This window comes from Mytilus californianus, unplaced genomic scaffold (genome assembly GCF_021869535.1).
Source record: "Mytilus californianus isolate M0D057914Y unplaced genomic scaffold, xbMytCali1.0.p SCAF_12, whole genome shotgun sequence".
Classification (NCBI taxonomy): domain Eukaryota; kingdom Metazoa; phylum Mollusca; class Bivalvia; order Mytilida; family Mytilidae; genus Mytilus; species Mytilus californianus.
In genome coordinates this window covers 55,643,812-55,787,990 of record NW_026262604.1, presented here as the reverse complement: position 1 = coordinate 55,787,990, position 144,179 = coordinate 55,643,812, and the positions used below count along the sequence as shown (strand labels likewise).

Here is a 144,179-nt window from a genome sequence, read left to right as displayed (position 1 = left end):
TAAAGTTAAGTCAAGATCATACAACTATATGATCTTTGACATTATAATCAATTCAATTAATTCAATAATTTCCATATTTTTAGGGAACAGTTCCCAAAGAGGCATAAAAAGAATATTCCAATAACTCGTTTCAAATCATAAATTTACGCTTGTGTCCCATAGCATTTCCGTCAGCTTTTGATTATATACTAACAGTATGTGTTTTTTCTCTGCTCTGCTACACAGCTCAGAAATATGGCAAACTTGTCACAGAGGAAAAGACGGTCAACATGTCATTGAAATGAATAAAATCTGTTATTTTTTGTGATTTAATTTCCCTTTTCATGCCTCAATGATGTCTTTCAGTACACACAATTACAAAATATGAACAAAATTTGTCTACTTTCTTAAAAATCACACACAGATATTCGATAAAACGATTTACAAAAGTGTATATATTGTCGGAAAATATAAAATGTATCTGTACGAGCTTTAGAAACAGGACGAAAGGCGAGGTTTCGTAATGAGTATAAATCAATTTGATAATTTCCGACAATATACATTTCATATATTGTATTACCCTGCAATTGATTTCTGGCACTTTAACGAGTTATCTTTTAACGAATCCTAAACCGTTCTCTTTGATTATATTGGAAATAGACATGTCTTAAGGTCAAGTTACGGTAAATGGCATATGTCAAAGATTTTGTTAAAGTCATATGATACTTCAAATTTAACAAAAAAAAATTTGAATATGTTTTATACATAATAAAGAAACGTGTACATATACTTTCATTTATAAGAGAATTTCTTATTTCATTCAAATCTTCAAAAAAATGTACTGCTATTGAATGTTTTTTTTTCTCGTTCGCCTTATTCTCCGAAATTTTCTAGTATGCAGTGACCCTAACAATGAAACCTTTCGTTATACATTTGGCAACCCCACAACTTAAATGCGTGGCGAAAAACTGTGATGACAAAATTATAAACAAACCTGTATAAAAGACAGTTTAAGTATGAATCGATTCTGAAATTTAAACAATCCATACTTTTGTCATTGGGTTCCATTAATATATCCCTCAGAACAATAAATTAGAGAAACAACAGACACGGCTTCCTCATTTTTAAACCTATACCTCGCATTTCACATAAGCGGACATCTCCGTAACATAATCTATAACAAACGAGACGATTTTGATTTTGGAATTATAAATTTCCCCCACCTTAGCAAAAAATATACCAACTTCACCTGCATATGGGATATGCATTTCCTAACTCATTCGGTATTCAGGGATTTGCAGCTGCTACTCAGACTTTACAAAACGTCACCAGTCTCTGAGCAGAAAGGTGATGAGCCAAGGTTATGTCAACGAACGTCTCGTCCTTTTTCTAAAAAAGTTCATCGAAAGGTACCAAGACCTTGTTGATAGATATTCCGTATCAACTTTACAAACTATTCATGATTGTCTCGAAGTATATATTCTAAGTACTGACGTTTGTTATCATCTTAATCACCTGTGAAAGTGTTCTTTTCATTTGTCTTTGAATATTTGTAACCTTTACTGTTTAGTCTATTTTTGTTTATATCCTCTTGGCGTGGATCAGTATTTATAACTCCCGCCATTGTGTTATCGTGCTATGGTAATTTTTTGTATTTTTGTTTTTTTTTTATTTTGCTTATGTGCTTTGTCTACAGAGTGTATACATGCCATTTTGTTTTTCTTTGTTGACATAGTTGTTTGTTTCTATAGTGATTAAGATGATAACACACTGTTGACTGATGTACCCAAATTTTGACCTGTTTACCTATCATGTCTGTTTCTTTTGCTTACACATCATTGTCAATATAATGGAATTGTATGCGACTGTCATACATGTCGGCGGTTTAAATAGCTAAAAACCAGGCTAATCCACCATTTTCTACATAAGGAAATGCTTGTACCAATTCAGGAATATAACAGTTGTTTTCCCTTCGTTTGATGTGTTTGAGCTTTTGATTTTTCCATTTTTTAAGGGACTTTCCGTTTTAAATTTTCCTTTGAATAACTGAAAATCGAAAACAATGCATTATATGTTTTATTTTTCTTGAATTGTAGTGAATTAATGTTTTGAAAATAGATGTATATTTTGTAAAGAAAGCACATACAATCGACGAATACTGTTCTTTAATTTGTCTAAAAAAATCTTATCTCAAATAACCAATTCATAGATTTTTTCTTCAAAATTGGTATTCATGTATTTTTGATACATATATTTTCATTTTAATGAACAAATATAAAAAAAATTGAAAACGCCGACGTCGTTTTTTTTTTAATGTTTTTTTTGGTATGTTTTTTCAACTTATTTAATAAAATACTATTTCTGGTGCGAGGAAAAAAGTTGTCTTGTTTCACTTCTTTTTAAAACGATTCATATTATTCTATTGCTGACTATCAATGTCTGGAATGTTTGGCAGTTAAAATTTGAAAGTAGAATTGGCAAGCGCATTTATTCTGAAAAGTATTTATCTATGCCAATGGTGTAATGACCAAAATGCATTGGCAATATTGTGTCGATTATAACCGGACGTTCAGAGAATGTGTGAGAGAACCAACACACTTTGGCAGAGAATCAGGCAATCCTACATTATTCTAGTAAATTGAGATTAGAGTAGAACGCACCTTGCTGAAGGCGACGAAACAGTTTGCATGCTGACTTATTTTCTAAAGGCAAAAGTTCAGTGCGGGATTCATTTACTGGTATCCTTCATATTCATCCGTTGCTGGGAAGCATGTGCCTGCAGGGAATACGTTTGTGTGATAAAATGTCTCGTGCCACGGGGGTTCTAACTCAAAACAACAGTGTTGACAAGCTAGTAATTACTGTAGTTAACATACTTAAACCACTTTTAAAAAAAATAACAACAATTAAAAACCTATGGTTCTTTAAATATTTTGATGAAATTAGGGAGATGTGGTATGGTTACCAAAGAGAAAAATATCTACCATAGACCAAACGACGAGAATGTCAATAACTATTGGCCAGCGTCCGTCTTTTAGGAATTAACAAAATCCATTGCATATAGTATTATATTAAAGGCAATCGATTGATTTAAAAGAGGAAACCATCGGCCTGCCTCAACTTTCAGTCTATTTTGGGTTTGATCGTCTCTTAAAAATTTGTTTTCGGTTTTGAAATTGAAAAACTTCTGGTTTACAACATCACTGAAAAGACCATAATGCGCATCTGCTGCAGTAAAATGGTAAATATGCCGTCTATTTTATTAATATTCTGTATGAGAAATACGTTATATGAGAAATACGTTATATGAGAAATACGTTATATGAGAAATACGTTATACGTACATTTTGCAGCACAAATTACAACTAGGTTGAAATGTAATGTATTTAACATGTTTATTGTTAAAAACAAATTGAGAATATATATATAGGGCTCAGTTTGCAAACCTCAGATGAATCCTCTACTTTCGTTAGATGGAGAAACGAAATCGGCAAAGTTTAGACGAGTAATATCGGGTAAACTAGACTAATAGGTTATTGCATAGCAACATAAACAGTGAGAAGGGTTATAAAATATCAACGAAAACCAACTCAATCACTGTACTTCAATCTACTTTTCATATCATATTGTACTTTTCACTAGGTTTGTACTAACATGAGCAACACGACGACTGCCATATTTGGAGCAGAATCTGCGTACCCTTCCGGGGAAAACTGAGTTCAACACCAGGTTTTTTTTAAGGAGGTTGGTGTTGCTCAGTCTTTAGTTTTCTATGTTGTGTTTTGTATATTGTTGTTTGTATTTTTATCGTTTTTCGTTTTTTTGCCATGACATTGTCAGTTTGTTTTCGACTTAGGAGTTTGAATATGACTGGTATCTTTCTCCTTTTTTTCCCCTATATTTTGTTTTGTAGAACAAACATATTGGAATATGACATCTCTAATGTTGTTTTAATTACTTATGTCCGGTCCCTTTTGCTTTTTTTTTTTTTGCTTTAAAATATTGCTTAGTCAAATCGAGTTGACGGTATATACATTTGAAATATACACTCACTGAACGTGTATCGCCTTGTTTATTACCTCCACAATGCCATATTTATAACGTCAATAAAGAATACAGGTTCACGGAATGTTTCCACCTTCCTCTTCAAATTTTGCATTTATAGTTTTTACTCAAAATATTTCATTTGAAATAGTTGAAAGAGAGGGGAAAAAGAAAGACGAAGGATACCAAAGGGACATTCAAACTCAAAAGATTTATAATGTACAGAGAACAACCATGCAATGTCTCGAAATATAGATTTGATTTGTAGTCAGCTAGAAACATTATAAAAATGCTCGGCAATACCTTGGATTCAACCTTGTTCTAAGGTTTCTAGAAATTAAAGTTCGAGCCTAGGTATGTTTATTCCATATAGCTAAACGTCCGAATGTACCTACTATATGTAATTTTATCCCCAGCTTAGTATATTTCTCGGATGTTGATTGCCTATTGAATGTCGTTAAAAAACTCGTAGCTCCGGGTGTTTGCAACCCATATACCCGGACGTTGCTACCCATTACCCTTGGGAATTTCAATCATACTTGTTTAGATTTTGAAAAAAAACGTTGCTTTCACACTTCACTTTGTGCCCGAATTTCCATGAAAATTACCCGATTCGGACTGTAGATAAATTTGTTATCTCTGTTCATATCAGTAGATATAAGTATTTTAACACCGTTCAGTATCTTGTATATGCTTCGACGTCGCCCCAGGATGTTTTAAATACCAATATTTACGGATATGAAAGTAATATGTTAAAGTAAAAAGCGATTGTAACGTTTTGAAGTTAGGATAAGATCATACAACTATATGACCTTTGACATTGTAATAATTTCAATTAATTCAATAATTTCAATTTTTTCAGGGGACAGTTCTCAAAGAGTCATGAAGGGAATATTTCAATCACTCGTGTCAAATCTTAAATTCATGCATGTGTCCCATATCATTTTTCGTCTGCCTTTGGTTTTATACTAACAATTTCTGTTTTGGATGATTGAGACGAACAAATACAGTAAAATTTTATGTAGTGATTCAATTATGTATGAGAAAATGCTTTGTCTTCTGAATTGTACCGAGTTTCTAAAATGCATCGAAGCTAAATACAAACATAAAACAACGAATTACATATATATGTACGATACACATTTGAATCAACATTGGGAGTAGAAATCATAAAATGAATCGTCTGTTGCTTCAGATGGTCGAGCTTGTAACAATTCGCACATCTTGCTGGACTCTTTAAAGTTGAAATTGATGCATGCAGGTTCAAGGCGGCATCTAACAGCGCATTCAACAACATGGTGTCCGACAAAATGACTTAGCAGGACAGGTGCACCTCGTTTTCCGGAGGCTTTTGTGTATTTCACGGTTTTTCCTGAAAACAAGGTAAAGTTGTGTCGATAAAAAAACTCGATTAAATTCACAGCAGTTCATATAATCACTAACACCATATTATGAGCTAGTGCTAAGTACACATCGAACAGCTACTAGAATATTGTATCGTAGCACATTGTTTGCAAACACATCAAAACATCCGGTATTTTACTGGTCAACTGTACAGTATAGACCTCAAAAGTATAATTTATATTAAATATACCTTAAATAAAAAATTGATATTACCAGTTGGGAAGTTCTGCTTGTAGACCGTTTGTTCCCGTTGGTATCACAGCCTCAGTAACTTAGTAATTCGGTATAAGCATGAACATATGCAAATAGTTTGATCGAAATGTGCTGTTATAACATTTTTGAAAATCATTTTAAATCAGACATATAGCCCACCACCTATGCATGATACATTGTAGCTCTATTGCTTTAAAGAATAAATCTAAACGTTTAGTTCATTTGGGTTTTGAATGAATCCGCTACTCGCGTTAGATGAAAACGGAATTGGTCGAGTTTACACGAGTGATAAAGAGCTAGCTAGACAATACGTGTTATTTCATAGCAACATAAACAGTCAGATGGGTTACAAAGTGTTAAGAATAACACATTCATTCACTCCACTCAAGTCTACCATTTCAGATCATATTGTATTTTTCACCAGGTTTGTACTTCCATGAGCAACATGACGGGTGCCACATGTGGAGCTGAATATCCTTTTGAAATCTTTCGCTTGATTTCTTTATATTTTGGTTTGTATAACAAACATGATGTTTTTATCATTCCTAAATGTTGTTGTGTTTATATTTGTATTTGGAGAGGACGTTGTTGTTACTTGTGTCTAATCTTTTTTTGTTTGTTATCCTTGCCAATTATATATGTTTAAAATAAATAAAGAAAGGGTAGAAAACTTCAGAACCGAACAACACCTGTTATGTGTACCTGTAGGATAATGGACAACGAAACTGCCTTCTTGTTCACTACTCAAAAGAAATCCAGTAATATGCAACGGCTCTGGATCAGGCCAGACCATAAATCAGCTTGAAGTATTACGAACGCTTAGTCCGCGACCGAACTCAATAATGCCGTCTTTCCAACTTATCCAGAATTGCCGATATTCAAAACTTTTCAACAGGTTATCTAAATATGAAAAAAAGTTTCATACATTCCTAGATCACATTTAATTACTAGTATATAATATGACTATTGGTCAAGTCGTCGACCATTAAAACAATTACTATGCGGTAATGTACGGCTGTTGTTGTCTTTCATATCGAATGGGGTTATTTATGGAGTCAAAGAGTATTTGAGCTTGGCACCGATCATTGATTTGTTATTGTTATCGACATAAACTGGTAAAATATATATTTGTTTATGTAAAATGTTTTGAAGAATTCGTTTGTTCCAAGAAAAATGTCATGCCAAATCTTTTCTCCGAACCTTAGCCCGTAACCGATAACTCTAACCACTAACTAATAACATTAACAGGTTAGGCGAATAGAATATGAGGTATCAAAAATATCGTATTTAAATTTTTGTAACACAATAGTCTTTTACGTTGAATTGAATTCTTTTAAAATTTATTTAATATATATAACATCCACTTAAATCGTATATACACCAATTAGTAATGTATTGTAAACCGATTAAAGATTTGTTGTCTATTAGATCTGTCGTTCTGTATACTGGTATTTATTATTAAGTCAGCATTTACAATTGTTCACTCTAATCAAAAGAACGTAATAAGTCACCTGATTTTGTTTCATTAACAGTAAAAATTTATTGACTATGATTTACCGGTTATCTGCCAAATTTGAATGGTTTTCACGTGGTTCTCCGGCTTCCTCAACCAATATAAACTGACCACGACGATATAGCTAAAAGTGCTGAAAGTTGCATATTACACCAACAATCAATTAATCATCGATGAAAATAACATCAGCGACTGTGAGTCTTCAATCTTTTGTGCTGAGAGAGTTTATGATAAATCACCGGTCAAAGTATCGTTTATGATTGTGAGTCTTCCATTTTTTGTGTTGAGAGAGCTTGTGATAAATCGTCGATCAAAGTAACTTGAAGGACTGTGAGTCTTCAATCTTTTGTGTTGACTGAGCATGTGATAAATCGTCGATAAAACGACTTACAAAAATGTACACATTGTCGGAAAATATAGAATGTATCTGTACGAACTTTAGAAACAGAACGAAAGGCGAGGTTTCGTAATGAGTACAAATCAATTTGATCATTTCCGACAATGTACATTCCATATCTTGTTTTACCCAGCAATTTAATTCTGGTAATTTAACGAGTTTTTTTTTTCAAATCCTTAATCTTTCTCTTTGATTATATTGGAAATCGACATGTCTTAAGGTCAAGTTACGGTAAGTGGCATATGTCACATATTCTAGTTTAAACAATATTTTATTTTTTTCAAAAGTGCACATAATACAATTATACAATATAAATTCTGGGATTCGGAAACAAGAATAACTTATATAAATCCGTCTCCCACAGATTTTGTTAGAGTCATATGATACTTCAAATTTAACAATAAAATATGAATATGTTTTATACATAATAAAGAAACGTGTACATATACTTTCATTTATAGGTGATTTTTAACTTCATTCAAATCTTCAAAAATGTACTGCTATTGAATATTCGGCTTCTCGCTCTCCGACAGTTATTAGTATGCAGTGACCTTAACAATGATATCTTTTGTTACACATTTGTCAATCCCACAGCGCAAATGCGTCGCAAAAAATTGTGATGACAAAAATTACAAACAAACCTGTATAAAAGACAGTTTAAGTATGAATCGATTATGCAATTTAAACAATCCAAATTTTGTCATTGGGTTCAATTAATACACTCTCCAGACTAAGAAATTAGAGAAACTAAAGGTACGGCATCCTTCGCCTCATTTTAAAAATTATACCTCCAGTTCGACATAAGCAGTCATCTCAGTACCAGAATCTATGACAAACGAGACGATTCGAATTTTGAAATTATAAATTTCCCCCACCTTCTCACTTCACCTGCATATGGGATATACATTTCCTAACTCGTTCGATATTCAGGGAGCTTGCAGCTGCTACTCAGACTTTATAAAACGTCGCCAGTGACTGAGCAGAAAGCTGATGAGCCAGGGTTATGTCAACGAACGTCTCGTCCTTTTTCTAAAAAAGTACATCGAAAGATACCAAGACCTTGTTGATAAATATTCCGTATCAACTTAATAAATTATTCATGATGGTCTCGAAGTATAGATTTTAGGTACGGACGTTTGTTATCCTCTAAACTGAGTGTAAAAGTGCTCTATTATTTGTCTTTGTATATTTTTAACCTTTACTATTTAGTCCATTTTTGGTTATATCCTTTTGGCGTTGATCAGTATTTATACATTCCGGCATGGTGTTATTGTGCTATAGTCTTTTTTGTATTCTTGTCTTTCATTTTTACTTATGTGCTTCGTCTATAGAGTGTCTACATGCCATTTTGTTTTTCTTTGTTGACATAGTTGCTTGTTTTTATAGTGATTGAGATTATTACATACTGTTGACTGATGTACCCCAATTTTGACATTTTTACCTATCATGTCTGTTTGTTTTGCCTACGCATCATTGTCAATATAATGGAATTGTATGCGACTGTTATATATGTCAGTTGTTTAGATAGCTAAAAAAACAGGTTAATCCACCATTTTCTACATAGGGAAATGTCTATATCAATTCAGGATTATGACAGTTGTTTCCATTTGTTCCATTTTGAATTTTCCTTGGAGCTCGGTATTTTTGTTATTTTACTTTAAATTATAACTAAAAATCGAAAACAGTGCATTATATCTTTTATTTTCTTGAATTTTCGTGAATTAATGCTTTTAAAATAGATGTATATTTTGTATACAAAGCACATACAATCGAGGAAAATCGTTCTTAAATTTGTCTCAAAATCATCTCATCTCCAATTACGAATTCATAGATTTTTCTTCAAAATTGGTATGCATGTATTGTTGATACATATATTTTCATTTCAATGAACAAATAAAAAAAAAAAAAAAAAAAAAAAAAAAAACTCCGACGTCGTTTTTTGATATGTTTTCTAACTTATTTATTATTAGGGATTTCATTTTTTTTTTAATAAGGATTTCAATTTCAGACTTTTAAATTTTGTTTGTGTAACCCTGTCCAAGTCTCTAGTTCCTATCAAAAAGGATATGTCATGCTCATATGTGACTTCTATTTTACTACCCCTGCTGCGAGGGTACATTTCTTTTTAAAACGATTCATATTATTCTATTGCTGACTATCAATGTCTGGAATATTTGGCTGTTGAAAATTGAAAGTAGAAATGGCAAGCGCATTTAGTCTGAAAAACATTTATCGATGACATCGCTGTAATGACCAAAATGCACTGGCAACATTGTGTCGATTCTTACAGGACGTCCAGAGAAGGTGTGAGAGAACCACCGAACATTGACAAGAAATCTGCTGTTGAAAATTGAAAGTAGAAATGGCAAGCGCATTTAGTCTGAAAAACATTTATCGATGACATCGCTGTAATGACCAAAATGCACTGGCAACATTGTGTCGATTCTTACAGGACGTCCAGAGAAGGTGTGAGAGAACCACCGAACATTGACAAGAAATCAGGCAATCGTACATTGTTCTGGTAAATTGAGATGCTTACAGTCGAACGCACATTGCCGAGAGCGACGACTTATTTACTAAAGGCACACATTCATTGCGGTGTACATTTTTACTGATGTCTCGTGCTACCGGGGTTCTAACTCAAAACACCAGTGTTGACAAGCTAGTAATTACTGTAGTTGGCATACTTAAACCACTTGACCACTTACAAGAAAAATAACAACAATTAAACACCTATGGTTCTTTAAATATAAAGATGTGGTATGGTTACCAAAGAGAAAACTATACACCATTGACCAAAGAACGAGAATGCCAGTAAATATTGGTCAGCGTACGTCCTTTAGCAATTAACAAAATACATTGCATATAGTAAGATATTAAAGGCAACGAATTTATTTAAAAGAGAAAACCAACGACCGGATTCAACAAATGAAAAACAAATAAGCCAGACATAAACCAATGACGACCACAGGAGTACAGGCTGCTAATTTAGGACAATGGCGGTTTATTGTTTATTTTGAATTATCCTATGGATTTCGGTATCCTGTACATTTACCTAGTTATATTACATGACATAAACAATATGTGTATCTTGTACTGATTTTTCCGAACATTATCTAAGGATTTAATACATCACCGGATCCTATGTAAATAAGATATACATGCCTATAACGTCCGATTCCACTAAATTGCCTTTACTTCTTTCTATCCCACGTCGAATCCTACAACGTTGATGAGCTCTAGCCCTATGACTATCAGGTATACCGGTCCGGTGATTCCAACATCCGTAATCATGCCTACCGATATATAGTCGGAAGCCATAGCCTCAAACTTGAAGGAGTAATCGTTTGACGGCGTAATACAATAATCTGATAATTCAACAGTTGCATCTCCTTCTGGAGTAGTTACGTTTATATGTTTGACTATCGTTGATGCTGTAAAGGAATGAATGATATTTAATACAAATTAAAAAAAAAGCATATATGAAAGAATACCATTAGTTAAAAAAATATGTTATTACTCTACTAATAATGGTATTTAAGATTAAGTTGGTTAATGCAATTTCAAATACGATACTAGGAGAAAGCTTTATGATGAAATTGTTTTATTAGAAGTATAAAGCTTTATATTATAAGGGAACAACAGAACAGACAAGCACTAGGAACACTTATCTTCGATTAAATCTTTAAAATAACCGTATTTGTCTTATTAGAATCGAAATAATAATGCACGCCATGCATAGATCTGTTATCATTTTTACATGGCCTGGGTCGTTATAATCGTAAATAAAATCCCTCGGTTACGCTCGGGATCAAATTTGAATATAAAGCCCCAGGTCATGTGAAAGTTTCCAACAAATCTATGGCTTTCATGAATTTCTTAATCAATTTTATAATATAGTGCCTCATGACTTTTTTTGTATTATACAAAATGGTTATACTTTTGTATTAGCTCTATGTGGTATTTTCCAACTATTCACCATAGTCCAAATGAAATGAATGTTAACGACTTCATATTCAGGGATCACCGTACGCGTACTTTGTTCGTTTTTTTTCTTGGGGGCGTGGATCTTGTTATACATTTTTTTTGTTTTTTTTTTTTGGGGGGGGGGGGGGGAGGGGGTTAAATTATTCTTTTTACTTTTGTTTTTCGTTTGTTTATTTTTTTTTTTTTTTGTATGTTTGTTGTTGTTTATTTTTGGTACATTTTGTTTCTCTTTTTATAACTATTACCATTATTTTAAATCGCAATCAGCTTGCAGTTGGACGTAAATATCGGCTGCAAATAAACAAATGATCATTTATGGATGACTAAGTACAACATTGATCCAATCTGTGGACTAAAACATGTTATTGAATATTTCAATATAAATATATTTACCATTTGAGCATGACGTATAGGAATCCAGAAAACATATGACACAGGATATTCATATAAATATATTTACCATTTAGAACATGAAGTGTTGGAATCCAGAATATATGACACAGGATATTCATATAAATATATTTTATTTGGAACATGAAGTGTTGGAATCCAGAATATATGACACGGGATATTCATATAAATATATTTACCGTTTAGAACATGAAGTGTTGGAATCCAGAATATATGACACAGGATATTCATATAAATATATTTTATTTGGAACATGAAGTGTTGGAATCCAGAATATATGACACGGGATATTCATATAAATATATTTACCGTTTAGAACATGAAGTGTTGGAATCCAGAATATATGACACAAGATATTCATACAAATATATTTACCGTTTAGAACATGAAGTGTTGGAATCCAGAATATATGACACAGGATATTCATATAAATATATTTACCGTTTAGAACATGAAGTGTTGGAATCCAGAATATATGACACAGGATATTCATATAAATATATTTACCGTTTAGAACATGAAGTGTTGGAATCCAGAATATATGACACGGGATATTCATATAAATATATTTACCGTTTAGAACATGAAGTGTTGGAATCCAGAATATATGACACGGGATATTCATATAAATATATTTACCGTTTAGAACATGAAGTGTTGGAATCCAGAATATATGACACAAGATATTCATATAAATATATTTACCGTTTAGAACATGAAGTGTTGGAATCCAGAATATATGACACAAGATATTCATATAAATATATTTACCGTTTAGAACATCAAGTGTTGGAATCCAGAATATATGACACAGGATATTCATATAAATATATTTACCGTTTAGAACATGAAGTGTTGGAATCCAGAATATATGACACAGGGTATTCATATAAATATATTTACCATTTGAGCATGAAGTATAGGAATCCAGAATATATGATACAGGATATTCATATAAATATATTTACCATTTAGAACATGAAGTATAGGAATCCAGAATATACGACACAGGATATTCATATAAATATATTAACCATTTAGAACATGAAGCATAGGAATCCAGAATATATGACACAGGATATCCATATAAATATATTTACCGTTTATGACATGAAGTGTTGGAATCCAGAATATATGACACAAGATATTCATATAAATATATTTACCGTTTAGAACATGAAGTGTTGGAATCCAGAATATATGACACAGGATATTCATATAAATATATTTACCGTTTAGAACATGAAGTGTTGGAATCCAGAATATATGACACAGGGTATTCATATAAATATATTTACCATTTGAGCATGAAGTATAGGAATCCAGAATATATGATACAGGATATCCATATAAATATATTTACCATTTAGAACATGAAGTATAAGAATCCAGAATATATGACACAGGATATTCATATAAATATATCAACCATTTAGAACATGAAGTATAGGAATCCAGAATATATGACACAGGATATTCATATAAATATATTTACCGTTTAGAACATGAAGTATTGGAATCCAGAATATATGACACAGGATATTCATATTGTTGCTCTTGATTTTCAGTCTATGGCTGACCTAGTAAAAACGAAGCATTCTTAAGTAGCTATATTTAATTCAATATGGAATCTAATGGTACCTGACATTTTATCACAATAATATTTTCATTGAACATGTTGAAATATATACAAACCAATTTATTTCAAAATGTATAGTACATCATGAAACAAAACCATTAATGTTTCAGTTGGAATAAATAATGATTGTTTGTTTATCACAATTAATGTAGCATTTATATTCTTGACGTGACCTCGTTGACCGAGTGGACTAAGTTGTTACATTACTGTACCACTAGCCTGTCAACACTGATGTTGGAAGTTCGAACCACCAACAATTATGCATTTGTGTATTTTTTCTGGTACGATGTGTATGTACAGTAAGCGTCAAATTACGGTTGATTTTACCTAACTCAGTTTATTTAGTATTTGAGTATGTTACAGTAAATCTCTCCATTCTTTATCTAGATACTCATAATAACAAGAAATAAACTAAGACTCATAAAATTGGAAATTATGTTAATTTCAAACGCAGTAAAAATGCATTAAGTAAAAACTAGATGTTATATTTGTACAGAAAGTATATACATGTATACTACTACGTTATACTTTATAGAAATAAATGAATTATAGTTAATTCGTACCTTAACCATTTGCATACCATTACAAAAACCATTTCGTACCACATGGGATATTTATATGTATGCCATTTCGTACCTCATGCAGTATTTATATGTATATAAAAATAAGGAAATGTGGTATGATTGCCAATGAGACAGCTATCAACCAAAGTTCAAATGAAGTGGATGTAAGCAAATTATAGGTAACCGTACGGCCTGCAAAAATGATAAAAACCCATTCTGTATGGTCGGCTATAAAAGGCCCCGACATGAAAAATATGAAACAATTCAATTGAGAAAACTAACGGCCTAATTTATAACAAAACAGTTTACGAAAAGCAAATATGACAGACTTGAATCAACGACAACCACTAAACTACAGGCTCCTATCTTGGGACAGACATATACAGAATGTGGATGCCATTTCTTCTTTAATGTCCCATTTCACTGCATTTCACGACAAAACAACTGTTAATAACCATAAAAACAGTTGCAGATAATTATTCCTTTGTTGTTTAATTAACCTCTTATTTTTAGTTGAAAAAATTAGTTAAGGATAAACCCTTCGTAGAAAAAAATGTTAATATATTGCTTGATTTAACCAATCATAGGTCTTTAGAATTTTTTTACTGCTGGAAGCATTGTATTTATGATTTATTTTTGATTAAACTTATCTCAGCAGATAATAAACCTATTTAAATTATAAATAATAACATTTTTTGTATAATTTTGTGAAAGGAACAGAACGCATTAACTATAAAACAGTATATAAACTTAAAATGGGGCAGTATGAAGGATCTTTCTTTTTTTGAATTATACATTTTTGTTTTACAAAATCTCCAAAACCGATGTTGGGACAAAGTTTCAATGATTTACACATATACATGATACGAAATAGTAAATATGTATTCAGTTTATGAGGTACGAAATGGTTAATTCATTTGGCCGATATGGTACGAAATGGTTTTGATTATTGGTACGAAATGGTAAATGTTTGGTAAGAAACTGTAATTTTGGGTACGAAATGGCAGAGATACGAAATGGTCAAGGTACGAAATGACTTAAATTGCTGCCAAAATAAATTATACAACAAATGTATAAATTTCACGTTATCAAAGTTTAACTTTTAACTAACCAATTAAGATTCGTCAATTGAATCACTTAATACCGTCTGAATTGAACTTTATACAGTTAAATAAAACTGTATAATTGTATAGATAATACATGCATAATTATTAAAAATATTCCCTTACAATGTTTTTTAATTAGAAAACTTTTTAAAATTAATAAGAATTACCTTGTAAATACATATTATACCTCAATAACTACTAGTTTATATTGTTCACCTGGACTCTCATGAGAACAACTGACCAATAGTCTAAAACACTAGCTTGAAAAAGGTCGTTTTTAAAGATCCCGTGTTTTCTTCGTTTAACCAATGAAATGTCGTGTTAGATTTTTGAAATATCCAAAAGCAAAATAGATTATTAAATATTTTATTTTTTTAAAAAGAGTATGCTATTCATTTGATACCAAATTCCTTACCAGATCTTTCCGTTTGACATTAATTTTTCCATGTAAAGTAATGGCATTATGGGGCCAGGTGTGATGATACATCCGTAAGAGAATATGTATGTTTTAATCACTGTAATTTTATTTGTTTTTCGTATTTCAGTAAATGGATAAGGATTATAAACTGCACATTGCTAGTAAAGTTACAAATCATGCTGCCAACGTTAGTAATGTAATACAAATAGACATCGGAATATGAACAGCAAATGAACTTACAATGATTGAAAAATAAAAACATCCGCTAATCAAGTCCCTGTACGATGATAAAACAATTTGCCAAAATTAATTAACACATCCTACTTGTATAGATCAAATCGACATCTGATTTTTAGTTACAAACAGTTTGACAATCGTCCTAATAGAGATTTACAATAAGTGTATGACTCCGACTCGAGTCCGAATACGAGTCAGAGTAAGACTGGTTAAATAACAGGGATGATCTCAAAATAATTAGAATATTGTAAACATTGTACTTTAATCTTTATAGTATTAATTGAAAACTTGTTTTCGGCAATTGACAAAACTACTATAACTTCAAATATGACTATTTAGTTTGTAACGAGGATGCCTCTCAAGAGTTCCCATGACTTTAGGAAAGGATGATGGGCCCGACAATGTAGATTTCAATGCAGACGATGCTACAGCGAAAGTGGAAAAAATTTCCACTGATAATGCTACAAACAGAGTTATTTTTATTACAAAACAGGTTCCCAAATTGTTTAAAAGCCTCGGCGTTGATTTATATTCATTTGAAAGTACTGTTTTTGGTTCAATGTTGTCGTTTTGCATATATTAAGTAAACCAAAATTATAAAAACAACACGTCTTATTTATTTATTATATTTATCAAAAAGGAAAAACAAAGCAATTTCTTAACATATACATTATATGCATTTAACCTAATCCTGATGCTCCTTTAAAACATGAGTTTTTTTTTTGTACATTGTGTATTGTGTTAAGTGGTTCTTGTTTTCTGGAAAACCGAATTGCAAAAAGTCAAACAATCATACAGAAAGCTTAATGACAGTTCCAAAAATAAAATAACATTTTCTTTGGCTGTATATTATCAAATAAGTATGTTTTCCTATAAGCACATCCACTACATGTACTTTCCATGTTCCTCCCAATCGCTACTCACTCCCTTCGTTTTAATTCTTTCTGTCCTTTCTATTTTATTTAGATATATTGTATGTTTGCTGGTCAATTTTATTTTTTTCCTTTTGAAAGTGTTTGAAGAAATGCACATAGAACACTCTTTCAATTGATTTGTCAATAAACAATTCAAAAAGGCTACTGCGAACTGAATATCTAAAATGTTAATGATTTTGTGGAATTGTCTATATATCGTATGGTTCTCTGTAAGACTTATTTTTGTTCACTTCTAAAACCAGACAAACAGTTGCAAGCTTACTTGATAGGGATGATGATTGGAATGGTTTAGAAGGTTAATCAATTAAATGCATGCTGATTGGATATTCAAAATGATTCACATAGCTTATGAAATCTGTTTTCCTCATTAAAATCGATGCGAACACGAGTATGCATCAAACAAATATTTCTAACCCTAACCCAAAAAGGTTTGATACAATTAGCAATCTTTCAATTGAAAATGTTTATCCTATCCTCCAAGACTATACACAGTGGAAACAAATAGCGCTTATCCCCAATAAAAAACTAACCAATTAAAAAAAGAAAATGAACAGTCGTATAACATGTATTATTCAATTCCCTTTAAATAATTCGTCAGTTTTGATGAACCATTTAACTTGAAAAGGAATGTTTTTTTATGTAAACAATAAAAATTATCAGATAACAGGAGCAAAAATGGTTGTTGTGAAAGTGTAAAATTCTAAACATATCTATTAGCAAGCGTAAGCGAAAAAGCGCTTGTTCTGCCCTTCGTAAAAAGAAAACAAAACGTAAATTAGTTTTATAAATGGTTTTGTCCGATCACCACGCAAAAATGGAGCACGGTAAAATAAATTAGCGTTCAAATTATTTTGAGATCATCCCTATAGCTTACCTGTATGGTTTGCAGTCTTACTCGTACTCGGACTCCGAGTCCGACAGTTAATGTAAATCTCTAGTAGCCAGACATATATGTACCGATTATCAGGTTGTCTGAATATTGATATTGTAAAATATCAGCTGCGAGTCACAATAAGAAGTTTTTTGTTTAGTGAGGCTTCATATTGTGTCGAGCAGCTGATATTTTCAATATAAATATGCAGACAACCTGATCATCGAATTATCGGATTGTATTTGTGTATTTGCATGATAGAAGCAAGTATTTTTCTTTGTTTCAAGAGCAAACCAGCAGATGACGTGATAAGTTCGGGTCAAACTTATCAACGTCTGTTCATTCATTTTGACGTCGATGATATGTTCTGATCAAAGTTATTTAATAGGCCAGGTCAACGTAATTGACGTCACAAGGCCGTGCTATGCAATTACATGAAGAACTGAACAGAATGATACAGACAGTGAGAATACCGATAAGGAAGAACATCTACTTCAAACAAAAAAATGCCAACTATTTCTATGCAGAGGCCTATAGTTCAGTGGTTGTGGTTGGTCGCTGCATTCATATTTGTTTTTCGTTTCCGTTTATTGTTTTGAACATCAATCAGATCGTTGTTTTTTTTTTTAATTTAAATTGTTTTACTTGTGGTCTTTTGATAGCTGACTATATACGGTACGTATGGTTTTGTACATTGTTTAAGGCGGTATGGTGACCTATAGCTGCTTACTTCTTAGTCTTTTGACTGGGCCTCGATTGCCGAGTGGTCAAAGTAGTCGGACTGCTGGAATACTAGCCAGTCAACACTGAGGTTGTGAGTTCGAATCTCCAATCTTAATTGACTAGGATTGCGAGTTTTCCTACCAAAGGTCGGTTGTTCTCTCCGGGCACTCCGGCTTCCTCCAATAATACAAACTTACCGAAATAATAATAGTTCTGAAAGTGATGTCAAACACCAAGCATTCAATCAATCTACGTTATTTGGTCTCTGTTGAATAATTGTCTCATTAGAATTCATACCACATCTTGTTATGTTTTTATTGTGTATATGATATAACTACAACAGTTCCCTAGTTGAGTGACTACACAAGGGTGATGAATTCTTCAACATTTTGAGAATCAGCAAACACAAAGCTGATTTCCCATCTAAAATTGCCACTAACACCACGTTACAACAAAATTTGACATGTATCAATAGAACGAAGTAATAAAAGAAGTAGAGTACCACTTGAATCATCGGAAATAAATAAACAAAGCAAGCTGTCCTACAAAATGCCACGCTAATCACATCACAGTCGCACGCTGAGAGAAGTAAGTCACACCATAAATGCATTATGAGAGAAGTAATGCCACGTCAAAAGAGCGATTTCAGCGAAGTAATGTCACATCCCAAGAGTAAGATAAAAGGAGTAATGTCACTTCACAAGAGTAAATTACATGATATTTTCAAGGCGCGTGTCACAATCTCGTTCTTCAGCCCACTCTATGAATATTACCGTATAACTACAGCTTTTTGCCACCATAGGCTGTTCCCGCGTATCGATAAAACTGAAGATCATAAACGGCATTTTCTGAAAATTAGATATATTAACAGAGGTATTGATTTGATCAACGTATCGAGTATATTTAATGACTCTTCCATTCAAACTTTATACCTCCCTATTTTGATAACACAGAACCACCTATTATTTCGTATACATACAAAAAAAAAGCCAGCAGAAGTTTAATGTTTAGTTATACATCAGTAACATCAGACGTCAATGTAGAAAATAATACTCCTCTAACTTGAGACTGTGAATCGTCGAATTTTCGATATGATCCCTATGACCATGTTATTACGGGGGACCTCAATATCGTTAAAGGTTAAAAACTTTTTGAGAAAAAGACCAAAATATCGGCCTCCTTCTAAAATAGATTGGAAACAGTGTCGTCAGGTCACAAAAGACGCTCTTTCATCGTATTGTAAAAATTGGTGTAAACGGGAAAAATCTGATAAAAATCCTCTTGATTCTTATCTAAATAAATGTATGAATGTTGTAGACATTCGTATATCACATTTGAAAATAATTCAGATATAAATAAAAGAGTACATAATACGCCTATTTGTAGAATAAGAAACAAACGTTAAGTACTTTCAAAGCGGTTTGTGTTTGTACCAGCCGACAAAGAAGCCAACAATGTGGTGGTCGTAAATACTACACGGACGTTCTTAAGAAAGAAATTTTAAATTCTTCTACATTCAAGTCTGTGCCCTTCACAGAGAGTCATATAGTAAACAATCATATCATAACCACATCACAGCTTAAGGCCTCTTATGAACATTTGAAGGTCCCAACTATGTATTGGTTACCTAAACTACACAAAAAACCAGTAAAAAGTAAAAGAACAAAAATACAGAATTTCAAGGGAAATTCAAAACGGAAAGTCCTTTATAAAATGGCAAAATCAAAAGCTCAAACACATCTTACGAATGGAAAACAACTGTCATATTCCTGACTTGGTACAGGCATTTCCTTATGTAGAAAATGGTGGATTAAACCTGGTTTTATAGCTAGCTAAGCCTCTCACTTGTTTGACAGTCGCGTTGAATTCCATTATATTTAATAACTGTCCTTTCCTAGATTTAGATATTTCAGTTTTACACGGAAAACTCTACACTAAAATTTACATACTAGGGACGATTTTTCATTCCCTATTGTTAATTTTCCTTTTTTGGACGGTGATGTTCCTTTGGCAACATCTTACGGTGTTTTTATATCACAACTCGTTCTCAATGCCCATGTCTGTTGTAACGTTTTGGATTTCAATGAACTTAATCTATGTATTGCTATGTATTACTGGTAAATTATTAAGTCAGGGATTAAGTTACCACAAATTACTTAAAACGTTTACTGAATTCTTCCATAGATATAAAGATTTGGTTTTGATGTTTGATTGTACCTGTAGAAAACTTATTTCAAGCGGGAAAGCACATCCTTATTTTTACGGAGATGTTGTTTACCGAGCCCGGAAATTTAGAAACGATCAGGGTAAACTTATAGATCCTTTAAATAAACTTATTCTAAAAGGTTACCAATTCAACACTGTAATTAGATCTTTGAATATAAATTAAAATCACACTTAATATTATTTTTATGTACATATGCACATTCATGGCTCTACAATCTTTCAATACCTGTATCTTGGCATTGCACAAGGTCGTGTTTTTCTCTGAATGTTAATGACGTCTCTACACTAAATCCATTGGATGTTGGATGTGTACTGATTGATATTTTACTCTTAGATGCATGATTTTTTTATTAGTTGTTATTGGCTTTGAACTAGCCGTCAGTAACTAGAGTACTCTCAGATCTGTACTTAGTGTCTTTTTGTTGTGGAGATGTATAAGTACTCTGCCACTTCCACTGTGGTTTTGTCAGATGTATTTATATTTGTATCCAACTGATGAGTTAAGTCTTTTTCAACGGATTTTTATAGTTTGTTCTTATGTTGTACTGTTACACCATTTTCCCAGGTAAGGGGGAGGGTTAGTGCCTTCAAACTTGTTTAACCCCGCCACACTATATATGTGCCTGGCCAAATTCAGGAGCCTGTTATTCAGTGGTTGTCGTTTGTTGCTGTGTAACATATTTGTTTTTCGTTCATTATTTTGTACATTAATTATGCCGTTAGTTTTCTCGTTTGAATTGTTTTACATTTGTCATTTCGGGGTCTTTTATATCTGACTATGCGGTATGGGCTTGCTCATTGTTAAAGGCCGTACGGTGACCTATAGTTGTTTATTTCTGTGTCATTTGGTCTCTTGTGGAGAGTAGTCTCATTGGCAATCATACCACATCTTCTTTTTTTTATATAACATAAGAGAAGTAATGTCATATCATAAGAGCAATATGAAAGAGTTGTGTCATGTCAAAGTGACACCACCAATACAACCACCACAACTACAACTACAACCCTCATGAGTACCACCATCACCACTACAGAAACTTTCACCACTACTTCAACTACCACCACTTCTGCCACTAGCGCCACTACATCCAACACCACCCCTACTACTACCATCACCATAACAACCACCCCCACTACTACTACCATCACCATAACAACCACCCCCACTACTACTACCATCACCATAACAACCACCCCTACTACTACCATCACCATAACAACCACCCCCACTACTACTACCATCACTACCACTTCTTCAACTACCACCCCACTACTGTTATTGCTACAACCAACACCTCAACTGATATCACCACAATTGATACAACTACCACGACCGCTAAGACCAACACCTCTACTACAACCACTACCGCGACCACTAAAACTACCAACACCTCTGCTACAACCACTACCGCGACCACTAAAACTACCAACACCTCTACTACAACCACTACCGCGACCACTAAAACTACCAACACCACTGCTACAACCACTACTGCGACCACTAAAACTACCAACACCACTGCAACAACCACTACAGCGACCACTAAAACTACCAATACCACTGCTTCAACCACTACTGCGACCACTAAAACAACCAATACCACTGCTACAACCATTACTGCGACCACTAAAACAACCAATACCACTGCTACAACCAATACCGCGACCACTAAAACTACCAATACCACTGCTACAACCATTACCGCGACCACTAAAACTACCAATACCACTGCTACATCCATTATCGCGAACACAAAAAACTACCAATACCATTGCTACAACCACTACCACGACCACTAAAACTACCAACACCTCTACTACAACCACTACCGCAACCACTAAAACTACCAATACCACTGCTACAAACACTACCGCGACCACTAAAACTACCAATACCACTGCTACAACCACTATTAAGACTACTAAAACCACCAATACTACTGCTACAACCACTACCGCGACCACTACTACTACCAACACCTCTACAACAACCACTACCGCAACCACTAAAACTACCAATACCACTGCTACAACCACTACCGCGACCACTAAAACTACCAATACCACTGCTACAACCACTATTAAGACTACTAAAACCATCAATACTACTGCTACAACCACTACCGCGACCACTACTACTACCAACACCTCTACTACAACCACTACCGCGATCACTAAAACTACCAACACCACTGCTACAACCACTACAGCGACCACTAAAACTACCAATAACACTACCGCGACCACTAAAACTACCAATACAACTACCGCGACCACCACCGCGATTACTACTGCGACCACCAATTTATCAATACCACTTCTACAACCACTATTGCGACCACTAAAACTATCAATACCACTACCGCGACCACTAAAACTACCAATACCAATGCTACAACCACCACCACTAATAACAGTGACGTTAGTAGACCCATTAGGATACATATCACTTAAGCAGTTTCTTTATATCCAACAAAAACATCAAAGAAACCTATTCAAACATTGATGATTTTAATCATTTCTTTAGATGTCTAGATTAATTCATTTTTGTGGTTTTGTGACCAGAAGTGTAATTTGTTTGTACACCAGTAGCGGTTGTCGTAGACTATTGTCATGTAGTGTCATATTATCTAGCCTGGTACCAGACAACTAGAACACAATACTTGAAAGAAATGCGCGTCTTATGTTGCAATTCTTTTAATTCTACAGCGGTGAAAAATTGTTCCTTTGCTTTGGCATGTACGTATATATTTTGAGTGTATATGGATTTAATATGAATGATCATGAAAAAAGTTTATACTACAACTGTGTTATTTGCGCAGTCAATTTGAGTTGGCGGTATATTCATTTGAGATATAGCCTTTTTTATTACCTTCATAATTCCTTATTTATGACGTCAATAAAAAATACGGGTTCGCGGAATGTTTACAACATCTTGTTAAAATTATAAATGCTCGGCAAAACCTACGATTCTAACTGTTTCTAATTTTGTATAAATAACATTTATATTTCGAGCCTTGGCATGGTTATTCCATATTTATGTTAAACGGCTTAATGTACCAACCATATGTATTTGTATGTATCAACATGTTTAAGTAAAAAGCGATATTAACGTTTTAGATTTAGGTCCTGGATCATACAATTATATGACCTTTGACATTATAACAATTAGAATTAATTCAATAACTTCAAAATGTTCAAGGGACAGTTCTCAAAGAAGCATATACGGAATATTCGTATAACTCGTGTCAAATCATAAATTCATGCATGTGTCCCATAGCATTTTCCGTCAGCCTGTGCTTACGTTTATTAACAGTTTCAGTTTTGGATAATTGGGACGAAAAAAATACAATAAATCTTTAATATAGTGACAGAATTATGTATAAGAAAATGTTTTGTCTTCCGAATGGTACCGAGTTTCTGAGTTGAATCGAAGCAAAATACATACATAAAACAAAGAATTACATATATATGTACGGTACACATTTAAACTAACATTGGGAGTAGAAATCATAAACTGAATCGTCTGTTGCTTCAGATACACGAGCTTGTAACAATTCGCACATCTTGCTGGGCTCTTTAAAGTTGAAATTGATACATTCAGGTTCAAGGTGGCATCTTAAAGCGCATTCAACAACATAGTGCCCGACAATATTACTTAGCAGGACAGGTGCACCTCGTTTTCCGAAGGCTTTTGTGTATTTCACGGTGTTTCCTGAAAAAAATGTAAAGTTGTGTCAATACAAAAACAACTCGATTAAATTCCCAACAGTTCATACAATCACTAACAGCATATTATGAGTTAGTTCTTAGTGCACATCAATGTACAACTACTAGAAACGATATTTCGCCGGTCGCATGCACAGTATAGACTTCAAAAGTATTATCATTATCTAAATCTAAAATACCTTAAATAATAAATTAACATTACCGGTAGGGAAACTCTGCTTGTGGACTGTTTGTCCCCGGTGGTATCACAACCTAAGTAGCTCGGTACTTCGGTATCAGCATGACATTTGCTATTATAACAAATTTGAAAATCATTTTAAATCAGAAATGTATCTCCCCCATGCATGATAGTCCATTCCTTTAATGCATTAATCTATTCGTTTAGATCATTTGGGGTTTTATCAGCTACTTAACATTTGTATTAGGTTTCTGAACTTGAATAACTGTTTGCGTCCATCATCACTCACAAGACCTTTAACGAAAACGGAGTCGGCCGAGTTTACACGAGTGATATAGAGCTAGCTTGATAATACGTGTTATTACATAGCAACATAAACAGCCAGATGTGTGACAAATTGTTAAGAAAAAACCACCCATTCATTGCACTCAAGTCTACTCTTTTATTAAAATTATGATCATATTGTACTTCTCACAGGGGTATGTACTTCAATGAGAAACATGACGGGTGCCACACGTGGAGCAGAACCTGCTTACCTTTTCGGAGTACCGTTGTGTTGTGTTTTGTATACTGTTGTTTGTCTTTGTATCGTTATTCTTTATTGTCAGTTCATTTTCGACTTATGAGTTTGAATATCCCTTTGGAATCTTTCACCTGATTTTCTTATATTTTGATTTGTAAAACAAACACTCGTATGATGTTTTCGACATTCCTAAATATTTTTGTGTTGATATTTGTAGGACGCCTCTAATGTTGTTTGAACTTGTGTCTCATCCGTTTTGTTATCCTTGCAAATTATATTTGTTTAAACTAAACTAAGAAATAGTTGAAAACTTCAGAACCGAACAACACCTTTTATATGTACCTGTAGGATAATGAATAATACAACTGCCTTCTTTGTTACTATTTAGGATAAGTCCAGTAATATGTAATGGCTCTGGATCAGGCCAGACTATAAATCTACTAATAGTGTTATGAACGTTCAATCCACGACCGACCTCAATAATGCCGTCTCTCCAACTTATCCAGAATGGCCGATATTCAGAACTTTCCAACAGGTTATCTAAATATCAACATATTTTCTTACATTCCAAGATCACATTTAAGTATATAATATGACTATTTGTCGCGAAAAACGTCGACCATTTAAAAAATTAATATGCGGTAATTTACGAGTGTTGTTGTCTTCAAATCGAATATGACTATTTATTGAGTCAAAGGAGTACTTGCGCTTGGCAACGAACATTGATTATTTGTTTTGCTATTGACATTAAATGTTTATTTTTTATATAAAAAGTTTTAAAAAAATTCATTTGTTCCAAGAAACATGTCATGTCTAATCTCTTCCCCTAACCCTAGCCCTTTACCCTTAATCGTTATCCCTAACCCTTTTCCTAACCATAACACTAACGCTAGGATTGGCGAATAGACGATCAGGTATCAAAAATATCATATTTTGTTGGTGTATTTTTTTTTTTAACAAAATGTTCTTTAACGTAGGAATTAAATTCTTTTAAACTGTATTATATATATATATATATTATCCCGGCGAGGGAAGAACAAAAAATTAGCGAAAGCAAATTTACAGATCTAACATTGTTGGGCTGATGTTTAGACGAGTTGTATATACAGAATGTACACAGCCATGTATCACCATCACTGCTGGTGATCCGATGGATTAATCTGTTGTAGAGTTGTCACTGGTTCAGACGTACTTATATATATTATATATATATATATATATATATATATATATAACGTCCACTTAAATCGTGTATACACCAATTAATAATGTATGGTAAACCGATTAAAGATATGTTGTCTATTTAACCGTAATTCTGTATACTGGTATTTGTTAATTGGTCAGCATTTACAATCGTTCACTCTAATCAAAAGAACGTAATAAATCACCTAAAATGTTTCATTAACAGTTAAAACACATTAATTGACTATTATTGACTGTTTATCTGTCGAATTTCAATGGTTTTCGTAGGGTTCTCCAGATTCCTCAACCAATATAAACTGACCGCCACGATATAGGCAAGAGTGCTGAAAATGCATCTCAGACCAACAATCAAATAATCATCGATCTTTTGTGTTTAGTTTTCTGTGTTGAGTAAGCTTGTTATAAATCGTCGATTAAACGATATAAACAATGTGTGTACATTGTGGGAAAATATAAAATATATCTGTACGAGCTTTAGAAACAGAACAAAAGGCGAGGTTTCGTAATGAGTACAATTCAATTTGGTAATTTCCGACAATGTTCATTCCATACATTGTTTTTACCCTGCAATTGAATTCTGGTACGTGTTATGTTTTCAAATCCTAAATCGTTCTCTTTGATTATATTAGAAATCGGTATGTCTTAAGGTCACGTTACGGTAAATGGCATGTGTCACAGATTTTGTTAAAGTCATATGATACTTCAAATTTAACCCCAAAAAATATGAATATGTTGTATACACAATTAAAAACGTGTACAGATACTTTCGTTTATAAAAGAAATTCTTTTCTTTTATTCAAATCTCCAAAACTGTACTGCTATTAAATTTTTGTCTTCTCGCACTCCTAATTTTCCGACATTCTTTAGTATGCAGTGACCTTGACAATGACACCTTTCGTTAGACATTCGGCAACCCCACAGTGCCAATTTGTGTGACTGTCGAAAAACTGTGATAAACAAAAATTGTAAACAAACGTGTGTAAAAGACAGTCTAAGTATGAATCGATTCTGAAATTATCAAAAGATAACGATTGGTAAACCTCGACACCGAACAACCAAAAGTTAGTTAGCAACCAAGTTTTCCATCAACAGTCACAGCATGAAATATTTTGATTTATCGATTATACATCATGAAATCCGTAATACATGTAAAAGACGTGCACATAGGACTTAGTAATGTATTTTATTGGTTAAATCATTTCCTTAACATAGTAATTACTAGAAACTCGTTTCATATGACTTTGAAATTTTGAATACAACTTTGGCACGTTGAACTATAACCGATAATTAAAAACAATGCATTATATCTTTTATTTTCGTGCATTTAATTGAATTATTTCTTTTCAAAACAGATATACATTTTGTATAGAAAGCAAATACAATCGACGAAAAGCGTTCTTGAATTTGTCTCAAAAAACCAACTACCAATTCACAGATTTTTCTTTAAAAGAGGTATACATGACTTGATATATAGATTCACCCACTGCAACAAGTGTGTTACGATATTTCTCCACTTTAGACATTTAAATTTTAATATTTAAAGCGCGAGGCTTGCCGAGCTTTTTAAATAATTAAAATTTAACTGTTGAGAGTGGAGAAATATCGTAATACACGAGTTATAGTGGTGGAATCTGTTTCTCTAATGATTTTTATCCTTCCTTTTAAAAAAATTGCAGAAAGTTGTGTTCTTTATATGTGATGTCATCAAGCATGGTCGCCTTTTTTCAGGACGACACAATAGGAAATTCAGAAAAAAGAAAAATAGTTGACGTCATAATTAAATTTCGAACAATCTTTTACCGGGAACAGTTGTGTCACTAGTGAGGAGAACAATTGTTTCACAATCGGTCGGGAAATGTGAAAATAGTGAAAAAAATAGAAAACATACATTTCCATTTGAATGAACAGATGTAAGATAATAATGGGAACGCCGACTTCGTTTTTTTCGGTATGCTTCTTTACCTATTTCATATTGGGAATTCCATCTTTTTAATCTGGGGATTTCAATTTCTTTTACCAATTTCAGACTTTTAAAAATTTGTGTATAAGCCTGTCCTAATCTATAACTCCTATAAAAAAGGATATGTCATGTTATACTCATTTGTGACTCCTGTTTTACTATTTCTGGTGCGAGGGTAGCAGTTATCTTATTACATTTGTTTTTAAAACAATTCAAATCATTCTATTGCTGACTATCGATTTCCGGAATATTTGGCAGTTAAAAATCAAAAGTAGTATTGGCATGCGGATTTAGTCTAAAGAACATATCTCTCTCTCTACGACATCGCTGTAATGACCTAATTGCATTGGCAACATTAGGTCAATACGTACCGGACGTTCAGAGAATATGAGACAGAACCACCGAAATACGGCAGGTGCACGCTGACTTATTCTCCGAAGGCACAATTTAAGTATGGTGTACATTTACTGATACCCCTTATATTCATCCGCTGTTGGAGAACATGTGCCTTTAGGGAATAAGTCAGCGAAACGAACCTTCTCGTGCGACTGGGATTCCAACACACAACACCAGTGGTGACAAACTAGTGATCACTGTAGATGACATACCCGGACCACTTACAAGATGAATAACAAAAATTAAACACATATGGTTCTTTAAGTATATTTATGAAAATAGGGAGATGTGGTATGGTTACCAAAGGGAAAACTATCCACCATAGACCAAAGGACGAGGATATCAATAACTATGGGTCAGCGTCCGTCCTTTAGCAATTAACAAAACCCATTGCATATAGTAAGATATTAAAGGCAATGAATTGATTTAAAAGAGAAAACCAACGGCCTGATTCAACAAATGAAAAACAAATAAGCTAGACACTGAGCAATGACAACCATCAAATGTCTTGGGACAGTGGCGGTTTATTGTTTATTTTGAATTATCTTATGAATTTTGTCTCTTATACATTCACCTAGTTATATTTCATAACATAAACAATATGCGTATCTTGTACTGTTATTTCTGAATATAAGTATTTTAGGATTAAATATAACACCTGATCCTATGAAAATAAAATATACATGCCTATATACTCCCATTCCACATAATTGTCATCACTTACTATCCCTCGTCGGATATCACAACGTGTATTAGCGTTAGCCCCTATACCTATCTGGTATCCAGGTCCGGTGATTCCAATATCCGTAATCAAGCTTATCCATACATTGTCGGAGGCCATAGCCTGGAACTGGAATGACTCGTCCGTAGGCTTAATACAATAATCTGATAAATCAATTCTTTCATATCCTTCTGGAGTTGTTATGTTAATATGTTTTACTATTGTCGATGCTGTAAAGTAATCAATGTTAGTTGATACAAACTGAAAATTAAATAGAGGCATATGTAATACATCATTCTTTCACACAGATAATATGTTAGAACTGTGCTGACGACGACGATTTAAGCAACTATATAGGTCACCGTTCTTTGTTTGTTTTTTGTTTTGTTTTATTTTGTTGTATTTTTGTTGTTCTACATGATTTTGATTTTGCCATTTGATAAGGGACTTTCTTTCCTTGGAGTCGGTATTTTGTTATTTTACCTTTTACATAAATATCGAAATATAAATATATTTACCATGTTTACCATTCAGAACATGAAGTATAGGAATCCAGAACGTATGACACAGGATATTCATATTGTCCTTCATAATTTTCAGTCTATGGCTGGCCTTGCAAATTAAAGTGAAAACGAAGAATTCCTAAATAACTACATATTAATCAATCTGGAATCTTATTAAAATTTGCATTCAATCACATTCACATTTACATTTAGAAAAATCCAAAACAAGATATTTCACAATATATAGTAAATCATGGGAAAAAACATTAACGTTTCAGTTGGAATATATCATGATTGTTTGTTTATTACAATAACACAACATATATAATCTTGACGTTGCCTCGTTGGCCTAATGGTCTAATTCGTTCAATTACTGTACCACTAGCCTGTCAACACTGAGGTTGTGAATTCTAACCACCAACAATTTGATTTTGTTCTGATTATTATTCTTATTCTGTTTTTCTTTCGAGGTGTTTTTGTTTTTCAATATGTCGCTTAAATGTTTAGTTTATGATATCAAACAGTTTATACGCTTTTGAAACTGACACTGTTTAACACTTTCAGAGTTATCTCCCGAATACTGTTTTACTTATTATCTCTACTTCTTTGCAGCCGTAAAAAGAAATCGAAAAATTCTATATTTTTATAATCCTATATAATTATATATTCAGGATTTTTTTTTAAATATTGACCGAGGCGATACAGATAACCCATATAAGAGTTATTCTCCCTTTTGTATTTGATATAAGTGAAATGTATTTGTAACTGGCAAACCATAAGTGATAAAGACTTTAGATCTTTTGAATTGAGATCCTTGATCCACAAAAAGAAAATGATATCATGGTCAATGATCAAGGTCATGTCCTAGATTTTGATTTTGGATTATCGCTTCTCCTCAGAAACCGTATAGGAAATTGACAAAATGTTTTTACTAAACCGTTAGTTGCGACAATTCGAAACATATATATTTTTGTTAAAAGTGTGCGTTGACATTTAATGGGAATTTTCTCCGCTCTAATGTATAAAACTAGCTGTTTTGTGATATAACTCAATAACCATCTATAGTAGTGACTAAGGGCCTTTTGATTTAATGTCCCTGCTTGGTGACCTTTAGATTTAGGTCAAGATCAAAGATAAATTTGGCGTTCTAGATTTTGACCTTGCTATAAATTTATATTGATACATTATAAAGCCACGGGGTCTTTTTCATTAGATTTGTAGACATATGACCTTGAAAAGGTCAGCCGGAGGTGACATTATGGAAAACGGAAGAAACCATTTGCTGTACTGGTTTCAATTAAAAGTACATAGAACCATATATTTTTGGAAAATAACCTACAAGATGATACCGGAAGGGAAATTTTGTAAACCGGACGTAGAAACTAATATCCCTTATTTCAAGTAAAAGTGTATACATGTATATATATATATACTTTTTCACTTTTTTGGTCTTTTGGAAAATGTTGTTTGTGCTGTATTTAGACCCCTCTAACAAGAAATTTGTTTTACATGCACACGTATAAAAATTGCGGTTTTTATCCAACGCAATCATAGGTTTGAACGTTGTTTTCAATTAAGACCTGTTTATATTTTTTCGTTTGGGCTTGTATTATATTTGCCTTCGGGTTTATATGATCCGTTCATCCTATTTTGAGTCCTCAAAATTCAAGAGTCTATCCTAAATTGAGGTAAATTGTATGGCTTTCCAAATACCGTTTCGATTCCTAACATCACTGAAGAGACATTAATTGTCGAAATCCGGATATGGTGTACAAAAACTTTTGCACCTTTTTTTTTGCGGTATATCATCTTTTCCGCAAGTTTATTGTTTTCTGGTTAGTATTAAATTTATAATTAAGATCCATTTATTACATCGGTAATCCGTTTATTTGGCAATCGCCAATGGCAGTCAGCAGGGTTTAAGAACATTTGTTGTTCGACCTGTTAGTCAAATGCGTTTTGTTAGAATATACTTTTTCACTTTTTTGGACTTTTGGAAAATGTTGTGTGCTGTATTTAGACCCCTCTAACAAGAAATTTGTTTTGCATGCACACGTATAAAAATTGCGGTATTTATCCAACGCAATCATAGGTTTGAACGTTGTTTTCAATTTAGACTTGTTTATATTTTTTCGTTTGGGCTTGTATTATATTTGCCTTCGGGTTTATATGATCCGTTCATCCTATTTTGACTCCTCAAAATTCAAGAGTCTATCCTAAATTGAGGTAAATTGTATGGCTTTCCAAATACCGTTTCGATTCCTAACATCACTTAAGAGACATTAATTGTCGAAATCCGGATATGGTGTACAAAAACCTTTGCACCTTTTGTTTGCGGTATATCATCTTTTCCGCAAGTTTATTGTTTTCTGTTTAGTATTAAATTTATAATTACGATCCATTTATTACATCGGTGATCCGTTTATTTGGCAATCGCCAATGGCAGTCAGCAGGGTTTAAGAACATTTGTTGTTCGACCTGTTAGTCAAATGCGTTTTGCTAGAATATACTTTTTCACTTTTTTGGTCTTTTGGAAAATGTTGTTTGTGCTGTATTTAGACCCCTCTAACAACAAATTTGTTTTGCATGCACACGTATAAAAATTGCGGTTTTTATCCAACGCAATCATAGGTTTGAACGTTATTTCAATTTAGACTTGTTTATATTTTTTCGTTTGGGCTTGTATTATATTTGCCTTCGGGTTTATATGATCCGTTCATCCTATTTTGACTCCTCAAAATTCAAGAGTCTATCCTAAATTGAGGTAAATTGTATGGCTTTCCAAATACCGTTTCGATTCCTAACATCACTTAAGAGACATTAATTGTCGAAATCCGGAAATGGTGTACAAAAACTTTTGCACCTTTTTTTTTGCGGTATATCATCTTTTCCGCAAGTTTATTGTTTTCTGGTTAGTATTAAATTTATAATTAAGATCCATTTATTACATCGGTGATCCGTTTATTTGGCAATCGCCAATGGCAGTCAGCAGGGTTTAAGAACATTTGTTGTTCGACCTGTTAGTCAAATGCGTTTTGTTAGAATATACTTTTTCACTTTTTTGGACTTTTGGAAAATGTTGTGTGCTGTATTTAGACCCCTCTAACAAGAAATTTGTTTTGCATGCACACGTATAAAAATTGCGGATTTTATCCAACGCAATCATAGGTTTGAACGTTGTTTTCAATTTAGACTTGTTTATATTTTTTCGTTTGGGCTTGTATTATATTTGCCTTCGGGTTTATATGATCCGTTCATCCTATTTTGACTCCTCAAAATTCAAGAGTCTATCCTAAATTGAGGTAAATTGTATGGCTTTCCAAATACCGTTTCGATTCCTAACATCACTGAAGAGACATTAATTGTCGAAATCCGGATATGGTGTACAAAAACTTTTGCACCTTTTTTTTTGCGGTATATCATCTTTTCCGCAAGTTTATTGTTTTCTGTTTAGTATTAAATTTATAATTAAGATCCATTTATTACATCGGTGTTCCGTTTATTTGTCAATCGCCAATGGCAGTCAGCAGGGTTTAAGAACATTTGTTGTTCGACCTGTTAGTCAAATGCGTTTTGTTAGAATATACTTTTTCACTTTTTTGGACTTTTGGAAAATGTTGTTTGTGCTGTATTTAGACCCCTCTAACAAGAAATTTGTTTTGCATGCACACGTATAAATATTGCGGTTTTTATCCAACGCAATCATAGGTTTGAACGTTGTTTTCAATTTAGAATTGTTTATATTTTTTCGTTTGGGCTTGTATTATATTTGCCTTCGGGTTTATATGATCCGTTCATCCTATTTTGACTCCTCAAAATGCAAGAGTCTATCCTAAATTGAGGTAAATTGTATGACTTTCCAAATACCGTTTCGATTCCTAACATCACTTAAGAGACATTAATTGTCGAAATCCGGATATGGTGTACAAAAACCTTTGCACCTTTTGTTTGCGGTATATCATCTTTTCCGCAAGTTTATTGTTTTCTGTTTAGTATTAAATTTATAATTACGATCCATTTATTACATCGGTGTTCCGTTTATTTGTCAATCGCCAATGGCAGTCAGCAGGGTTTAAGAACATTTGTTGTTCGACCTGTTAGTCAAATGCGTTTTGTTAGAATACACTTTTTCACTTTTTTGGTCTTCTGGAAAATGTTGTTTCTGCTGTATTTAGACCCCTCTAACAAGAAATTTGTTATGCATGCACACGTATAAAAATTGCGGTTTTTATCCAACGCAATCATAGGTTTGAACGTTGTTTTCAATTTAGACTTGTTTATATATATATATATTTTTGGAATAAGCGTAAAGTTGGCTATTAGTTGATACCGGAAGTGACTTTAATTTGACTGAAATTTGTTTATTGTCTTGCTTAATTAAAAAAAAAACACAAATTAAAAAAAAAAGATTTCTTATCTTAAGTGAATTTGGATGGAAAGACCTCCCATTGTTCTCGGAACAATTGGTTTTTAATTAATATTTGAGTATGTTACAGCAAATCTCTTCACTCTGTATCTAGATACTCATAATATTAAGAAATGAACTAAAACTCGTAAGATAGAAACATAGATTAATTTCAAATGCAATAAAAATGCATTAAGTAAAATCGAAATTTTATATATGTTTCAGAAAGTATATACATGTATATTTCTACTTAATACTTTATTGAAAATATCTGATTTGACAAATATTTAGATCTCCCGTAAACAAAATTCAACTTTTTTTTAACCAATTAAACTTTATCGAATCAATAACTCAACAACAGCTGAATTCAATGTTATGCAATTAAATAAAACTGTATAATTTCAATAGATTATACATACATAGTAATTTAAAAATGTTACCTAATAATGTTTTTTTCTATTAAAAGAACCTTCTAAAATTAATAAGAATTACCTGGTCAATACGAAAAATCCCTCAACAACTACTAGTTTATATTGTTCCCCTGGAATCGCATGATGACAACTGACGAATACTTTAAAATGGACGTGTTTGTTGATCACTTGTTTTGCTTCGTTTTACCAATGAAATGTCGTGTTTGGTACATTTCGAAATATTCAATTTACAAACCAGGATATTAATTTTTTTTTTCTTGAAAAAAGATTATGATGTTCATTTGATATCAACTCCCAGACCAGTTGTTTCCATTTGACTAGTAATTATTCCTTTGAAAGTGATGGCATTTATTATTTATAATAATTTACCATAGAGGATAAATCCAATTCGTAAATTATGGGGCTAGGTTCGATAATTATTAATCAATACATCCTACTTCTATTTTTAAATAGAAGAAATCGACATCTTATTTTCAATAACAAACAATTTAACACATTTCATAAAAACAAGACAGATATCATATACCTGGGAACATCAGTTTCGTTGGTCGCTGTATTCATGTTTGTTTTTCGTTTTCGTTTACTGATTTGTAAATTTATCAGATCGTTGCTTATTTCTTTTAACCTGATTTTACATTTCGTCCTTTTATAGCTAACTATACGTTAAGGTTTTGCACATAGTTAAAGTCCGTTCAGTGACCTATATATAGTTACTTACTTATATAGCATTTGATCTCCGGTTGATAGTTGTTTCTCTGTCGAAATCATACCACATCTTTTTATTTCTCTATAGTGTAGTAAATATAGCTACAGCAGTTGATAAGGTGAGTGACTACACCAGGAAGATGCATTCTTCAACTTCTCAATAACAAGATGAAAGAAGTAATGCCACGTCACGAGAACGAGATAGATAAGTAATGCCACATAACAAGAGCAATAGAAGTTATGTCAGGCCACAAGAATATGGTGTGAGAAGTTATGTCACATCATAAAAGCAAGATGAGAGAAGTAATGTTACGTCACAAGAGCAAGAGCAAGATAAGAGAAGTAATGTCACATAACAAGAGAAAGAGAAGTAATGTCACGCCACAAGAGCATGTTGAGAGAAGTATTGTCATATCACAAGAGCATGATGAGAGAATTAATTTTACACAAGAGCAAGATAAGGGAAATAATGTCACTTCACAAGAATGAATTAAGAGAAGTAATGTCACATCACAACGGCAAGATAAGAACAATAATGTCACATCACAGAAGCAAGATGAGAGAAGCAATGTCACGTCACAAGAGCAAAATCAGAGACGTAATGTCACATATTAAAAGCAAGATAAGAGAAGTAATGTCGCATCATAAGAGTAAGATGAGAGTATTTATGTCACACCATACAAGCAAGATCAGAGAAGTAATGTCACATCATAAGAGTAAGATGAGAGTAGTGATGTCACACCATACGAGCACGATAAGAGAAGTAATGTCACATCATAAGAGTAAGATAAGAGAAGTAATGTCACACCATACGAGCAAGATCAGAGAAGTAATGTCTCATCCTAGGAGTAAGATGAGAGTAGTTATGTCACATCATACGAGCAAGATAAGAGAAGTAATGTCACATCATAAGAGGAAAATGCGAGACATCGTCAGAGTAAGATGGGAGAAGTAATGTCACAACATAAGAACAAGATGAGATAAGTAATCATGGTAATGTCACATCATAAGATAAAAAATAAGAGAAGTAATGCCACATCACAAAAGCAAGTTCAGAGAAGTAATGTCACTTCACAAGATCAGGATGAAAGACGTAATGCCAGATCAAAAAAGCTAGATGAACAAAGTAATGTCACATCATAAGAGGAAGATGAGAGACATCGTAAGAGTAAGATGAGAGAAGTAATGTCAAATCATAAGAACAAGATGAGAGAAGTAATGTTACATCACAAGATAAAAAAAAGAGAAGTAATGTCACATCACAAAAGCAAGACCAGAGAAGTAATATCACTTCAAAAGATCAGGATGAAAGAGTAATGCCAGATCACAAAAACTAGATGAAAAAAGTAATGTCACATCACTAGATCAAGGTCAGAGAAGTAATGTCACATCATAAGAGTAAGATGAGAGTAGTTATGTCACACCATACCCATACGAGCAAGATAAGAGAAGTAATTTCACCTCATAAGAGTAAGATGAGAGAAGTAATGTCACACCATAAAAGCAATTTCAGAGAAGTAATGTCTCATCATAAGAGTAAGATGAAAGACATCATAAGAGTAAGATGAAAGTAGTAATGTCACATCACTAGATAAAAATACGAGCAGTAATATCACATCACAAAAGCATGATGACAGAAGCAATGTCACGTCACAAGAGCAAAATCAGAGACGTAATGTCTCATCATAAAAGCAAGATAAGAGAAGTAATATCGCATCATAAGAGTAAGATGAGAGTAGTTATGTCACACCATAAGAGCTAGATCAGAGAAGTAATGTCTCATCATAGGAGTAAGATTAGAGTAGTTATGTCACACCAAACGAGCAAGATAAAAGAAGTAATGTCACAACATAAGAGTAAGATGAGAGTAGTTATGTCACACCATACGAGCACAAGTCACATCATACGAGCAAGATAAGAGAAGCAATGTCACATCATAAGAGTAAGATAAGATAAGTAATGTCACAACATACGAGCAAGATCAGAGGAGTAATGTCTCATCATAAGAGTAAGATGGGAGAAATAATGTAACACCATAAGAGCAAGTTCAGAGAAGTAATGTTTCATCATAAGAGTAAGATCAAAGAAGTAATGTCACATCATAAGAGTAAGATGAGAGTAGTAATTTCACGTCACAAGATAGAAATAAGAGCAGTAATGTCACATCACAATAGCTGGATCAGAGAAGTTATGGCACTTCACAAGATCAGGAAGAAAGAAGTTATGTCGCATTAATAAGATGATAGTAGTAATGTCACACCACAAGATAAAAATAAGAGCAATAATATCACATCACAAAAGCATGATGAGAGAAGCAATGTCACGTCACAAGAGCAAAATCAGAGACGCAATGTCTCATTATAAAAGCAAGATAAGAGAAGTAATATCGCATCATAAGAGTAAGATGAGAGTAGTTATGTCACACCATACGAGCAAGATAAGAGAAGTAATGTCACATCATAAGAGTAAAATGAGAGAAGTAATGTGACTTCACAAGATCAGGAAGAAAGAAGTAATGTCACATCACAAGTGCAAGATCAGAGAAGTAATGTCACATAATAAGAGTAAGATGAGAGTAGTGATGTCACACCGTATGAGCAAAATAAGAGAGTAATGTCACATCATAAGGGTAAGATGGGAGAAGAAATGTAACACCGTAAGAGCAAGTTCAGAGAAGTAATGTTATATCATAATAGTAAGATCAAAGAAGTTATGTCACATCATAAGAGTAAGATGAGAGTAGTAATGTCACGTCACAAGATAGAAATAAGAGCAGTAATGTCACATCACAAAAGCTTGATCAGAGAAGTAATGGCACTTCACAAGATCAGGAAGAAAGAAGTAATGTCGCATCATAAGAGTAATATGATAGTAGTAATGTCACACCACAAGATAAAAATAAGAGCAGTAATATCACATCACAAAAGCATGATGAGAGAAGCAATGTCACGTCACGAGAGCAAAATCAGAGACGTAATGTCTCATCATAAAAGGAAGATAAGAGAAGTAATGTCGCATCATAAGAGTAAGATGAGAGTAGTTATGTCACACCATAAGAGCAAGATCAGAGAAGTAATGTCTCATCATAGGAGTAAGATTAGAGTAGTTATGTCACACCAAACGAGCAAGATAAAAGAAGTAATGTCACATCATAAGAGTAAGATGAGAGTAGTTATGTCACACCATACGAGCACATGTCACATCATACGAGCAAGATAAGAGAAGTAATGTCACATCATAAGAGTAAGATAAGAGAAGTAATGTCACACCATACGAGCAAGATCAGAGAAGTAATGTCTTATCATAGGAGTAAGATGAGATCAGTTGTGTAACACCATACAAGCAAGATAAGAAAAGTAATGTCACATCATAAGAGGAAGATGAGACAAGTAATGTTGCGTCATCAGAACAAGATGAGAGAAGTAATGTTACATCACAAGATAAAAATAAGAGAAGTAATGTCACATCACAAAAGCAAGATCAGAGAAGTAATGTCACTTCAAAAGATCAGGATGAAAGAAGTAATGCCAGATCACAAAAGCTAGATAAAAGGAGGAATGTCACATCACAAGAGCAAGATCAGAGAAGTAATGTCACATCATAAGAGTAAGATGAGAGTAGTTATGTCACACCATACGAGCAAGATAAGAGAAGTAATGTCACATCATAAGAGTAAAATGAGAGAAGTAATGTGACTTCACAAGATCAGGAAGAAAGAAGTAATGTCACATCACAAGTGCAAGATCAGAGAAGTAATGTCACATAATAAGAGTAAGATGAGAGTAGTGATGTCACACCATATGAGCAAAATAAGAGAGCAATGTCACATCATAAGGGTAAGATGGGAGAAGTAATGTAACACCATAAGAGCAAGTTCAGAGAAGTAATGTTTCATCATAAGAGTAAGATCAAAGAAGTAATGTCACATCGTAAGAGTAAGATGAGAGTAATAATGTCACTTTTATTTGTTTATTTGGCAATCGCCAATGGCAGTCAGCAGGGTTTAAGAACATTTGTTGTTCGACCTGTTGGTCAAATGCGTTTTGTTAGAATATACTTTTTCACTTTTTTGGTCTTTTGGAAAATGTTGTTTGTGCTGTATTTAGACCCCTCTAACAAGAAATTTGTTTTGAATGCACATGTATAAAAATTGCGGTTTTTATCCAACGCAATCATAGGTTTGAACGTTGTTTTCAATTATGACTTGTTTATATTTTTTCGTTTGGGCTTGTATTATATTTGCCTTCGGGTTTATATGATCCGTTCATCCTATTTTGACTCCTCAAAATTCAAGAGTCTATCCTAAATTGAGGTAAATTGTATGGCTTTCCAAATACCGTTTCGATTCCTAACATCACTGAAGAGACATTAATTGTCGAAATCCGGATGTACAAAAACCTTTGCACCTTTTGTTTGCGGTATATCATCTTTTCCGCAAGTTTATTGTTTTCTGTTTAGTATTAAATTTATAATTAAGATCCATTTATTACATCGGTGATCCGTTTATTTGGTAATCGCCAATGGCAGTCAGCAGGGTTTAAGAACATTTGTTGTTCGACCTGTTAGTCAAATGCGTTTTGTTAGAATATACTTTTTCACTTTTTTGGTCTTTTGGAAAATGTTGTTTGTGCTGTATTAAGACCCCTCTAACAAGAAATTTGTTTTGCATGCACACGTATAAAAATTGCGGTTTTTATCCAACGCAATCATAGGTTTGAACGTTGTTTTCAATTTAGACTTGTTTATATTTTTTCGTTTGGGCTTGTATTATATTTGCCTTCGGGTTTATATGATCCGTTCATCCTATTTTGACTCCTCAAAATTCAAGAGTATATCCTAAATTGAGGTAAATTGTATGGCTTTCCAAATACCGTTTCGATTCCTAACATCACTGAAGAGACATTAATTTTCGAAATCCGGATATGGTGTACAAAAACCTTTGCACCTTTTGTTTGCGGTATATCATCTTTTCCGCATGTTTATTGTTTTCTGTTTAGTATTAAATTTATAATTAAGATCCATTTATTACATCGGTGATCCGTTTATTTGGCAATCGCCAATGGCAGTCAGCAGGGTTTAAGAACATTTGTTGTTCGACCTGTTAGTCAAATGCGTTTTGTTAGAATATACTTTTTCACTTTTTTGGTCTTTTGGAAAATGTTGTTTGTGCTGTATTTAGACCCCTTTGACAAGACATTTGTTTTGAATGCACACGTATAAAAATTGCGGTTTTTATCCAACGCAATCATAGGTTTGAACGTTGTTTTCAATTTAGACTTGTTTATATTTTTTCGTTTGGGCTTGTATTATATTTGCCTTCGGGTTTATATGATCCGTTCATCCTATTTTGACTCCTCAAAATTCAAGAGTCTATCCTAAATTGAGGTAAATTGTATGGCTTTCCAAATACCGTTTCGATTCCTAACATCACTGAAGAGACATTAATTTCGAAATCCGGATATGGTGTACAAAAACCTTTGCACCTTTTGTTTGCGGTATATCATCTTTTCCGCAAGTTTATTGTTTTCTGTTTAGTATTAAATTTATAATTAAGATCCATTTATTACATCGGTGATCCGTTTATTTGGCAATCGCCAATGGCAGTCAGCAGGGTTTAAGAACATTTGTTGTTCGACCTGTTAGTCAAATGCGTTTTGTTAGAATATACTTTTTCACTTTTTTGGTCTTTTGGTAAATGTTGTTTGTGCTGTATTTAGACCCCTCTAACAAGAAATTTGTTTTGCATGTACACGTATAAAAATTGCGGTTTTTATCCAACGCAATCATAGGTTTGAACGTTGTTTTCAATTTAGACTTGTAGATATATATATATATATATATATATAAACCATATATTTTTGGAATAAGCGTAAAGTTGGCTATTAGTTGACACCGGAAGTGACTTTTTGACTGTTTGACTGGAATTTGTTTATTGTCTTGCTTAATTAAAAAAAAAACACAAATTAAAAAAAAGAATTTCTTATCTTAAGTGAATTTGGATGGAAAGACCTCCCATTGTTCTAGGAACAATTGGTTTTTAATTAATATTTGAGTATGTTACAGCAAATCTCTTCACTCTGTATCTAGATACTCATAATATTAAGAAATGAACTAAAACTCGTAAGATAGAAACATAGATTAATTTCAAATGCAATAAAAATGCATTAAGTAAAATCGAAACTTTATATATGTTTCAGAAAGTATATACATGTATATTATTACTTAATACTTTATTGAAAATAACTGATTTGACAAATATTTAGATCTCCCGTAAACAAAATTCAACTTTTTTTTAACCAATTAAACTTTATCGAATCAATAACTTAACAACAGCTGAATTCAATGTTATGCAATTAAATAAAACTGTATAATTTCAATAGATTATACATACATAGTAATTTAAAAATGTTACCTAATAATGTTATATTAAAAGAACCTTCTAAAATTAATAAGAATTACCTGGTCAATACGAAAAATCCCTCAACAACTACTAGTTTATATTGTTCCCCTGGAATCGCATGATGACAACTGACGAATACTTTAGAATGGACGTGTTTGTTGATCACTTGTTTTGCTTCGTTTTACCAATGAAATGTCGTGTTTTGTACATTTCGAAATATTCAATTTACAAAACAGGATATTTATTATTTTTTCATGAAAAAAGATTATGATGTTCATTTGATATCAACTCCCAGACCAGTTGTTTCCATTTGACTAGTAATTTCCTTTGAAAGTGATGGCATTTATTATTTATAATAATCTACCATAGAGGATAAATCCAATTCGTAAATTATGGGGCTAGGTTCGATGATTATTAATCAATACATCCTACTGCTATTTTTAAATAGAAGAAATCGACATCTTATTTTCAATAACAAACAATTTAACACATTTCATAAAAACAAGACAGATAACATATACCTGGGAACATCAGTTTCGTTGGTCGCTGTATTCATGTTTGTTTTTCGTTTTCGTTTACTGATTTGTAAATTTATCAGATCGTTGCTTTTTTCTTTTAACCTGATTTTACATTTCGTCCTTTTATAGCTAACTATACGTTAAGGTTTTGCACATAGTTAAAGTCCGTTCAGTGACCTATATATAGTTACTTACTTGTATAGCATTTGATCTACGGTTGATAGTTGTTTCTCTGTCGAAATCATACCACATCTTTTTATTTCTCTATAGTGTAGTAAATATAGCTACAGCAGTTGATAAGGTGAGTGACTACACCAGGAAGATGCATTCTTCAACTTCTCAATAACAAGATGAAAGAAGTAATGCCACGTCACGAGAACGAGATAGATAAGTAATGCCACATAACAAGAGCAATAGAAGTAATGTCAGGCCACAAGAATATGGTGTGAGAAGTAATGTCACATCATAAAAGCAAGATGAGAGAAGTAACGTAATGTCACGTCACAAGAGCAAGAGCAAGATAAGAGAAGTAATGTCACGCCACAAGAGCATGTTGAGAGAAGTATTGTCATATCACAAGAGCATGATGAGAGAATTAATTTTACGCAAGAGCAAGATAAGGGAAATAATGTCACTTCACAAGAATGAATTAAGAGAAGTAATGTCACATCACAACGGCAAGATAAGAACAATAATGTAACATCACAGAAGCAAGATGAGAGAAGCAATGTCACGTCACAAGAGCAAAATCAGAGACGTAATGTCACATATAAAAAGCAAGATAAGAGAAGTAATGTCGCATCATAAGAGTAAGATGAGAGTATTTATGTCACACCATACAAGCAAGATCAGAGAAGTAATGTCTCATCATATGAGTAAGATAACAGTAGTTATGTCACACCATACGAGCAAGATAAGAGAAGTAATGTCACATCATAAGAGTAAGATGAGAGTAATTATGTCACACCATACGAGCAAGATAAGAGAAGTAATGTCACATCATAAGAGTAAGATAAAAGAAGTAATGTCACACCATACGAGCAAGATCAGAGAAGTAATGTCTCATCCTAGGAGTAAGATGAGAGTAGTTATGTCAAACCATACGAGCAAGATAAGAGAAGTAATGTCACATCATAAGAGGAAAATGCGAGACATCGTCAGAGTAAGATGGGAGAAGTAATGTCACAACATAAGAACAAGATGAGAGAAGTAATCATGGTAATGTCACATCATAAGATAAAAATAAAAGAAGTAATGTCACATCACAAAAGCAAGACCAGAGAAGTAATGTCACTTCACAAGATCAGGATTAAAGAAGTAATGCCAGATCAAAAAGGCTAGATGAAAAAAGTAATGTCACATCATAAGAGGAAGATGAGAGACATCGTAAGAGTAAGATGAGAGAAGTAATGTCAAATTATAAGAACAAGATGAGAGAAGTAATGTTACATCACAAGATAAAAAAAAGAGAAGTAATGTCACATCACAAAAGCAAGACCAGAGAAGTAATATCACTTCAAAAGATCAGGATGAAAGAGTAATGCCAGATCACAAAAGCTAGATGAAAGAAGTAATGTCACATCACTAGATCAAGATCAGAGAAGTAATGTCACATCATAAGAGTAAGATAAGAGTAGTTATGTCACACCATACGAGCAAGATAAGAGAAGTAATGTCACATCATAAGAGTAAGATAAGAGAAGTAATGTCACACCATACGAGCAAGATCAGAGAAGTTATGTCTCATCCTAGGAGTAAGATGAGAGTAGTTATGTCAAACCATACGAGCAAGATAAGAAAAGTAATTTCTCATCATAAGAGTAAGATGAGAGACATCATAAGAGTAAGATGAAAGTAGTAATGTCACATAACAAGATAAAAATAAGAGCAGTAATATCACATCACAAAAGCATGATGAGAGAAGCAATGTCACGTCACAAGAGCAAAATCAGAGACGTAATGTCTCATCATAAAAGCAAGATAAGAGAAGTAATGTCGCATCATAAGAGTAAGATGAGAGTAGTTATGTCACACCATAAGAGCAAGATCAGAGAAGTAATGTCTCATCATAGGAGTAAGATTAGAGTAGTTATGTCACACCAAACGAGCAAGATAAAAGAAGTTATGTCACGTCATAAGAGTAAGACGAGAGTAGTTATGTCACACCATACGAGCACATGTCACATCATACGAGCAAGATAAGAGAAGTAATGTCACATCATAAGAGTAAGATAAGAGAAGTAATGTCACACCATACGAGCAAGATCAGAAAAGTAATGTCTCATCATAGGAGTAAGATGAGATTAGTTGTGTCCCACCATACAAGCAAGATAAGAGAAGTAATGTCACATCATAAGAGGAAGATGAGACAAGTAATGTCGCATCATAAGAACAAGATGAGAGAAGTAATGTCACATCACAAAAGCAAGATCAGAGAAGTAATGTCACTTCAAAAGATCAGGATGAAAGAAGTAATGCCAGATCACAAAAGCTAGATAAAAGAAGTAATGTCACATCACAAGAGCAAGATCAGAGAAGTAATGTCACATCATAAGAGTAAGATGAGAGTAGTTATGTCACACTATACGAGCAAGATAAGAGAAGTAATGTCACATCATAAGAGTAAAATGAGAGAAGTAATGTGACTTCACAAGATCAGGAAGAAAGAAGTAATGTCACATCACAAGAGCAAGATCAGAGAAGTAATGTCGCATAATAAGAGTAAGATGAGAGTAGTGATGTCACACCATATGAGCAAAATAAGAGAGTAATGTCACATCATAAGTGTAGGATGGGAGAAGTAATGTAACACCATAAGAGCAACTCAGAGAAGTAATGTTTCATCATAAGAGTAAGATCAAAGAAGTAATGTCACATCATAAGAGTAAGATGAGAGTAATAATGTCAAGTCACAAGATAGAAAAAAGAGCAGTAATGTCACATCACAAAAGCTGGATCAGAGAAGTAATGGCACATCACAAGATCAGGAAAAAAGAAGTAATGTCGCATCATAAGAGTAAGATGATAGTAGTACTGTCACACCACGAGAGCAAGATTAGAGAAATAAATTAAAATCATAATAGTAAGACGAGATGAGTTATGTCACATCTTAAAACCAAGATAAGAGAAATAATATCACATTGCAAGATAAAGATAAGAAAAGTAATGTCACATCACAAAAGTAAGTTAAGATAAGTAATGTCACATCATAAGAGTAAGATGAGGAAGTCATGTTACATCACAAGGACAAGATCAGCGAAGTAATGTCACATCACAAGAGCATGGTGAATGAAGTAATGTGACATCACAAGAGGAAGATGAGAAAAGTAATGTCACATCATAAAAGGAAGATGAGAGAAGTAATGTCACATCATAAAAAGAAGATGAGAGAAGTAATGTCACATCATAAAAGGAAGATGAGAGAAGTAATGTCTAATCATAAAAGCAAGATGAGAGAAGTAATGCCACATCATAAAAGCAAGATGAGAGAAGTAATGTCACATCACAAGAGCATGGTGAATGAAGTAATGTGACATCACAAGAGGAAGATGAGAAAAGTAATGTCACATCATAAAAGGAAGATGAGAGAAGTAATGTCACATCATAAAAGGAAGATGAGAGAAGTAATGTCACATCATAAAAGGAAGATGAGTGAAGTAATGTCACATCATAAAAGGAAGATGAGAGAAGTAATGTCACATCATAAAAGCAAGATGAGAGAAGTAATGCCACATCATAAAAGCAAGATGAGAGAAGTAATGTCACATCACAAGAGCAAGATGAGAGAAGTAATGTCAAATCACAAAAGCAATATTAGAGAAGATATTCCACATCTCAAAAGCAAGATGAGAAAAGTAACGCCACGTCATAAGAGGAAGATAAGTACAACAGCATTTAATATCAGAACAACACCATATAAAAACCGTACAACATCATACAAAACCGTAACACAACATATAATAGCAGAATCACAACACAAAATAACATAATCACAGCATAATGTGTTATATTATAACCGTACTGCAACATCAAATAACAGCACCACAACATATAATAACAGAACCACAGCATTTTTATTAACAGAACCACAGCATATTATAACAGAATCACGGCATTTTCATTAAAAGAACCACACCATATTATAACAGAATCACGGCATTTTCATTAACAGAACCACAGCACATTATAACAGAACCACGGCATTTTTATTAACAGAACCACAGCATATCATAACAGAACCACAGCATTTTCATTAAAAGAACCACAGCATATTATAACAGAATCACCACATATAATAACAGAACCACAGCATATTATAAAAAAACCACATCATATTATAACAAAACCACAGCATATAATAACAGCACCACAGCATTTTATAACAGAACCACAGCATATTATAACAGAACCACAGAATTTTTATTAACAGAACCACAGCATATTATAACAGAACCACAGCATTTTTATTAACATAACTACAGCATATTATAACAAAACCACAGTATACTATAACAGAACCACAGCATATTATAACAGAATCATCACATATGATAACAGAACCACATCATATTATTACAGAACCACAACAATTTTATTAACAGAATCACAGCATATTATAACAGAACAACAGCATACTATAACAGAACCACAGCATATTATAACAGAGCAACAGCATATTATAACAGAACCACGGCATATTATAACAGAACCACGGCATTTTATTAACAGAACCACAGCATATTATAACAGAACCACGGCATTTTTATTAACAGAACCACAGCATATTATAACAGAACCACAGCATTTTTATTAACAGAACCACAGCATATTATAACAGAACCATAGCATTTTCATTAAAAGAACCACAGCATATTATAACAGAATCACCACATATAATAACAGAACCACAGCATATTATAAAAAAAACCATATTATATTATAACAAAACCACAGCATATAATAACAGCACCACAGCATTTTATAACAAAACCACATGTACAGCATATTATAACAGAACCACAGCATATTATAACAGAACCACAGAATTGTTATTAACAGAACCACAGCATATTATAACAAAACCACAGCATTTTTATTAACATAACTACAGCATATTATAACAAAACCACAGCATATTATAACAAAACCACAGCATATTATAACAGAACCACAGCATATAATAACAGAACCACAGCATATTATAACAGAACCACAGCATATAATAACAGAGCAACAGCATAATTTAACAGAACCACAGCATATTATAACAGAATCATCACATATTATTACAGAACCACAACATTTTTATTAACAGAATCACAGCATATTATAACAGAACAACAGCATACTATAACAGAACCACAGCATATTATAACAGAGCAACAGCATAATTTAACAGAACAACAGCATATTATAACAGAGCAACAGCATATAATAACAGAACCACAGCATATTATAACAGAGCAACAGCATAATTTAACAGAACAACAGCATATTATAACAGAACCACAGAATTGTTATTAACAGAACCACAGCATATTATAACAGAACCACAACATTTTCATTAACAGAACCACAGCATATTATAACAGAACCACAGCATATTATAACAGAACCACACTATATTATAACAAAACCACAGCATTTTTATTAACAGAATCACAGCAAATTATAACAGCACCACAGCATATTATAACAGAACCACAGCATTTTTATTAACAGAACCACATCATATAATAATAGAACAATAGAATATTATAACTGAACCACAGCATACTATAACAGAACCATAGCATTTTTATTAACAGAACCACAGCATATTATTACAGAACCACAGCATTTTTATTAACAGAACCATATCATATAATAATAGAACAACAGAATATTATAACTGAACCACAGCATACTATAACAGAACCACAACATATTAAAACAGAACCACAGCATTTATATTAACAGAACCACAGCATATTATTACAGAACCACAGCATTTTTATTAACAGAACCACAGCATATTATAACAGAATCAGCACATATAATAACAGAACCACAGCATATTATAACAGAACCACATGAAATAATTACAGAACCAAAGCTTAAAATAACAGATCTACAACATATTATAACAGTACCACATCATATAATAACAGTTCACAGCATATAACAAAACCACATCATATAATAACAATACCATAGCATATAATAACAGTACCGTAGACTATTATTACAGATCCACAGCATATAATTATGAATAAATGTCAGCATATAATTACAGTTTTCCACATAAGACAGCTTTGGCTTTCCATATACTTTGCTTTAATTATATGTTTGGTAGATCTCAACTTAGATGCGTATGAATCCTAAAAGGTTACTCTAACGCGAGATTGACATACTTGTAGTTTAATTAATTAACATGTAAGTAAAGGTAAAATGCTAATTAATCAGTCATCTTGTTCTATTGGTTTTATTGAAATTCCCAGATATGAAATGTGTATTTGTTTAAAGGACCAATTGTTCAGGTTTGGAACTGTGTAATTTTATCAAAAAATAAAATGTGTAGGAACTCATTTAATTCAGACTTGAGAAGAAAATTTAAAACATGATTTGATACAAAGTTAAATTAAAAAGAGTATTAGCCTATATAGGTGTTAAAATTTGTTATTGCAGTCATAAGGTATAGAACCACTAATTCAGGCCCGGTCGGAAAGAACATACAAGAAAGTAGTACATATTTTAAACAAAATAGTTCCTACGCATAGCTGTATCTTTGTCAATAGTGGGAATATTTTTGTTGTTTTAGTATCAAATGAAAGCTTGGGGACTTGGGATCACTGTAGAACCCTTGTTTAAAGTTTTATTTGAATAATAAAGAAGTATATGAAATTTTAATAGGAGGGCTCATTTGGCCTGTTGTTCAGATCAGAAGTTCCTGTTTTTGTACTATCAAACTTCCGGGAACCAGTACGCTCTAATATGCAATTAAAGGTATGTTGATTTTTTCAGCACAAGTCAGGATAAGGTACAGTTTTGACATGAAATAACTGCCACTTTATTTGAACCTAAGATAAAGTAGCCATTAATGCTTGAAATTGCAGAATTGAACATAGAAAGCAATGGGGCTATGAATTAGGTGTTTTATACCATAAGGGTGATTCGAAAAAAATTAATTTGCAAAATGTATGCTAGTTTCAAAAACATATGGTCGATTTGACATATAAAACATGTGTAAATATGTTTTTGGAATCGTTTATCTCAGTGGAATTAAACATTTTGCCCGCTAACCCCTGCTTTTATTTTCATAATTGTATTGCATACTTTTTAAAAAGACATTTTTCAAAATCTTAAAAACTCTTCGTTATTATTTTAAAGGTTTTGAAAGAAATTAGTTACCAATGTTAAATGTATGAACAATCTGAGAGTACTCGCAGTTATTGAAAGCTACTTAAAGCCAATAACAACTAATACAAAAATCATGTATCTAAGACAAAGCCTGGTTTATAGAAAAATATAGCGATATCAAGAGAATACCGACTTCATAGATAATATCAAGGGGATCTGTAGATGACCTGTTGCAGGTCAAATTTAGTCCCCATATCAAACATTTCCACCTTTTCGTGGCAAGCAAAATGTTCGCCCTTCATCCTGTGGACACATCTTGCAGAATCTAATCATTGTATTTTTCTTGTCTAGAATATGTATAAAATATGTAAAGAATATGTATAAAATATGTAAAGAATATGTATAGAAAATGTATAGAAAACGTAAAGGATATGTAAAGAATATGCATAGGATATGTAAAGAATATGTGAAGAATATGTATATATGTGCATGTATAGAATAGTATAACATATGTATAGAATATGTATAACGTATGTATAGAATATGTATATCATATATATTGAATATGTACAGAATATGTATAGAATATGTGCCACTGGACATTAAACAAGCAACAACAAATTACACTGAATATAAGGTTTCGGAGACTAGACATATATTCCGTACAATAGAAAAGGCCCAATTAACATTAAAACATATAAACTATCACTGAAGACTGAATATTTGAAAACAAGGATTTTTTAATATGTAGAAAGCCTGGCACTGTTTCGAAACATGACATTAGATTGAACGTTCCCCTTCTGACTGGACGTGGCTGCGAATGTTTACTTCCCACACAGCCAAACGTATGCCTACATAGGGTTTAACTAATGGTCGAAAGAAGACCAAGGTGGCCATATTTCTATTCCCCAGTCAATCTTGGGGTCTAAGAATTAGGATATCAGTACTACATGTACTTAAAGTGTTTTTTTTTTTTTATATATTAGCTAAAAATTTAATTATTTTGTATTTTATATCTAATATAAGACATCCAAATGTTTACTAAAAGAAAATACAATATGAACGAACGGATGAATGAATACTTTATTTTCATAAACAAAATGTAACAGATAACATAGACTGTTAAGGTGAAAAATATAAGAATATTAGATGTGTATAATTTAATACGTCTCACTTTTTTCATTAACAGACTGATTCATATCTATTGGGATTTTTAAAATAACGTGGTGAATAAAAAGGACTTCAAATAACCTGTTCTGGTCATTGGTTTGTCCTTGTCTCGTTCTACTATAAGTTCTCTATTAGATATTTTGACATTTTGATGTGGCTTTCCGATTTGATTGCTCTTATTGTGTTTGTGGCCATCTGACATTGATGAGTAGTTTCTGTTCCATTGAATATCGTGTAGTGAGCTCTGGGTGTCGTTTTGTGTATTTCATCATCGGTTGATTTGGAGATTCCTTCGTGTCATAGCTCCAAATCAGTTCTTTTTACATATTTTCAAAATTATTTGTTTCTATAAAGTGCAAAAAAATAGATATATCGATTAGGTGTTTCAATTTTTTGTACTTAAGCCAAAAGTGACGTGTGAATGTTTTCCTTTGTCTATCTGTTTTAATTTTATACTATAATTGGTTGATTTTTTGCTTTGAACATTTTCGCCTCAAGAGTAGCAGATCAATTTTCATTAAGAATAAAATTGAGAATGGAAATGGAGAATGTGTCAAAGAGACAACAACCCGACCATAGAACAGACAACAGCAGAAGGTCACTAACAGGTCTTCAATGCAGCGAGAAATTCCCGCACCCGGAGGCGTCCTTCAGCTGGCCCCTAAACAAATATATATACTAGTTCAGTGATAATGAACGCCATACTAAACTCCAAATTGTACACAAGAAACTAAAATTAAAAATAATACAAGACTAACAAAGGCTAGAAGCTCCTGACTTGGGACAGGCGCAAAAATGCGGCGGGGTTAAACATGTTTATGAGATCTCAACCCTCCCCCTATACCTCTAGCCAATGTAGAAAAGTAAACGCATATCAATACGCACATTAAAATTCAGTTCAAGAGAAGTCCGAGTCTGATGTCAGAAGATGTAACCAAAGAAAATAAACAAAATGACAATAATACATAAATAACAACAGACTACTAGCAGTTAACTGACATGCCAGCTCCAGACTTCAATTAAACTGATTGAAAGATTATGTCTTCATCATATGAATATCAGGCACAATATGTTGCTTTTTTTAAGTTCATGTGAATAAGGATCTTTGATACAGTCACCCGAAATAACCATGCACTTTCGAATCACCAATTATTCATTGATTATGTTTCTTTTAATTTTTAGTAACATTGGACTTATTATCTTATGTATATTGGTGTCTACTCTGTTAGTTTATTCATGCACAAAAATTCTGTAGACATATTTTTGTTTTCTGCTCAGATACATAGTATGACTTATATAGAGAAAAACTAACTTAAAGTATTGTAATTAAAAAATTATTGAGTAATACTTTTTGTCTGTGATTTTGTACCCAAATATTAGGTGTTGTAGTTTTATCACAAAATCTATATTACTTCTTTTTAAAAGATCATATATTTGTTGCCAAAATCTTGTCAAATAAGAACAATTAAAAACAATAGTGATCATAGTCATCTTCTAGGTTACAAAATTTACACATATTATTGTTAGTTATTTTCCATTGTGATAAAAGCTTTTTTGTTGGTACGATGAACTGTAGCAATTTCCATCTGAACATTTTTAATTTATTTTCAGTTAAATGTTTTAAAATAAAGTTATACAATGAACTCATATTTGGAGCTTCTTGCATTGGTAGAACTTTAATTCACTTGTTGATCCCTATTGACGATTCTTTTTTATTTCTCACTAGTGAATCATATAACATTTTATTTGAAAAACATGCAGTCTCAAAATAACGATCTTTCTATGTGATCTTATTTCTCTGGACATTTACTATACTTTTAACAGACTCTTCTTTTTTTTAACAATGTGAATCCAATTTTGTGGAATATATTGTTTCAATTTATGAAATTCAGCAATCCAGTTTACCTTACACTTCAATTTTTTTTTAAATATTGTTTTCTGATAATGACATAGTTTCATCCAGAAAGTCATTTAAGTATATTATACCACTCTTAATCCAGTTTTCAAAGATAATTGGTTTATTATGAAATGTAATAAATTTATTCCCCCATATTGTTTGCTTTCTTATATCAAAATATGTAACTGGTTGTTTTGTTTGCCCACCCCCAGTCAAAATCCAAGACTTTATTACTTCTCTATAAAATTCTGGAACACATTTGAAATATTCTAAATGTTTTATATCATTTAAATTCATGTTGAATATAAACAAAGTGTTATTAGACACTTTCAGATATTTAAAAGGTATAAGCTTCAAGTTGGCAAATTTACCATTAACAAGTTTGTATACCCATGATGCCTTTAGCGACATAAAATAACTTTTAAAATCAACCATTTGTAAACCCCCTTTTTCATATGGACGTATTATCAGGTTTCTTTTTACTTTGTCAGGCTTCCCATCCCAAATATATTTAAAGCTTCGTGTTTCTAGTTCTTTAAGATAACATTCGGGAATTAAACAAACGCTTCCAAAGAATGTAAATAAAGGCAAGATTAGTGCTTTTCTAAAAAGTATCTTCCCTAAAATTGAAAGATTTCATTTTTCCCACGTCTTGAACATTTTTATCATTTTTTTCTATTTTACTATCCCAATTGAATTTTTTTGCATTCCTCTTTATCATGCCCGATCTGTTCGTTCGATCAATTTAACTTAAAATTCATATAGGTTTCAACATTTTCCATATATCAGATCTGAGCGTGTCTGGTTAAATATAATCCAGGAAAGGACGGAACATATTTTTATTCAGTCAGATTAGAAATTACTTGACTTTCATTTCAAAAGCCCCACTCCAAAAAAAACTATAACTTATAAGATCATAATATGTCAATACTGAGTTATGTATGTGTCAAAAGTACTTTCTGAACGTGTTTATACATGTTTCGATTTGTGAAAGTCATCTTCTCAAAAACACCATTGTTTTATTCCAAACGTTTTCATCAAGCTAAGCTGGTCACATCAGAGTTCCCTTTAAGGCATTTACATCGAAGTAGGTCACGGTACTTCTTGATTCTCAAGACATAAATGACTGGATCTAGTAGGGGATTAAGCAAAAGAAACACATTGTTGAAAATCTTGAATACGGTATCATTTATATCAGATCCATTGCTTTTGTTCAAATATAACAATGTGACAACAAAACATCGCATTAGAACTACCATTAAAGCAAGTGCCATTATAAAACCAAGAGTTACTACGTTTTTACGCATTCGTATTGAATCGGTTTTTTTCTTTGCAGACAGGGTGGCCGTCAGTGGAACAATTTTATTTGAATTGATAATCCGGTATACCGTTACCCCGTAACATGTGATTATCAAAACGACAATAACGAGACCAGGAATGTCATGTGACAACAGAATTCCTGGACTAGCAGTGTTTTTAGGGCTGCACGGTTCTGGTCCATCAATTGTTTGTATACCAAATCTCAACAAAGCAAACAAGTGACTAAGTATAAAACACAGTATAACAGATTTGTAACTGGTCAAATGTGTCAATAGTCCTTTCTTTATTACAAATGTAGCATTCAGTCGCTCGAGACTTATTAATAGAACATGAATAAAGGAAGACATTATTGTTCCTCCAACAAGGTGAGTGATCATCATACACTGGTACTGGATTGCCACGCTATGTGAATTCATAAAACGTAGAATATTATGATAACAAAATTCCAGTCCCAATGCGATATCGCTGAGACTAAGCCACATTGCTAATACCAAGAAATTATTCTTCTTTAATTCCTTTGAAATGATTGACACATGTATGGAACAACTATGAAATAACAACATCACAGTAACAATTCCAAAATTCAAAATCTTTATAGCTGCCAACATGGTTAGTGCATACAATGGCGTTATATTCTGAAAACAAGAACATGATCATGTATTATTAATTAACTACTATGTTATTGGACAAAAAATGGCAACTCACCTCCTTATTTAAATATCATGAACAAAAGACAGCAATTAGTTCCTACCGCAGAGAAGGTAATGGAACAACTGTCTTATTTTCTATATCATGGATATATGCTTTCATATTTTTATTTGAAGTCTGGCGTATTGGACATGAAGATTCACATAACAAAGAACAAAAGCATTATCCTCTTAATGAGCTCCAGTAAAGTAGTTAAGTAAGAACATCTGTCCAATAGTCCTTAATTGATCCTGTAATTAGAGATCCGTTTTTGAGTTCCTTCTCTTGGACGGATATGACTTGTCATTGACTGCTAGTGGAATTACCAACTTCATCTGTGCGAAATGTGTAAAATCTTTAATTTTTCAAATATTTTCATTATATTTAATCTCCTGTTAAATTAAAAAATGTTAAATCAATAGTTATTTTTGTAATTTAAATTGGTTTAACTCTTAACTATATCACTTTCAACTTATCATGCGTTGCATCATCTTCACAAGAACAAGGGTTACGATCCAGTCCCCTCCTCTTCATCCTTGGCATATTAAGCCAACATTTGTGATTACAATGCTGTGCCATCTACCGGAAAATAAAAGTCGCGGCCATTCCTACTACATCATTGTTGACCAATAATGGCTGCACTTAAACTCTCTTAAGTGTTGAAGTTTAAAAATGGAATGTAGGACAGAAAGTCACAGGACAAAAAGTCACAATTCAGTTTTGAAATTATTTTTCTTTGAAAAAGAAAACACTTATTTAAAAAAAATATTTTGGTATTTTTCTTGGATTATTATATCTAAAGCAACTTAAATTTGTAATTAAAATGTATTTAATAAATCTTAAAAATGATTAAATAATTGTTAAGAAAACAAAATGTCAAAATGGCTTGGTACTTAAATGGCTTCATCGTGCCAAGAAATATATTCTTTGCATGGTTAAAGATCATTAAAATTTAATAATTTTTAATTTATCAAAGCTAATGAACAATTTCCTAAACTGTAAAATGAATATATGAAGTAAAAATAATATGTTTCAAGATCTTTCTCTAATATATTCAAACTATTGTCAACAAATTATTTGTGACTTTTTGTCCTGCGACTTTTTGTCCTATCAAATTTGTGACTTTATGTCCTGTGACTTTTTGTCCTGTGACTTTCTGTCCGTTTACCTGAAAATGGTTGTCTGGTGTTTACAAATTTTGTGAAGCAGGAACCGAAATTATACGTCGACATTTCAACATTTGCGCGAGAAACTTACCCAGGAACTTCAATTAGTTGATTAGGAACTTTTAAAAATTGTCACCAATATTTACATTTAATACATTCACACGTGATCATCTTAAAGGCGCTTTTTGATTGGAAACAGCCAGTTGCAACTGCGACCAATGGAAATCATAACCTCGTGGATCCGAAAAAGCTATCCTGTATCGGCAAGGGTTTAGAGGATGGAACTGGATCGTAATCCTTGGCTAGCAAAGATGGCTTTGCATGGGCAACAGCCCATTTTGTCCGGTATATAACACAATCTGCAATTGACAAAGGGGGACAATCTGTGTTTAAAGTGTGTAATCAAATCTGTAATTGTCAACAGTATCATTTATTAACGAATTATTCACATGTCAATAGCGGTATTAATGGCAACATGATGGTCCACCTGTCAACAGTGAAAATGAGTTCAAGATGGTTCACCTGTCAACTGTGGCAGTGAGTTTATTAGAAGTGCGTAAAACATTGTACACCTGGCAACAGTATCAGTGAGTACAGAATGGTTCCCCTATCAACAGAAGCAATGAGTACAGGATGGTCCACCTGTCAACTATGGCAGTGAGTACATGATGATTCACCTGTCAACTGCTGCAGTGAGTACATGATTGTTCACCTGTCAACAAAATTAGTGAGTACAGGATGGTCCACGTATCAACAGAATCAGTGATTACATGATTGTACAATTGTCAACAGTTGCAGTGAATATAAGATGGTATACCTGTCAACAGTGGCAGTGATTACAGGATTGTCCACTTGTTAACAGTGGCAGTGATTACAGGATGGTCCACCTGTCAACTGCGGCACTGAGTACATGATGGTTCATCTGTCAACAGCGGCAGTGAGTACATAATCGTCAACCTGTCAACTGCGACAGTGAGTAGATAATGGTTCACCTGTCAACAGAAACAGTGAGTACATGATTGTTCACCACTCAAAAGTGGCAGTGACTACAGTATTGTCCAAAATCAGAGATGAAATTTGAGTAGGCAAGTAATGGGCTGTCCTTTATGGGCAAGCAGAAATAAAAAAAAAAACCTTTAAATTAGTTATTAATCAATATTCATATGGATATTTCAATTATATAAGACATCGTTGTGGTAAGTATAACAAATATACAGGTTAATAATTGTAAACTGCTAGACTAGTGATTTTCGTTTCCGTTTACATTTTAATGTTGTAAATTGTTCTTTCTTATATCGTGTAGCGGACTATCAAAAGTTATACATAAAGAATTTATATAGATATAAGTACAGATAAAACAATTGCCTAAAATAAACATGATAAAGGTGTAAAAGAAAACAAAAACAAATCAAATAGTACGTGCTTTTAATGTGTACCTTTTTTAGCATTGACAAATATTTTTACAATCAATAGACATAAAAAAAGACAAAAGGCGTTCCTCAATCACTTTACCGAATGAGGCAATGTCTTAGAAATAAAAATTGTATTCCGGATCTTTCATTATCGCATTTATCTTTGAGGCTTGCATCAATTCACACAATCGAGTGGACCTTTTGTAATTAAAATTTATACAGCTCAATTCTTTATGACAGGTAATGCTGCATTCTAACCTTGATCGGGTAACGACTGTAAGTGTCAATGAAGTAATGGCTCTGTTATTTACATTGGCAGAGTATTTTCTTGGGTTTTCTGAAAAAAATATGAATTAAGATATTAATATTGTTAAAATGTTCAAGCATTTTTAGGATCGTCGTCCAGAAGGGTAGTATAGAAATAATTTATGTTCTGTAAGTACGTAATCGCAATTCCCGTACGACTGAAGGAAGGTGACCAACTAATTAGATTTTAATTTCCCGAATATTTTGAGCAGTATAACATCAAACTTTTTCACCCATTCGCTCAACATGTGTTGGAAGTGACCATGCCTACATTTTGGTCACGTGGTGATGGAAGCCACGTGACAGATTCAGATTCAGCTTACTACCGTATCTTGGACCTGGCGTTACACTTTTCTCAGGGTGCTTAATTTTTACCCTTTGATGATTAGTTTTACATATATAAAAAATCCTGTATTTGGAAAACTCAACATTAATTTATATTTTTACTAAGATGACAGTAACAAGTAAGTATACGTAAAACGTTTGTATGTCCCACTACGATACTAAACACCATCGGCGTTTAAATTAGGATTCGATATCCCGTAGTAAGTTGTCTAAATGGAATTAGTCCATGTGCTTGTCAACATATATATTCTATTGTAATTTCAGAAACAGTATGATATAAGATACCAGAAATAAATGAAATAATTTGTGTTGCAATTATACCTGTCATGATTTTAAAGGATAACATGAATCATTAATGATGCTGGCCAGTACAGCAGACCACATCAACAACCAGCATGCAACTTATCCGAACCAAAAACAGAAGTACACTCTACAAACAAACAACAGCGAGCTTTATAAATGATATCGTGGTACAGGCACAAACTATGGTGAACTATACCAGTTGTACGTGCTCATAATCACTCTCTTTGCCTATTATACCTTGACCATGTCATAATACTAAAACACACACTAAAAACACCTGCTTGATGAAGCGACCAACAGAATGACCACAAACTTGAACAAGGAAAAAAGAAACGGAACATAATTTGGAAAACAGGGTAAAAGTGTGCTTGTTTACTACGGGAATCTTGTTGAGGTAGCCACAGTTGTAGGCTGGATACTGCCGCTAAAAGTAAAATCTGAAACATCACTCCTACCAAGTTTCATGAAGTCTCATCATTAAATTTAAATGAATTTGGAGGTCTATTGGTATTTAAGATCGTCAGACCATCGGAAGAAAGAACCATCGTAACTGAATTAGTTATCATATCACACATGTAGTCCTTGCTGTTGAATTTACCGAGTTTGAATTTATGTGTATATCACACATGTAGTCCTTGCTGTTGAATTTACCGAGTTTGAATTTATGTGTATATCACACATGTAGTCCTTGCTGTTGAATTTACCGAGTTTGAATTTATGTGTATATCATTCTCAGTGTTTTTTTAAAAGATCTTTTAACATCATAACAATAAGATAAGGTAGGTATTTTGTATCCGTTGTCACAATTTAAAAAAAGTCTACTCTATCTATTACCATGATTACCTTGTAAAAGCTACATCCGGGTCAATGCCAGGTTACGATCATTAAGAGCACAGTCATTATAGCAAACGGTACAAGTTGTGAAATGTTATTTGTAATGGCAAAGTTGAAATCCTTTCTTCTAATTAATTATAACAAAACGTTATAAATTTCATGCCTCGGAAGCGCTTTTCTTGATTACCTTCATCAGGAACGCTCAAAGCCGAATATTTGAAAGCCAAGGATGTATAAGAACCGAAACAGTTGAAGAGATATTAAACCAAGCTTTGAACCATTCTATCAAAGGTAATACAGCAATTATTAGAAAAATAAAAAACTGTAAACATGTAGTGTTTTAAAAGGGTCTGGATTAGGGGGTCCTCATTTCTGTATTCTTTAATTTTTTCTTGAAGAATTCTGCTAATTATTCTCTATTGTTTATATGTTGGCATCCATTAATCTCTGTTCTTTATATTGTTGGCCCATTTTCTCTTCTCTTTATTCTTTATTCTGTAAACCTAATCCAGACCCTTTTTTTTTACGTAACAGAATTTTCTTATGATTGATCTGATTGACATGAAAAGTAACAACAGAAATGTTTTCTAATGAAATAAATTACTTATAAAGATATGTGACTTTTCAAGTACCTGTCTTTCGATAAATCGTAAATTCGGCAACATCGATACTCTTTACATACACAGCAGTGATGTCTAGAGGGTTAGAGTCAACCCATTCCATGTATTGTGTAGACAGACTACGGACAGAAAGTCCACGTCCAACCTCAATATGACCACCTTTCCAGCTCACCCAGAACGACCTGTACTCATCAGCATTAAGCTGATTATCTAAAACCAATGCATTTTTAAATTAGTATTATTTTAATTTTTATATTAAATGGATAACAACATTTTTATGGAACCAATTAAAGAAATTCAAAGTTGGGTCTCTTTTCAGTGCTTGTTTAGGGAACGTTTGTCAGCATCCAGGCTGTTTGCTCTGGTACGTCCTGACTTTGCATGCAATATACGTCCCTTGACGTTGGGCAATCAACAATATTATTAATACTGGCAAACATTTGGCGTTGAAATGGACGAAGACTTCCGTTATGATCTGAATGAGGTTAGCTCCATCTTGGTTTTTTATTTCATTTGTCTGTGTATATCATGGATTTTTGTGTTTTATAAATATAATTATAGTAGTGAAGGAGTCCTTTGAAAAGTGGGATCAAATTTCTGAAATTGAGAAGCAAATAAAAAACCCAACAAACAAAGCTTTGGCTAAATTCTGGCTCGTGTAATTCAGATTGTACAAAGGGACATTCAATGTAGAGCAATCATATTCAATTAAAATATATATCCCGGATGAGTTTGAAGGCTTAATATCAAACATAATAGCATCGTTTGATTTGTAAACTTAAACAAAATGTATTGTACACTTAAGTTTAGAAAACGAAGGCTGTTTACTCTCTGTACATATTTGTAGTAACATGTATGTAACAAAAAGATTCGTCAACGTATATATTTTACGGAGACGTCTTCGGTCGCAAGATCATATCTCCGTTTATCATCCTGTTCTGCTTAACATCAAGAAAAAGAAACATCGGCGTAAGATATTGATTGTTTGATGAATTTTAGTATTTAACGCCACTTTCGGCACTTTTGGCTGTATCATGGAGGATATATTTTATTGGTGCAGAAAACCGTAGTGCCCGGAGAGTACAACCAACCTTTGACAGAAAACCTGGTAATTCTTATCAATCAAGATTGGAAACGCACCTTTAAATACATAAATAAATGGAATGTTGTTCGCTTCTGTTATATCAAAATTTTGTCTTTGGCAATTTCTTGTTTTACTAAATGTTGAAACTGTGGATTCGTGTATTTTCGTGAATACAAATTTTCGTGAGTTGAAGGAGAAAGTTATTTTCGGGGATATCTAATTGTGGGGTTTGGCCATAATCTGCATACAACTCTATAGAAATTTTGTATTTCTTTTAACATTTGTATTCGTGGTTTACCTATACCCACGAAATCCACAAAAAATGAGTACCCTACGAATAATATGAATCCACCGTTGAACACATTTATAATTGTGTTTGATTCATTCAGTGTTATTGACTAGTTTAGATAGTTGTCTATTATGCAATCTTATCCCGTCTCCTGATTAAATTATTTTTTGGGGGGAAAGATTGGAAAAGGGGGGGGTTCTCGATGCCAAGTGGTCAAAGTAGTTCGTTCAACTACTGTATCACTAGATATAGCCTTCAAGACTGAGGTTGTGAGTTCGAACCCCGTACGTGGCAGGTGTGTTAGACTTCAATCTTATTTGACTAGGTTTGTCAGTATTCCTACCGAAATTCACTGGTGTTTTACGGGCACTCCGGTTACCTCCACCAATACAAACTGACCGCCACGAAATAGCCAATAGTGTTATAAGTGGCGATAATATAAACACCAATCAATCAATTTACTTGTTTTATATTGCACATACCTTCAAGTACATTAACTTTCGTATTTAAATTAGATAACGTCCTTTTACGTATGAAACCTCTAGAGTTGCCACCTCCACCGATAACAACTTCATAGAACAGGGAAGAAAATCCTTCATCTGGAACAAGCACAACAATCGCATCTGCCCATACTTTGACCTTGAATGTCAGCGTCTCGTCATCCGGGTAATCAATGTAGTAGTCTGATAATGCGATAGGCTGGTACATTCGTGGGGTTGTAACATTCACATGCTTTATTAGGCTAGGTAACTCTGTTATAGAGAAAAACACCCCGGCGACATTAATAATATACATTATACGTAAGAAGTGAAGATGTAACATATACATGTACTTATGGAAATGAAATTGTCTATTTTTATATAGAAATTGGATAATATTACCATCGCGATATTACACATTTAAGGTAGACGTATTATTAACTTACTAGATATATATATCGATGGTTAATTGTTGGTTACTTACCTTCCAGTGGCAAATATTTCATTCATGTTCTAGACAAATAGATGTATGTGGACGTTTTTAAAAAAAAATGTCCATTTTTGATTACTGGAAAATGAAACAAAAATGTTGAAAAAAAATTTAATTGTACATGTCAATACTCTAATATCAGTATAAACTAAAAACAAAATATGCAACCTTAAACTGAACGGTAAGTTTGACAACAGCTATGTAAAAGGGAACATGGTGTACAAAGATGTCCCCTTAGCACTTTTAGTCTCTACCATGCTAAAAAATTAGAAGTTTTTAGAACAATGTTAAGGTATTGTTTCTTCAAGAATCTGACATAATAAATGATTCTAAATGGTTTAATTGTTTGATTTGCAATTTGCTACTAGAAAATATTACAAGCCGTTTTTAAAAAAATTCACAAATGTCCACTGCATAACCAAATATGTCCCCTATGAAAGAGTCATTACCACAAAGCAGACACAAATGTTGCCGCTGTCTTTGATAAGTACAATAATAAGACTGAGATAAAAAAAAAAAAGTATCTATGATTTTATTAAAATTTAAGCCCTGGACGGAGAAAGCGGACATTTTTTTTAAAAACGCCCATATATGCTACATTACAGCTGAATGTATAGATATGAATAATTTCAATGTTAATGAGATGAATGATGTTTTAATTAAGAGATTTATGCAATGAATTTCAAATCTAATCTTTTACAGAATGCTACAGTGAAAAAAGGTAAATTACGAACTTATTTCAAATTTTAGAACATTTTTCAAAAGACAGACTTAATAATATCTAAATGTTGTAAAGAATTTTTAACTAGAAAACAGCTCTCACAAATGAGAATAAGTGCTCATAAATTATCTTTTAAGCAGGGTCGCTATAGAAAGATTGACAAAGATAAAAGAATTTGCGAATTTTGTTCCTTAAATTTAATTGAAAATGAAATCCATCATCTGATGGAATGTCCAGCATTCGAACATCAACGACAGGTAATGTTAAAGTCTGCTTTTAACAATATGTAATAATTTCAAAAATCAGATTTATTTGGCTTCTTTCCTGTAAACATGAAGAAATATGCAACACTGTGGCTTTATATTAAATAGAAGATGTGGTATGATTGCCAATAAGACATATCTCCACAATAGACCAAATGACACAGAAATTAACAACTATAGGTCACCGTACGGCCTTCAACAATAAGTAAAACCCATATCACATAGTCAGCAATAAAAGTCCCGGAATGACAACGGTAAAAGTATTGAAACGATAAAACTAATGGCCTAATTTATGTACAAAGTAATGAACGAAAAACAAATATGTAACACAGCAACAAACGACAATCAGTGAGTTACAGGCTCCTGACTTGGGATAGGCACATACAAAATGTGGCGGAGATTAAAATTGTTAGCGGGCGCACAACCTTCCCCTTAACCTGGGACAGTGGTGTAACAGTACAACATACGAACAAACTATAAAAATCAGTTGAAAAGGGCTTAACTCATACAAAGGACAAAAACAAGTAAACATACACAGAGTGGACGTGGCCGGGTACTTATACATCCCTACATATAAAAGACACTAAGTACAGATCAGAGTTTTTGTTAAATTTTGTATGGAAAGAAATCATTTACACGAAAAAATAATTTTATCTGAAAGACAATATATGTATAAAACACTTCCAATAAAATCGATAGTAAAGATTGAAGGACTTTCAGAAAACACTTCCAATAAAATCGATAGTAAAGATTGAAGGACTTTCAGAAAACACTTCCAATAAAATCGATAAAATTGACCCAACCTCATTTCCTTTTGATTCTGACAAGTTTGATTATATCAGATTATTTCATTGCTTTCTATCATGTTAAATTCACCAATTTCAAGCATGCCTGGCTTCGTTGTATTATGTTTGAATAAGTGATAGCCATTTCATGTCAAAATTAAATACCTTACCCTGGCTTATGCTGACTTTTAAAACAAATTAACCATGTTCTATTCTGAAAACCCCATTCAGACCCTCATATACGAATTCTGTTGCCGGTCATTTCTTATTCAAGAAAAATACTTTTTCTCATCTACATCAATTACAAAGGATAAAACAAGCGCATCACTACCAACAAACAAATGATTTGAATTAAATGCTATTTAAGATTTCCATCATACAAGGTTAATCCCGAGTCACGAAAAAAATATAAATAATTTATCAGAGACCACCAAAGAGCTGACATTAACATAAAATTCCGTAAATTACAATAACAAACTAAGAAAAAAAAAGAACTGATTAGTGACAAGCGATGACCTTCATGTTTTTGAATTACACTAAAATATACTTTGTTTTTTAGTTTGTCCTCTAAATCGGGACTTCGTATTTCTGATTGTCCTATGCATGTGGTGTTTTACAAAGGGAAAAAGAGAAGCGATAGATACCCAAGGGATTCAAACTCACAAGTAAATGTGCAAGGGTCTTGCAAATTGCTTTAGGGATTTCTAAAAATTTGTTGTATACTCATTTTAATCTTGAAACGGTGAGAAAAATAATCAAACATCGGTAAGAATGCAAGACTGGGAAATGTCAGACTCTCGTTGGTAAAAAAATACTATCATATCCATGAACAAGCATTGGGAGATATTTATCAACTGCAACTGAGATTAGCCCCGGTGTTTGATGGGGTTCGCGTTGCTCAGTATAGTTTGTATGCAGTGTTTTGTAGACTTTTGTTTGTCTTTTCTTCGTTTTTTACCATGATTTTGTTAGTCCCTCTTTCACTTTGGTGTTTTAATTTCCACTTTGGTATCATCCGCCTCTTTTTGTAGATTCAAAATGTGCTTTACGTGTTGGGTAAGAACACGGGGGTCTCAACATTGGATTTTGGGTACAGTTGTGCAGCTGGGATTTAAAAAAACACCCCCCTTTCATATATTGAATAATTGTGAAATCCCTACCTATACATGTATCTATATAAAGAGTTTGGGAAATTCAGTGAAGATCGTTGCACAAAAAACTGAAAAATTATGACCCATTGATATATCACAATTGGTCAATTACTACTTATTGATATATTTCCTCGGTAAAATTGTACTCTATTGATATATTTGACGTATCAAAAAAGGGACCCATTCCAGCGGCACATATGTATATACCTTCATATAAGAAGAGACCCACACCCCCCGTGGGTAAGAATGCAAAGGGGAAGGGTCAAATGATTGTTATCCATCAAATACATGAAGTGAGCATATGCATGCATTCAAAAAGGAGATTAATCAAAACAATGTCTGAAAAAATTAGAGACTTATTAAGGCCAACTAAAATTAATTAGTAGATTTTCATCCAGATTTTTGAAAAGAGGGGAGCGGGTGGGAGGATTTTATTTTTTAATTCTTATTTCCTCCTTAACCCTTTTGTACAAAAAAATGTAACGTGTTGTTCATATACAAGGGTAATAATAGGCTTATATCATGTATACATAAGGAATTCTACATTATTTTCAAATTCTTAAAATAATATTTCTGATTGGCAACCACTGTTCTACGTGTAATGGCCGCTTTAGAAACCTTTTTTTAATAAATAGCAAAAAACGTGGAGAAATGTTCTCTTTAAGACTACCTACATCAAATTTATTTTTCTGAAGCAAATATGCATTAGTATTCAACACAATTATTATGAGTACAGAGTGAAATGATAACTCAAACTGTGTTGAAAATACTAGGGTTGATCCTTTGAAGATTCTCATGCAAGGTGCAAATATAATTACAATGTAAAAAATTAACTGAACCAAAAAGAGAAAGTTTTTTTAATGACTCTATTAATGGAATGGGGACAGATGGTGTTTGCTGTTTGTCAACAAAAACGACAGCCTTGGGGTTAATCTAAGGGCTTGCTATAATACATATTGTACGTTGGCCGACTCTTTGTGCTCAATATACGGTAATAAATCGCACAAGTTCGTGCTTGTGTCAATTACTTTATTCCAGTCATGCTTTTGACTCTGGTTTTTGTACCAATGTATTCCACGATTCTTGCGCTTTGGTTATCATTCACAGTCCAAATTTCCTGTCACAAAGTCATTGTATAAATAAAAAAATCCACGGTTTTATTATCACTGAAATTTGTAACATACGGCGATTAGCGTTCTTAGACACCGCCTATTATTCGTAAACCGAATATTCCATGCCCTTCGACTAATCAATCTATATTCTCAGAAGATAATGTTGTCATCATTAAGCAGCAGAATATGTCGACTTAATTATTTTGGTTATATTACTCGAAGAAATACGATAACCGAAATTTGAAACAGGAAGTTTTGAATGAAACGAAATTATAGGCGGTTACCGGTAACGTCAATGAACAAAATCCGGAAATCGTAAATCTTTAAAAATAAAAAAAATCTGGGCGGGACGATTTCAGAGGGGCGGGCGGGTATGAAAATCTATCAATTAATTTTAATTGGCCTAATCTTCTCAATTCTACATATATCAGGGCAAATACAATATGTAACACTTCATCCAATGATAGTTTTATGTTTCATGTCAAGGGATAATTGGATATTGCTTGATATGAACTACAGTTGTTTAATAAAATGATAAACGAGCCTTTGGCAAGTTAAAAACTTTTTTATTATCAATGAAATTAAATATTGAAATTTGACATGCATACGAAATCGAACTCTCACAAGTTGTTGAGCTTATATCTTTTATAATGAAAATCCCGCGAAACTAAATGAGTGTTCTTGTCTTTAACAAATAAATAATAAGATGCCATTACACATTTTCAAACTTCGTGTACGCTTTAGAATGAAATAGATTTGACAAAAAGACTTTTTTCAAATGAACCATGAGAGTGTTTTGTATCATTATTTGTATCACATATCTCCGTTGCCAAGGTGGACGAGTTTTTCGTTGTAACCGTTGAGAGTCCTCATTGACTTTACAAATAGCCAATGGAAATGTCGCAATTTTGTAACCCGTTGCAGGATAGGCCATCCAAATTAATGCATTTTTCGTATCAGTTATTCAATTCATTGTGATACGAGACATATCTATTTATACGGGAAATATAAACAGGCCACAAACATAAAAGATACGATATATGCATTTAAACCAGTTCTGGCCAGTCTGACAAGCTTTGATAAACCACCCGTAGATACGATATTTCTCGTGTAAATTCGCGCCATATATCCATCCGATGAATTGCATTCAGCATTTTTCATTAAATTTTTAGGTAAACATATTTTACCCCTCTAACTTCAATATCTATTCATTTTTGATAGCAAAATTTTAAATTTTAAAATGCTCGGACTCACTTAAAGTTTCAAACGTTAACTTTCTCGATCGATGGGTACGTATCGTAATCAACAGGGTTGTGTAATAGAATGTGTATTTATACAATGAGAACAATTTAAAACTTTAAATTTCTAAAAATAAAATCAAATGTTTTACATTACAAGATCCGAAAGTTTAATCTGTTTTGGCAATATATCGTACAATTTGAAAGTAAAAGATTAGGGAAAACATGCAATATGGCCTGCAGGAAACTTTGATTATGTCAAACACATCATTGAAATTCACTGAAAACTGAAATCCGAAGGTGCTTTTACAAGTTGTCCACAAATATTTCTGAAAAAGACACTCGAAAGAAATACGTTTGTTTTTTGTTTGTTTTTTTTTTGTTTTTTATACGGTTTTTTTTGTGTGTTTTTTGTTTGTTCTTTTCTTGCCAACATAACCTCCGGCAATTCAACACTATACTTGATTATGACAAGCATTTACGAAAAACAAAGAAAACATACTAGATTACATGAATTAAAACACAATAATAAAAACAACCTTACGATCGAAAAGTATATAATAACTGAATTTTCCGTTTACCTGCAATCGTCATTGAAATGCATTGCCATGTGAAAATCCCAACAAATCTCATCTTTTCAGCTATATGGTAGAGAATATTCCAAAATATAAAACCTTCTCAAGGAATATCCTAGATAGTTAATCTTAAAACATGAATAATTAACAACTCGGCAAGTCATTCTTCTTATTTCTATTTTTTTTTTTCAATTATTTAACTGCTATTAAAATAATTGGAAATTTGAAGATGAAAAACATCAATACTAGAATTTTTAAGTGTCCTTTAGAAAAAAAAAGATCATGTCCATTTTGTTTACTTTGTACATTATGTTAACTGTGAGGGAAAACACAGCTAACAAATTATTGATTTTTGTTTGTTTATAAAAGATCAGAATTTAGTACGGCATGATATCACATCATCAAGTTAAATACTTTGAGCTTGCTTTAAATAACTCCGAGCATCTTTGATGTGGCATAATATATCCTTTTTTTTTTCTTTTTATACTTGTGTAAATGTATATGCTATCTTTCAAAGCAATATTTATGTTTTTCCCGTCCTGGGTTTTGTCTGGCCTTCGATGAAAGTCGCAGAGTTCGAGACATAGGGACCATAATACGGCGGCTGCGCCGACGGCGACGGTGATGGAGTAAACTATTTTGTATAAAAGCTTTATATTTCAGAAGAAAGAAGACATAGGTAATGCATACCTTGTACAAAATGTAAATAGATGTTGAAGTTTCTGTATTTCATAAGTCCAATGCATTGACTGTGTTACGTGGTCCCACAACAGCTTGAATATACTGTATATTTTTTTTGTCATAGAAATTTCTCACTTATTAAGTCGACATTGTCCGCCAGAGAGGGTTTCCCTGACCATGACCCGATTTCATGGATCGGTGATTAAGGTTAAGTGTATGTGATTAGGTCCGTTCTCGGATACTTTTAAGCAGAAGGTCAACTATATTTGGTTCATGGAATTATTGTTAGGTTTACTTGTATGTCTTGAAGTGATAATCTGACAGTAACCTCATTCTAATGGTTCATTGGTCAATGTTAGGTTTTCTGAGTTTGGTCCATTTCTCGGATACTTTAAGCAATATGTCAACTAATATACTAGTGTGAAAGATGATTATAAGGTGTTCATACCTTACTGCTACAGGGTTTATCTGAACTTGACCTCACTTAAATAGTTAATACATGTAGGCTAAAGTTAAGTTTGCATAGTTAGGTCTACTTCGCAGATACTATAAGAAATTGGTTATGTATGTCTGGTGTATGGAAAGATTGTACGGTGTACATATATAGAAAAAATAAGGAGATGTGGTATGATTTGCCAATGAGACGAAAATCCATCAAAGTTAAAATGAAGTGAATGTAAGCAATTATAGGCAACCTTACGGCCTTCAACAATGAGAAACCCAAGCTCCAATAAAGTATCCCTGTGAAATACTTTCTGAGTATCCAGGACAATACTCAGAATATAATAAAATATAAATGTTTTTTTCTATTATATCAATCTTTTTAAATTAATGAAAAATTCATTTTGAGATACTGTTTTCATTCATAACCCTTAGTATTTCTTTTATAAACATATTATACACATCTAAAAATTTAAGTTTTTGCTCGGAGACATAATATATTCATTACTTTTATTGTATGAAATTATTGTATAGTTTACATGTCCATCTGGTAAGTTTATCTGACCTTGACCCCATTTTCATTGTACACATGTTCATTGGCCAATGTTAGTGTTCGTGGTTACATGTAGGTCTAGTTCTCAGATATTATAATAACTAGGTTTACTATGTTTTATGTATGGAATTATTGTAAGATGTACATGTGCGCCTGACAAAGTTCATCTGACCTTGACCTCATTTACACGGATCATTGGTAATGTCACGTTTATGTGACACGTGTAGTAAAACCTTTCTCTTAAAGACTTTCAATATGAATTCATTCATGATCAGTAAAGCAGACGAGACATTTCAGCGTGTGCGCTCTTGTTGTGTTACTATATTCTTGTATGCATAGTACCCCGTGTTAGTCTACTGAACAATATTAAAAAGAGAAGGGTTGATATCTAAAAAAAAACCAAGTTAACTTCAATGCTTTTTTATATGTCTGTCTCAGGTAGAAAACCTTGTCAGCGTTTGTCTTTTGTCGTAAATTTGTACCTTTGTCTTTTTGTTATTTGGAATTTTTAGTATTAAATTCATGACAGATCTTGGTTAGTTTCTGCTAAATTTATTCTCAACTTTTATATACTTTTATATACTAGGGAACGATTAAAGCTTTATATCCCATATTGACATCTGTATATTGGTTGAAGACTCTATGTTGCCCTGTAATTGTCTTTTTGTTATTTTTGTTGTTGGGTTACTGTCCCAATGACGTATTTATCAATTTATTCGGTGAAGAAGGTGTTTGTACACTTAGATCAAACATGTTAATGTACATGTGATGGATTGATTGATTGATGGATTAGTGTTTAACGTCCAGTGGCAAATGTTACATTCATATTAGGACGAACACGTGTTGATGTGATTTGAGGCGTTAGAACTCTTTTAATTTTTTTTTCTCCAGATGTTCCCTTTTTCAATCAAGTAAGGGTTTTCCTTAAAAAAAAAATTTGTCGTTTTTAAATAACTTATTAACTTTACTGGCGAAAGTATTTTTACTTAATTATAAATATTTCCCATCGTATTTGGTTTAGTTTTGCGTGAACTATTGTATTGTTTAAGTTTGACCAATATTTACAATTATATACATTTGTTTTTGCAAAGATCGCAAGAACTTCTGAGATAAGAACATTTAGGGAAATATAAAATTTGTCGTATAAAATATTTTCTGGATAATATTATAGAAAGTGGGTTTTAATCCGTGTTTAAGCAATACAATTGGTTAAAATAATAATCTCAGTGTATTAATGACTAATTAAACACGTTCACTGTCATATTATAAGCTGAACTCATAGGGATTACCTTACCATGTTCATCTCTGACTTGCCACATGATGTATAAAAAAACGTACATATTTGGAGGGAAACGATAAAACAAAGATCATTTTGACGGTTTATATGTATCTTTCTGTATCGAGAAAAAAATATTTGACAGTTAATGACATGACCATATATCAGAAATAATTTTAACGACAACAACGTGTTGGCTATTTACCCTCTGGTCAAAATAAAGTAACAATACCAAAATTGTGTAAATATCCGTTTTTATGTATCCTCGTCATAATCTTCTTTTTACATACGCAGTAACTGTACACATCGCACCTGAGTGAAGTTATATATATTTCTCAAGTATTAGATTTTAAAAGTTTTGCGATAAATATCATAGTAGAAATAAGTACTGAAACAGAAAAAAAAAACCGCGAACAATTCTGGATTATCTACCTTGGATGAGGACCGCAATTTTGATTGATATGCGATTGTTATTTTAGTAAGGTGGTATGGACGAAGGGCTGTTTAATTTTCTGGGAAAATAAAAAAGAGAACTTATTTATACGGATTGGACATATTAATTGAGGATTATTAGCTTATTAGATAGGATATAACAATTGTACAGAAAATGAGGATTTTTGTATTTTTATTTTTCACAAGTAAGTTTATTATCTGTTATGTGTTAGTATTTGAAAGACTGAACTACTCTGAAATTTTCAGAAATTTAGAAAATAAAAAATGTTTGAGAAGGAAAAAATGAAAACAACATTTTAACCCAAAATCAAAGTTTACATTTCTGTTCTTCATCTTACCATTATTCCGTTCTATTATATATTTAACATATAAAAAACGGAAAATTTTAATATCAGTTTACAAATGTATTTATAAATGTCCTGATGTTTAACTGATTCAATATTTCTTAAAGACCACTTTTGTTCCTTTTTTTGACAAATCGTAAATGAAGCATAGTTGAACCGAAGTCGGTTTTTTTTGCAACATTTTGTTTTATAATGTAGTGGTTTAAAAAAAAATGAAGTTACTGGTTTTTTTTTTTATCTTAATACGTTTTTCATTATTTTCAGATTCAGTCATCTTTGGTAAGTGTAATAAATTAATTTTCTTAGAAGAAATAAAAAAAACATACATATTTTCTAATTTTATTGATATCGGTAGCAAAAGATCTCTTTAAATGTATACAAGGTTGATTCATTGGTGATTGCTTAGCGTCAGCGCAAGAAATCTCGATCTAGACGAGATATAGAAATGCAAAGAGAGAATATATTTGTACATACTATACTTGATTAAGACTTAGTATTAGCTGAAAAAAAATACCGATAAACTTTTAAGACTATTTTAGTGGCGGCTCCATGATTTGTGAAAAGGTGTGCGTTATTGTAGAAAACAGAATACAACAATTTTTTGATCGGTTTCATGCCAGTTTTCTCAGATCAAAAGAAGAGGAGCGCACGCCCTCTAGAACCCCTCGGAATCAGCCACTGATTTTGTGATAATTGATTTGCATAGCGATTTGAATATTTCAAACTGATTTACGGTTAACAATCATACAATTTCTTTAAAACCAGGCTAATTATGTGGAACGACCGACACGTACTACCTATATACGTATATGCAAATAATATAGTTAACTAATTGATTGATTGATTGCTGTGTTTAACGTCAATGTAAGCACTTTTGGCTATGTAATGGCGATTATATTTTATCTGTGGAGGAAGATTAGGTGCCCGCATAGAACGACCGACATTCGGGAGAAAAACTGACAACTCCAGTCAATTAAGGTCCAAGTCGAATGCACCTTGTCACGAGCCAGGTTCGATCTCACAACCGCAGTGTTGAAAGGCCAGTGATCACTGTTAACGAAATACTGAGACCACTCGCCCACCGAGAGACCCGCACTTAATCAAAATAATGAAATAACATAACTAGTTAATTCTCTCGATTTTTTATAATTAAAGGAAGCGTAACGAATTCGATAAACTGTAATTTGTGTAATGTCCAGTGGCAAATAGTTCATGGATATTCTGTCGAGTATCTAATTTGATGCTTAAAGAGGTAACTTCAGAAAATGTTATGCACTCACTATCTAAATCATATTTTTTCTGGAAAGCATATAAAATTTCCCGTTAGGGTTTTTTTTTATGATTTTGTTTGTCTATTTCAATTTTCTATGAACATCACACGAGGATTGTGCATATAAATAAGAAAAGTTTTAATCGGTATAGTTAAAAGTTGAAAAAAAAAAAAATAATTTGGGAAATCGCATTTCCCCTTCTGTGGTGTGTACACGCATATAGAGATTCCTTAATTCCGTGGTGTGTACACGTATGTAGAGCTTCCTTAATCCCGTGGTGTGTACACGTATATAGAGATTCCTTAATTTCAATAGAAGATAGAGCAAAACAACATTACCAGGTGTATACTTATTAGCTAGAAGAGGTTAAAGGATATGCATGATCTTGTCCCAAATCTGGAACATTGTGGATGGTATGTCTCTGGTCATATGGATGTTCTTTTATTATTTTGAGAATTTGGAGTTGATTTTCAGTTGTTTCTGATTATTTTAGTCATATCTTTTATAGATTCGGGACGATTTAGTCCGTTGAAATGTACGGACACCTGTCTATAATTGAAGATTGTACGTTGGCCTCTAAATGTCGTTAGGTTATTTTTACTGTTGGGTTGTTGTCCCATTAACGTATATCCCGCATCTATTTTATTCACATTAACAACTTACAGTCTGTCACATTAATAAATTTCACACAACGATTTACTCGGGGAAAGAGACGTGTAAGTTGATCTTATGAGGTCATTTTTGGCATTTGATGACATTTATGGACATGGTGTAACATCAGTATATAACACTTGATATAAACATGACACTTATATTCTACGTATCATACCGACGAACACTTTGATGTATCCTACCTCTCTATACCATGTATCAATCTTGAAGTCCCCGGTTAGACCTACGACGTAATGACAATAAGATGTAGTTTTATTGACGACCTAACATGTATTAATGAGAGAAAGTGACGTTTAAATAAAGGCAAATGATGCACCAGATATTAATGTATCGTTAGTCAAGTTTAGATATGTCAATGCCTCAATTAGTAATTGTGGTCATAGAGATATTCAGACAATTTCGATTACGCATGAGACAAACATTACATTTCACCGGAAATATAAGTCTAAATCTGAGGTCTAAATATTTCTCGACAAGGAAATTTACGAACACAACCCACACTCCTTTTGTGCCTGTCCTCAATTCAGCAGCCTGCAATTTAGTGGTTGTCGTAGGTTGCTGTCTATCATAGTTATCTTTTATTGTGTCGTTTCTTCGAACGTCGCAAATAGGTATGGCTATTTGTTTCGCTGGTAACAGACATTTCTTCATGAACGAAGTCAAAAAGTTGCCATATCTGTATCTTGTTAAATTATTCAAATGTTAGTAGTCTATTTGTAAATCTGTAGAAAAATTTTGAAACCGTGAGTGACAAAAATAAATTGTTTGTAGGTGAAACACAATAAGAGTTACTGCTTAAACCTAAAAATGGCGAATATTTCCTTTTATTTACCAATAAATGTTTCTAAAAATCACGGAAGTTTCCATGTGGAAGTTTCTTTTTAATTACGACTAAAAGCATCTTTATAAAAGGCTTAAGATCATACGACATAAATAGCCTTGTCAGTCAGTGGTATGTTAAAGAGAAATATATTGTAATCCACTTCATGTTTTGTCTATTGCCCTTAACCCTCCCCCATTTTTCTCCCCGAACAAAAATAAATAAGAAAAATTGGTACTACAAAAGGACTTGATCTATGCCTTTAAAACAGTATATTTGTGACGTCATAAAGGTACTCATCATTTATCCGACCAGCGTTAGTAGAACTATGGAAAACGCGTATAGTTAGGACGATTAATAAAAATACAGCTGTAAAATAACGCTAAAGGTGAAATGTTGTTTTTGAAAGCAGTTTTAACCATTACCAAGACATATCAAATGTGTTCAGTCGACCTTAGAGAAATGTATCACGTAAGGACAGATAAAGTCTCCAAAGGAAAATCCATGAACATAAAATGTGCATTAATAATTAACAATCACAAATCTTATTGAAAACTTTTTTTCTTTTTTCTTATTTTTTGCGTCATCAAATTTTCTGATTCATGTCACATGTATATAGTTAATTATTATATTTTGTGTCAGTTAATAACATGACAACGTGACCGATCGAGACAAAATCTTACAAGTATTGGACGGTTATTTATTGTAGTTATGTAAAAATGAATAGCTACAGTGATCTGCAGAGAAAGAATAATTAATTTTACAAATAATTGAACAAGTAACAAGGAGGATGTTTCCTACGGCTGTTTATGTACAATTATAAATGCACGTAAATATGTGAACTAAGATCTATCAATTTCTTAATAAAAGTCCTATTTCAGAGATGATTATAGTGATAATGCCATACTATAGAAAGATAATTTAAATCCTGCCTATGCAAATTTAGTTATAGCAAGTACTAAACCGGTGCTATATTAACCTAAAAGAGGTGGTGGGGGTGGTACTTCAATACTTAATTGATAGAGGGTGCCACTGGGGTTCAATTCCACACCCTTTCCATATAATTTAGATTTTAAAAATGTTTACCTTTTCATATATTGCGCATGTAAAAATGTAACCTTTTCCCATATCTTATGGTCATTTTTACAGTACTGGGTCGATACCTCTGCTGGTAGACTATTAGTCCCCGAGGGTATCATCAGCTTAGTAGTCAGTACTTCTTTACTGACATGATTTATAACGAATTTTCTAAAATTATCTGTCTATAAATTTTGAAATTTTAAAGAAACTGAGGTTTCAACTCCCTCAAGCAAAGTTGACCTTAGATGAATTTGGCTATTTTTTAGCTACTTTTGGTCATAAAGCTCTTCAACTGTTTCGGTTCTTACACATCCTTGGCTTTCAAATAGTCGGCTTTGAGCGTTCCTGTTGAAGGTAAATCCAGAAAAGCGCTTCGGACGCATTAAATTAATAACGTGTTGTTTTCATTTTTTATGGGTCCAGCAGCGGACGAGAATCACATTTCGGCATAATCGAGAAAATATCACCTTTGCTCGGAGCTCAGATCTGAGGCTCATATTCCTAATGTAATGTTTACTTACGGCGAGAAAATATTACAGGTCTTTTCATATAACAAGTAATGGAAACCTTATTTACCTTAGGATATATTTCTGATAGTTATCCCCACCTATTCACATATTTTCAAGCTGGGAAAAGTGACCTATTCCAGCCGCATGTCCTATCACCTTGTTTATGTAGGAGGTGCCCCTTCCCCGATATATTAACTAATTCAGATGAACTTTGTTACTCAAAACAGGTGACTTATTGGATAAAACTTATCCACTGGATAAATTACACTGATTCAGCATGTTTTTTTTTTCAATGGTCAACAGTTATCCAGTGAATAAAAGTTTCAGGCAACCCAGCCGATTAAATTGGTTCGTTCTGTCGATGATCTGACAATACTAAATACTTATTGGTCTTTAACAAATACTGCCGATTTCAAATTAGTTTCGAGTTTATGTTTAACCTTCTTTCCGAATTATGTGCCGTCCTTGATCAAGTTATATTTATCCTGTTGGTAGCTAGATAATTCTATCTATTTGTGTGTGTTTTACTTATACGACATCTGGCCTTTTTGTCATAAAACTTTACTCAGCTTTCGGTGTACAAAATTTGTGCTCGGAACACCAAAACCCATTATTTTGGATGGTTGATTTCTAGGGGTTTGTACAAAAATCGTGCTAAACTTTTTTATGATTGAATGGCCTGGTATTCTATCGATGTATCATAGAACTAGTAACAAGTTAAAGTAGAAAACTGTATGTTGACCTCAATAGGTTTTGGTCATTTGCCAATATAATGGAATTTTATGCGACTGTCATAAAAGAGAGAGGTTAAGCTAGCTATAAAACCAGGTTTAATCAACCATTTTCTACATAAGAAAAGGCCTGTACCAAGTCAGGTGTATGACAGTTGTAATCCATTCGTTTGATGTGTTTGAGCTTTTGAGTTTGCCATTTGCCTAGGGACTTTCCGTTTAGAATTTTCCTCGGAGTTCGGTATTTTTGTTATTTTATTTTGTATCGATGTTTTACAGTCTCTGATTTATATCTCGCCTATATGTTTAATTCGATACCACAAGCCAAGTATTTCTGACTGATAAAACACAATCATACATGTACAAATGAAAAAAATAATCTAAATCGAAACCGACAAAATAAAACAAACTTATATACGAGTTTTTGAAATCTAGAATCTGTCAACACGTTGTGTTTGAGCTACACTGTAACGTGAGAAAAAGATGTAGGAAGGACACCTCCCTTTGACCTCATTGGTCTTACGAAAATGTACAACACGTTTAGCAACTGAAGTTATAAATATGGAATTATTTATGACGGTACATGACAATATTATTTATCATATTCTATTATTCATTTTTTTTGTTGGTATTTTTGTGTTACGCATATATATTTTTGTATGGTTAATGATCCAATGAATTAATTCATGTGCACATCTAATTTTGGTTTGACCGAGAGATGCTGTCTTTATCGCCACTTTCCCAGTATTGATAATAATTTAATCTACTTTCTGATAAGTGTTATAAAGGGGGTGGGGTATGATTACGGATGAAAGGGAAATATTACGACGAACGAAAAAAATAAAATTACCTTGTACGTTGCTTTTTTTTATCAATTTTTCCGGAAAAACGGTGAATAATGTACTTCAGGCACGAAAACACTTGAAATAAAAAAAAAAATGCAAACACGTTGCACGAATATAACCCTTTACCACCCTCTCTAATGACCACATGCTTCGAATGTACTATTATTTTTGGACTTTTAAAAATCAATTTCGAATTCAGAAATCTTATTTATATAAAAATAAAAAGGTGTGGTATGATTGCTAATGAGACAACTATCCACCAGAGTTCAAATGAAGTGGATGTAATCAACTATAGCAGACATACGGGCTACAACAATGAGAAAAACCCATACCGTATATTTGCTTTTTTAAGTTCTATCATTTGACCATTTGAGACTTTTTTGTGCTTTGTACCTGTCTCATTGAAATCTACTCGACATCTCTTTTTGTTCATACCCATAAAAATTGGTACTTAATGCATACTCTTCTGGAGCCCAAAGTGTAGAGCCGAGATCGTTTTGCAGAACACAACGATTTGTCCGTAATGTTTTGTGGATAATAGCTTGTTTATCGGCTTTATACTTTTTGCATAATGTTGTTTGTTCAATGATTTTTGCTTTTTGAATCCCCTTCTAGCGCCCCCTCCCACCCCCGGTAGATACTTATGTTTCTGTGTTTAATCGTATCTATTTTGGTTATCTACTTTATTGTTGTTGTTTATGTGTGTCGTTTATGTTTATTTAATTTATTACTACATCTATAGACATTTATGTTGATTTTGTACACAAATAATCGTATTTTTATGCATAACATTTTTAAAAAAATCAATAAATGTCATAGATTAGAGATTGGTTATATCATCTAGTTGACATAACGACAATAAAGTCGAAGTTACCTCCCTTTATTACGTCAAATTGATTTCTTATCTGTTATTGAACGACCATGGGAAAGACACAAACGCCTTGTTGAATAGTTTATTTACTATCGGGAAGATTTTGTTTGTAGAGTTTGAATTGTACACAAAAATGGACGGAGAAAAGTTCACTGCTAAATTGTGTTTTGATTGATTGATTGTTGTTTGCTGAACGTTCAGTGGAAAATGTTTCAAACATGTTTCAGGACGTGTTTTTTTATTTTTGAGTTTGTGAGTTTTCACAGTTGAAGAAATATCAAAGAATAAAAAAATGTAAAAGTTCAATTAGAATTCATACTTTATAGATATATTTATATATAAATAACATTCTAAAACTCAAACAGGTGCTACGGTCCGTCTAAATCTGAAAGTGACCATATTTTGAGAAGAAAACAACAGTACAAGGGTCCTTCCTTTGCCTTTGGTTATTAGCATATGCGCGTAGTGATTGTGTGTCATGAATTGTTACACCACATCATTTCTTTTCCATTAATCTCATTATCATATGTTGAGCAGAATCTGCTAACCCATCCGGAGCACCTGCAATCACCTCCGGTTTTTAGGTTGAGTTTGTGTTCCTCAGTCTATAGTTGTCTATGTTGTGTTTTGTATACCGTTGTTTGTTTTTAGATCTTTTTTTTTTGTTTTTTGCTATGGCATTGCCAGTTTGTCTTCGATTGGTATTTTCCGCCTCTCTTTTTCTTTAAAACTAAGGAGAGAGGATATTATTATCAATTAAAAAGTTTATATACTGTATTGTCAATATCTTGTATCTTATAATGTTTCATGTTATTCGTATGCTTATATCTTTAATTGGTACTGTTTTTTAATAATAAAGAATTGGATAAATAACGATTAGTATTTTTTTTTTCAGTATCATGTCAAACAAAAGGAGCAAAGAGCTCAAAGATACAGTGGCAGGCCAGTTTAGGTTCGACAGGGACTGGTGAGTGTTTCTTTTTACTAAGATCAAATTATTTGGAACCCGAATCTTCTTATCTTTTCTGTTAAAGTTTTTGTTTCTATATGTTTGACTAAGTTGAGATAATTTTTGTTTTCAAATTTTTTAAATTTATGAAATGATGAGACAATGATAAGAAGATTCAGTTTACATTTGTATTTGTGGTTTTGGGTTAACATTGGTGGTAAGGTGATGTTGAGTGTTTCATATCAAAAGAACATTACACAATTCTATTACACGACGACGGTGACTGATGTGCAATCTCTTGTTGCATAAGAATCTGATATCGACACATACACCTACTTTACTCCTTCCGGTTGATATTTTTGGGGTGGTTTTTTTAAGACAAAGGGTGAAAATAACAAAAACTATACGAAAGATCCATGCAACATTATAATCACAACTTGATATTCAATATTGATATTTAAATGTTTTAATAGTTTATATTGATTATTTTTTTTACTTTTAATTTTATTTGTAAACTTAGTTAATCTTGTGAATTGTACAGACGCAAACCTTTTAATTTTTTTTAGTAATAACTATAATTGTTTTCTCTATTTAAATTAAAGATGCTTATCAATTATTTCGACGTGCTTACACGATTGAATACAATGTAAACACTATTCATATTTAATTCTAGTTTTAAATTATAGAAAAATGAATTTGCGTGTTCCAGATTGACTATTGATCCGTTTGTACTTTAGTGGTTTGTTTTAATTTTTTTTTTTTTTTTTTGCTTGTTTATGTTTGTAAAAAAAAAAAATCAAATTCTCATGCATATGTAAGTAATTAGTTTCGATCTTCTGGAACATAGTGTAAGCAAACTGATAAAATGTACTGTATTCCTGTGATCAGCGAAAAACGTTCATTCGTGAAAAAGTCAGTAATTTTAAAACAGTACAATTTAAAGAAGATAAATTATTTAGACATTATTCACAGGTGTACCAATCCCATTTGGTGACCATATTGATTGGTCGGCCTTTGGTAAGACTTCCGGTGTAGGATAGGCGCAAGCGCATTCTTGCTATTGCATTCATTTTCAATTATGATATGGTTTTGAAATGTGTTATAGAGTTTATATAATGCTAGACATTTATCATTATAAGTTTTTGTATATATTTCTATATGATTGAAAAAATGTGTACTTTGTGAAATAAATACATAAGATATTTATAATACTGTTATGTTATATTTATCGGTGTTCTGTGTACAGGTGCATGACATTTTGGCATGAAGCATTACTGCTAATACTGCAAGTTGTTACAATGAATATTATCTTATGGGTGGTCATATGCAATGTATGCATATGGTCAGTAAAGGGTGCATGCTTGCTGTATAATTTTTGCCTTTGGAATGCTGAGCTTGCGCTGTAATTCTGGCTGCTATTTTTTGCGATTTACTCAATTAAGCAATATTCTATATATTAAGACAATTTTACTGTTTAAAAGAAAATGATTGAAACAAAACATTGGGCTTTTGATTCAAATAACTTGCAGTCATTCCAAGCCATGTTTTGATCATCGATGTCTTCAAACTTTTATAGCAGCTAGAATTAAGAAAAAAAGACTGGGAGCTTGCTTGCATTTGTGAAGGTTCTTAGTAGTGACCAAAGCGTAAAAAAGTAACAAAAAAAAATGAAAAACATGTGTTTAAACATTATATACACCGATATAAACAAGACAAAGGTATTAATTACAAGTATATGATATACCCGGGAAGAATTGGTTTATATATAGTATCTTGACACATACTACTATTATATTATCATAATAATCATAACCAAGTTTATTCCATTAATTACATATTCGGAAATACACCTGTAAAATATCAGGGTCTGGATAAGGAATTACAGAATAGAAAATAAAGGGGGGAAAAGAAAAAAAAGAAAGAAAGACTACAGGATAATCGGTTGTTTATATATAAAGAATAAGGACTAATGCACAAAAACAATAAATAAAAGAAACAAATGGTCAAAAAGATAAAGATAAAAAAAAAATGGGGTGCTAAAACAAAAAGAATAGGTAATGATTGGCAAAAATTAAAAAAATGGCCTAAAAATTACAGATATGAAGACATCCAGACCCTCGTATATTGCGTGTGAATAGTGAATATGTATGGGCGAGAGTGCACAACATGATAACACTTGTGTAAAGGTCAAATTGTAATATTTAAACCTCTCAAGGTTATACGTGTACATGAATGTGGGATCATGTTTGTGCTCACTTAAGTTACAGCCGATCTATTTGAGTGTGTTTCAAAGTTAAGTCAGTGAACCATAAATTCTCTATTGCTTTTGTAACTATAGAAACCAAAAAGTCAAACAGGTGTTTCAGTCATCTTTTTGTTACCCGTATGATAATTTCTTTGTTTTGCATTAACTGTTGTTATTCTTACAGTAGGTTTAAAACAATGTATGATTTAATGCACATTGTAATCTAGCAATCAAGAAAATTGAACACTATTCGTCTTAAAGTTTGTACACACTGTTGTATACATACTGTGATATGCTTCTGTATATTCAACTGTAAACTGCAATGCATTTATGCCCATTTATGTATGAAAGGAAGGACGTGTTGGGTGAAAGCCAATGAAGATAATGGTTGACATCAAGAGAAAGCAATCTAACAACATAAAAGAGTAACATTTTCTTTTTTGTGCTGTTCGATGGTTTCCCCGATCCAACACCTCTTTTCATTCATATGCGATTAACAATCATTTGAAAATACAGTGGTCTCATTGTATTCAATGATTATCAGATAAGTACATAAAGAGTTTTGGAAACTATTGAATTCACAGTCAGAACCACTGTTTCCAAAAACAAAATTTTATAAACTAAGTTTTAGAAGATGTATAAATGTAGAATACCTATTTCTGTATACACGTTAATTGTGTACAGGGTTGAGTACCTGGTAGAATTGCAAATTCGTCAGGCATTTTCGATCCTCTGTCTCAGTCGTGTACGCAATCAAATTCCCTTACAAGTTAACTCGTGTATGAGTGTTCTCTTTACATATCAAACACACCTTTTTTGGCAGCATTTGTGACTTTTCAAATAAAGTGTTGAGGTAAAAAATCACCGAGTCTGTCACTCTTAGTAAATGTCATAAATGCATTGCACTAAAACATTTCAGTAACTGCACATGTAACAAAGTGATACAGTCAATACCTAATTGTGTTGCTGTATACAAACAATGGTGATAATACTTTCAGTATAGTTAAGAATTTATGGTAGACAAATGTTTAATGATTGATAATTGTATGTTATAATCTGTAATAGACGGCTTATTAAAAATCAACCCTACAGTAGACAGAAAGGAGACAAGTGAAGCACCTGGCAGGAAAGTGGCAAATGTAGAACTTCCAGGTCAGTGAACTTTTGTTGATCTTTTTCCATAACACAATCATAACCACATTGATAAAAAATGAAATAAGATAAATTAGCAAATACTCCTCTCCTCCAGAAAAAAAAACCTACGAAAAATAAAACCACACATAACCACACAAAACAAAAGACAACAATTATCATTTAATATGAAAAGCTCCCAAACAACGTATACTGAAGATAAAAATGTACATTGTGTATTTATTTCCTGTATGAATATTGAATTCTAAACGATAACTCTTAAAAGAGCAATTGATAAAATCAAAGAGTTCTATTATACTCCCATGGTAGAAGATTTAATAAAGACATTGTTTTACCGATCCCCAAAGGATGACTGGAGAATAGAAATATGGTCACTCATGGTCTTCTTGCGACCGGCAGTAAAACCCTTGCCAAAGTGGGGAATCCGTTTGGCTGTACGGGTGTACAGTCATGTCCGGTCAGAATTGGGACGTAAAATCCGATGCCTCGTATCGAGAAAGTGCCACGCTCTCTGCACGTTCATAACCCTTTGAACAACTCTTTGAGGGGTCCGTAGGTGGCCTGTTGCAAGTCAAAGTGTCTGTCCCTACTCACTTTACCTTTATTTTCCAGTGGCAGTCCTTTATATGCATGAACTATTTGCCACTGGGCTTTAAGCAACCAACAATCAATCAATCAATTTTTTGCCAAAATTTAGAAATCAACACTCAACAATTTCGGAAACACAGTAAATGTGAAAGGTGCAAATAGGATTTTCTCACCTTCGGTCATTACAAATATATCTACTCAGAGAATACTTCATAGGTTGACTATTTTGTTTCGTCAAATGAATACATTTGCACTTTTAAGACACGAAGCTAAACTGTAGCAGTACTTTTGCTGTTTATTGTGAATAATTACATAAACAGCACATCTGTTTCAACATGGATTCTATTATAGTCTAGGTAGATTTTTCATTGTCTTTTCGTGTTGTTCGTTTGTGACATCTTAGTTTTCATCATCCTTCTTGATCCTAAAGTGTTGGATCGGAAAATGTTGAGTGTAATTGTAAACACAGAATAAGCATGCAGAAATAATACTTTCTACTGAATACGAAATTTAAAAATAAGCATCAGGAAACGAGGGACACACAGCAATGAAGCAACAAAACAACGACACTAAATACCATAGACATCTCCAGGTCAACATACCGGCTTAAACAAAAGACACATGCCAGTGCAGTATATAAATCTCTCTGGCGTCCAAAGTCTAGAATGTTATTTATAGCTGTCACACAGACTATCAAATATATAGTATCAATACTAAATAAAAAAACACCAGCATACGTTAGCAAAACTTAAATAACTGACCAAACTATTGCCTAAAAATCACCTTTAAACGATTTTCAAACGGTCGATTTTACCGATAAGTCCTGAAGTAGCAAATAAGTATTTCATTTGATATGCTAACAATGTGTATCTGAAATTTTCCGTGTTATTGTGCATTTTTTTTCTATATTCTCAAAATCCAGTTTCTAAAATAAATATAGATTCCATTAAATAAAATGATGTATTAAAATAATAATATTATGTCTGTGTTAAGGTGTAGCAGAATTGCCACCAATACCAAGATTAAATGGACAACCACCAGCTGTGGTTCCCGGATTTACATCGTCGCCAGCTACAACAAAAACAACCAGAGGTAATATTATATAATAGTGGAACAATATATTTTCAATACTAGTAGTCATGTTCTGGCAAATCATCGTTTTCGATATTCCATGATATGTGCGTGACTTATATACTTTTCTGAGATGTAATGATATGCAGTGCTCAGAAGTTCTATACCTATTACAGGAAACCCTAAACGTGACTGGGGAATGAAAATGTGGTCACTTTTGTTCTAAACTAGTTGTTGGCATGATACGGATTATGTTCTTCTCATATATTTTATGATGGTATGATACTAAACCCCTAACGGGAGGGATTGTGCTTGATTTGCATATGATGAAGACATAATCTTTCTATCGGTTTAATTGAGGTCTGGAGCTGGCATGTCAGTAACTGCTAGTAGTCCTTTGTTAATTTATGTATCATTGTCATTTTGCTTAGTTTCGTTTGTTACCTATTCTGACATCGGACTCGGACTTCTTTAAAACTGAGTTTTACTGTGCGTATTGATGTGTGTTTGTTTATTCGACATTGGCTAGATGTATAGGAGGAGGGTTGAGATCTCACAAAACATGTTTAACCTCGCCACATTTTTGCGCCTGTCCCAAGTCAGGAGCCTCTGGCCTTTGTTAGTCTTGTATGTTTTTTTTAATTTTAGTTCATTTATATGTTTTGGAGTTTAGTGTGACGTCCATTTTCATTTAACAAGTACACATTTTTGTTTAGAAGCCAGCTGAATCCCGCTTCCGGGTGCGGGATTTTCTCGCTGTGTTGAAGACCCATTGGTGGCCTTAGGCTGTTTTCTGCTCTTTGGTCGGGTTGTTGTCTCTTTGACACATTCCCCATTTCCATTCTCAATTTCACATTTGGTCTTCTTCCGACCGTCAATAAAACCCTTGTCAAAGTGGGGCATCTGTTTGGCCGTGCAGGGTTTATAAATTCGCAGTCACGTCTGGTCAGAATGGGGACGTTAAATCCAATACCTCGTGTATAGAGAGTGCCACACTCTTAGCACGTTAAAAACTCTTGCAATAATGTTTGAGGGGTCCGTTGGTGGCCTGTTGCAAGGTTAGGTGTCTGTCCGTATACAATATACCCAATTTTTTAAGTGACAATTCGAATTTCCCATATATCATCCCAGTTGACCTCTATTGCAGGAATACATATTGTATTTATTGTCAAATAGTTTTCGTCCTGAACATGCATGACATATTTGCCACTGAACGTTAAATAAGCAACAACCAATTAACCTATTTATTTAAACTGCTGGTTATAGAGACGCCAAACAACAATAAAATATTGGAAAGTTTTCTTTAAAAATAAGAGAAAGGAGTTGTAATGATACAATTGTCATAGTATTCCTCCTTATTTATTTTGTCTGCGTTACTGCTATACAGGGAGTGTGATGTTTTATAGAATAAACTGTATACTTTGTGTTAAAAAATCATGATTTTGTTATAAGTTTTTCATCTAAAAAAAAAGTCATCGCCCTCGAATTTACTAGTCGCTACTCTTTCACACGGTAAAAATAAAGATTGTATGTTGGGTTTTCCTTCACTGTAATAACCTGAAAAAAGGGATCTGTATGGACGATTCGCTTCTACCTGTTATTACCGATGTTGGTGCGAGGACGAAGTGTTTTCTTGTTATGTTTATTTGTGATCAGCTCATTAACTATATGTATCATTTGTACCATATGTACTGATTTGATAAGTTTGTTTAGTTTAAATAGAACGCAGATCGTACTAAATTACTATCATGCTTGTTTGTTGGTGGATCAGCGGACATTATGTTGAATTTATACACGTTGCATATTGTTAATACTAGTATTCATTTTACTTTTCTTACTTGTTTTGATTTTTGTTTTGCGATTTGGCTCACCTAGGAAGATTTGAAAGTTGTCAAAGTTCAGTGATAGGAAACAGTCAAAGAATAGCTTAGTAATCAGGAATACAACTTTTCAAGGTCACAAAACAAAATAAATTTGAAATATAAAACCAATGCTTATTTTTCCGTATTATTGTAGGATCTACAAAGACACATTCTACAAATCCTGCAACACAACCAAAAGTGTCAAATACACCAACAACTCCACCACCCACCACAACGAGAACAACACAACAAACACCGACAGTACCAGTACGAACGCAACCACCAACACAACCACCAACTCAACCACCAACACCTCCAACAACAACAAAAGGTGATTAATTTACTATTTTATTTTTAGAAGTTTAGACATAGGTAGAGGGATATAAATCTTAAAAATCACTTACACGTTTGTGTCCACCATTTTAATAAATATATTATAAGCTTCTGAGAAACACAGATTATATTAATTCAATTCACACGAATGTTTAAAAAAAAAATCGATTAAACGGACAATTACAAACGCGATTACAATCCATTCACCCAGGTGTATATCTTTACTTACATTGTACTCTTGGCAATGAATGTATATATCTGTCGTATATGTCTAAAATCGGATATATATGTCGTCCATCAAATTTTCTTTGAAGTACATCGTTAATTTAATGACAATCGAGTGATCTATTGTCTATGTGTGGTATAATTGGTTGTTAAATGTCTATTACCGGCGTTCATTAGGTCATACATTTTGTATTTATGCAGGAGTAAACGTTAACTGTTACTTTAAATTAAGTTTTGGGAGACAACATATTTTTTTATCGCAAAGAGATAAAACAAATTACATTTGAAATAAAAAGCAATTGAAAAAAATCATTCTAAAATACCAAATCAAATCACAAATATCAAATATTTGCAAAAAATCAAATGGTATGCGACAAATTTTATATTTGTCTACTTCGACAATGTTCAGATCAAACAAAAGCGTCAGACTTTATAAAGATTTTTACCTTTGAGTAAAAAATAGGGAAAATATCATCCGAGATATAACCAAATTATCATACTCATAGTAAATTTGAAACAAGGTAGTTTTTTTCTTTAATATATGAAACTATATCTTTAAAAGAGCACAATGTCAGAAAATCAATGTACGAAGTAAATAAAGTTAAATTAATATATTGTCACATTATCTTTATTTATCTGTTTTATTCTTTAATATAGTCCAATTAATATCTGTTCGTATTATCTTAATTCTTGCAGCAACCCCTGCGCCACCAGTTATCATGGTCCAACATTCTCTATCTGGAATATCCGGACCTTCAAACATAATATCACAGGCACAAGAATGGATCGATGGGTCACGTGAGTCTTATGGCTAAGACCAAACAGGAAATACGACAGTTTTTAACGATAGAATATGATGTCACACGTGTCGTCATTTTTCTGTATTATGTTTGAAAATAGCAAAAACAGATTTAGATGATTCTCAGTACAATTTTTAACCTAAATCTTTGTTGATCCAAGGTTAATCAAGTATTATTGAAAACAAAATATGCCACACATGAGGTACTGATTTTATTTCAATATTGCTTACTCAAATCAATTTACTTACTGTAAATTATGGTTTTCCACGTATATGTGGGACATCAATTTTAAAATGTAAAATAAATTAAAATGATGTTACTGAAGCAAGCTACCAGTCTTAGCGCAAAGCAAGCAGCGTGTATTCCAGCATTTTGATCTAAAATGCAATAATGACATAGCAGTAGTTTGACATTAAACCTATATATCGATATTTATACGTATATAACCATAGATTTCGCGACCTTTTTATCTTACGGAATGGTAATCTTCTAACATCCAGTCTTGGTGAAAAAGAATGAACCGCTTTTATAAGTAAGTATACATTAGTTATAGCTTTCTCTATGTTATTGCTTAGCTGCCTAAAGAAAATAGTTGTGATGAGATCTATAACTACAAAATCTTTATAAAGTATGTAATTCGATTGAAATAAAAAAAAAAATAACAGATCAAATACATATATACTGATAAATTAGTCTTCGGAGAGACATTTGACATATTAACATTCATATGAGAAGAGGAATATAAATATTTTGACCATTTCATACTTTTCATATTCGGCTACTTTCTTTATTGACTTTAGTCTTCGGAGAGACATTTGACATAATTACATTCATATGAGAAGAGGAACATAAATATTGTTCCCATTTCATACTTTTCATATTCGGCTACTTTACTTGACGTATTTTTTGTAATTAGAACTCATCAAAGCTGTTAGTAGATTGTGTTGTGTAGTGATATAGTATTAAAACTGGAAATGTTAAACTTATTTATCATTGTATTAATCGTTTGCAGGTTGTTCTGCAGATTGATTTTGGGATTCGAATATCAGAAAATGTTTTATCAAAATTAATCCATATCTATTTTAACTTACGTTTGAGTAACTAGGTCAAAGCTATCCATATAACATTGATACATTTGTATTGTATGTATCGGAATTTTTAACAAAGATGTACCTGGAAATCACAGATGTAACAGATGTACGCTGCTCAGGATTTTGACTTTTTGTCAGATATTAGAAATCCTCTAGTTTTATCGATGCAGTGTCATTAAAAAATTTGCCCGCAAACCTCTTTTTTTTTTTTCATTTCATAGTTTTATTCCATACAGTTAAAAAAAGAAAATTTTTGAAAATCTTAGAAAATCTGTTCTATTTTGTCAAAGATTTTGAAACAAAAAAAAGGTGTCAATGTTAAATGTATGAAAAATCTATAGAGAATCATTTCCTGCCAAATTGTCAATGGCTTACAAAAAAAATGTATATAAAAAGAACGATGACATGGACCTTGCATTTTTTTCCTACTTTTTCGGTTCTATTAGATGTATACTATTTATTAATAACAGTTCTCCAGAAGCTTTTTATTTTTAAGAAGGTTAGCAAACATCCTTAATCTGAAGTAAAGTTAGAATATCAGGACGTTTCAGGTACAGCAATTGTTTGAATTATGTTCTCTAAATCTAAGTCGATGTGTGCATTCCCCGACCAGTTGATAATCTTTTTTGAAATCAGCTTGTTGTTTGTTTGATCTTAGTTCTCTGTTGGTCAAAATTCAATCATGATGTAGAATATTCTTGATTTACTCTATTTCGCTATTGTGACGTGATGACTAAGAGCGGACTTGTAGCATGAAACGACACATACTTTTGCCGAATATTGAAAAAAGAAAGATAAAGTGTGCCTATCGTTTAAAATCATTTGATCCTAGTACCGAATTTCGTGTAATACGATATCTCTCAATTCTCGATAAATAAACATAACTCACGGCAAGCGTAGCGTTTTTAATTTGAAAATGTTATTGTCTCAAGCTGAGAATTATCGTATCACACTCCATGCAGTGGTATACTCAATATTTGCATTACAAATCTACCAATCTTCTCCAATATGCGAGAAAGAGGGGCTTAATATACTGAACTGATGGTTGTTCTGAATAGCTTGACTGAACAGGAACTTTACTTGTTATATACCTTATACCTGTATTAATATAAAATTTCATACTTATAAGTATAAAACGCAATAACATGAACTGTAACAAGTATTTTGGTAAATTTTTACTTTGTGAAAAAAAAAATCAGAAATTACATGTAAAATGAAAGACTTTATTTTTTATGCTTCACTTATGTTTTAGAATCTTCTTCGTCGAATATTTTAAGTGACAGAATCACACGTCTTTGTCAACACGTAACTATATCCAAACCACCCTAACCCCTTTTATGCAACCGTGTGTATTTTTTAGTACATGTTGTCTGATTTTGTACTCCTCCTTATATTTTGCCCCCTTTTGCAAATCCTGGTTCCGTCACTGGTACACAATTTAGTATTGTTTTTCAATAGAGTTGTCACACTAGGTATTTTGCTTTACGTACCCATCTGTATTATGTTTAAACATTACAATAACAATACTTCGACATGTTTTAACAAAAATATTGCATAAAAATTTAAATGCTTAATGTTATTACTACCTGTGGCTCGACACATCTGCTGATGGACTGTTAGTAAAAAAAATATCACCCACCTTGTAGCTCTTTACCTTGGTAGAAGCAAAAAAAAAAAAAAAATACGGATAGAGTTTTATTAAAAAAAGAATGAAAAATAGGAAATCATATGAAGTTAAGAAATGTATAGCCCTAAAAAAACGTTCTTTATATGTCCGGATTGGACACTGCTTTGTGATTCTTTTCGGTTATATTAAATCCTCATCAGGCCAATCAGGTTTTAGATTTTGGCCTCTTGTGCAGGTATATTGGCAGCGTTTCATGCCATTAGATTACTTTAGAAATTATAAAAAAAACTAAATCCTGTGTGTCACTTCTAACACAACAAACAACTTATAAAAAGATACAATGTCATTTGCTAAGGCAGTGAAGAAGATAAAAGCCAGAAATTATAAAAAATTATAATGTTCAATAGACTGACTGGATTTTTAAATGAAAATTTTAAAATAGAGGGTAGATCATTCGATTTTGAGATGGTTACTTGTAATTATATATTTAGTATATGGTAGCTACCAACTGAGCAAAACAAATCTGTAAGTCAACATCATAGTAAAAAAAAAGATGAACAATTGTGTCGTTATTCATGCTTATGGTTACTTTTTCACTTACGCATGTTCCAGATCTCCTTTTAATGGAAAAAAAAAAAAAAAAAAAAAAAAAAAAATACGAAAATCACTACATAGCAAATGGTTTACTTATGTCTATATTTTTAGGTTACAAAGATTTGAAAATAAAAAAAAGATCTCTGTTCTGTGATTAGAAAAAATAAACTGAAGTGAACAATCAAAACTTATTCGTCGAATGAATACAAATAACAACATGGCTAAAAGAGTAAAAAAAACTTTAAAAAAAATGGTTCATAAAGATGTAGATTAATAACACCAAATAATAATAAACAAGTTGACTAGTTCCTCTTGTCACAATCACATTTCAATCCTCAATCCCATGCTTTTGACATCACTGAATGCAAGTTATCACAAAATGGTCACTAGCCATGCGCAATACAACTGTTATCACTAGTAAAACAGGAATTGCTCACCTAGAACCGGAGCACGTGTGTTCACATCTAGTTTGTAGTGGGGTTTGTGTTGCTCCATCGTAAGCATTTTCATGTTGTTTTGTTAAATATCGTTTATTTTTTTTTCGCCGTTTTACTTTTGGCTATCGTTTTATCTGTTGTTTCAATAAAGATATCTTCTGATTCAGTTTTATTTCAAACAAAAACTTATTTAAATTAAGCTGTTAATATCTGCCTCGATTTTTACATAAGTCATGTGAGAGATTTGATAGACATTTTTTTATGTTATGTATATACAGTAAATGTTTACTTATTGAAGTGTTGACATAGGTAACAGGTAAACATGTTTTTCTATGTTTAATGTAATATAGCAAGAATGCGGTTGCCTCTATATGATATACTACACATGCATTAAAATAAGTTGCGCAACGCGTATAAGTTCAGATATGAACAATAAGTATTACATTCTTTTTATACATATACGGTCTTTGACACAATTTATTTTGACAATAATGTATTGGCTTTTGAAATCCTAATTCTAGATTCAACTTTATAACGCTATTCATTTGGTTTTAAGAGATTGGAATTTTGGCATGTCTGATTTATTTTGTAATTTAATTGTTTTTTTAATGGTCATGCAAATATCAAATGCTGATTTACTTCAGCAGAAAAAAAATGCTTACAGGTTTAGAAACGAGTTAGGGGTTTCATGTGTTAACTTGAATATTTAGTTTTACTTTCACTGCGATTATATATTACTGAATCAAAACAGTACATGTACTCTTCCTTTAATAGATTATGATAACACTCTTAACATTTTGATTAATTTGCTTTGCACAATATATTTATTATTATTTATAATTTTCAGATAAGCGTTGATAAACATAACACATTCCAAATTGATCTGTTTTTCTCAAATTGCGTACTTTTTAAGTAATTTTCACCACAATTAGGATTCCGATTATACCAAAAGAGTATAACAAAAATACCGAACTACAAGTCAAATTGAAAGAGCGAAAGTCCATAAAAACTTGCAAAATGAAACGCTTTCAATCAATGGAACTAGTGAAAAACAAGTGCAATTTTTCTGACTTGGTACAGACATTTTCCGAAGAAAATGGTGGGATAAACCTCGTTTTATAGCTAGGAAACCTCCCACTCGTATGACAGTTGTTTATAGTTCATTTATATTGACAAAATTGGGGACCAACCACGACACAAACACACCTTATCTTTGTTGTGATGATGTTCGAGAAATAACACACACACACACATATATATATATTAATATAGTTATTTAATCTTTGTTGTCTTGTCATCTCATCCTTGTTTTTTTAATAGTTTTATCTCTGTTTGATCTTTGTTTTTGTCTTATTGCATGCATTTAGAATTTGAATAATTTGTTTGTTTATCATATACCTTAAATGTTTTTTCAATACTTTATTGAATACATAATTAGATAAATAAAGCTTTATTTAAACAGTTCAGTGTTAAAAGAGACAATTTACTGCATAATGCAAATAATATAACTTTATTTCTTCTAGGTGGAGGTGGGATATATAGACTCGCATCATCGACAGAAATGCCAGATAGTCAAACGCTGTCTCCTAAGTGGCCCCCAGAAAAATACCGAACATACTGGCCTACTTTGGCTCCAATATTACCGAATCACGCTCTTATGACGCCTCAGTCTGTTGATCCAACTGTGCCACCATTAATCACAACACCAAAACCCATTTCAAATTCAAAAGGTGTCGGTGGGAAACAAACAATAACAACTGTTTTGAGCGAAAGTACAGATCAAATTGAAAAAGTAAACAAGTCTTTATCATCATCATCGTCATTATCGTCATCATCAACGCTTATTTCGTCTCGTGACACGTTAGCTTCATCCTCAAACATTGACACAGACAAAGCTGTACATAATAATGATATTTCAAAAGGTGCTAGTAGTGATCTATCAAAAGCTATTGCAATACAAGTACCAGGTGAAACTAGAGAAACAATACCTTCTTCTTCATCAGACCATATGACATTAACTATAGCAAAAGGGGTTTCTGCAAATTTCAAAAAAGAATATAATATATCAATTGCAACGTCAAATCCGGAATTAGAAAATCTGGAAAAGGCAAGTGTAATAAACCATGAATCATCTGCAAACACCGATTTGCAATATGGTGTTGACACACAATCTCAATCTGCCATAGCCATATCTGATACCGGTCCAACGGTAAGCAGTGACGTCAAGTATAATGTTGCTGATCGTGAATTTTCAAAAATGATAAACGAAGAAATTATGAATGTTAATTCCCGTTCAAATCGAAACTGGACGCCAGAATTTGCCAGAACTGATGGTGTTCAATTTGAATTGAATAATACTGAACGAGTTGTCCTTAACAACATAACACAATCTAGTCAGGACGTGTTAACAAAAGATATTCCACTTACTTCTTGGAAAACGTCTTCACAAATTGATGTAAATAATAATTTTGTTGTACCCAATAACCAAGGACCGGATCTATCGAAAGGCATCAAATTCATTGAAAAAATTAAAATCACAGAACAAATTTTGTCTGAAAAATCAATTCATTCTTCTAACAAAACAGAAACTGCAGTCAATCAAAATGTATTAGAAACTTCAGGAACAGCTTATGATAATGTACGGGAAAATACTACTGCTTTAGCTGAGCAAGTGCAATCTTTTGTTACTGACCATGGAAATATTACGGAAGACACCTTTGATACACAGAACACAAATAATAGTATAACAGGTCTAAACACTAGTGATAGAATATCAGGAAATATCGATTCTGATGGAATTAAAAAAGGGCATCTTATTATAGAAGGAGTTGTGCCCCCTCAGGAGAGTATAAATGCAATCAATATAGGATCAACAGTGACTGTTGTTTCAGATCAAAGTGACACCGTTTCATTAAAAGCCGAAAACAACACTACAATGGGCAAAATAGAAAATGAAACAATAGAATTTAACACAACTACTAACTTTAGTGAAAGTGGGGTTCTTCATTCAATGCAAACGTTAAAAAAACAAACGCAGAAAAAAACTGCTGGTCGTGTCTCCCTTGACACTAATTTGATAACACCTGCTACATTGCCATCTTCGCCTTCGGCATATTTGAGTATTAAAACAAAACAAGTTAATGAGAAGTCACCACATAGATCTGTCATAGATTTATCAGATCGTTCACATTCAGTATTATCAACCTTACCACCAATTATCCCCGTTCAAATAGAAAAACATGTTCTCCAACCTAACATAGATTTGATCCCTGACAGTAGCCTAAAAGGAACGACCTCTAAGCCAAGCTTACCTATAAGACATCTCGATTCTGATTTGAACGAGAGAAACTCTATTGATGTGCAAACCGGTTTGCAAAATTCTACAATTATAAAATGGGAATCTAACGGCAAAATATTCAGAGATAATAACAGAACCCCAGGAGGTGCGTTTCCTAATGGAATACCCGTAGACCCATTGCAATCAACACATGTTGTAACATCTACTACGAGCGATTCAACTTATAGTTTAACTGACACTTCATTAAACGACACTTTTATTTCTAATTCCATTAATCAAGACGATACTGTGTTGAACAAGGAAACATTTAACATGCCCAGCAAAACAAACATTGGTCTTAAGTCTGATAGATCAATTGATACAACCATAATCTTGAACAGTAAAACGTCTGAATCAGCAGTTATTGACCAAAATAAACCTGAACCATCAAAAGGCAAAATCATCATATTACCCGATATTGAGGTAAGATCGGAAACGCCCGCTATAGAATTGTCTCCTCGAAAGGAAGTAATAGGCTCTCCGGAAAGCTCGGTCAACAGTGCAAGCCAGAACACTTTTGATAGTGCAATCATTAAATCATCCGGGGCAGAACATTCTGGTATTGCATTGCCAGATATTGAAGTTGCAAAGAATATCGACAATGCCCGACAATTGAACACAGACTCTGCGAGTGGTACAAGAATCGTTACTGCAGGAAAATTAAATGATGAACTCTCTGCTGGGACTATGTCGTCAACTGGTGTATTCCACAGTGACATATCTGCTAAAGGTGAATTTAAACTGGAAAAGGCAATAGTTGATAAAAGTGAATCAAAGTCAGTCTCAAAGGGGGAAAGTATCAGCGTTAATAATCAGGCAATACCTATTAACCCTGATATTATCAATACTGTTGTGAAACCACAATCCGAATTAAACATGGAGACAAGTAAAACGTCAAGTATTGCTGCCAGTCAGCAAGGCGTTGAAACTTCCGCGACAGCTGTTGCAAGTAGAACTGATGACAAAAGTGTGTTATCTGCATTAGATGGAACTGAGACAATTATTCAGACGAACAATAATAGAATGAGTCAACTTGTAGAAGAAACATCTACTGTCTTAACGAATAACAATGCAAACATGTCGCTTGGTATTTCAGAAATGTCTATGATGCCAAATGCAGCTAACGATGCCATTGGTCAAACCTCAAATACTGATATAGAAGTGGGCACTACCGGAACTATTGCACTAACATCCATTAACGAAAATGTTAATGAAGCTGATACGTTAGAAAGTGTTGTAACAGATGCTGCAGAAAAAAAAATAAAAATTCAAAGTTCATCAGAGAGACTTATTGCGTCATCTAGTGTAGTACAAACCGCACAATCAGAATCAGCGTCTTCGGGATTAGTCACTGATGTAAATATTGGAAACGTTGACACCTTGACACAGATCAAAGGAATAGAGATAAGTACACCAAAGACAGCAAACAATACCCAGGTAATTGATGCATCATCTAAGGTCTCTATCGACTCTACAAATAGGACAACATATAGCTTGTCAACATCTGATAGCAATATGGCAGTCATACCGGCTAGTGTCTTATTTGAAGACAACACGTCTGTAACTGAATCGAATGATATTATACCTATTGGAGTGATGGATATTATGGGAAATGATACTGCTGATATGAATTATACGTTAACAAATAGCATATTCAACATAGATTCCAACTCATCTGATCAATTAGTTAAAGCTACTGTAGACAATTCAATGAATAAAAATGCATCAACTTTATATTTAAGCGGTTCAACTCTAGATGTAGACACAAATAAGAAAACCGACTTCAATTTTTCTATTTCTACAGATGCATTATTTGTCGACGTAAATAAAACCTCTCCTGATCAATTAATGACATTAGATACCGGATTGATGGATCAAATGCAACAACAGACGACAACACGTGGATCATCTGTCGGAATGGCAGAAAACCTGGCTGTCATGTCGATTATCGGAGGCGAATTAGGCGAAGGGTTAGGGGAGGCTGTTGGGATTGGAAAACTTGGTGGCGAAATGGGTGAAGGATTAAGTGAGGGATTGATTGCGGGAAGTTTAATGGCAGCTGCGGCAGGAGATTCAGCTAATACTATTTCTATGACAACAACAGGACTAGATGCAACCTATTTCGACACTGCATTGGATCAATTTAGGAACATATCTACGGATAACTCTAGCAATATAAATTTTGGTTCACAAGTCAACATTATAAATGATATTATCTCCTTGCATAATGATTCGGACTATTCGAATTCTAATATAACAGAATTTAAATTGAATTTGACATTTGATGATAATAATAACACAGAAATTATTAAAAGTATGACACTTAATGAGACAACCGTCATTTCAGAAAATGCTAATTCTATTAATAATGAAGCAACAAACAACATTTTGGAGATTTCAAATCAAATGGGCATGCCGATAAACAACGATTTGAGTATGATCCTCACTAAAAACAGTGGAATTTTGAATTTATCGTCTCTGTTTGATATAAATAGAACTGTTTCGGAGAACAGAAATGAGGTAACAGGTTATGCAGTTCTGTCAGATTCGGCCGTACGTAACAACGGTAAGAAAACGGATACTAAACAAATTGTTAATAAATATGGCGTCATATCAAGTGATATAGAAAATATAACTGATTATTTGAAGAATGATACAAAGAAATCAATCGGATCAAGAGAACAGATCAAACTAGCTTTTGGCAAAAAGATGGGTATTGCAAAATTTTCTTTTCAGAAAGAAACAAGTAGACAAAGTGAGAATTACAAATCAACAGATCGATTTAACGATTCAACTTACGACGAGCTTACGAACCAATCATCCGTCTTATTATCCAATGTTGAGGCGCCAGCTATTAAAGTAACAAAACTAACGGAAATTCGCAATGTACCTTTAGTAAGCGGAAGTGATGTTCAACAGACTGAAACTATCATGTACGACGCTTTGTCACCAGTTGTTTCATTGGCTACTGATATAAAGACGCGGAATAATAATTCAACAACGGAAAGCACAATAAACAAAGATACATCTACTATTACACAAATGAAAGCATCACCAGCAATCGATGATCTGACAGTGAAAGAACAAAATAATAGTAAATCTTTTGATATTTCTCAGAATTTCACAAAAAACGAGCAAAATGTAACCTTAATGAATACCGTTGCAACAAAGAAAGAATCAAGCTCAATACCTGACACCACCGCTTCTTTACAACTAAATACTGATAAAGACATAGAAAGATTATCAAGAGGGACTACAGAATTAGAATTTCTAAATCGAATGGAAAAGATGTTGCGATTTTTATCAGAATATATCGACAGTGTGAATTATCATTTTTACGGAGTACGTGCACAGCTTGATGATTATACAACAACTACCGGAACACCTGCTCTACCTGTTCTAGATTTACCAGCCTCAAACACACATGAATCAAAAGAACCAATATTACAAAATGTACAATTGGATAACACAGATAATGCTCTGGATGTGCAGTACGATTCAACCATGAAATCAAAAATACAGAACAGAACATTAAAAATGTATGACAATGTTCAAGATAAATCTAAACAACAGTTTGTAACAGTAAAAACAGTTTCCAGTGGTCAAATGACACGACAAGAAGTAGACACTTCTGTCAGCAACAGTACAAATATTACAAAATTAAAATTCGATGCAATTTCGGACTTGAAGGCAGAGAAACAGGTTTTAGGCCAAGATAATGTTCAAGACAATTCAAAACAACAGTCTAGTTCAGTTGACCGAAAAACAGTAACAGGATCGAAAGTAGAAACTTCTGTCAGCCAAAAAATAAATGAAGTGCAAAATACAAATACATTGGAAAACTCAATGATATTTCCAAACGATACAAATGAAGTTGATATGGTAAACAATAGAAGCACAACAGGAGAACAAATTCAAATTAATTCTTCTGCAAAAACCAATATATCAGCAGAAAAAGTAAACAATTCAAGACCAGAAGTTTTGACAATTGAATCTTCAATAATGTATAATGATTCCATAGACATAGCAAACACAGACTTGCTTGAAAGTAGAAGGAAATTAGATCGAACATTACCAACACCCGCTGCACTGAGCGAAAACGATACTGTTTTTAATAAACAAGATACAAATGGAACAGTTATTGCATATTTGACCTCAAATATGACTGTAGCATCAACATATGAAACAACTACTGAAATTCCAACAAAAATAGAGCTTTTAACGATAAACAAAACCGAAACAACCACGCAAAATGTTAAAGTCATGTCAGTTGATGTGAACACAACATCACACAATAATGTGACAGGAAGTATATATAACAATACAAGAAATGCAATTAATGAAACGTCGGTTTCATTAAGTGAAGCCAATATTACAGTTTCAGAAAGCATTAAATCAATAAAAAGACCTGAAATTTCTGTATTTTCTTTAAAGGAGACGATTTTAACAGGTACACAGGCTTCAATGTCTGGAAAAAAAACAGGAAGTGGTCGAATATTAGTGACAGACTATATCACGGAACCAGAAAAAAATGTAACTGAAACAATTACAAATGCAAACATAGCACACGACACAACAACGGAATACTCGACAGAATTAAGTTTATCTCCTACAACGCTATCTGATCTTATGGAGACACCAAACGTGTCAACTATAGACTCTTCGCATCGAAGTAAAACTACTGATGTCGTTGCACAAACTAATTACGTTGAACCAACAATAAGTACTAGAAAACCTTTCGTCGATAGCGCACAACCAGAAATAAAACCACCATCCTGGCTTTATGACGTTAATACAAAACCAACAACCTTGGCAAGGGCACCGACGAAGAATATTATGGATATTGTAATGACAGGTAGAAAATAGGCTATAAATTAGGTCACATATGTGGTATTCAAATTGTTCAGACAGCTGAAGTTAAATAATTAGAAGTGTATTCTAATCTAGTTTAATTCACGTATCGTCATGGGGAGAAATAAAAGACACTTGTGCAAATTACAAAATAGAATGAGAGGAGACTTCATGACAAAATTTCGGAATGCTTGTAGAAATGCATTTGAAAAACAAGTTTTGGAATTATGGTGCTCTTTCTAAAAAGTGCTGACTTACATTCAATTATTCAATATGGAAAAAATTGAAATGAATACTTAAAAATTATTTCCGTGTTAAAAAAAACAAGCTTGATATCAAAGCGACCAAAGCATGCATCTTTGCTTTAAATTTTTAAATTACCCGTCTTCAAAAGTTATCTCATTCTATTCTTATCTAATCTAGTCTACCTAAACTTGCCACTATTTAAATATGAAATCAAAATTCTTCATGTTCTCATAAACAGAAATTGTTTCGATAATGTTAAATATTTCTGTATGTTGTAGTTCTTTCTTATATTAACTATTTTATGATTTTTAAACATTGAGTATGTTAATAGATAAATCAGAGCAAACATATCTAAACGCGTTCATTTGTAGATGCTTTCATACTTTATATAAGTTTAAGAAGGTTAGAACTAAAATAAGTTAACCAATCCAAAAATATTTTAAACGTGAAATGTTGCATTAAAATACATTTTTATGTGATGGATGAATGACGATAATGTATGTATGTACTATTAACTGTAAACAATAACTGCTGAAGGATGTAGACAGAGGTAAAGGGGAATAACTAATAATAATCTTTGATACTTTTGCGTCAGTCCCTTTATAAATAGTATCGTAAGCATACGATTCAATAATTTTAAGTGAATAACAGCTGTCGTATTTCCTGTAAATATTATTTGATATATCACAATCAGGTTTATTAATGAACCGATTAAGTAGCAATGTTGCTTTAAATGCATGCCAAGTTTGCCTTTCTGTCTAGCAGATGAGGGTCGTCCTGTTTGTTTTGGCTTTGTAAAAACGCATGGACATCGTTATTCGATTTTCAAACACGTAAAATTAAAGTTGTTAACATGATAGAAACTTTCACTTCCTACGAATATCTTTTTTTACATATATAATCGATTTGTTGTGTCATAAGCTTTCGTTCTGTAAATATATGAAATGTATTATATACCAGAAAAAAGGAGCATTCTCGACATTCATATTTATATGACAAACATATTTTGAAATTCATCAAAAATACAATGAAGAAATGCTAGGTTTCGAAACAATTGGATAGACATACTGTAAGATCATTATTTAGGTTTTGTGTAATGTTCTTTGAAAGTTATACATTATTTCATTACAATGTTGTTTTGAGGATTATGGGTTTAACGTGTGTTTTGGGGTATATGGTTTTGGTTTCTTAAAACTTGTATGTCCTAAATGATTCTTTTTGCTTAATTTTTTATAAAGAAAAATTTAAAGTAAATCTCAGTACAAACATAAGCGACAAAAAGGGCAATGATATTATTATGCTTGGTTCTCATATTTTGTACGCAGTTAAATTAATTATTTCATGTTAACGTTTCTACCAATAAATATGTAACATTAGGACCACAAGAAAACATAATTTGAATATTCCAAGGTTGATATCTGACATGTATTCATGTAGTTTTTTTTTATTGTTTTTTTTATAGCTTCATCGCCTAATAAAAAAAGACAATCAAGTCAAAACACAAATAGACGATTCCAAGGTGAGTCTTCATTGTTTACGTCACTTTATACAACATATGATATGTTTCGTATTAACTAATATTTCATGTAGATTCAGTATAAAACGGAAGATACAGACCTTTTCTACAGTAACTATCTACAATTTTATCAAAATATAAATTAGCACGACTAAATTTAACCTCTTCTTATTTTGTCAGGACTATTTATATTCTATCTATAATGTACGTGTAAATGCTTAACTGCAGAATACGTTTTACTGAAAGATTTCTCTAATGATTCAACAGTTTTGTTGTAGGCTGTTACTTATAATAATGTTAGTATGACATTTTTGTGTTGCTTTAATATTTTTTACCGAAAATTATCGATTTAAGATTTGTTTTTTTAGTGTAAAATTGAGATAATGTCTCTTACATAGCATTTCGTCCTTGATGTATATTTTCTCGACACAACGTAATGATAACGAGGTCTAGTTGTTAAGAATGAACCGGAAACTTTCATATTTAATTCTTACTTTTGCAGGTATCGATGTTGCTGGTATGTCTAGTAAAATGGTTAGAGGTATGTTGATGTGGATTTTATTCTTGATGTGATATTCACGTGATCAGGACTTTAATAAAAATTAATATGTAAATGACCTGCCTTTAGTGTGTTTGAATAAATAAAAGTAAATACAATCACTTCATTTGTTAGTACGTTTTGTCATTTAAATAATAAAGTCAAAGCTAGATATCTGCATTTTTAAAGTTACGTGTGTGCAGATAATCATGGTAGGGTATTCTATATTACAGATGTACAGGCACCACGACAAAGTATACAACAATCACAGTCTAACAACGGGATGCAAAATTTTGTTGGTAAGATATTATGTCCTTTAAACAAATATGTTTTTACCAAATTACAATAAACAACTTTTCGTGAATACATTTTTAAGTATTATATTTATTTTCGGATTTTCTATCATGGTTCATGTTTCCATATACTGTAAATTCAGTAATTATTGCGAGGTTTTTATTATTGCGAATAATTCAACTGGGTAAGTAACGTCAAAATAAAAACTCGCATTCCGAAATGTGACACATATATTTGCATGCAGTTTTTCCTGTCATCGCATTAACTATTCTCACATTTTAATCCGTAAGGTCAAATTCGCAATAATAAATGCACGTAATAATTTCTGAATCTACAGTAATTGAAGATTTAAATTAGACATTAATAATCAAACGCTAACATTAGCTAATTTATAGTACTAACAGAGGCGACGTGCGTGACATGTCGATTAGCAACGTGCATTTCAAAGTACCTTTTAAACTATTAACTTAAACAACGGAATGCTATATTTTGTTGATAAGAGATTGTGTCCAATGAAACATTTGTCATCTCAACTAAAGTAAAATGAATTATTATCGCGGATACTTGTTTTTATCGTAAAGCCCTGTTAAGTAACCCTTTCCGATTTTACATCTTTGCCGATGTATTTATATAAATGAAGATCAAATTTGGCATATTCGTGACTACCATTATTATTACTTGCGGTATCTTTCAACTCTCCAAATTTGCATAAATAAATTGATTGCCAAAATAAGTTGGTTTACAGTACCCACGACTTAATTGTCTTTCCGAACATCTTACGTGTACTTACATGACACTCGATACCAAGGTGGCATTTAGAACTCATAAATCGATGGGAAACTGACAAAACAAATAAGTCGAATATAACTGCCATTTGTAAAATACAACTTCGGCTTTAAAACTCAGGCTTAGTCTTAAAAATATTCGTATCATTTATTTTGGTTGCTTAGACTTGTCAATTAAAGTAATAAGATATTTAATTACTCTATTAAATAATAGGAATAGATTGTCAAATAGTTGTCTTTACCTTTAATTGTTTTAGATATTGTATTAATATGTAACTTCAAAATGCATATGGTTTTTCCTAAACTTTGTTTTTAACAATCATGATTTGTTGTTTGTTGCAGAAACATTATCAGCTGGACAGAGGAACGCTTTATTAGCGATGTTAGGTAAAATATTTGTTTATTCTTTTATAATGAGTGATTTTGACCTTATAAGTTCTGCAAACAAATATCGCATATTACTTAAGTTTTCTGAAAGATATATTTTTATATCAAAATACATATGATTCCCAGACTTACTGTGTGCTTGATGGTACATCCTCACAAGGTCACGAAATTGAATTTAACAATGTTTAAATTCCCAAGCTTTCTACCGTTGACCATCGGAAATCAAGCTTACATACATCGTATATTATTACAAAAAAACTATCAGATAAAACATCACATGTAATTTCGATCTAAAGTAGATTTATATCGTGAATGTCTCTCTAGATTGACCTCTAAATTTGAATTAAGATTCCCTTGTTCAAATCAGTATGAAAGACAAATCTGAGATTACATTAAAACATAACAACACAAACACCACTTCTCTAATACAAATTTTACTACGGAGGTATTAAAGTATTCAGTCGGCAAATATTATTATTTAGTAGCTATGCTATGTTAGTTCCAAAATCAACGACACTACTTTTATTCACCTATATTTTATAACATTTGTTATCTTTTTTTAATATAACAGGAGCACCACCAGCGACAACAACACCAAAACCGACACCACCACCAGCTCCTACGCCAGATCTGAATGCTTTGAAAATGAAAATGATGCAAAGCTTACTTAGTAAGATTCTATTTTTTTTGTATTTATTTCCAAGGATATGTTTTTTTTCTTTCTAAAAAGGAAAATGATGAATAGCTTACTTGGTACTGTTCTGTAACAGAACGCATTTTCGAGACATGTTTTTTATTCGCGTGCAGCCCTTTTAAGCGATTTATGTTGGTGATTTTCTAATTTAGCTACTAAATTTGTATCAAAATATGTATAGTCGAATAAATAAATCGCTTATAGAAATTATGTGACAACAGTAATTGTAGTATTCTTAAAAACAATTCTTTTTGTATGATGTTACTGTATAAACAAAACTCACCAAAGATACCAGGATTACAATTGGTTTTGCCATTTGATATATATATCTACATGTATCAATGTTACAGCAACTCTATCGTACAAGAAAAATTGATCAGACATCCATAGACTAAGTCTGTTTGACTTAGCAAAAATAGACGTGTTGCATGTATAGATTTTTCTAAAAAAATCTTTATTAATCCATTTCAGAAAGTTTTTTTTTTTTTTTCTCTTTGTTCAGGTTTTGTATACCTAGTAACTAAAATTTGTAAAACCGTTATGATAACTATCCATTTACAACTTTTTTTTACTTTTTAAATGTGTATAATGTATTATTTTATGACATTCTCGTTGTCAATTACATGTACCTCTTTTTATGCGACAAATTGTCTGCTATTCACTTAAATATCACTTAAATATTTAGAAAGCAAGTTTTACGTCGTTAAACATGAGAAATGTTATACTTAGTTTTAATGTCAATTCATGTTTTTAACAAGTATAGGTGCTATCAACAATTGTAAACAGCAAATTTAGTTTCGGTTAGAATCTGTTATCGTTTAACCTGCACATGAAATTCACCTCCTCCGGTTTCCTAAAGATTTATTTTTTTCCGTTTGGTTATAAAGGTCGTCATATGTTTCGGTACTTATTGATATCTTAATATTTTTATTTCGAGCTTAAAACATTGCTTTTCCAAAAGTTTCCAAAGGCACCAACAGTGCTAAACCTTTTTTTTTTTTGCTTTGAATTTTATTGCTTTTGATAGTTGTTTTACATTTAAGATTATTTTTTAATTTTCTATCGTCTTGTTTTTTTTCTTTTTGTTAGTACTGGTACAAATGATCGTACATTAGGATTCTAGGCATAAATACAAAGGATATATAATTCTCAAGATAAATGACTTTTCATAAGAATATTACGACTTTGAATTGTCGTTATATTTCCAGTGACTTATCTTTTGAAAAATGTTTTACAGAAAAAAGTAAAGGGTATACATCGTTATTAAATGTCTATGTTTCAGATAGTCGCAGATCTTCCATAGATCCAATGCAAGCAATGTTAGGTATTCCGCTTTGCCACTATGCTTTATTTGAATGATCCAGCTTAATACGTTTTGTTCCACATCTTAACATTTCATTGAGTAGTACACCATCCTTTTGCAAATATTTATTATGCGTGATGCAATGATAATGTAAAACACGACCTAAAGGGTGATGGGTGTCAATGCTTAGTATTTCATATGTTATCTTGATTTATTCGGAGCTTTTGCTTATGTTTTGGAATATATGTATTAATATGCCATGTATTATTCCGCTAACATCAAGAAGTATTCAGTATTGGAGCCTGAATATGGAAATTAACTATATTAATATTATCTCATTCTTCTCCGTACATTGAACATGCATCTTACCTAGATTTTGTAAGTTATGATTATACACACAATTTGATTCACTTGTACATGGCTCTTAATAAGTGACATTTAAGCAATTGAGTAAGTAATATATTTTGTTAGTTTAAGGAAACGGAACATGTTAACAAAAAGTATAGGAAAGGCTTCAAGTCTTGTACACCAGACGCGCGTTTCCCCTACAAAAGACTCATCAGTCACGCTCGAATAAAAAAAGCTAAAAGACCAAATAAAGTATGTAATGTGTCTGCAAAACATGTTTTATGCCTGATCTGCTGATTTAATGACAACAAAAAGTGTTCAAATCGTACAAATTTTGTCTAAAAACTGTGTCCATTACACAAAACATGTCTGTTCTATGGTCTCTTTGACACATTCCCCATTTCCATTCTCAATTTTACATCAATTTTTATAACAGTATTGTGGCGGGAGTTGTATGTAAAGGGCTTAGTTTTAGTAAATAGAGAAAACACTATGTATAAATGATGCAGACAAATCATTAGTCGGTAATACGTTAAGTCACATCTTGTATTATGATTATACTTTATTGACAATCGAGCACAATATAGAGGAGAAGAGAAAGGTAGAAACAAATTTGGGTTTGAAGTAGAGTCAGATTAATTTTCGACAAGTTAAAAAGGTCTCGCAATTGTATCATTAGTGAAAATAGAATTAGGCAAGTTAAGGTGCATTAACTCTGTATAACTACTGATATTACTTTTTATCTAAACAGACGGGAACACAGATATATTTTACTCCCTATCTTTGAATGTTTTGAGAGCGATTGATTACCCCTTCTGTTTCTGATCTGACGCGTATTACTTATATTCTGGTACATATTGTTCAGACTATTTTAATAAAACAAAAACTTATTCGTATCTTATTTTCATTTCAGCAGCGGCCATGTCTCAAGGTGGTAAGTAATTGTTTGAAAGTTTTTGATCTATAATTCAATGGTTAGCAATACGAGTCAACAGTGATTAACCGATATCTAAAACTAGTAAATCCATTTTGAATATACAAAGCAAGGTAAAAAGACCTAGGACTCAAAAAGAAGCGATACTGGATGAGTCGATATGATAAGAATCTTCAACTAAGCATATATCATCCCCTTGAGATACGGACTATTCAAAATATGTCGCGACACAGTTAAACAATTCATGGACAAAACAACCGTTATGGTATCTTAAGATCAAAGATTAAAACGTAAATTGTTTTACTAAATATCTTTACTAGTATATACAAAAATAGTTGTCATTACAGCACTTATCAGATATGGAAACAAGAGAAATCAGCATGCAATTGTCATTCTTAAAGATTATTCCTTGCATTTTCACAGAACTATTAGTGCATTTAGTTCGTCCAATAGTTTTCCTGGTGACTAATCATTAAAAACAAAAGTCATTTCCTTAATCAATAATTTAACATAACAACATGTCATTTCTTTTTTAGGAGGAATGGGAAATATGGGCGGTATGAATGGTATGAATGGCATGGGCGGCATGGGCGGTATGGGCGGTATGGGAGGTATGGGCGGTATGGGAGGAATGGACATGAATGCACTGATGGGTAAGTTATATTGGCATTTGTTAACGTAGTAGTATCATTATCATCGATCTGTTTGCTAGGAATATGTAACTTTGTTTGTTTTTTCGGTAATTTGGAAATTGGGAGAAAAAACCATCAAACATTGTTTCAAAAAAAAATATCAGCTTGACAAAAACAGAAGCAGAAAAGAATAGAAACATAAGATCAGAGAAAAAAGTACAATTCTTATTAAGAAATAAAATTTGTTTAAAAATATGAGCAAATTGTGGGTTGTGCAATAAAAAAGCAATACAAATAGTTATACGTGTAATAAAACAAACAACAAACGCCTCATTGATCTTGTTGTACCGTGCACCAATCGAGTGCGGAAAGTCGTGGCCTACCTTGTCAAACCAATAACTTGAAAATTAGAATTCATTGCTTCTACACTAAGCACGCGGCATTTAGCAGTTAGAGCAACGACATGCTGGCTCGGATTAGAAATTGTGTAAACAGTTATATTCTGCGATGTGTTAACGTGTACATTAGCACGATTAAAACAAGTTAGCGTGTCGTTATAGTAAAAGATGCTTTAATATAACATACAAACGTCTTCACGTCCTGGTATGAGTGTAATATCATTCAATATATTAACAAAGTTTTAAAACACACTGCCCGTTACATTTTGTATAATATTTCCATTTTATTTTACAGAGATGATGGGAGGAGGTACGACAGATCCTGGAGGTAAGTTTCGTTCAAAATAAATTTGTTGTATACAGATGGTACACAGCTACTTTTGTATGTGTACGCTTTAGTAATATTATTTGACATACTGAAAACGTACCATTCGGTGTCTGGTTAAAGGTTGTCTCATTGGAAATCATACCACATCTTCTGATCTTTATACTAAATACTATTTTAATTGTTTAGTACTGCGAAATTATTGTACGAAAACTAGCATACAAGCTATATATCACTTAATCAATTGAAATATGTTTAACTTATATGCTCTCACATGCTAGTTTAAATATAAATTAGGTCAAAAGTTTAGACATTTACTCAAAATATTGGTATCTTGAATTTTTTATTCTTGGGCAGAATACCTAACTTTAAATTTTAATTTATAAACACAAGGAGTTTTAGTAAGAACATTCAAAATATCTTATTTTAATAAGTATGCTCTTGTTTGTGTAACAACACGTCTTAAAAATCATTCATATTTATTTTTTTTTATTTTTTATATATGCATTTATATTTATTTTTTTTAAATCCATCGGCATAATTTTCATACAAAATTGGCACAAACCATTTTCCCACACAATGAAGCCAAGTGTTATTAAAAAACTCGCCTTTAAGCTGATGATTAAAGTCTTCGGAATATACATTTTATAACATTTGTCACATTGCTACCTCGCGAACAATAATATTTTACATTATCGACGTTATTACCTTCCGTGTAACAGAACAGTATGTCCTTATGATCATTAAAGACTTTAAATTGATTAAGTAATATATAGCTTGTACGCTAGTGTTCGTAAAAAACATCACCGTGGTATCAAAACTGTACCGTATTCCTTCCCTTATTGTGAAAACGTAAGTCGATCATTTTTTTTTTATCTTTACTTGGATAATAAAATTGTCATTTGCGTAAAAATCTTAAGTAAATTTGACTTTTCACACGTATCCGTTGTGTACGGTCATGAGTTGAAAGTGTTTAATATTAAAATATTTATTCTTTTAATTACATTGACTTTTAGTGTAAATAAAGGGGGAAATGCAAGACACTATTTATTTTCTAATCGTTCTTTTTTTAACGTCAAATGAGGACAAATTCAGGATTTATTTTGGGACGTGATAATTCTCAGTCTTAATTTCAATGGGAAATCACGGAATTTCATTGCAACCAATTTAAAAGTTGTTAATTTAGAATAGTCAATATGTATAATTTACATGTTTTAATAGAACGTTCTGCTCAACTTCACGGTAGGTTACATGGCGTACATGACAAGGCTAATGGCGCCCATACTTAGTGAAAACATGGCTGAACAAAAGGGTATGGGATCTGTAGTCAAACCTACTGTACATGATAACGATATTCACATTTGATAGTTAAGTTCAAATTAAAAGTTCATAAGACAATTTCCTAATATTGCCCTCTTGAACACAGTCTAATGATCAAGCCCATTTTTTTAATTTCTTTCTTTTGGTTTTTTATTGTTTACTTAATAATTTCTACCTCTTTTTATCATCTTTTCTAAATATGTCTCAAAAGATACCAGGAGCATTCCGGAAATGTTTCTTTTCTATGGCTTGTTTCGATCCAGTGTCAGAAAGAAAACTAATTTGAACATCAAGTTTATCTTTGCAAAACATGGGACTTTGAATTATTGCCATCAAGAATCATTGCTAATTTTTACGTTTAAGACAACTCGACTTGCATCTAGTATCTGAGAATTCGTTTAAAGCAGAAAAGCACATATATAAAAAATATAGAACAAATGTGACGGGAGACACCAAGGGGAAATTATCGTCTTTAGAACTTTAATTTGGCTCACAAATATATTGCAATTGAGGAAATAGATTTCTACCATCAATCCAGTTATACAACATTTGTATAAACATGATAAAGCGGATAGAAACTGTATAACTGTCTACAAAAAAAATATAACATCTTTATTATAATTCGATATTTACATTTTTAGCCAAGCATTTGTCAAGTGTGACATAAATCTATAAGTTAGAATTTAAAACTTAAATGTTTTGCTCCTTGCAGATTTCATGTACAGTTTTTCAATAGAATTTGCAGAATGCTATTGTTATAAAATAAATATACGGCTGCTGTTTTGCCTGCTCTTGTACAATATACTTATATCGACATATCAATATTATATGAATGTAAGACTGAAATTACAACTCTGCTGTTTGCGCACTCCGAAATATCTGAACATAGAACTTAATATTTACAGATTTTTCACTCTTTGGGGGGAATGGAGGGGTTGGGATGGAGCGGTCTATACAGTTTCTCAATTTATTGTCATCTTTATGACTTGAGATGTTTTAAAATTCATTATTCAATCTGTAGCACAATTAATATAGCTACCTAAATTTACTGAATGTGTCATATTTCTTAATGTTGCTGAATTCATTGCATTGGTTATGTCAAAAAGGGGCAGAATTACTTATTATGACACAAAAACTTTCTTGTTCGAACTATACGAATCTGGCTTGCGTCAATATATTTTCAGTTCAAAATGTATTTACTGGTGTAGAGCATATGTTATGTTTGGGGTATTTGAAGATTGTAAATTGTGGATTGTTATGCATTTCGTACATTATTGGAGATTTTGTCGTCAATACGTCTAACAATAATGGACAAAAATAGAATGTTTTGTTTTGTCATCTTTTTTTTTTTCTTTTTTTTTGTCCACCGAATCACTTTCAAAGCTTCATAACACTTTCCTTTGTTTTGTCTGTATAAATGAAATTAAATGAATGATTTTTTTCAAAATTGAAAAGCAACGATTATGATCACAAAACCGCAGTTTCGATAATAAATTTGCGAAGTTTAAAAATATTCTATTCAATTTGAAAAGCAGCAGATGTAAGACGACTGTTTCCATAAATGTTCAGCTAGGTGGTATTTTTACATTACCATTTTAATGTTATTCATTTAAAACATAGCTAGAATGTTACTATTGCTTCATACATTGTAACTAGCTTTACTTTTATAATTTTCTGGATTTTTTAATGTTTTAAGATATTTGCACATTTTCCGATGATTTTCTTAAAAGCATGTGTTGTAAATGGCATCGAAAAAATGATCAATTGAATTTAAAACACAATACAATATGATATCTAAATATCGTGCTATGTTTTTGTTTCTTTTTTTTTTTTTGGTGTCCAGTCACAAAATAGCAAAGTGAATGACTCAAATGGGTTTTGTATGACATACCAATGTTTAAATCTTGATCCTTTTTTGTATGACATACCATTGTTTGAATCTTGATCCTTTCATCCTTTCTTTGTATGACATACCAATGTTTGAATCTTGAACCTTTCTTTGTATGACATACCAATGTTTAAATCTTGATCCTTTCTCTGTATGACATATCCATGTTTAAATCTTGTTTAAATCTTGATCCTTTCTTTGTATTGCTTACTAATGTTAATTTAAACTAAGTTATCATGTTTGATTTTTATTCTTCTCTACCGCTAATGATTATATAGTCTGCAACTTTGAACATATCTTTGATTGTTTACAGAACAAATGACAAGTTCTAGGTTTGGAGGTAGAATGGGTAGTGCAGGTCTTGGTGGAAGAGGAAGAGGATTTGGACGTGGACGTGGAGGTGGAGGTGGAGGAAGAGGCGGAGGCGGAGGTGAAAATTCCCAAAGAGGTAAATATTAATTCAAAATATATACTGGATAAAAAAGAATACCAGCACTTTTTTATTGCAATATCTTTAAGTGTAAACCTTTATTACAAAGTTTTTGTGGAGTAAAAACAGCAACTTATGGTTTATTTTCCTTGTTTAAAGAATTTATTTATTGTTATGTTTAGGATTATAGTGTATTTTTTAAATGGAATATATAATAAGTATTTGTTGCTTTTTCACTCAGTATATGCAATACTTTCAATGCACTTCCAATTGTTTTTTTTTTTTCATTTGTTGGGGATTCAGGTACTTTTATAAATAAATGATTGAAATAGAATTTTAAATTCTTTCGTTTAATGGCAGCTTTTGTCAGCATAACACTTAGTTTACAAAGAGCCAGTGTCAGTTTAATTGAAAATGCCATTATTGTGACATGTCAAAGAAACGTCGTAAAATAACTAGAATTATAAGCTCAAAACATTAACTTCCATAACGTAAGCTGGTACTATGAAGGTCTTTAAAAAGTGTCAGCACGCTATGAACTTGTAAAATGGTTCCAAAACATTTATGTATACGGGACTCATTAATAATCATTAGATCCCGGACAATATATAGATGTATTTGTTAACTGACCAATTGAACAGTGGTTAACGTTAAGTTGCAAATATAAATTGCAAACTAAGCAGTCAACATTGTGTTATAATCTTAATCACTATGAAAACAAACAAACATGTCAACAAAGAAAAAAATGGCATATAGACACAGCACATAAGCAAAAAGGAAATACAAAAATACAAAAAATTACCATAGCACAATAACACAATAACGAGATTTATAAGTACCGAGCCATGCCAAAAGGATATTACCAAAAATGGACTAAATAGTGAAGGTAATAATTCGCAAAGACAAAAATGAGTGCGTTATTTGTTAAAGAAGAGGGACGAAAGATACCAGAGGGACAGTCAAACTCATAGATCGAAAACAAACTGACAACGCCATGGCCAAAAATAAAAAGACAAACAGACAAATAATAGTACAGATGACACAACATACAAAACTAAAGACTTAGCCACACGAACCCCACCAAAAACTGGTCCGCTGGAAGACAAGTCATTCCACTATATCATTCCGAATGCGAACCCAATCTGCTAGTCGAGTATGGAGCACATAGTCTTTTATTTGACACTGTCGAACCCCATAACGGCCGCAGTCGAGTTGACATTGCTACATATACCATTAAAACACCTACATGATTCTGCTGTGAAATGTATCAGACTTATTGTATAGAAAACAAATACCTTTCGGAAATATTTATAAATTTTAAAATTTGTACTTCCTGTATGTGTGCATATAGACATTTTTACAAATGTTATACAAAACAATATGTATTTAACAAACATCAGAAGTCTACAATTTATATTTTGTTCAAACAACTAATTTGCATAAAACAGATACAAGCAGCGTGCAAGAAAAGATAGACAAGTAATATAGGAAATCCTACTTCTAAATTTAATTTTAGAAGCAGTTGGTTTTAACATTTTAATATTATCTCTGAAAATGATAAGATTAACAAATACGTATAAAAGTATCACAATTAAAAGAAAAGGACCCGTTAATATTGAATAATTTTGAAATATTGGTTCCTATGACTCCTACATTTGTTATAATAACGCTAATATTTACATTAATTTTTTTATAAAACTATCTTGATTTCAGATCCAATGATGCAAAGAATGTTACTCGAGAGACAACTGAGAAGTAGTAAGTGGAATTTAAAAAAAACAATATGTTACACATAACAATCTGAAATAGAGTTATAAATGCACTGAGTCTGGAACCTGTACTCGTGTAGTTGGCATTGGTTGCTGTTGCCCTTCTCATGCAGATTGTTTTTAAAGCACATATGCAGTGCAAGACGACAAAACTTGTTTACTCAGACTTATCCTAATGTAGACTATCATCAGTGTCTGAGCAAAATATTGGTGGTTGTCAAAGAGCGTCTCGTCCTTTTTTTCAGACAGTTCATCGGGAAGTACCATATTCTACTAAATAGATATTCAGCGTCTTCTTCACAAATAATACAAGATGGTCTCGAGTTATAGACTCTAGGTGCTGAAGTTGTGTATCTTCTTATTTTATTACAGTTTGTATTTGATTTTGTGCTATGATGTCCCTTTTTGGTCGTATAACTATTGACGTGACTAGGTATTTATGCATGCAGCCATCGAGTTTTTGGCTTTGTGCGTTACGAGTTCAGGTGGGTCTAGAGGTGTGACTCTGACGCAAGCAGTTTTCATAGTGTTATTTTTACAGTTTTGGCTACTGGATCCCAATTATTGGCATCTTTACCCATTATGGCTATTTGAGTTGCTCCCCCAATTTTGTAAATATAACGGAAGTATTAACAGCTGTCATACATGTAGGAGGTTTAGCTTCCTATAAAAACCAGGTTGAACCCATCATTTTATTTGGAAAATGTCTAATAATTCAGGAATAAGACGGTTGTGTTCTATTCGTTCTACTAGTTGATGAAGTCTTATGTTTTATTTTGACAGTTTCTATTCACTTCTTCCGTTTGAATGTACATTGCAGTTCGGTATTTTTGTCGTATTTTTTTGCTGACACTGCGTTAAATCGCTTCCAATTAACGACCTGATCTTTTGTGCAATATTTCATTTAGATCCAGATCAGAGCACTATAACAAGCTGCATAGAAAAACGTACAATAAAAACTATTTAATACATAACACAAAAAAATTCTATAATACAGAAAAGAGCTTTTCTCTATAACATCAATGATTTCTGATGTACATTTAAGTGAACAATTGTTATTATGTTTTCCATCTTTTTGTTTAGTTTTCTAATACAAGAAATTTTTACTTATTCAGAAAGACCTGGTTTTGACCCTGGAGAAGCACCAGAAGCTGGCGGTAAAATAACTTAAAGGATTAAATATATTAAATATGTCTATCTTTATAATAGCATAATAAACTCTCATAGAAAAAAAAGTCATAAGCCTCTTAATAAATTGATTTCTGTTGTATTAATTAAAGGGTGTGTTGAAATTATAGAAGAGTAAATATGGAGCATATAATTCTGCTCCATGGAAGTGAATTATCTATTATGGTTTCATGAATCAATTCACTATATCTTTATATCAAATACAGTAATTAAAAGTTTATGAATTTAAATATCTTGTTTTCAGGATTATTAATGGCTGGTATGTCTATTGGCATGTGATAAATCGAACAAAAAAGATACATTTTATATTCAGCGACAGTTAAAATTTTCTAAACAACTTATATAAAGAAATACACAAAAAAATTGTTGTTGCGTTTCGTTTCAGTTTGAAAAGATTGTTATTTCATATCATCTGCTCTATATTTCGTTTTTACGAAGTAATCATTTTTGTCGTTTCTTTTGTAATTTGTAATTTTGGCTGTCGCCTAAAATTGCTCTTTTCACTTGCGTTTGCAGAGTGTTTTCAGCTAAAAATTGGAAATATCTTTAATATTCAGGGATCATTGGTTGCATGTAATTTTGCTAAGAGAAATCAGAGTTAAATAAAACGTAAAAACTCAGAAATTTTCCTTGATTTTACTTACAATTACCACATGGATGTAATAAAAGAAATTCTTTCGCCTTTTATAGAATGAGTTTTTTTCAAATGTATTTGTTAAAGATAAATATCTGTTTTTGCATCCTCCAACAAATCTTTCAAATAATATAATTCAAAAATTTCTCTGATTTCTCATATTGCTGCTAGTTTTTTTCTTTAAATGTTTTTGAAATATAACTTTAAAAAAATTCTGGAATACTTTCAATTATAAGCGCATGATTGTTTCAAATCTCGGGACTTGCATGCACAGGGCGAATGCATTTGGAGCATAAAATATTTCATATTATATGGATTCATAATTGTTTGTGGGTACCAATTTTCGTGGATTTCGTGTGTATTGGTACGGCACGAGTTAAAATGTTCAACGAAGTACTTATAACTTTATTCTTGTGTGCAGACTTTGAAAAAACAACGAACTCAAGTATTCATGAAAATACAGTTTTCCTCCATTCATGAAAATTGGTGTCCACTAAAACAAAAAATCAACATAATGCTATCATTTATCAAATATATCATCTATACAATCAGCGAATATATAAGTAAAGTTATATGGCAAATCCTTTGAATTATGTACGAACATACACACACATATAAATAAAAAAAATAAAAAAGGCAGCAACTACGGTTTTAACAAAAACAACAGGTTGATAATTGTTTTCAAGAATATAACACATTTTGTATATAAAATATAGATAAGGAATTTGGTGCCAATCTTTACGTTCGTTTCAGGATAATCAATTTCTTTATATAAAAGTTAAATATGTATCGGTCCGACAAAAAACCTTTGAAATCCCGCACATATTTATATAATCCTAGACTAACTTATAATTGCACAGACGAACAACGTTTTATTGAATAACAAAACGTTTTTACCGAAGAAACAACAAATTATGGTAGACTGCAAACTTCAACGAATGACAAAACAATACAAAATAGAAACATAAGAAACTGCCACAACAAGCAAAAACAAATGTATTCCGTGCTGCATCAACTCCAAAAAGAAATCCTTCGTATGTACATACAGATTTACATACGATGCTTAAAAGTACAAAAGTATAAGTACTCTATTAATTGATTATAAACAAAAAGCATGGGAGGCAAACGAAATTCAATCCGATTACTGAGCTGAAATAAAAGTGATCATTACTTTTCGTATTTGGAAGTATGTATTTTGATAGGTTTGAGGTGATCGCTCGTGAAATTAGTATACATTCCTGTATATTTAATAAACTTTCGTCTATCAGGTGACAAAACTAATTTTTCATTGTTATTTATGAAGTTACCGCATTTGTCAGGTGACAGAAAATTAAGGTTTTTGCTCTTGAATACGCTACTTTGAGTCATGAAAAAGACACGAAACAAATTTTCATTGCTATTTGTATAAATTACCGCATTTTCACCTCTTTACAGTTTTATAATTTTCGTAGAAACTGCCTCTTCCAGAAATACGTATTCTTTTATTTGATAGATTATAATCACAATAAAAAAGTGATATTTCTTATATAAATATTTGATCTTTAAACATACATGTTACACTGTCCTAGGAAAGTGTATTGGTAAATATTTGATCTTTAAACGCACATGTTACACTGTTCTAAAAAAGTGTATTGGTAAATATTTAATTAATGTACATACCAAGTGATTACGTAAAGTGTGATTGTTAAAAAGAAAACTTTTATTTTTATAACCATTGATTTAATTTCATTGTTTGAACATTTCAGCCATGATGGGTCAAGCAGGTGGAGCAGGTGAGCAATTCTATGCAACCAAATTATAAGGGGGAGGTTTAGCTAGCTCTAAAACCAGGTGTAACCCATCTTTTTGCCCGGGAAATGCCTATATCAAGTCAGGAATATGACAGTTGTGTTTTCACTCGTTCCGTCGATTGATTACTCTTTATTTTGTCAGTTTTATGGACCTCCCCTTTTTGAATTTACCTTGTATTTTAGTATTTTTGTTATACTTCTTTTTTTATATCAAACATAAAACATTATTTACTCTTTTATAACATGTTTTGTTATATAAAGGTTATCTGTGAGACACTTTTAAGTCATCCGATGTCATTAACGTAGTATATTCGTTTCGAACCATTTGAAGATCATAAAAACAGTCTTCCTATTGCTGCCTCTGTTTTCTCTCGTTAGCCGCCTTACCTTCAGTAGGTTGACTGACTTTGTCTAACTAAAGTTAAGCAATTGTCATATTAGAATAGAATAGAATTTGAATGTCATGATTTATAGTTCAGACTTCGTATGAAATGTACATGGAGTGTTAGTGCGTCGGCTGCAGAAATATCCTGTAATACGATTCCTAGCTCAGGAAGTTGAAATAAAACCGAACAGCTTCGTAATACTCCCTAAATTTGTAGTTATTACATATTGGTCTATGTATATTTTGTATTTTAAAATCTACTGGTCGGATTCAAATCACTATTTTGTTAACAACTGTGTAAATCACTTGATGATGGAACAGTGTTTAATTTTACTGATCAGGTATGTCCGGAGGCGGAGGAGGAGGAAATGATATGGCAAGTCTATTGTCGGCGATGTCTGGAATGGGCGGTGGCAGCGGTGGAATGGGAGGAGGTGGAATGAGTGACATGGCGTCATTGATGTCCGCTATGAGTGGAGGTGGTGGAGGTGGTGGAGGAACTGGTCAACTTAGTCCAATGGACATGATGAATCTAATGAATGCAATGGAGAATACTGCACAAAGTGGAAACAGTAAAAATTCTACAGGTATTAAAGTTTTCACTGATTTTTTATCATTATATATACGTTCAGATTAATTAATGATCTGGGAATCAACATTATAAGTTGAGGAAGGAAATATTGTACTATGAACAAAATCAAATTACTAAAAGATGCATGAAACAATGTACATCAGTGTATTTCGGTAAACTATTTTTGGGTACACTTTCAACTTAAAATGTATTTTCCTTAGTGTTTCATATCATTTTGTAGAATATCACACATTTCAAACTAATCATTAAACCCTTTCGGCCTTGAAAACAGGCAAATGCAACGGAAGTCGAATAAAAAAATAATTTTCATCGTATTACTATGACATGTGTTTTTCTGCTTATATCCTCTATATTATACTACCTTGGTCCACACATGTTCCTTACCTTCGACGTATTATTTTTATAGGGAATATTGCCGATTCAGTGTTTTAAATTGATCTTTCTATTTGTCTATCTGATCAACAAATTGTATATTTAGTCGAGTACATGTACTTATCTGCAACAGAAATAACGTTTTTTTTACACATTTTGTGTTATTGTAGAAGCAACACAATCTGGAGGTTCGACAGGAGGAGCGGAAGCGTCAGGTTTCGGTACTTACCTCCTATTAATCTGATTTACAATACACACACACACACAAACACACACACACACACACACACATATATATATATATATATATATCATCGTCTCTTATTGTATTGATCAATTCAATTTGAAATCATATTTATTTTTCTAAACTCTCTGATTGACTGATATAGTGTAATGAACTTTTCTGTCAGCCCTTTTGTTCCGGACTTTCATTACATTACCTCGGCTTCCTTATTTCGGATAGATTTTATTTTAATGTTGAAGCGTACTGTGTAAGCGATTTTCATAACAGCTACTATGTGTTGTATATTGATTCTCTGGATTAAGTAAAAGTCATTAAGAATTTTTATTAATATAATACTACAAAGGTCGATTAGTTAGATAGCCAACTATCTACCATAGACCCTAATGATATAAGCCATTATGTCAACGTACATCCTTCAACAGTAAACAATATCTGCACTGTAACGAAAGATAACACATGTTTCGATATGACGAAATAAGAAACAGTGTAAACGAGAACGCAAATGGCCCGATTTATACTAAAACAATAAACAAAAATTACAAATATAACAGACAATTCCCAACGACAACCTCTAAATTTCTTGCTCCTGCATTGGGACGGTATTTAAAGAATATAGCGGGATAAAACTTATTTGTGAAAGCTCAACACTCCCCTGAGAAAAGGCACTGGTGTAAAAACCCGTTATCAGGACAAAATGACAAATCAGTTGGAAAGTACTTGATTCGTCAAATCGGCATGATGCACAATAACAACCAACAAATAGACACAAAGTAGCTATCTAAGTTACTGAAAGCTAGTTCATAGTGAAATTCAACTAATATGTTAATCAGGTATTCCCTGACCCAAATATCAACGTGTGCACATCAATTAGATTTAGTTTGAATATTTTAATGTAAGTCAATTTAGTATACAGGAATGGTATTAAATGTGTTCTTTTTTTAAGCTCACCTGGCCCAAGAGAGCTTTTCTCACCACTTGGCGTCCGTCGTCGTCGTTTGTTAATTTTTTACCAAAATCTTCTTCTCTGAAACTACTGGGCCAAATTTAACCGAACTTGGCCACAATCATCATTGGGTTATCTAGTTTAAAACATTTGTCCGATGACCCCGCTTGCCAACTGAGATGGCCGACATGGCTAAAAATGGAACTTAGGGGTAAAATGCAAGTTTGTCTATTATTTTGAAACTGTTATAAATAGAGAAAATCTGACTGGTACAGAAATGTTCAAAATGTTGAGCTTTACCAGTTGTTCATATATGTCAAAATAGTCAGACGACTTGTTATAAGAGTTATTGTCCTTAAATGACAAATTACACCATTTTTACATTTTTACCTATTATCCTGAAAACCAAAATAGATAGAGAGAAACTCTTGATAGCAAAAATTATCAACAAGACAAGATCTATAATTAAGACAAACATGGAGGAACTCGTCCGACGACTCCTTGTTAGAGTTATTGTCCTTTAATGACGATTTTTACCATTTTTTTTGCTTTTTGCCTTGTATGATAACAAATTCAGAAATAAGATAAAGAGACACATTAAATAACTAAAATGGTCAGCAAGGCAAGATCTACTAACTTTTTTTTCGAGCGTCACTGATGAGTTTTTTGTAGACGAAACGCGCGTCTGGCGCAAATACAAAATTTCAATCCTGGTATCTATGATGAGTTTATTTATATTCATATATAACCAAAAAAAAACTTTACCTCTATAAAGTATTTTACCTAAAATAATACAATATATCTTACATAAAAATAGAGAACATGCAGATAAAGGATTAAAGCAGCATATATCAAAATACAATGATAAAGCACAGGCATATTGCATAAAATGCTAAGCACTGCTAAAAAAAATATAAACATGCTAAAAATGAATCGCAATTGTAATTAAAGCACAATTATAAATTAAGCAAAATTAAGATAAAGCACATCTAAATAACAAAAAAACAAACTTAAATTGAAAAATATACTGCACGTTTTAGCATATGCGTTCAATTTAAGACCTTTATAGCTTAAAACAAAATAGCATCTAATCTACATGAGATCAAAGACAATCTGATTCATTCCAAGATTTTGTTAGGCTCTTGAATTGTAAAAAAAACCTAATTTGATATTTGATTTTCAGTGGTGATCTAATTATAAAATCATTTGATTTGTTTCTTTATGTTTTAAATAATTCCTAATCGTGTATATCATTTAACCGGAAATTGAATTAAAAAAAAGTAGAGTTATAGAAAAGTGCTTTGTGTATGCACTGACATACATTAATTAAAAAAAAACAGCTTTTAACTTATTTTATTTATTACGTGATGCAATTTTAAACTGGAGATAGTTAGTTGTAAAAACACAAGGGGAAGAAACTCAGACTCAAACTCAAACTCAGAGAGATCAGCACGAACCTCACCAAAAACAGTTTCTGCAGCGCGGTTGTTTTTTCTGAGTAAATGAAATTCCTGAACATAAATACTTAACTCCCTATATGATTTGTTCTGTTTCAGATATGGCGTCATTTTTAGCAAGTGGTGCAGGAATGGGCGGCGGTGGAATGGGAAACGGACTTGGAGGAAGTGGTATGGGAGGTGGGTTGATTTAATTCTTTATTTATTGGATTGCCAACGACCAGAGGCTACATGTGTGTCTTTTTAACATAACTATATTCAGATTCACAATTAACAATTTTTTTTTTACAAACATGTTTAACACAAGACAAGACAGGACAATATGAACAGGACAAGACATAAAGATGTAAACTTCACACCATCCAACTACTCACTCATTTATACTCAGACACACACGACTTAAACGCAGTAATATAATATAATGTTAAAGACAATACGATTATAAATACAAAAAGGTCAAATGAAAAAAATATATATATAAATGTATGTATGTGTTTCTTACTTGATTTGTTTTGGTACAAGGAAAAAGATAATACAAATAAGTTATTGATCTATCGTGAAGACATGTTTTAAGGTTTAATATATCAGAACACACATTAAAACAGTTTTAAATTAGCATCATGAGACAAATTATCGCTACCTTCTAGTAGTGAGGTAAAGTACTTTGTACCATCTCCTATTTTTATATTATTTCGATTTAATGATTTTTTACATTAATATTTTCAGAGCCGTCATGCGAAAATTTTAAGCACATGTATCACGTGTATTAAGATATTTTTAATTTGTATGGTGCAATATATATATGTTCAAAACATATTTACCAAATTATATTTTACCCAGCTATTCATAGTGTACCAAAATGATTTATCGAAATGTGTCTTTCCCGAGTGTTCACATCATACTATTTCAAAAAAATATGTTCAAATAGGATTTTACTGAGCTTGTTATTGTGAAAAATTCATTGTTTATAAGTTTTATTCACATATTGTAGGTATGGAAATGCAGATGATGGCAGGTGAGCAATGGGTATATTTTATTGTGTGTAAACGCTCAACTTATATACAGGGATTATAGTTAAAAACACCCATTATATATCAAATTCACATTAATATTTGTTAAAAAAAAATATTAACACTTTATAAATTATATGCGTTCGAAGTGCTTTTTTTCTAAAATAACTTTGATCAGGAACGCTAAAAATCAAACACATGTTGGCCAAGGAAGTATAATATCCAAAACATATGAGGAGCTATATAACCAAAAAGCACCAAAACATAATATATATATAAAAAAAAATGCAAATAATCTTAACAAAGGGCTCTCCATGTTTAATGATAAAAAGACTGTAGAAGTAGGTGGTATTATAACAATAAATAAATGTGTATATTATAGAAGACAGTATTTTACATCTAGATGTCTTCTTTTGTGTTTTTGTACTGTTGCTGTTTCATTACAAATAACCCACATCTCTTTAAATTGATGTTATTCTTTAAAACAAACTGTTCTATTTTATTATTGCAGCATTAATGGGAGGTGGATCAGACCCTCCAGGTAAGAGCATTTACTCTTTATCTATAATGTGACGAATTTTGATTGTAGGCTCAGCAGTTGCAAAATTCTCATTATGTTTTTGTGTTGCATAGTGTGAGAAAGATACAACTGAGAAGTAGATAGAAACTGTTCATACACTATTTTTTCTATTGATTTTCATTACTGCTGCTTCTTTACTGTTTTTTGCTTCAATGTGTTATATTCACTCATGTGTAATTTTATTGATAGTAATCTTATTACTTCATGTCGTTTTCTTGTAAGCTTTTAAATTACTTATACTAAAGCTCTCCCACTGTAATTGAGTTTTGTTCGTAGGCAATGTGCAAATATATAACCGGGTTAAACTCAGGATCTTTGCATATATTTTCCTTAAACTATGTGCATATATGTAACTTATGTATTCAGAAACAAATCTTTGTTTACAAAAATGATATATATTCCAGAAATGCCAGTACAAAGAGGTATACCAAAATATATATAATAACCATATATAACATGTATAATATTATATAAACAGGGTAAACTTTCGTTACAGGAGATAACTCTTTTAGTCGGTTAGGCGTTTGTAATAGTCAGATTCGTTAATGATTTAAGCATTACATGTAAAAGAGAACTAATAATCTGTGTTACTAGGAAGCTTAGAATATATGAATGTAAATGGGTTGAAACAAACGCACACATGATTTTTAAGAGTTATGTCCCTTAACACAGGTCTATCGCCTTCCTATACATTAAACTCGAATTGATTTTTACGTCTTAATTTACAATATACATTGTTGTTTTTATTTTTCATTCTAAACATTTTGAAGTGATACAAGGTGATAAATGAATGTATGTTTTGTAATCTTGAGAAGGAAATAAATATAGTATAATTTTCATGTATCGAAGTAAAGGAATTTGAGTATTGGCAAATATTCAGTTGTTCAGTTAAAAACAGTGGTATTCTTTTTAGAATTTTAGTGGTACGAACAATGGTATACATGTAAAGAAAAATTATATAATTATCATGTGTGAAAATATAAAATATTTTGCAAAATTTAGGTTTACAAGGACGAGGTAGGTCGTCGTGGATATGGTAGAAATAATACTACTAAAAATATAATAAAAACACCATTTCGTATTGAAAGATGGTGTCGATATCAATTTTTGTTTTTAGCACGACAGCAAAACGAATGCTGTTCTTTCATTGAATAGTTGCATAAGGTTTTGGTAATAACTTTTCTACTCAAAACAAACTCAAATAAATAGGACTTCCATATATAAATGTATAAATATATAAAGCAGGAAAGATAGAAATGTTTTATAAATGAACAAGTAAGAATGTACAACATATGAACGTACTTTTTTGTATGAAATATGTCCTTAGCCAAATTGCTCACTTTCCAGATGAACTGTGTGATCTTGTTATAATTGTCACACGTAATAAGAACTTATAATCGTCCATATAGCAATACGTTAGATTTTGTACAGATTGTCCTCTTTTTTTTAATCATCTGAAATATTTCTATACAAAAGTCAATTGAGATTTTTTTTCTTCATGACGTTAAATTGGTTTATTAAGTAATGTAATATATGTTAATTGTTCCAATCATATAATGTTCCGATTGCTATTGTTTTAAAATTATAGGAATGATGGGTAGAAGAGGAGGTAAAAAAAAGTCGAATTCTCTTTTCAACATACGTGTGTACTTTTTGTTATCTATGAGTTTTTTCTTCCGTTTCCGACGGTTTTTCCGATGGTCACTCAGGTTTCCTCCAACTATAGAAATTGGCCGCCACTATAAAGCCAATAGTACTGGAAGTGTCGTTAAAAACCACCAATCAAACAATCATTTTCCAAAACAGCTTTTGTAACAAAGTTTATTTTATAAAGGATACATATGTTGACTATGGGTTACCTATCTTTGATTTTAATAAACTAATAGACCAGACGAGATTATAAAATATATCCGCCATCAGGAAACAACTCTTACATTTGAAAAAGTACAACCGTAGATAGAAAAGAGATAAGAATGCAAATGGTCTTTTTCCTCAAACGAAATTCCTTAACATCCGGCAATTTACGATGAGTTGCATTCGCAAACTATGTACTCTGTCGTTAAAATTTACTCTCTTGCATTCAAATTAACCTATAGCATAACGTACTTATTGTAGCAAACGAAAGAAATGAGCATGTTTAATTCTTCAGTTATTTTCTAATTTTGCCTAACAATTGATACAAATATCAGCTGACAATGTATAAATGTTATCCGTTAAATAACATCACCGAAAATATCAAGCCTTTATGAATTGAAGCTCGAAAACTTAGGATGAGGTTGTTAATAACATTAAAGCAACACATATTGACAAAGTGCATGAAAAGGGGAGGCCCATTGTTCCCGCAGGTATCTATTAGTACTTTCCATTTAATCTTAAAAGTCAAAAACTGTTTAATCTAAAAAAGATTAACAAACCAAATATTTTCTTTTTTGTTTTTTTTAACAATCTTTCAACTGTTTTCAAACCGGCGATTTTCATGTTTTCGTTTTGAATCTCCTTAAACTTGCTTCCACTTCACAATAAGTATGACAAAAGGAACATTCTTGTCACGTTATGCGACGATCTGCCAAGCAAATTGATATTGATACAATATTCCGATCTTTTGTACGCAAATAATTCTCGTTTAACATGCGGTTTTTTCGGTAACATGAAGTAGCCGAGTAATACGGTTTCGATAAAAAGTCAATGCATCAATTTGAATGATGATCTATTGCAAATGGAAATTGTACTAACACCGTGCTGAACATTATAACTTAAGTACACTTTAAATTGTTTAGTTTTATTATCTTCCACAAGCACTCAAAAGTTATTGTTTCTTTGCCTTTTGACAAATTCCTCATCTCTCCTTATATAATTATTTGACAACACTCGACGATTGTTTTCCAGGATCTTTTGTACTAACTTGTACTCTTCTTCTAACGAGTGTATAGTCTATGTGAATGTTTTTGTCATTTAATCACGAGTTCATTAATCATAACTCTATTAATTAATATTGTCAAATTCGTTTCTAATCTACTTATTTTGTCTGTCGTATAAACCTTCACGTAGTATATTTAACCTTATATGTTTTATAAACAGAACCTGTTGGTAGAAGTCTAAACATACTATACTAAAAAATTTAAAATATGGACAACAATTACATGTAACTTCTTTTTAAACAAGAATAATGTTATCACATACTGAATCAAGATTGAGACCTTTTTTAATTGAACTTTAATAGTTTTTTTATGTTCATGACTAGCTTTCGCTATTCTAAACCATGCTGAATATTAAACTCAATCATAAAGAAATATCATTCTCACTATAATAATCAACATTTGAAATTGACTCCAAACTTAAAATAAATTTTATCCAAGGTCAAAATGAATTGTATAGTGATGTCTAATTTTGAAATGAAAAATAAGTGCTTTTCGAACTATAGGGATGGGCCTATTTGGTTTGAAAAAGAGGAGCGCAGGCCGAGGACCCATTCCTTGGAATTTACAGAGTCAAGGTAAATTGAAATGTGTGTAACCATATAGTATTCGCTCTCATATATACATGTATTCATAAAAATCAGTATATATAATATAAAGCTTTGTGTGTTGATGGAAGGGGGGACAACAATTAATTGTAATGTTAGATCTTATGTATTTTTTTTTTTGATACACACAACTGGAATGTGAGAAAATAACATTTATTTTAAGTATGTAACATATTACAATTGTTTAACTTACAAAAAAGCTGGAAGTAAATATGAATTCCCTTCCAAAACATTGTTTTGAAACTCATACAGAGAACTTTTATCAAACTATTGAACACAAAAAATCGTCCAATTTAAGCTTTAACGCAAACTATTTCCAGAAATGCCTTGAATCGTTCTATTCTTAACACATGTGATTTTATGTCAAATCTTTTTTTTAGATTACGACATTTTCTTTTTTATTCCTCCTTACTTATGAAATGTCCTGGTTTACAAAATGAAATGTATGTGAATGAATATATTCAAATTGGCATTAATGAATTTACGAGTTTTACAAACAATGCGGTGAATTTGGCTATAAGGTATAAATGTCAGTATTTTTGTCACCTATTTAATTCAATGGGTTTCCAGAGGAAGGAAGCTCCGGTTTGTTTTAATGCATTAATAACTCGGAAGAAGGGCTATATTAAGCCGTAGCCTTTTCTGTATAAAGAATTATGACGATATCTTGTTATGATATGTAAAAGCAGATATTATATTGTAAATTTTAGCTATTTTATAATTTTTTACGGGTTTATATGTCTTGCTTACAACTAATTCAAATATTTTATTGTAATAATATGTATCTTGTATATTTTCTGTTTAAATATATATTGTTTTACGTTTTAAACATTTATTTCCGTTTTCCTTTGTATTCCTTTGTAGGTATGTAGTGTTTCACTTAGTATTTCACATAATGAACGTAGTGATATTGCATTAATTGGCTTCATATACTGTTACCTCTGTAGGATCAATGTGTAGTTTTTGATAGATGTTTGATGTCTATGCCTGTATATCTAAATGTGTCTATAGCTTTCCTAATGTTAAGCGTTTCCTTCTTATGTCGTCATCATTGTAAACTCCTTTGTTTCCTTCTATGATGTATGTATTAAACCTCCTGGAAAACATTTTGATATTTTACTTGAAGGAGAAGAAGCCATGCACTGTCCTAATGTGAACGAACATTATTGGCAGTAAACCTGTTTTACATTTTTAATCTAATTAGTGCTTTACTTGAGAAACTATATGGAAGCTATTGGCAAATATATAAATATATAAATGCGTAGTCTTATACGTTTGCACAGCTGAACCGCTCTTGAATTATATACAATGATTAAAGAAAACCCAATATTACCTTACACAGGTTCCAGAACATCGAAATCTGCACCATCTCGTACAGGAATGACCAACAATAATGCCGTTTTTAAGAAACCATCAATGCCCACCAATAGCAATGCAATGGGATCGAATACTATTCCTGATTGGTTATTGAAGAAATTGATGAATACCAACAATGCTAGTCCTCCAAATAGACAAAGAAAATCAGTGTCAACTCCAACACCACCATTGCCACCAACTGCTCTTCCAACTAATAGGGCATTAGCTTCAGGATTTGGTAAGAATAAAACAACTTTTTACAGAATCATGTTAAAATTTGAATATATTTGTTTAGGTTGATTGCTATAAGTGGTCTTGAGATTTTATGATATCCATAAAAGTATGTTAGGCAAGATACCATTTCTAGATCAATCACCGCTTACCTTTGGTATACTTTTGGTTCGTGTTTCTCAACTGTTTTTGACTTTTGATAGATAATTCGTTTTGGCACCTGTATACCTTTTAATGAATTCAAATGAGAAGCATCGTCAGTTAAATAAATTGAGTAGGAAATGCTTATTCATTTGGAACGCACGAGCTTGCCTGAGGTTTTCTTAGGAGTGACGTTTTCCTTTTTTGCACTAGTTTTCTGCATTGTTCTTTATGATGTTTTATTTTTCAATGCACATTTGTTGTTTCAATATATCATATTATTGTCTATCCCCTGATCTTCAAATATGTCAATTTTTATTTTACCTTTTCACAGTTGGTCATGTTTTAGGGTTGGACATAAACAAATCTACCTCAGTATGAAGAATAAGCAATGATCATTACTTACTGACTTTTAACATGAGCAACACGACGGGTGCTATCAGGGAATCATCGTCCGTTATGGTTATATAACTTTCCCCTTGTTCTTTTGATGGTGTTGTGTTGAACAATTTTTTGTGTTATATTGAACATAAGTAGACAAATCTGGTTTTCTCACGTTAAGCAAACAAAGATCAAGGACTGGAAATTAATTTAGACAAAACTAACAGTATATGAAGTAAAAGACATAGTCAAGACAAAATTGGTGTAATGTGGGGACTGAAGTAGGTTCCAATACCTTCAAATTGTCGGATATCACTTTTTGTGTTAATTAAGATAGAATGTTAAACCTAAATTATGTTTACCCGAACACAAGAAATAAAAACAAATATATTACAAAAATATTCAAAACGGTCACTTACCTCATTTGGTAAAATGACGATCATGAAGGCTCTAATTATATCAAAATTTAATCAACTGTTCCCGTCCATCCCAGGTCCCGATTACAATATTGTACGTCAACTTAGTTATAGTTAAATGTATACATTCATGTAGAATGATACACCTGAAGAGATAAAGCAGGATCTTCTATACCAAGCATACTACAAATCATTAATTTGAGAAATTTTATAAATGGGCTAAAATTGTCTGGTGTAAGAACATTATATAAGATAAATCTTAAGTGGATTAAACTATTTAACTCTTTTGGAAAATGTTGTTTGTGCTGTATTGAGATCCCTCTACTAAGCTATTTCTTTTGCATGCACACGTATACAAATTGCGGTTTTTATCCAACGCAATCATAGGTTTGAACGTTGTTTTCAATTTAGACTTATTTATATTTTTTCGTTTGGGCTTGTATTATATTTGCCTTCGGGTTTGTATGATCCGTTCATCCTATTTCGACTTTTCAATATTCAAGAGTCTATCCTAAATTGCGGTAAATTATATGGCTTTCCAAATACCGTTTCGATTCCTAACATCACTGAAGAGACATTAATTGTCGAAATCCGGATATGGTGTACAAATTTTTGCACCTCATGTCTGCGGTATACCATCTTTCCGCAAGTTTATTGTTTTCTGTTTGGTATTACATTAGTAATAAAGATCCATTTTGTTACATCTTGTGATCCGTTTATTTGGGAATCGCCAATGGCCGTCAGCAGGGTTTAAGAACATCAATTGTTCGACCTGTTAGTCAAATGCGTTTTGTTTAAATATACTTTTTCCCTTTTTTGGTCTTTTGGAAAATGTTGTTTGTTCTGTATTTAGACCCCTCTACCAAGAAATTTGTTTTGCATGCACACGTATACATATTGCGGTTTTTATCCAACGCAATCATAGGTTTGAACTTTTTTTTTCAATTTAGACGTAGATATATATAGTGTTAATGTTAATGTATATTTCAATGAATATGGCATGGTATATGTATTTGTATTTGTGTTCTTGTACTGTTATTACTATTAAAATTGTATTTATGCAAATGGTATTATTATACATACTAAATCCATAGATTATTGTGCTACAAGATGAATTTTTATAGATTCCTGAAAATTCATGATAAAAAACGAAATTATATAAAAAAAGAAAAAAATCTCAATTGAGAAAAACAACAAATATATGTTTCACTGAGCCAAAAAAATATTTTTTCGTAATACTAACACTTATCATGATGTATTATGAAGTTATGTAATATTCTGGACGTGTAGTTGACATTTAACCTTACATCAATAAAGTTGAAAAATAAAAAAAGCAGAAATTTAAATTGTATTACTCAAAATTCTAGCGCTACCTTTCTATGTACTGGAGACATCGGAATACAGTGAGAGTATAGATATGATATGATTCTTAAAGTACTTAAAGTTTATGTTTATACTTTGTCAAATTATTTATATTCAGTCAGTTATAAGAAACTGTATGTCGGCATTAAACTCAATTAGCCTTAAATGTCAAGTTTCATTATATCTTTAAGAAAAAAAATATGATACTGCCCCTCAAGTTGACAGTTCTTTTTACAAATATTTAATTCGCTGCTTATTGTTACTTCAATTGTATGTTTTTTTCATAAAATATAACAACCAAATCATAGGAATCAAACATATATGTTAAGTAAACAATCAATGATATGGTAGTCCAATAAAAGACTGGCAAATGTATTGCAAATATTGTGAGGTGTAGGAGAATGAGATTAAACAAAATATTTTTTTTTTAAATTCAGACGCTTTTTCGAAAACAGCATCTACGCAAACCGGCGGAAGTAAATTTACATTCCAAAGTCCAACTGGTACTGGTTTGACAGGAATGCCTGGCACAGGAAATGGTGCATCCGCCCTAGGCAATATTGGTGCCACGGCAACAGCTGGGATGATGTCTCCAGGCTTAGCTATGGCCCAAGCAAATCCCATATCAAGTAATATGTCTCCAGCTCAAATAGGTGAGAAATTTATGATGTTATAGTATTATTATATGTATGTACAAATACTGGGTTTTTTTTTTCTTTCATATTTCATATTTGATGTTATCAAAGGTGTAAATATATCATAACAGTTACTTTTAAATAGTGAGCTTTTATCAGATACGACTATAAATGTTCAGGGTCCATGAATGGAGACGTAAACGCCAATTCGTTATGTAAGGAAATACGTCATATCTCCACGAAGTCAGCATAAAATTCATCAGCTCTTCTTCAATTTTCCAAATTGATTTGTTTCAACACTAACAGTTATCCCTCAATATAAAGTTAAATGACGTACGGCCTTCAACAACAAAATAAATGTCTTGGAATATACTTTCTGCACTATATATGTTTTTGTCATTCTTAAAATTGAATGGAATAAACTACCGACATAAACTATTAATTACTGATTAATAAAAAAAATTAAATATAAGAAAATCTACGGGTTTGACGAGAAAAGAGACATGTATACTAATAATATATCATAAACATAATAAGGTAATTCCGAATTTGATTTTTCTTTTCTTCAGAAACTATGTTTACAGCAATAGGAATGATTCCTGACCAAATACGTAAGTATATTGATAGGTGTCTAGTGTTTATTTTCTACAGTATGAAATGCCTTTACCAAGTTAGGAATATGACAGTTGTTTTCCATTCGTCTGATCAGTTAGAGCTTTTGATTTTTCCAAATTTTAAAGGACTTTCTATTTTAGATTTTCCTTGAAGTTCGTTTATTTTTGTTGTTGTAATTTTAAAGAAATTCTAATAAAGTGAACTAATTGTAGTGCGGATGCTTATTTTCTCGATAAACCGTCTCTACCCGACTACGTAGCAATTCGTGTTTGTGGCTTTCTTTACACAAGAGAAAATCAAATTTGTCATATTCATGACAATTGTTTTTTCTATTTGCGAAAGATCGTAAATAATTCCAAAATAAATAGATTTACAGCATCTTTGTATCATTTGAAATGGTGATTATGATATCTACTCAATCCATTTTCTTTCAATACTTATGTTAAAATATGGGTAAAAGCTAATGGTACACATGTTAACCTCAAGAGTAAACAACTCGTGCAGTTAGTATATTCTTGCAATAGATGAATGAAAAAAACTATATGTCACCGGAACGAAATTGTGTCTACTAACCATTCGAAAGAACCTGATTCAGCCCGGGTTTGTAATAGAATTTTTTATTGTTTAGACATTGCAGCGAAAAAAAAATATATGTCACCGGAACGAAATTGTGTCTACTTACCATTCGAAAGAACCTGATTCAGCCCGGGTTTGTTATAGAATTTTTGATTGTTTAGACATTTCAGTTTTAGACGTATTCAATTTTATTCATGTGGCCCAACACACTATTTATTTGAGCGTCATTAATTAGTCTAGTGAACACAAAACGCATGGCTGGTACACAAAGCTATAGGCCTCTCAACTTTGGTTGTCTAACACGATGTTGTCTTTCCTTTTTTTTTTTTGGCTTATGAGGTCTTTATTTATTATTATTCTTAACACATTGTTAATCGTATTTCCATTATCCCCAGTTTTGATTATACTCATTATAGTTTATAATTAAGACTTCCGGCGAGAGGATATAGCAATTGAATTTAGAATAATTTGTTATGTCCAATGGAAGATTGTTCACATAAGATTATCTTCCATTGACTAGAAATAATTTAAACTGAAAAAATTCGAGTATACAATATGTTATAGATATAAGAAGATGTGGTATGAGTGCCAATGAGACAACTCTCCATCCAAGTCAAAATTTATAAAAGTAAACCATTATAGGTCAAAGTACGGTCTTCAACACCGAGCCTTGGCTCACACCGAACAGCACGCTATAAAGGGCACCAAAAATTACTAGTGTAAAAACATTCAAACGGGAAAACCAACGGTCTAATCTATATAAAAAACGAGAAACGAGAAACACTTATAAATATGTTGCGTTACAATTGGGTTACAACTTTGTACGTTAGATTGAGGGTTTGATTCTTTAGATAGTGTAAAATGTGTAAAGTAAGTTGGATCCATGTTGTTTCTCCAGATGAAGAGATTACTTTGTAAAGCGCATAATGGGTAGTGCATTCATAACAAAAGACGCATGCCCTGTCGTTTCTCGTGATTATCTTCTGTTTTTAATCTTGATTTGTTTATTAAAATTGCTTCACGAATTCGAGCACCATTTATCTATTGCCTTTGATAAAGAAAGCAACAATATATTTAAATACAAAACATTAACACTAATCTTATAATCCCAATATGAGTATGAAATGACAAAGGTATTTTTTTAATACTCGTTCTAGAAATTCAATCAATATAATGATGTTTATACCACTGACGTTCACTTTTTGTGAGTATTTTTTCCAAATGTCGATATTTAAAATCGTAATTCATGGTCATCTGGTAATAATTACCTCCATGAAAGAAGATGTCACCAGAATAATAAATTAATTCACAAAATGTTATTTTGTTTACTGCTCATAGTACATCTCTACACTAAAAATATAATCTTACAGGTGACATAAGCGGCGGGGTACATGGATTAGCAAGTGAGTATAAAATAACGTCTTTATGAACTTTTTGATCTATTTTAAATCAAATTATTTAACATAACACAATTATCCACCAGGTTTATAGACATCATATGTTTGTTTGCAGTACACCAATAAAACTGAAAATTTGAAACTGAATTTTAGATCAAATTTTGTTTTTGTCATACGTACGATTAAAACAAAGAACTCATTCTGTTTGTGATTTTTTACTAAACAATGTTCAACTAGACCATCACAGAAGAAACAGTGAATGAAATAGACAGTTAAAAATGGCGTGCTTCTGGAGCGTTTTTCGGGATTACATGTCATTCCGAATGTTTAAACCAAAACATTTCAAAGCCAGGAATGTGTAAATACGGTGCAATGTTAGAAGCTATATGTCCAATGATGACATTACTAGAAGACTGAAATCCCGAGACTGAAATTGACGAAATGCGATGAATTAGAATCGGTACCATTAATGTTTTAGCCCCTGCAGCATATTTGAATAGATAATTTATTGAATCAAAAACACACCTTTAAACACATAACAACACTTTTTCACAATATTTTGTTATTGTATTAAATGTGAATAAATGTTTTATTGAAATTTATTTCATTGATTTTACAGTGATTCCAAATTTTAAACTTTGCGACAATCCACAAGTTTTGATATTTACCTTGATCTACTCAATGAATGAATTAGATTTGACCATCGGTTAACTTTTAACCTCTTATCTATTACTAATAATCATAATGGTATGCTTATGCTTAGGTGGTACCAAACACCTTGACTAAAATAATTTGGCTCGTTTAATTTTCATAACATATTGACAGAATATTTACTTTGACCCTTTGACAAAAATATAAAAATTTCAAAAAACTTTAACCACACACTTTATCGGATTTGAAATGCAAAATTTCATTGGATATATAGCAGTGTGACAAACATTAATTTTGATCATTGAGAAGCTTAATATTTCCTTAACAATAGAACGTGATTAAAACGTTCAGTTGATTTGTAAGAGTTATCTCCCTGTAGTGTTATATACCAGCTTAAAATAATATAGCAACATATGATAACATATCTTATTTTTTTTACAGCAATGCTACCAGAAGATATTAAAGGTAAGATTGATATTTGGGTAAACTTAAGGATGTGCTTTTTAAAAGACTGTTGTGATTTGATAGTATATAAATAACAGAACTAAAGAAAATCATTGTTTTGTGATATAAGTCATTGATAATTTGTTGGGAAATGTTTCTCACTAGATTTTTCATTCATTTAAAGGTTGGAACATTTTTTCAAACATAATGAAAAAAGATAACAAGAATGTAATAAGATTTATTATTTATTTTAATCTATGTGTAATAAAATTTTGAAAGTAAAGTAGAGGTCAGTTGATAAAGTTTTTAATGGTACTACAAGGATAACACCGGAGGATTTCTAATATCTGACAAAATAAAGAAAAAAAGAGAATAGGACAGTTAATAAATAAAAAGATAAATCTTCATTTTAACACATGTGAATGGAACAAATTTCTCTAGGATTTAAATGCGTTATATGTACAGTCGATATATATTATCGTGAATCATGATTTGTTTTCAATATTGTTACAAAATGACTGTCATACAAAATGTAATCACATATACCAGGGACATAATGTGGTTTGCCAGACGCACGTTTCCTCTACATTGTTGACGCTGTTATGTGTGTATGTGTTTTTTTTACAAAGACAAATGTAACAGTGTTTTTTTTGTTTCTTTTGTAGTAAGAGCAATCCAGATGAGAGCCAGTAAGTATAGTTGATTGTATTTGAAATTGTTATGTTTTATTTATGTTATTCACCCAACACTTTGACTTAAATAGATTTGGTTTGTTTAATCTTCACAAAATTTTGATAAAACATTTACTTTGAACTGTTGACAAAAAAATGAAAATTTCAAGAAATTTGAACCACACTGTTAACAGGAATAATTTCTTTTTCAGTTTGACAGACACTAATTTTGATCATAGAGAAGCTTGATTTTTGTCTATACTAATAGTAGATGATTTAGACGTTCAAATGGGTTTTAAAGATTTAGCTCCCTTAGGTGTTCCGTACCCCCTTAACACAATTAAGGATTGTAATATGGAAGTGCATCACTATACATTATTTCGAAATGAAAATGTTATTCCTACGAGACTTGGGAACAGGTAAAAACGCGAGGTTTTGCCGCGCAGTTCTAAACTTTCCATGGCGAGTGCAACTTTAATCGGAGACGATGTATTGTATTCCGTTTTACTACAACGCTCTCAATTAAGGAATCTGGATAAAACATGATGATTTCTAGACATTAAGAGGATGTAATTAAATTTTAGGGAACCTTTACTTCTTCGTAAGGACATAAATAAAATTCTACAAACTAAAATTGTGAACGTCAACACAAGTTTTATACCGTATGTTAGTGTATATTGCAAATGTTGATACAGTCAACACAATTTAACGACACAAATAACAAAGTTGCTGTTTACAAACAATAAAATAATTCGGGCTTATTATTTGTTATTGGTGGTTTAAGAAATACATATACTATGCTAGATATCTGGATAATTAATAAAGGATTCAAACAGAAATTTTAAATTGTCATTTCGATACACATGTTCAACCAGTGCATTCTATTTTAGTGGGTTCAACCCCTGACCAAATAGCAGACATATTAGGAGACGTTATGCAAGCAAGGCGTAAGTATTGATATATATTTTATATATATTGAAGACAATGCTCAGTTTCCTCCTTCGTTATCTCCAGTCATGAAAGATTTACAACTTGAAGTTAATGAACTAGCTATTTTTCAAACATGTGAAAATGTATTATCTAAAATATTGACACACGATAATTACAAAAAAAAAGCATAAAATGTTTTAATTAAATTCGCAAAAACTTTCAGTAAACATTAAAGCTAAAAAATGAACTAGCATTGTATGATAGCGATTTCTAGTCTGTAAACACTTATTTTTGGGTGTTCGACCTCCGCAAGTAAAAGGTGCGTTCGACTCCGATCTTAATTGACTAGGGTTGTCAGATTCTTCAACCAATAACAACTGGCAGTCCTGATATAGTCGAGGGTTCTGAAAGTGGCGTAAAATACTATTATTCAATCATTTCAAATGATAAATTGCAAAACAATTGCATCAACTGTAATAGGGTTATACTTAAGTACGCCAGAAACGCGTTTCGTCTTCATCACTGGTGCTTGAATCAAAACAAATATAAAAACCATTAGGTTCGAAGTTGAAAAGCATTTAAACAAACAATTCCGAAATATGATGCCCGCCTATACCAGAGGGTTGAAAAAGACTTCACTACTCCGATTGATATACATATTGTTTTACGAGTCAATTTACAAGGTATAATCACATCAATAATAATTTTATGTAAACACAGGAGCGCGGACTTCTGTTGTGAAACCCTTAAAACAGGGAGTTCTCCGACCAAAAAAAAGTAGAAACCAAACAGTTTACCTGTCCAGTACAAATAGATGTATTTCTAGTTATAAAAACAAATGCGTAGATTATATTAGCTAGTGGACAGAATTATCTGTAGCATTAACTTTATATCGTAATATTTCTCATTACACAAAATGAGAACGTATCTTAACTTGCAATAATCTTTTTTGCAGGGGCTCGATTGACACGGAGTGAGTATTTTACAGAATGAAAGTTTTTTCCCGCCAAAGTAGAATAAAAACAATAATATTCTTTGTAAAATCAATAAGTTGATGAATCAATATTTGTAAGGCAAATATATTATGACAAAAGTTAAAAAACCAAAAAGTAACGTTTGATATCGTTATCCTAGAGATTATTAAGGAACAGGGAGCTGCAAATAGAGTAATAATGTGTACTGTCATATGAAAATAATATCTTCTTCTACTCATGTAACTCTTAAGGTTGTATTCATGTATGTGGAACTGCAGATATCAATTAGGTACGTGTGCACAAATAAAATAACCAACAGTGAAAAAGTATAATCTATGATGAGCAAATAGTTATCAAAGGTACCAGGCTTATAATTTGATATGCCAGACGCGCGTTAAACATGTAACTTGTGAATTGCGAAACCGATACATTTTAACAAAAACCGTTTCTATACAGTTTGTTGATTCCAGTGCTTTTTCTTTATAACACTCAATGAAGAATTTTGTATTTGAATATTGCTCGGTTCGTGATCTCTCCATGTCTTGTATTATACTAATAGCATAATTATATACATTTCCATGAACATAGAATCTATATTTTAATCAGAATGTAAAAGTCCAAAACTTAACACACTTTAAAGATTTGATTTAATTGAGAAGTTTCCACTTTTATTTAGGTATCTACCATTATTTAAGTTGAAATATTTTCTGTTTCAGTGGGAATGGTAGGATGATTCTAGAGACACCCGCAGAACTTAAGATAATTTATGATATTGTTACATTGATATGAAGACCTGAAAAAGAAAAACTACTTAACGTCTGACAAAATCATTGTTAAGTTTTATACATATTCATATTTCTTTTTACATCTTATAAGTCATCTTCGTAATACAATTATTCTTTTATAATTATACTTTATGTTATTGACATTTTAATAATGAATTGCTTCAAAAATGAAAAGTTGTTTACATTTTATTTTCGTTATACATATATGACAATTAATCTTGTTTGTATTAAACCAAGATGTGTCGAACAAGTTGAGTTACGATCCCCGGAAAAAAAATACAAATAAATGACACATGTGCCAGATTTGTTAACTGTCATATATTCAAAAATAGGTCAATGTCAGAAATTTATTAACGTTTTTATGAGGCTTAGAAATTGGAGTATGCAAGCCTTTCAATAATTTCGTGTGAAACGCAAAAAGTGTTGATGTTTTTTTACATTGATCTCACAATATTGACTAAGAAAAAAATCGTTTCTGTTACAATAACAGATAAGTGAAATAATATACCAAATGAATGTGATGATAGTCTTTTAGTATAGCTTGATGTAATTTGTTGGTTGTTGTGGTCAATGATCATTTATTTATAACTGGAAACATACTGTTATGACGAATAAAGTATTTGTCTCTATTCAACGGATTTGTCTCTCTTTTTAAATGTGTTGTTATCTGTATACAATACCAAATCAGTTTTTTACTATTGATGACATTCCTAACCTCTAAATTTAATTCGGTCGCCTGTAAACAAACGCTCACAAGCAATATCGGGTTTATTTAAACTTTACATTATAGAATTCTGTATATAAATGCCTTCGATGTCATAGCCGATTGTGTGAGACAGATGATATCTAGACAGGCCTATATAGCCTAAGTCATTATAATAAATTCAGACAAGTCTCATCTCCATGTGGAGAATCTTATCTCGAAATGACAAGGCTGGCGTATTTTGAGCAGACATGTTGTTCCTCACTCATAACTGACAATACCGAGGCAAAAATACAAAAGACGACCAAAAGACGAACATGACGAGCAACAGTCCACAAAGAATTACATAAAACACTGGAGCTTGAGCAACACCACCCCCACCAACTGTCATATTCCTGATTTGGTACAGGCATATTCCGCTACAAAGTTGGTTTTATAGCTAGCCAAACCTCCCACTTGAATGACACTTCTTTATAATCAAAACTATAGTATATATAAAGTGACTGTCTCGCAGTTAATTGAAAAGTTTACAGCGGACAGATATATTGGATTTCGACAATGAAACACAATACGTCGAAAAACAAATCAGACAAATTGACGGTGAAGTAAAAACGATGCATGAACAAACAACAGCCCGAAAAGCAACATACAGATACAGAAAGACTATACAAAAATATAAAGAAGGTATGATGATAATAGCCATTATTGGTCCCGGAAGTTGCAAAAGTAGTACAATTACTAAAGCCTTTCAAAATTATGTTTATTTTATTTATAAATGTGTTGTCACTTTGACAAATTTGACCTAGAATAACAATTTAACATTTATTTTTTGGTTATGAGCAGGAGCGTTATGGTGTTTTACTTTTTGGGTTATGCTGTTTCTAATATTTAATATTAATGACAAGATCTCGTGTTATTCTGGTATTTAAGGAGTTTTACACTAAATCCAAGAGGTTAAAAGCCCTATTTAAATGTCTTTTACAAACATATAAATACTGATTTCTTATAATCATCCGAGAGGTATTATTTGGTAGATTTACAATACTTTTTAATTTTCGAATTAAGGGGCCAAACATGTGGCCTTTCTAACTTATAATGTTTGTTATAGCTTTTCTTTATTTGTTTTTTGGTTCTACACGGTGTTGGCATGTATATTGTAGCTACATTAATAATAATACAGCAACGTTGCTTATTTTCAAAAAGACACAAAACAATATGAAATTTTTGTTCATTTTAGGTGAGTTCGATTTTGTTTTCTATTTTCTATTTTGTAATTTTTGTATTTCAATTATAGATTGTAGATCTGCATCTCAGATCATATTATACACTTGACTAGGATGTATGGTGCTTTTATCCCTTTTGAACACAGGGAAATACAAACTTTAGAATAAAATCAACAATAGACTTACATGTATATAACGAAAACATGTATCTTGTTAAATTATTTATATACATATCTTGACAGTCGTCTTTTTTAAAGAGCAACAAGCAAGACGTGTTTATGATTTGTTCGCTTGATACGTATTTCTAACTGGATTTTCACTATGTGTAGAGAATAACAAGACTAACGAAAAATTCAACATAGAGAAATCATTATTTTGTCATTCTTAGCACAACATGGCTTACTCTTATCATTTTAGGAACTCTGTTTAGCCCTCAAACTATTTGACTATTAAAAACAATAGTATTTTGCTAAATGAAAAACAATGTAATGCATTTTTAAATGGTTAGTGTTCAAAGCGCTTTTATCGACTTGATTTAACACGAACGCACACAAAAACATTGCAATATTATGGAAGTATTTAACACGTTAGAAGCTACATGAACAAAAACAGTAATAAAACGAAAAGCCAAATTCAATTTTTCCTATGCAATTGGAACCTTAAATTCTTGATATCATTAGTCTGTACAGGCATTTTCCGTAGAAAACGATGGTTTAACTTGTTTTTGTCGGGAGCTTAATCTTCCGTTTGTATGAAAGTTTTTTGTATAGTTTCGTTATATTGACAAAATTATGTGAGCAACCAAAATATATATCGTTGGTTCATTTGTGTCATATTTGTTTTTTTCGTAAATTGTTTTGTTATTGATAAGGCCGTTGGTTTTCTAAATTAAGTCGTTTCATATTTTCACGTCGGGGCCTATTATAGCCGACTATACGGTATGGGATTTTCTTATTGTTGAAGGCCGTATGGTTGCCTATAATTGCTTACATCCACTTCATTTGAACTTTTGCGGATAGTTGTCTCATTGGAAATCATACCACATCTTACTTTTATATTAAAAGGATTGTATGCAAAGTTTATTTTAGATGAATTTGGATGAAATATTTCGGTCATTTTTGTTATGCACACTTCTAAAAATAACTGACTCGAAGATCATAGGAAAAAAACCGGTTTTATGTTACATGTGGATCAGGATCTGCTTACCCTTCCGGAGTACCTAAGATCACTCTCAGGTTTTGGTGGGGTTCGTGTTGTTCAGTCTTTAGTTTTCTATGTTGTATTTTGTGTACTATTGTTTGTCTGTTGGTCTTTTTATTTTAAGCCATGGCGTTGTCAGGTATTTTCGACATATGAGTTTGAATGTTCCTCTGGTATCTTTCGCCTCTCTTTTACTAAGAACTAAACATCATATCCTGAAATTGCATTGGTAGAGGGCACTTTGGTGTATTCGAAATACTTCAATACGCTGCAAACAATGCTTTCCCTTGTTTAAATTGATATTGATGTCAAAAATAAAATGTGAATACCCTGACCAGCAAAATGGTTAACAAAGGTCTGTTTAAAAAGCGACGGTGGGATTTCGTTTTTAAATAACGTTTTAATATTTCGTTACAATACAGTTACATGGAGATTGTAAACATATCATCTCATTTGTAATTGAACCACTACAAGCTGTGTGTATTGATTGATTGATTGATTGTTGTTTGTTTTACGTCTTGTAGACAAGCTTTGTGTATATACTTGTAACAGATCAACAATAAAATTCATAATGTAAATATCTTAACATTTTCAGATTTCTGATATGTAAACATAGTTTAGAATAATCATTTTAAATACGGTAGAACATCAAAGGAGTGTATCCACGTCTTTACAACAGTTACTGTTAAGTACATGCATTATATCTTATTAAAGTGATCACATAAGGAGTATTAATATATTGTTGTAAGACTTCCCTATTACCCTCGACGATCTAGCTGGTAGCTACAGCATAATGTTACCACAACATAGTTAGAGGGCTTGATATACACCGACAGCCTAGCTAGAAGGCCTGATTTTACCCCGACATCCTAACTCGAATGCCTGAGATTGATGATGCATAGGGTGCGATTAAAACAAAATATTTATAAATACTGTTACTATAAAAAAAAAAGTAAAATCACAAAAAAACTGAACTCCGAGGAAAATTCAAAACGGAAAGTCCCTAATCAAATGGCAAAATCAAATGATAAAACACATCAAACGAATGGACAACTGTCATATTCCTGACTTGGTACAGGCATTTTAAAATGTAGAAAATGGTGGGTTGAACCTGGTTTTATAGCGCTAAACCTCTCACTTGTATGACAGTCGCATCAAATTTCGTTATATTTACAACGATGCGTGGACAAAACAGACATAATAGGTAAAATAGTCACAATATGGGTACAGCAGTCATCACTGTGTCACAATCTCAAAAGAAACAAATATTCAACAAAAAAGCACAACAAGAGTAAAATCACAAAATTACTGAACTCCGAGGAAAATTCAAAACGGAAAGTGCCTAACCAAACGGCAAAATCAAATGATAAAACACTTCAAACGAATGGACAACAACATCGTTAAGCATTTATAAAATTTAAAAACCACATTCATTGCTTCGCATGGCTGACGTCAGAAAATGTAAACGTCACAAAGGAAGAAATTTTGTCGTTCGTATTTTCAAAAAAAATTATAATTTCACATGGGGAATGGGGGTATACAGGGTTAAAAAATCAAAAGTTGTGTTAGAACTAATTTCAGAAACAGACAGAGATTTAAATTATCCAAAAGTTCTTTAGAATTTTTAAGAATCCACATATGGTTAATTCCACTACGCGAGTAAAATAATTTTGTCGTTTGTCGTTCAAAGTATTTTCAAATTTATAATAGAACAATAACAAAATGGCATATAATAGAACAATAACATAATGATATTATAACATGTCATTTCCAATGTCATTCCGAGACTCCCGTGTGAGCTCGAGGTGTTATGGACAGATTGATATATGTATATATAAATATATATATACGTCACATCTCATATTATGAGTACGAAATTTACCAATGGTAGAGAAATTGGACCAAATTTTACTAACTGAGGGGTACGCGATAAAACCCAAAAGGGACATCCTCTTGATTGTACTGGACGTGAGATACGCATCTATGTCTTGTCGGAATGGAAATATTTAAACCAAACATGTGTTGGCAAAGAGGGCTCTAATTCAACGGTCTGTGGTTTTTGACACTATTCAACCGGTATCTTTTTTCCTACTGATAGTCTAAATGTTTCGCTCCGTCCTCGTCTGCCCATTTTGGATAATCTACCTTTATATCTATATTTATTGCTAAGTGCTTTATCTTCAATGTGCAATTGGAAGACATATTCTGTGATTTTATTTTGACTGAAACAAATACCGCAGTAGTTGTTCCTTACGGAATAAAAGGTATAAAATATGTATTCCAACAGGAACAGAAATATGTCATTGCTTATGACAAAGTTACCAGGGAACTTCTGTAAGGCGGAAAAAACATACGATGACTGACTGAGTACTAGTAATTATGACACTTTTAAAGCTATTTTTATTTTTGCTTAACGCCTTGTGTTAATGAGGGATAATGTACCCCAAAAACGCCAAATTACCATCAGCAGATGTCATAGATCATCTGAACTGACAAGTAAAGGTTCTAATTTTGTCAACAATGCATGCAATTTTATATGTAGTTTATGAATAGGTAAATTTATTCTGCATACTTAATTTTGCATCTTTTTATTTAACTTTAAACTTAATCGGATAATTACATTTGTCTGACACACTATTTGGATGATTGAATAATCTGTATTATGTAAATTGTTAAAAAAACAAAAATTTGTTAATGAGCATTTAAATAATTAAAGTCCGTTATTTATCTATCCATATTTTCGGTATTTACACGAAATTAAATACACGCAAACTCATCGGCAATAAACAATTTGCAATGACTGGTACGATGGAAAAAAAGTAACAAACAGTCATTTTAATGCATATGTCAGGAAATTAAAAAAGGGATCAGCTCAATGCATATACATTGAATGAACCATTCAACAAGGCGTCTTTCAGAATCAAAAGCAGGATAGTGTTTTCGTATGTATACATTAATTTTGGAGCGAATCCATGATAAACTTGAGGAGACCTGTAATTTGTTTGATAAACTTTCATTTCTGGCAAAGCCATTTTTCTTTATGACATTTATTCCATATAATGGTTGATTGTTGACATGTTGTAGACCATTTGTCCTGGTACAGCCCAATTTAGAATAATTCCTTCTTTGGCATACCTAAATTTGTAATCCAAATATATCGACTCAAATTCCTTCGGAATATGTTCCGCCACTTCTAACGAAATGATCCAGTCATAAAGCGGGATTCCGTACTGTGGTTTTGTTAGATCTAAAAAGTTGACATTACCGTCGCTATTGTCTTCGGAATATGGAGCACCATCAAAAGCGTCATACAATGTAACCTGCCCTAATT

At 32.2% G+C, this 144,179-nt stretch overlaps 2 protein-coding genes and 3 long non-coding RNA genes across 6 annotated transcripts; 2 read left to right on the top strand and 3 right to left on the bottom strand.

Moving 5' to 3' along the window:
* The first annotated feature begins 21,675 nt into the window (after positions 1-21,675).
* LOC127721141 (mucin-2-like) lies at positions 21,676-23,172 on the top strand. The gene has a single exon (XM_052227814.1). The coding sequence runs from the start codon at positions 21,676-21,678 to the stop codon at positions 23,170-23,172; it is 1,497 nt and encodes a 498-aa protein (XP_052083774.1).
* Positions 23,173-24,013: 841 nt separating this feature from the next.
* LOC127722470 (uncharacterized) lies at positions 24,014-25,673 on the bottom strand. Its single transcript, XR_007991752.1, has 2 exons — positions 25,439-25,673; positions 24,014-24,381 (listed from the first exon to the last, which is right to left on the bottom strand). It is a non-coding gene; the product is annotated as an uncharacterized LOC127722470 (long non-coding RNA).
* A 3,675-nt stretch (positions 25,674-29,348) lies between these two features.
* Positions 29,349-41,933, bottom strand: LOC127722047 (uncharacterized). 2 transcript variants are annotated; one of them, XR_007991618.1, is made up of 3 exons: positions 41,880-41,933; positions 29,895-29,988; positions 29,349-29,606 (listed from the first exon to the last, which is right to left on the bottom strand). It is a non-coding gene; the product is annotated as an uncharacterized LOC127722047 (long non-coding RNA). The 2 variants fall into 2 exon arrangements; XR_007991617.1 differs by lacking the exon at positions 41,880-41,933 and adding an exon at positions 34,777-34,883.
* A 15,336-nt stretch (positions 41,934-57,269) lies between these two features.
* Positions 57,270-61,854, bottom strand: LOC127722469 (uncharacterized). The gene is made up of 3 exons (XR_007991751.1): positions 61,592-61,854; positions 59,749-59,946; positions 57,270-57,665 (listed from the first exon to the last, which is right to left on the bottom strand). It is a non-coding gene; the product is annotated as an uncharacterized LOC127722469 (long non-coding RNA).
* Positions 61,855-71,481: 9,627 nt separating this feature from the next.
* On the top strand, positions 71,482-138,351 carry LOC127721140 (uncharacterized). The gene is made up of 39 exons (XM_052227813.1): positions 71,482-71,512; positions 71,936-71,950; positions 79,366-79,437; positions 82,730-82,816; positions 84,398-84,496; positions 86,492-86,668; positions 87,592-87,693; positions 101,341-101,397; positions 101,897-101,935; positions 102,166-102,231; positions 103,354-103,398; positions 103,970-104,068; positions 106,657-106,677; positions 107,214-107,330; positions 108,003-108,035; positions 109,254-109,274; positions 111,554-111,688; positions 113,384-113,428; positions 114,555-114,596; positions 114,872-114,886; positions 117,007-117,033; positions 117,778-118,023; positions 118,571-118,621; positions 121,144-121,224; positions 122,036-122,059; positions 122,566-122,595; positions 123,039-123,056; positions 123,637-123,651; positions 124,223-124,243; positions 126,056-126,127; positions 127,500-127,751; positions 130,482-130,697; positions 131,249-131,290; positions 133,241-133,273; positions 134,360-134,383; positions 135,028-135,051; positions 135,924-135,980; positions 136,919-136,936; positions 137,654-138,351. Exons 1-39 carry the CDS (start codon positions 71,482-71,484, stop codon positions 137,668-137,670), a joined length of 2,586 nt encoding a protein of 861 aa, XP_052083773.1. The 3' UTR covers positions 137,671-138,351.
* Positions 138,352-144,179: the final 5,828 nt, after the last annotated feature.

Excerpts from the sequence above, each read along its gene's own strand:
- LOC127721140 (XM_052227813.1), top strand. The coding sequence starts at position 71,482 with ATGAGGATTTTTGTATTTTTATTTTTCACAA. Across the intron at positions 118,024-118,570 it reads AAACAGTAAAAATTCTACAG|AAGCAACACAATCTGGAGGT; the intron begins GTATTAAAGTTT and ends GTGTTATTGTAG. Across the intron at positions 126,128-127,499 it reads TTGGAATTTACAGAGTCAAG|GTTCCAGAACATCGAAATCT; the intron begins GTAAATTGAAAT and ends TACCTTACACAG.
- LOC127721141 (XM_052227814.1), top strand. The coding sequence starts at position 21,676 with ATGAGTACCACCATCACCACTACAGAAACTTTCACCACTACTTCAACT.